At 42.0% G+C, this 144,179-nt stretch overlaps 5 protein-coding genes across 9 annotated transcripts in view; 2 read left to right on the top strand and 3 right to left on the bottom strand.

Moving 5' to 3' along the window:
* The window catches only part of LOC130193196 (COUP transcription factor 2-like), a 6,822-nt gene extending 1,534 nt beyond the window's left edge, over positions 1 to 5,288 (top strand). For both annotated transcript variants that reach the window (XM_056413621.1, XM_056413620.1), the window contains exons 2-3: positions 730 to 1,254; positions 3,415 to 5,288. In XM_056413621.1, the coding sequence (XP_056269596.1) occupies positions 730 to 1,254; positions 3,415 to 3,689 (800 nt within the window). In that variant the 3' untranslated portion in view covers positions 3,690 to 5,288. The remainder of the gene's footprint in view (positions 1 to 729; positions 1,255 to 3,414) is intronic.
* Positions 5,289 to 33,128: 27,840 nt separating this feature from the next.
* Positions 33,129 to 80,307, bottom strand: LOC130192414 (multiple C2 and transmembrane domain-containing protein 2-like). The gene is made up of 23 exons (XM_056412394.1): positions 79,979 to 80,307; positions 64,163 to 64,709; positions 62,114 to 62,167; positions 61,151 to 61,265; positions 58,931 to 59,073; positions 58,652 to 58,728; positions 51,753 to 51,864; positions 51,600 to 51,601; positions 50,269 to 50,431; positions 49,314 to 49,441; positions 48,198 to 48,384; positions 44,342 to 44,435; positions 44,131 to 44,233; positions 43,855 to 43,957; positions 43,589 to 43,690; positions 43,393 to 43,467; positions 42,236 to 42,355; positions 39,292 to 39,405; positions 37,838 to 37,876; positions 35,797 to 35,906; positions 35,447 to 35,556; positions 35,053 to 35,150; positions 33,129 to 34,173 (listed from the first exon to the last, which is right to left on the bottom strand). Exons 2-23 carry the CDS (start codon positions 64,655 to 64,657, stop codon positions 34,126 to 34,128), a joined length of 2,592 nt encoding a protein of 863 aa, XP_056268369.1. The 5' UTR covers positions 64,658 to 64,709; positions 79,979 to 80,307; the 3' UTR covers positions 33,129 to 34,125.
* LOC130192666 (MEF2 transcription factor homolog) lies at positions 69,723 to 71,268 on the top strand. The gene is made up of 3 exons (XM_056412773.1): positions 69,723 to 69,735; positions 70,767 to 71,065; positions 71,224 to 71,268. The coding sequence occupies exons 1-3, from the start codon at positions 69,723 to 69,725 to the stop codon at positions 71,266 to 71,268; spliced, it is 357 nt and encodes a 118-aa protein (XP_056268748.1).
* Positions 80,308 to 85,887: 5,580 nt separating the features above from the next.
* Positions 85,888 to 121,730, bottom strand: LOC130192456 (myocyte-specific enhancer factor 2A-like). 4 transcript variants are annotated; one of them, XM_056412460.1, is made up of 11 exons: positions 121,622 to 121,729; positions 115,128 to 115,247; positions 104,888 to 105,064; positions 100,815 to 101,018; positions 93,911 to 94,045; positions 93,323 to 93,524; positions 92,793 to 92,846; positions 90,116 to 90,279; positions 87,964 to 88,084; positions 87,676 to 87,778; positions 85,888 to 86,897 (listed from the first exon to the last, which is right to left on the bottom strand). In XM_056412460.1, exons 3-11 carry the CDS (start codon positions 104,939 to 104,941, stop codon positions 86,579 to 86,581), a joined length of 1,356 nt encoding a protein of 451 aa, XP_056268435.1. In that variant the 5' UTR covers positions 104,942 to 105,064; positions 115,128 to 115,247; positions 121,622 to 121,729; the 3' UTR covers positions 85,888 to 86,578. The 4 variants fall into 4 exon arrangements, with proteins under 4 accessions (XP_056268435.1, XP_056268438.1, XP_056268437.1 ...); XM_056412463.1 differs by lacking the exon at positions 100,815 to 101,018 and having other exon boundaries at positions 121,622 to 121,730; XM_056412462.1 differs by lacking the exon at positions 115,128 to 115,247.
* A 7,910-nt stretch (positions 121,731 to 129,640) lies between these two features.
* LOC130192665 (ATP-binding cassette sub-family C member 12-like) lies at positions 129,641 to 142,532 on the bottom strand. Its single transcript, XM_056412772.1, has 21 exons — positions 142,321 to 142,532; positions 142,164 to 142,235; positions 141,867 to 141,991; positions 138,702 to 138,774; positions 138,169 to 138,372; positions 137,669 to 137,830; positions 137,330 to 137,417; positions 136,765 to 136,815; positions 136,073 to 136,165; positions 135,875 to 135,978; positions 135,377 to 135,574; positions 135,011 to 135,237; positions 134,685 to 134,828; positions 133,193 to 133,379; positions 133,000 to 133,089; positions 132,579 to 132,768; positions 132,004 to 132,163; positions 131,803 to 131,881; positions 130,877 to 130,990; positions 129,850 to 130,014; positions 129,641 to 129,774 (listed from the first exon to the last, which is right to left on the bottom strand). Exons 1-21 carry the CDS (start codon positions 142,444 to 142,446, stop codon positions 129,682 to 129,684), a joined length of 2,745 nt encoding a protein of 914 aa, XP_056268747.1. The 5' UTR covers positions 142,447 to 142,532; the 3' UTR covers positions 129,641 to 129,681.
* Between the last annotated feature and the right edge of the window lie 1,647 nt (positions 142,533 to 144,179).

Below are 144,179 nucleotides of genomic sequence, written 5' to 3'. Positions count from 1 at the left end.
GTGCCGCTTCACGTGTCACATCAATTAAATTCTACATTAATTTGGCCGCATTTTGGTTACATTAATGTGTGTTTTCGTTCGAGTTTTTTTCGTTTTATTTATAGCTTTAGAGTGCCTGCTGTTCTTGCTAGATTATGTGTGCACTGTGCGCGCTCATGCGCGTGTGTGCTCTTGTTTATTATAATCTATGCTGGTCGTACAGGCCCAACAGCCCGTGTAACCTACCGTTGTTGCTGAAATAAATAAAGGAACGGCATTCGAGTGTAATGGGTAGTTTTATTGCACAGTTTTTTTATAAAGTTGAATGTAGAGTTTTTAGCACCACACATTTAGGAGGAATATAAAAAGAGGGGCTCACTGTTGAAGTCTGGCGAAGAAACTCTCCGTAAAGTCACGTTAGGTCGAATTCATGTCTAAAACCCGACACTTTAGGCCTTTTGGGTTTAAAAACATTGAGGCAGCCGACGACTCGCTAACAAGAAACTCTCGACATTATCTGCAGGTTCGTGGCCTATAAAAAGGATCCACGAGCAGAGCTGAATGAGACTTGTTATCCAGCAGCTGTCCACACCTATTCATGTTCATTTGTGAGCAGCTAGTCCACCACAGTGACCATATACATACATTATAACTAAGAGTCTAGCTTTATAACGTGTGCTATTGCTTTGACATGATGTCCTTCTAGCTTGATTTGACAATTCTGCTGTGTTTTTCTTCTTTCCTTTGCAGCCGTCCAGAGGGGCAGGCTTCCTACCCAGTCGTATCACGGCCAGTTCGCTCTGACCAACGGAGACCCCTTGCAGTGCCATTCCTATCTATCGGGATACATCTCTCTGCTGCTGCGGGCCGAGCCCTACCCGACCTCCAGGTTCGGCTCCCAGTGCCTGCAGGGCAACAACATCATGGGCATCGAGAACATCTGCGAGCTGGCAGCCCGGATGCTCTTCAGCGCCGTGGAGTGGGCCCGCAACATCCCTTTCTTCCCTGACCTGCAGGTGACGGACCAGGTGGCCCTGCTGCGCCTCACGTGGAGCGAACTGTTCGTCCTGAACGCCGCGCAGTGCTCCATGCCCGTGCACATCGCGCCGCTGCTCGCCGCCGCGGGGCTCCACGCTTCCCCGATGTCCGCGGACCGGGTGGTGGCCTTCATGGACCACATCCGGGTCTTCCAGGAGCAGGTGGAGAAGCTCAAGGTGCTGCACGTGGATTCGGCGGAGTACAGCTGCATCAAGGCCATCGTTCTGTTCACCACAGGTAAACGCTGCTTCTACGCACGAGACCACGACGCCCGGATGTTTGAAGTAAAAGCCCTCCATCTTGTGTGTGGGCATTGGTGCAGTAAATAGCACGATATCCAGTCAAAAATGATGACCCAAAACATATTTAATAATATTTATATATATGTTTTATTGTAACAATAAATATGACGGGGTAGTGGGAAACAAAAGCTGGTTACCATTTTTTAAATTTAGAATATACTATTATGTAAACAAAAAGATGAACAACAAAAGACATGTTTACTGTGTTATGTACCTGTCAATATTTCCAAACAGAAAATATTTTTTTCCATTTAATTTAAACTCTAAATATACAGTACTTTCACACAAATGCTTCGTTTTCTCAGAACACCCTGTTTCAGAGGAGTAATTAAACGTTAATCTTCGTGAAATGTGCAAAAATTATAATGAATATTGTGGGATTAAGTTTACGTTCTGTATGCTAAGGGTTAAACTCTGTTCTAGTGTGAAAAATAACAAATAATAATAAAAACGTTTTAGATGCCAAACATTTTTTATTTAGTTTTTCTGCAAATTTCCATTTGATTTGAACTCTGACCTCGAGAAGAATCACTATGAAGCCACAAGTGAAATAAATATGTATTTTCTCATCATATCATTTATTGGCTAGTGACTACAGTGACCTATGCACTCTTGTTGTTTGTCAACCCTTAAAGGAACAGAGTTAAGTTCATCATTTTCATGAAGTTAATTATTACTATTATTATTATAGCTCAATATAGCTTTAAAGTAGTTTGTGTGTAATCCCTGCAGCCGCTGATAAATATAACACTTTGAATGAATCACACAGTAGCCTATGCAAATAAAAACAGGGCTGAGCGTTTTACTATTTGATAGCATGGTAAAACCCCATGAGCTAACATTTTACTCCATGAGCTAACGTTTCATTGCATTGTTGCCTCATATAAAATATACATCAGCAATCAAATAGACTGTATGATCTTATTGACCAGTTTGTTTTTGTTTATGTTTCCAATATCAAGCATTGCAATTAACGGAAATTAATTTGTAGGCTTTACATTTTGAATTAAATTATTTATCTAATAATAAATCAAAATAATCAAGTAGGAAAAATATTATCATTGAATAAAATGATCCATGCCACCTCTTCAAATAGGAATTAAGAAATTATAAATTTAAATAGATGATTTATTTGTATTATATTTTAATTGTTAGATCTTTTGATTTGCTCGACAGCTACTAAACGACCTGGGAAGTCTTTTAATGATGGTCATAATGGTGATTTGATGGCAGGGTCATTAGCAGTATCAAAAGGATGAGTAGCAGCAGAGTTATAAAATAAAAAAGGTCTCCAGTGTAGGTCTGTTTCAGACCCAGTATCTGAACACGTGTCTTTCAACTGGGACACAGTAACAGTTCTTTAACCCCTGCTGCCATCCGGCCTGCAGCGTTACACAAACAGAGGGGTCTGTTGTGTGTCTAGAAACACGACACAGGACGTAACTCCGACTGCGCTCTGATACATATCCATACAGTTTCCTTATTTCTGGTTCTGAACATCATTTATTTTAAAGATTTGACGGGAGCAATAGCGCCATCTTTCATCCCTGACAGCATGAGGCTGATGAGATAACAATGCCTCTCGATGACGGACAACTGTATTTGTGTTTAATTGACTCCGAGCAGCTGTGTTTTTACCCCAGCAGATTTGACTGATTTGGTGTGCGCTTTGTGTACCTGCTGTCCTGCTCTGTTACCAGCTCACCCAGATTTACTCTGATCTGCTGCTGCTAAGATAATAAACGAGTTCAAGCCAGCTACAAAAGCTCAGTTGTCCGCAATCCTGCCCGTTCCTTTAATAACTTGATCAGTGTTGTATAAGTAAATATAGTGTTGAGTGGAAAATGATCACGACCAAGAGAGAAACGTAAGGATTTCTGCCTTGTGATGGTCAGAATTGACCGACACTACACCACGACCTCATTGTTCTTCCCCATGCGGCTCTGTGTTGTAGTCACTCCATATACTAACACAGTAGGCAAAATAACTGCAACATTGAACTATTAATCATTTTGCAATTTCTTACTGTTTTTTTCCTCTCCTGTTTAAAAAATAAAATGTGTTGCATTAATTGTTTTGTCTCTTCTCTCTGTAGATGCCTGTGGTCTGTCGGACGTGATGCATGTGGAGGGTCTGCAGGAGAAATCCCAGTGTGCTTTAGAGGAGTATGTGAGGAGCCAGTATCCCAACCAGCCGAACAGGTTTGGAAAGCTGCTGCTCCGCTTGCCTTCCCTCCGCACCGTCTCTTCCTCTGTCATAGAGCAGCTTTTCTTCATCCGTCTCGTGGGGAAAACGCCCATAGAAACTCTGATAAGGGACATGCTGCTGTCCGGGAGCAGCTTCAACTGGCCGTACATGCCGATTCAATAGAGGAGAGGGCGGCGGTGGCGGTGCTTCTAAGGTCAGGAAAAGGTCCCACACCTCAGATCAAGTCATTTCAGTGCGGCGTAAAATTGCTGTTTTGCTTGGAACAAGGGGAGAAGAAAAAAACTGCCAGTGGAATGAGATATTTACAGGTATTTCAAACGTAAGACAAATATCTCAATTAATAATTTTCTTTCACTGCACCAACTGCCACTTCCCCGAGGAGTTCTCTTTCTTTATGCTGAATTGTGTCCTTGTGTGTTTAGAACGGTCCCCTGCAATGAGTTAACTTTATTGCCAATGTTAAACGATTTGCCCCCACTGGCAGAATTTGTTGTTATGTTTTTACTTGTTCGAGGATAAAACAACTTTTCATTGGATGAAAGTCACTGGTCATGACAGTTCTTTTTCTTCTTTTTTTTCGCAATGTGGAGGCCATTCACAAGTATATGGTTTTGGGATAACAAACGCTATTTATTGGACCCTGTGTGTATATTTATCGTGCTTGTAAATTATGTTTTTGCTCCTTTTAAAAACGTTTTCCGTATTTTTGCCCCGGCCAGTGAACAAACTGCAGGGATTGTTTTGTGTCGATCTGTTGTTTTTTGGAGTTTTTTGTTTGTTTTCATACCTTCCAGACATGGCACTTTGAACATTTCAGAAAGATTTAACAGGTGTTTGAAGCCCAATGTCAACTGACGTTAACCTATTGCTCAACTGTACAGACTGAATGGTGAGTTTAATGCTCTGTTTTAGTTCCTTTAGAGTCTTTTTCTGTTTGCATTGTCGACATACAAATAATGAAGAGACAAAGAGCAAATACATATTTGGAAAATGCACTTCTCATGATCAGTGTTAGGCTGCGCCCAGTAATGCATTACTCCACACGTAGTAATATCCTTACTTTCTTATGTTTGTACTGCCTTAACTATTTCCCTGCGGATTTAATTATTTCCACAATGTTTAATGCCTACTCTTTTTACCCTCTAAAAACACATTTTTAAAAACAGTTGTTCTCATTTATTTCGCATGCAGTTAAGGAATGTTGCCATTTCTCATCTTAACTGAGAGATGACGACCAGAAGGTGAATGTGAGATAGCTGGATACGTTAGTCCAATATTTTCATATTTAGAGGGCTCAAAGGGGTTTAAAATCGTATTATTGTTACTTTCACAATACTTTACTGAATTAAAGATAAATGCATTACAAAAGTCACTAAGTGATAGAGATTCATTTATGTTCTGGGGTCTTTTTCACTGACGGTCTCAGAGAGGTTTGAAGAGCACTGGAGCAACGTACTGAAACCACAGCCTCTTCACGGGGTAAATGAACAAGATACCAGCTCATTTGACAAATCAATTTCAATGAAAATCATGCATATGAGCCCAGGCCACTTAAAGGCACAATAAACCACTGCAGGGTATTGCTGAACAGAAAGTGTGAGTGTGTGTGCGTGCTTGCATGCATGCATGCGTGTGTGTGTGTGTGTGTGTGTATTTGTATTTGTATTTTCATCTTTGACAACCACTCTGATGTACTGTGAAAGCATATTGGTTAACATATTGGTACCGTATTAAATTATAACTCAAGATTTATAAATAAAGTGTTCTTGTTATATTTTTCTATACTTCAATTCTACATTGTTTTGGACTGTGAGCAGTAAGCAATGGAGCCTGCATGCATGTGACCGTGACTATTGACAGGCCTGTATGCTTTTACAATGTTCTATTTGCAGACCTGCTGCAGGTTCACACTGCATTTCTCTCAGCGATGCATGATGGGGCAACTGAAACATAAAACTCTTGACAAAATGCACAGCGCGCACACGGTATACCCTGCATGCCAGACGGAATTTATATTTATTTATTTGAAAGCAGCTGCTCCCTCTTTTAACAATTATGGGACCAAATTGATCATTTGCATATGAATTACTAATTAAAATGAAGAAGAATCAAACATGAAAAAAACACATGTTCTTAAGTTAAAGGGAGTAATCCAAAAGTACAGGCACTATAGTATATATAGTCATAGAATACCAAATGTGTTATCTGCTAAGTTAAACCAGTGTTGGCATGCTTGTCCCTAAGTTAACACCTTTTAACAAACAGGCTTCTTTTTTTGTCTAGTTATCAAGTTTATAGAATTCTCTCATAAAGGTGGTTAAACTCGGCAAAAGACAAGAGAGAAGAATAAAAACCGGAATTATAATAATTTCTGTGTTGCCAGATTGGGGAGGACAGAGAGGATTAAAGCAATTTTTTTGCTTCTGAGCAGACAGAGAGCTAATGAGGGGCCCCCGACCGCTCTGTCACAACAGTTTACCCTGAGGAGGATGAAGCTGGGCGCTGCACGGCCCCTGGGTGTGCTGGGCCAGCGTCAAACAATGGAGCATTTTCCCACACACATACAGGTCCGAGACAAGAACATGCCGAGGAGTGTATGTCGGGGTGCAATGGAGGAGGGAGAGCCGTGTTCAGCTCGGAGCGAGACCTCTGGAGCAGCAGAAAGTGCGGCACGGTTTCCCAAATGGATGTCCTCTTTCTTCCGTATATTGCCCGTATTGGTCCGCGTCATAAACACGGCAGCGACGTTCTCTGCAGCCATACGCAACGTGGCTTAGACTCAGCCAATCAGCTTGCAGGATTGGAAATGTGCCGCCAATCAGATCGCGTTTAAGATTTTCTCCTCGTCTTTCTTCATTGTGTAAAGTGTGTACTAACTATTCAATCGAGAGGTAAACACTCACGTCAGTGTAGTCAAGTAATATAATACACTTAATAGCAATAGTGTTTATCCGGTGAATTACACCCATACGTAATACATATAATATATACACACACACACACATATATATATACATATATATGTTTATGTGTATAACTATATGTATATATACACATATATACATATATGTATATGTGTATAAATATATGTATATATATACACATATATATACATATATATCTATATATGTATAGATATATATATATATATATATATATATATATTTAAAAGGTGAAATGGTGAAACAAAATATTTCTGCTGAACTACAAAATAAAATAATTCTGTAATGAGCAATGAGCCGAATGTATATTAGTATATTGTGTATTAGTTGTATTCCGTGTTGGAACCATGAAGTTTTAACTTTTGCAGCAAAGTTGAGGCGGAATTTTTATCAATATAATTATGGCATTTACAACTGCACGTTATTAAAAAAGTACTGTTTAATTGCTGGGACATGGGTGCACTCCTGTATTTGTGACATGATTAACCCTCCTGTCGCCTTAGGGTCATTTTGACCCGATTAAATATTTAACCCTCCTGTCGCCTTAGGGTCATTTTGACCCGATTCAATGTTTCACCCTCTTGTTACCTTTATATTTACTAACATATTTTACCCTTTGGGTTCAATTTGACGCCAGCAATTAAAACCTCCAGAAAATTATTAGAATTAATATTGTTTTCCAAGTTTAAGTGTGAGGCACTTTATGTTTGTTTGTTGACTACTGAAAGAACACCGACATTAAACATTGAATGGGGTCAAATTAATCCTAAAGCGGGGGGAGGGTGTAATATTGATTCGGGTCAAATTGACCCTAAGGCAACACAAGGGTTAACTATTGGCTTTTGGAGCCGTTTAAATGGCTCTAAACCAATAATTGTCACTCTTCGTAACCTATATTTACTTGAAATGAAATACAATGGCGATTATATAAATCCAGGAGATTTACAAAGAAAGGTTTGAGATCAAATTGGATCGAAGTGAAATGTGGATATATATATCCTTCAAATATCATCTGCACAAAAGAATGAAAAAAACACGTCACTTTTATCAAATGAATGTTTGCCTTTTGTGGAGCGACGATGCAGTTTTGCAGACATACAAAATCTTTAACATCTTTAACATCATTTATTGTCGTTTGCCGTTAAACGTTTCTCTGACGAGCTTGTCGCTGAAAAGAAAATCCACATCGTCCGTTTTTATTAATATTTATTAACTTCCTCGTTTTTCACTGCTTGGCTCACATAGGCACGTGTCTGTTAATGGGTCTGATGGGAAATATATAACATAAAAAGCACAGGCAATCATTTCAGAGATGCTCCGCTCATAATTGAAGTGTGTATTGTTCGACCAAGAGTTGTGGCTGAAATGTGACATTCTGTAAATTGGCTAAATATATGTAAACTATGTAATCTACATATTAAATTAAATGTTAATTGTATCAAGATGTATTGATAAGAATGTTACACACTAACGCTTCGATATACAAAACACAATTCCGATCCTCATTCCTCCTGTACCGTTCGAAAAGGGGACTTTTCATTTGAATTGTTTTTTGGGGTCTTTATTTCTGAACGATGTATTTTCTTCGTCTAAAGTTTCTGTTGATATATCGGAATAATAACATTTAACTTAATCCTTTTAAAAACATAATGCAGTTACTTGTGTTTGTTGTTGAGTTATTGATTATAAAAAAACAGCTTTAGTTTCAGAGTGGGGAAAACAACAATCCAAATGAGAATACAGATGCATTCACCTCTTGGCTGCGTGTGAGGCCGAAATAATAACTACTTTATTTATTCTCCATAAATCATTTAATCTTTTTATTTATTTATTTTCTACAGTGTCCGATAGTCTTTCATCTAGTTGTATACGATCCTGACCTCTTCCCATTTATTTATGAATTCATTGCTGGATTTATTTACTGGCTGACGTATATAATGTCTCACTCGAGTTACTCATCGATTTCTCATAGCGCTTTTATTGCGATGAATGTGAAGGTTATAGAGCAAATGGTTTCCTGCCATAAAGGCGGCTAGTGTGCAGTTGCCTGAGCTCTTTAACCAACAACCACAATTCTCTTTTCTCAGAGACACGTGAGGTTATTTCCTCCCAAACTCCTCCGCCTCCTCAGCCTCACCAGCACACGTCATGGCGAGACACAAAACAATCGCCTTCAATATCGTTCAAGTCAAAAAAAAGTTGACTCAGCCCAACGCCGTCGGCCCGATGCGCCTTCCTGATCTGAACGGGGCGTTGTGATAAGATCCGGTAAAGGAGAATACAATAAGGGGAACAGCACTTTTCTGGCTGAAATGAAGTTGCATCTGTCTGAAGCTGGCAATAAACGGACCTGCAGGCTGAAACATCTGATAAGAAATTTCGCAATTTGTGTGGAAAGACCCGTTCGGTGCACACGAAACCTCATCAGATCAGAGAGCTCTTCTGTAATCTGTTGTTCGACCAACAGCTCCGTTTGACAATTAAATACATCTTGTTGTCATTTATTTACTTGTTGGAAATATATTATATTGTCTGTATGTCTGTCTGTCTATCTATCTATCTATCTATCTATCTCTACATATATATATATATATATATATATATATATATATATATATATATATATATATATAGTATCTCTCTATATATCTGTGTGTCTGTTTGTCAATCTGTCTTCTGTCTGTCTACCTGTCTGTGTGTCTGTCTTCTGTCTGTCTTCTGTCCGTCTCTGTCTGCTGTCTGTCTGTTTATCTGTGTGTCTGTGGGTGAATCCAAGCTCATGGGAAAGGAGCCCATGAAGCTCTTTTCTTCTTAATTTATTTCTCCTCCTTGTCCGCAAATTGCCCTTTTAATCCTGACTGTGTCGCAGTGACATCACGGCGCTGCGGCTCCCTGCTCTGATGTCTTCAAGCTGACGGTGTGAATCAAGAGGTTCCCCTGGATCCTTCCACCGACCTTTGACCCCGGGCTGCCCTTCTCCTGACACAGGGCTTGAGAGGAAGGGGGATCTGATAGAGATGCTCACGGGGCTGTGGGCTGCAGCGCCCCCGAACAGTAAAACATTAAACATGTTGTAATCTAAACTTGACTTAAAAAGGTGATTATTAATCATCTAAGTCAACACAGATGCTCAGGCAACAATCGATTTATTTGCGTTTGTTTGAAATTTTTTTCTTCCTCCATGTCATTTCTTCTCCTCACGTGAATATTGCACACGACACTCAGCCACGGAGAGAGCCACGCCTCAGCGAGCCCATCTGATGCTCGAGAAAAACAAATTCTTAAAAGCCGCGAATGTGGGAGAAAGGCTGCCTGCCGAGGAGCCGCGTCGCAAACACGCTGCAGCGACCGAGAGGAGAGAGAGAACAGGAAGAAAAAAAGAAAACACACCGCACCAATCAACTCAAGGACTGTACAAAGAACGGGCTGTCGTTGCTAAGAGACAGATGCAGAATAACCTCCATGAGAAACCTGACCATGAACCCTTCTCCTCCAAAACAGTCTCTCCTCCTCCTCCTCCTCCTCCTCCTCCTCCTCCTCCTCCTCCTCCTCCTCCCAAACAGCCTTTCCTTCTCCAACCCAATTACTACCGAACATTAAAGCCCACCTCTGTCACATTAAAGCTGAAAGGCAGAGAGGTGGCGGGTGTGTGTAGAGGAGGGGGAGGGGGAGGGGGAGGAGGAGGAGGAGGAGGAGGAGGGGTGTTTAAGAGTATGAAGAAGCTGCACAGTAGATTTTGCATTAAACAATCCAATGTTCGTCTTTTTGCACGAGAGGATGATTCTGGGTTCGGGGTGCAGCAGACTCGATGTTGGCGTGCTTTATGCACAGGCTGGTGGATGGGAGGAGCCTGGGCTGCATATGAAGAGTGTGTGTGTGTGGTGGTGATGGTGTGTGTGTGTTTTTTTGGGTGGGGGGGGGCTCTGCAGAAGGAGTCTGTCAGACGAATGAAAAGATGAAGATTTGACAGAGGGGTGGCGGAGAGTTCAGTTTATGCGAGGCCTGTCGATTAGTGCGTTTGCGGCTGACAGGTGGAATCCCAGGGGCACGTCTGTCACGGCGTCTGCTGCTGGGCCGGGCCGCCACACAGCCACTGCAGGAGACACCGCCAGTGGGCGGGGCACGAAACAGGCACCGGGGCACTTCATTGGGCCGGCCCGGAGGCCCCGCCCACCGTTCAGAGAACCGAGATTAAAGCTTTTTCTTTTTTTTATTATGCACAGAAAGCAGGGCGAAAGTCCTTCTAATCCCCCACTAATAAATCGCTATCAGTGATCTGTCATTACACAGATACATTAGATAGACAATTGATTGGGGCTCCATGTGAAATAGTATATATTTATGTATCTATATATATATATATATATATATATACATATATATATAAATATGTATATATGTTTCTCTCTATATATGCATATATACACCTATATATGTACATATATATATGAATATATACAAATAAATGTGTACACATACATATGTGTATATATATAAATACACAAATGTATATAAATACATACATAGAGAGAATGTCACATATTTAAATATATATATATATGGATGTATGCATACATATATGTTTATATATAAATACCCACATACATATATTTGTATATATATAAATACCCACATTTATATATACACATACAGATATGTTAAAACGTGCTGTTGCAGCAGTGCATGTGACTGAAAGCACAGTGCTGAGAGGGCCTCTGCTGTTGCTAAGATCCATTAAGATGCAAATCTGCCTTTTTGACCAATTCCTTTTTTGGTGGTGCATATTGTGATATTGTTGTTGATTCAAAAGGCAACAATGGGCTAAGGCAAACATCACAGGATGAAGAAAAATAATGCCATGCCGTGAATCAGACATTATGGACAGCAGATGAGACCCGAGAGAAAAGTATAGGCCTGCAGTAAATTCTCATCGGATGGAATAAATACCAAAGTATCAAGTGAATGGTCAGTCGTTACAAATTTACAAAATACAGTAAGATTGTCCAAGTTATTACATTGTAATCAATCAGTCTTTTTTCACCGAAGTAACAAGGCAGCTTAATGGTTTAAATTGTAACTTCTTTTATGAAGAAAAGTGATACCTGCATGTCAGTGTCATTGTTTGGTTTTGTTGTTGACAGTGGAGTACTATATACCTCTCTCTCTCTCTCGCTCTCTCTCTCTCTCTATCGCTCTCTCTCTTTATATATATATATCTTTATATATCTATATTTATCTATCTATCTATATATATATATATAATGTACAATATTTTCCTTTAAATAGATATATCTAAGAAAAAGAATATATATATATATATATATTTGTTGTTCTTCTTTTTGTTCTTTTTAATATACAGTATATATCAATTTAAAGGAAAATATTGTACTTTTTACACTGCAACATTGTTCTGGCAGCTTTAATTATCTGTTGCTTCTGAAATGAAGATTTGACATGACAAAATGTACAAAACACAAAAAATATAACAATTAAATAATAAAATACAATAACAATAATACCAACAAAAGATTAAGGCAGTGGCTCTAAGCATTTTTCAGATGTCTATGAGTTGTTAGCACCGTAACTGTTTGATGGCTAAATACGTAAATACAATTATTCAGTCCAAAAAAAAGAGAAGAGAATAATCCCCCCTTAAAAAACAAAGGATCAGAACCTTGTTTTTTCCCCTTTCCTGCCAACAATCCTCCCACGACGCCTCCGTTTAATCTCATGATCATTTGGAGGGGGTCGTTTGCAGACAGTTCATAGTCCACCACATTTCTATATTGGAGGCTAAACTACATTTTAGGAACTTCTTACAGTATAAAACCAGAATTTAACCGTATCACAAACTACAGCCACCAAAATAACCCCAACATCATCAGTTTCAACAAAGACTAACTGTGTGCAGTATAAGATGGAACGTATAGCTCAGTGTACCCAATAAACTAACAACACTAGTGGCTCTCCTGCATGATGTTCCTAAATTCTTAAATTATTCATCTAAATCTAATCCTAATATATATAAGTGCTCTCGTCTCCCACTGTATCCACCCGTTGTACTTCGTTGCAAGAACGACCACTTTCTTCATGACTTTTTCTATTTTTCTTCTCTTCTGCACTGGTTAGTGCTCTGCTCTTCTATGAAGACAGACAGAAGTCAATTGATGTTATATGAAGAAAAAAACATATCCAACTAGAACGGGCACTCGGTAGAGCGCATACCTTCGCATATCACAAGATTGGGCATTGACTTATGAACATTTTGGCATTAGTTGCATGCCAATTGGATACAAATTGACCGTGCTATGGTAAAAATAAGATTTTGTCCTTTTCATGACCTTGACCTTTGACCCGATCGATCCCAAAATCTAATCAAATGGTCCCCGGATAATAACCAATCATCCCACCAAATATCATGCGATTCGGTTTAATACTTTTGGATTTATGCGAATAACACGCATACAAATAAATACACGGCGATCAAAACATTACCTTCCGCATTTTAAATGCGAAGGTAATAACTTAGTGGAGATGTTGAAGATGAAACTACCCAATACATATGTCACTGACAGGGGGCAGTGATGAAATGGTGAAATGAGGTCGCATATCACAAAGGTTTTCCATTGCAATCCTGTGTTTGCTGTTGCCTATTGCATAGCATTGTTCCCAACAAAGACAGAAAGAGGTTGACTTCCTTCTCGGCACCTCTTAATCATCAATGATCATTCATGGGTCACAGGAATATTGTCTGTGTGCTGTGACCTATGACCTCTCGGTACTGGTTGTTCGTATTCTTGCCGGTCAGGGCAACTGGATGACAGAGAATCATTGGAATTCTTCAAGTTTGGCTTCTTTGTTGTGTGTTGATCTGAAAGCAAAAGGTAATGTGTGTAGCTTTGCATATTGCCAGCCTTAAACTGCAGAGACCCGAGACAGCTAGGTTTAAAAAAAATCCAACACGTCTGTAAGGAGCCTCAGCTGGCTCAGCATCTCTTTAGAAAAACAAAAGACAGAACACTAATGAGTCAAACTCACTTAGAGACTCTTCTGAATTGTAATCATAAAGGAAAAATCAAGGATATAGATTTTTCTTCAGCTTGACTTTTTTTCACACATAGTCACATCTGATGACTCATCCTCATATAACAGGAAGCCATTCACAGCTATTCATTCTTAAACAGCATGCATCTTGCAGAAAGGTTATCATCCATATAATGCATGGAGCCCTTATTTTTTGTAATGTTATTTCATTGTGTATGAAACCTTTCATTGACAATCTCAGACTTGGATTGGAAGAACAAGGTCAGTAAGATGTGACACAACACGTGCATGTCTTTTTATTCAGGCTTCAGCAGAGATAGCAATTAAATATCAAACTTAGATTCTCACCTTATTTCATTTTTATTCGAAAGGTTTTAAATGTAAACGCATTCTTGTTCGCTAAATGTAATGAGAAGGTGTCCTTCTGTACACATGACATCTATTGCACCTGTCCATCGGGGAGAGGGATCCTTCTCTGTTGCTCTCCCTTTATTTTCACCGTAAAAGGTTTTTTTCCTGATCCGATGTGAGGTCCTGGGACAGGGATGTCGTATGTGTGCAGATTGTAAAGCCCTCTGAGGCAAAATTGTAATTTGTGAGAATGGGCTATGTAAAATAAACTGAATTGAATTGAAAAGGGACAGAGTTGTTGAAATGATACCGTTTCCTACTTTAAAATCATAGATCATTTCACCTGTCGTGCAGAGAGACCGCATTGATATTTGGGTACATGGGGGAGCGACTACAGTGTTTAATTTAGATGGCACTCTTCTCTCGGCACAGCCACTTATCTAAGTGTTTCCAAGGAGATGTTTGGATTCCTGAATCCTTGTTCAGTGCAGCCTTGAGGGCAAATGTAATGGTCACTTCAGTGAGCGGGGTAAGTCAGTTCAACGCTCTGATGCGGCAGCTCTAGATATGCAAAACTGAGGCATTGAGCTGAATTATAATTGCATTACATTAGTTTACATACATTACATTGGCTTTGTAGGCCTTATTTAGAGTGATAGCTTCAATAAGTGCAATAACAGCGGGGATTTCACGTGATGCAACTTACACATGAAACGCAGTTAAAGTGTAAAAGCCAGCAGAGCGCCGTCTTTGTGTACATCTGGATCTTGAGTTTCTGTGTGGCCTGCCACTGTATATTTTTCAGTAACAAGATACTTAACATGTTTCATTTGAATACAATAAATTCACGATACTGTAAAAAAAAAGTCCCACATTTGAGTCCATGATGTGTAATAAATGGACGAAATTAATCTCAACCCAAAAAACAGCATCAGTTTTGCATTTTGGTTGCATGCAGAGAGAGTCTCTCCATTTAGATGTGTTATGTAATGGGAGGCTGTAATCTGTTATATAACATCAGAGTAGTGAAATGTGCTGTGCTTACACTAGCCGGTTCAAGGATTTGTTTTTATCGCACAGTCCATCGGTAAAATAGCAAAAACTCGAAGTTAAAATAAAGATATTGCGAACATAATATTAAAAGAACCCGTCTTCTGCCTCATTATGCCTTTGGCTGGCATGGCTACACATGATTTATGGTCAATTCAAATAAAACCTCTGAAAAAAAAGGGGAAAAAAAGAGTAGTGCCTGTATAGGAGAAATATATTTATACATCTGATATTATTCTGTGCATTAGACCTTAATATTCCTCGTTGCTTTTGACAAAGGCCTACTTTGGTGGTCATGTGTGAAGGAATGCATTTCAGAGAACACAACCGGCTTAAAGACAGAACATGACACGACCAAATATAGTTTGGGAACTTGGATTGTGCTGATATTAAAGAAGAAAACATAATGTGTACTTGCAGCTATTGAATGGATTACATCTCAGAAAACCTCAGATCAATATTTCCGCAATCAGGATGTAATTCTTTCACTTTTTCCCCCTCCATCAGGACTACAACTCATCTCTCTGTGCTTTGCTTCTCAACCTGTGCGACTGACACACTGAAACAGTGACACTGTGATATGAAGTAATGCATTGAACTCATACTATGTCATTTATTGATGATGGATAACGCAGATAGTGCCATACCTGCTTTTAGACCTCAATACCACATTTTGTTAAATAATTTATACTTCAGTGATATATGTGAATATCTATTATGCTACAAACAGTATTACAAGTCATTTCATCCTCATCAGACTGAATCACATTCATAAAAGATTTTAACTGCTGGTATACTCGCTATTCCTCTCTGCTGGGGATATTTTTGGCTCTCCAACTTGGCAAACATTAAGATCCATAGAGAGAGAGAGAGAGAGAGAGAGAGAGAGAGAGAGAGAGAGAGAGAGAGAGAGAGAGAGAGAGAGACCCACACAACTCCCCCGGCAGGCAGTGTGTGAGATCTGGGGCCCCGGGCCCTTTGGATGGCTCACGCTGAATGGGTGCCCTGGCGAGGTGACCAGGCTCATTGAGAACAGGTTACAAGGGGAAGGGAATGCTTTTGCTCCGCGTTTGGCCCCCTGACCCACTGTCCAGCGTCTGCCGTGGCAGCTTTGAAACCCAACATATTTATTTGCAACGCTCTGAAGAGAGAGGGTGGAGCGGCTGTCAGAATAAAGTCATCGTCCTGCTGACAGCTTCATCTGCTGTTGAAGGGCAGCTATGACAGGCGCACAATGTCGCTGCGTCGGCCAGCCCTCGGCGAAGGATTGTCATCTGTAGACATGCTGGGAATCTCTCAAACCGTGTCCCCTCCCTCTCCTCTCCCAAGCTCCCTTGATGCGCCAGACCTATTTCTCTGGCACGGGTAGAAATGTTTTTCATCTCACAGTACATGGATGGCAACTGGGTAACATGTGGGAACTCTCATTGCTTAGATGTGCTGAGTTATTTGATTTTTGTAATCATTATTCGAGGAAGGGAAGTATGAAGCCTGTATATGTAAGCATAGCATAAACATATGTTTATATAAATATATAAATGCATAGCCATTTATTTGGTCAGTGTTACAGATTTATCTAATTACTAAATTATCAGACAAAAGCTAACAAAACCAATGTCAGCTTCTGCAACATATAGATTATAATATGACGACATCGTGATAATTTAAGTTGAGAATGAGAATTCAAAATGTCGGTTGGCTGCATCTGCACTACTTTTCTTCAAGTGCTATTCACCATTCCTTCTTTATGCTCATTGTTTTTTGTTGTGGCATTATAAGTTACCTTGCGTTTTTTAAATTTAGGACTTAAACATTACAGACTGACCAAACTGCCCAAGAATAAAAATATAAACTGGCAGCAATGTGTGCAACGGTCCAGTACAGGTAATTGCCTCAGAAATGCTCCGGATGGAGAAGCAGAGGTGCTACGACCAGCTGGCTTCCTGCTAATATGCACGGGGCACCCAGCATCCCTTCCCATCAATAAGTCATTATCTTAGCCCGGCCACTGATGGGCATCCTGCAGGCCTCTCTGCAGCACACGCAAAGAGGGTGGAGGGAATACTGGAATGTTGCCCAGGTATGAGGTGTTCGTCATGCCACAGAGACGCACGAGAATGTAGGTCCCCCAACACCTCTACAGGTGCAGTTTGATTCACTCACCAAATGAGAACGACTCTCTGTAAAAAAGGCTGATGCATTTGTCTAAGGCGATTACAGATATTATATAAGATTACAGAAATAAGCTATATTATTTGTATACACCTTTTAAAACTTGTCATCATTGGCCCAATTTGTATTTCCTGTTTTTTTTGATGCAGTAGTTGATAATGGCAATAAAAAAGCTTCATAAGCAGATTTTTCAGACCGTTTATATACAATGTGAAAATATTACTAATATGTAACAATGTGTCATAAAATAGCCCGCCTCTATCAAGGAAACTAAATGTAACTATTGGGCTTTCAAATCTTTTTTTCAAATGCTAATATTTTCTGAAAAGCCTAGACATTTTAATGTTATGATTACTTTGACTATATTGGTCAAAAAGTATATAAAATGCCGATATATCATTTAGACTTTATTCATTTAGTTATGTATTTTGGTTGAAGAAGGTCTGAGTTCATTGGTTTTCTTCCCACGTCTGTAACCAAATCTATAACCTACATCCAGGAAGTCCAGTTGGTGCTACACATCCATGACCTTGAAGGGTTATCTGACACCGAAACGCTTCACAGTAGTTCATATTACTGTGAGGCAGGATGTCATAACTTCACAAAAGTTACCTTTAACTGCAATCATTCTATAAACCGTCTCCACGGCGACGAGGCAAACAGAAAAACGACCCTGTTCCAGTTACAAAGCTGTCGAAAGGAATGAGGCCAGCGTGTGTTCGCATTGGCAGATGGCGCCGCATTGCTCTGAGACAAAAGTTCTGCCAGCGTCGACTTCTTTGCAGGACACCAGACCCGTGTATTGTCGACAGCGTCACCTGCATCGTTGGGCCAATTTGGTCGTGTCATTGAAATAAATAAGGAAATCTCAGACCGACGCAGTCCGGCCCGAGCGTGGCAGAACCACACGCGGTCGTACATGAGGTGCATACATGTATAGCGGACAGCGCTTCTTCATAAGATGTCAAATGGTATTACATATCCTGTTGTATTGCACTCCATTGAAGGTTGGCCATGCAATTTCTGCTCACTGGTGTGTGGGCATCGAGAAAGAGACTTAATTTTTTCAGAAGAGGGGATGACTTTGATTTCCATTGAAAATACACTTTTTTTGATCTAATAATTAAAACCCTTTCTCTAACAGTGTTTTATATATTCATGGTACAGTACATAGATACAGAGGCGTCTTCACTTCTTCTATCCTTAACCTTGTCTACTTAGTAGTTAATATAATTGTTCTCTATATATTACATTGTTATTTCTACACTTTTCTAAATAAAAAAACAAGTTATTTCTTTCTATCACATTAATATTTCTATAATATTTTCATGTATTAATTCTAAATCTATTTGAGAATATAATATCTATCCCTTGAGGTTTTCTATTCTGGGACACAGTTGGAGCCAGAGGCGCCGGGGTTTCTTTAAGATTTTACCTGCGATGCTTCCCAGAGACAGAGCACACACATCCGCTAGTTCATATCTGAGAAGCGGTTTTGTCCCTCAATACCCTGAAGAGGACTGTATTTACTGTTGGTAAATTTTTTTGGGATCAAGTGTGCTACTATCTTCCGTCACATCTGCACTTCATATATTACAAAAAATAGGAAAATATAAAAAGCTAGACGAGATCATCAGTGTCCACTTCTCCTACTTTGTGGCATTAATTGCCCCCCATATAGCTCACACTATCGCCACAAAATCTCTTAGCACCATCTTCAGCATCAACCTTAGATTACCGTGAAAAATATCAGAAGAATGTTAATTGTGAACATAATTGTCCCAGACAAAAGGCCAAACACCACAAATTACGCTTTACAGCAGGAGAGAGCAGAAGGCGACGTCTGGGCTGCAGCCGGTGAGCAGGGACAGATATTTCACTGCAGATATCCATCTCTCGCCTGAATCACATTTCATTAATGGGGTCAACAGAACGCTGGACTCCCAGAGCGCCACTTTTACAGCCTCCTACACAACATGGCTCTGTTTCTGTTGCTCGTTTGAATGTTTGTGGGAGCACACGACATGGGCAACACAGTGAGTGTGTATTAGGAGAGTGTGTTTATATGTGTTGTCCAAAAACTATTTACCTGATGAGGTATATTTCAAATTTCAGATGCAGATGAAGGAAAATTGAAAAAGCCTGTGTATGAGAAATGTATTCATTTATTTTGAGAGATCTCCTGTGGCAACCCTATACCGCTGTGTGTACTAGTGTTTTTCATTAGGCACATTACAGTCGGCACAACAACACATAACTTAGCCTGATGGAGACGTTAAATGAGGTAGACAAGGCTTAAATCCTGCACTGCGTTGGCAACTGGCTCACCACTCTCTCTCTTTCTAACACATTGTTGTGGGGAAGAGGGTTAACTATCAGCCATGGTGTGTAACGGAAGATCAGCTCCCCCCTCCGGCTTCACTCCTCACACTCCCCCCACCTCCACCTCCACCCCAGCCCTCCCAGCATCCCCTGATGCTGTTGTTGGGGTGGTCTCTGCTTCTGCTGTCACCAAGCCGAGATCAGCCGCCCCGATCCCCTCCCGATTTTTTCTTTTTTTACTCTGCCGCTCTCTTGGGCGTCACAAGATTACTGAAGCAGTGCTGACATCTCTATCAGCCTGACCTAACACTCTGCCCTTTCCCCCTTCCCTCCCTCTCCTCTCCTCCTCATGCTCTCCAGGATCCATCACACTACCCTGAACCTCTCACTCCATCACATGTGAAAGAAATCAATAAAAAAGAAAGAAAAAATACAACTTAGTTCTTTTCAGCAGCCAGTACATGAAATGAACACATTCATGCCACCGGCACTTGACAGTAGTTAAGACAAGACAAGGAATTCTCCCTTGAGATATTTCAAGGAGGTATTTCAGGGCATCCTATTGGGTTCAGTTGGTTAACGTGTTATCTGTTATATGTGTTATATGTAGATATCATCATAGTCATCGAATAAATACATATTTTTGTACTTTCAGATGCAATCCAATATACATTTAAATATCATTTTGATGCCCTTAAGAACAACTCCACATAATGATTGTGTTATGTACACTACCGTTCAAAAGTTTGGGGTCACCCAGACAATTTCGTGTCTTCCATGAAAACTCACACTTTTATTTATCAAATGAATTGAACATTTCATAGAACATATAGTCAAGACATTGACAAGATTAGAAATAATGATTAATATTTGAAGTATTAATTTTGTTCTACAAACTTCAAGCTCAAAGGAAGGCCAGTTGTATAGCTTATATCACCAGCATAACTGTTTTCAGCTGTGCTAGCATAATTGCACAAGGGTTTTCTAATCAGATATTAGTCTTCTAAGGCGATTAGCAAACACAATTGTACCATTAGAACACTGGAGTGATCGTTGCTGTAAATGGGCCTCTTCACCGATGGAGATATTTCATTAGAAACCAGACACTTCCACCTTGAGTATTAATTTACCACATGAACAATGTATAGAGTGTATTTTGGATTAATTTAATGTTATCTTCATTGAAAAAACAGTGCTTTTCTTTGAAAAATAAAGACATTTCTAAGTGACCCCAAACTTTTGAACGGTAGTGTATTATATTGATACCAAGCAGTATTGCTCTTTGAATGTTAATAAGTTGGACAAACTGAAATATCTTAAATATTGGATGGATTACTATGAACTGTAAACTGGGCGGTACAACGTGCTCTCTCACAAATTACAATCAGTTTTTGGTACAACAACATGTCCTTCATGAATCTGCTTCATAAAGACGTATGCAGGACACAACCTATGAAATACAATAGTCAAAACCTCAATTGTGATGAAAGATATCAAAGATATGTACTTTGGAAGAAAAAAAACTAAGGCAGTGCTCAAGTTCTTTAGTTTGGTGGGTTAAAAAAAAGAGGTACATTTCTTAATGTTCTTTTTACAATAACAGTAACATTGATGTGATCCTTCCTCTAGTTTATGTTCCTTCCACTATAATAAATGAACTATTACTGTATTTAGGCCGACCTCATGAAGGGACAATCAGCTCATACCACACTGTCCGATACAGTATGTGGCGGGATGCACCTCAGAGGAAGGACAAGAAAAAGAAGAACAAGAACAAGTCGAAGACAACGAAGACGTCACATGGAGGTCAGAAGTCAAACAGCTCCTCAAACCAACACCAACACAGACCCACTCACCCTCACGCACTCATAGACATTGAGGCGCACTCCCGCTAAGTCCGTGAGGGTTTAGGGCTGTCGCACTGTCAAATTGTCAAGTGTGTGAGGGCTCTCCGGCAGACATTTTGAGCATTTTATGAATCCTTTCCGTAAATCAGAATTAGATGCAGACTTTGCCCAAGGGAATTACCCATAATTCATAGCAATGTGACTCAAACATGGGGTTACCAGAGGAAGCGTGGAGACGTAAAAAAAAAGGTAAACAGAGAGGACGGCACATGCAGCTTGAAAAATTACATGTACTCAGAAACATTAAGAATTAAAGACACATGAAATCAGAGGAATGGAAGCAGATATTATATCACACAGATGTATTTATTTCATTTAGTCAATCAAATTATTTTGACAAAAAAAGTAAATAGATTATTTTTAAATCACCTCTCAGGGAGTAACAAATGGAAATAAATACCCACAATTGTACATGATATTTGTGTATATGATATGTTCCAGCAAAGTGCTGTCATATTTAAATAATTGCAAGCCCTTACAGTCTATCACACTCAACCATGTATCAGGTGACGTCAGTAAGTCGTTTTATATCGCTTTTGTTTTACCTTTCCTACTGTTCTTGTCAGAGGAAATCAATGCCCCTTGTGGATGACCACTTAGTAAAAGCGACAAGAGTGGCGGATACAAAAGTATGATAATCACAATTATTGCAAAATTGAGTTCAACAATGAATTTATTAAGATAGGTAAGTTGCTTAAATGACTAATATGTTTCGCTAATGGTCGTCTTGTTTTCCTGGCTGATAATGAGTAAGTTACTGCACATACTTGTTACATTGTTCTGTTTTAAAACGTTAATTTCTTGCTTAAACAGCGTTTCTCATTGTAATTAATCAATTGATATGTAACCTGTTGTGCACCAGTTTTATTAGTTTTGACAGAGTTTTTTAATTTACTGCAAATGATGGCCTATTTCCTGCCTCATTAATAACTGCTGTTATACTGTAATGTAATGTCAAAATTATCTAATTTTAGGAGATGGAAATATTTCTAGTAATCAGATTGTTCAGTAATTTAAAGACCCCATGTGTAAGACGTATTGGCATCGAGTGGTAACTCCTCTGCTCACGCCTCTCTTTCCAAGCGTGTTGGAAAGTTATCTTTAGGATTTTAATATAGGAGCTACTCTTATTAATGCTCTGCTTTTTTGCATGAATAAATAATTGCTTTTAAAAGATATACATTTCTTTACATTTGTTTTTATTAAGAGCAGGATTCAAATTTATATTTAAAATATATGTCAATATTGTTTCTAGATTGGCAACAGTTATGTCTACAATAACAAAGTCTATATATCGATAAAGCTTACTATTGCGATACATATTTAAAAATCATGTTTTAAACACATTTAAAATGTCCTTTAAATTGTCCCAGTGTGTGTGAAATAGCCTTCTCTTCCGCTTGCGTAACATTAGATGTCGTTGCCTAAAGCCGTCTACGATAAGGCCAGTGACCTCCTGCCCTGTCACATGATCTGTCCAAAATCCCAACATGTGGCTGTATAACTGTACAATATAGGAAAACAATACACTATGTATTTTATTTTCAAATGAAGTTGTGGCAAGTGCATTTAAGTGCTTTAAGTCAAAAGTGATCAGTGACACAATGAGAATACAGTATGCACTTTATATTCATATAATTCTCTATGACAAGTGCATTTCAGTTCAGTGTGTTCTCTGCTGAGTACTATATTTTACATGGTCCAGTCTTCAGGTTTGTCCTGCATATCTTTGTCATTTTATTCATGAACAGTATCCTCTTTTAAATGTTTACTTATGCAGCTTATAGGTGAATACTGCCACTTGTATTGGAGTATGTAGAACAGGTCTAGTTTACATTAGTTTGTTATACACTTTCCGGTGTCAATGCTAATTACAAATATAATTAGAATTGCTATAAAAGTGTATTAAGTGTCAATACAAGTCCTGAAAAGTAATTATAGTATGTTGAAAAGAAATTCCCTGCGTAATTTGTGTCAAAATCTGTTAAATAAAATTAGTAGTAAAGTATGCGGAAAAAAGTCATAAAAAAGTCATAGTATAGTAAGTCTAATAAAAATTATGTTAAAGAAATAAGAAAGTATCTCGAGAAAAATCATGAAAACCTCATCGTACCTCAAAAAAGTTGGAAAAATATAGGAGGTCGAAAAAAAGTCAAAAGTAAGTTGAGAAAAGTAGTGAAAATGTCATAGTATGTCATATGTAATATGTAGTATGCAATAGCCTTTTTCATTGAGAAAAGTCATGATAGTACAGTATGGCAAACCAAACCATAATATAGTATGTAAAAAAATATACAAAAAGAGTGAAACTACAGTATGTCGAAAAAGTTATACTATACATGTCAAAAGAGAAAAAAATCACAAAAGTCACATTAAAACCAAAAAAGTTCTTATCGTTAACAAAAAAGGCCACAACAAATCATATCTCAGTATGTAGAAAAAAGCCTTAAAAAAGTCACGGAATAGTTTGTTTGGAAAAGTAATGAATACATCACAGCAATTTTTTGTCGAAAAAAGTTAGAAAGAGATCTAGAAAAAAAACTTATTTACTTCTCTAAGGAAAGAAAAACTAATTAACAGCAGTAATAAGTTAAATAATGGGTCAGGCTACCAACAACACGGCTTGAGCAGAGGAGATCACCACATCTAATAACACACACAGCTTGAGCAATGCAGCATGGACCACCGGAGTGTTTGTCTCCCGGACTCTTAACCACCATGGCACTAATCAGCGACTGAGCCGAGCCATGTATGCTCACCCGCTGCAGCTGCTTGGCAGGGAGAAGTTTGGCACCTCAATGGGGGGAGAGAGAGAGAGAGAGAGAGAGAGAGAGTGCCACCAATTTATCTGCCCTCTTCCTGTGCTTTATTTCTATTTTAAAACCTTGCACCAGTAGGGCTCAACGCGACAAACTCTGGTCATGGTTGAACATCTGGATCATTGTTTAGCATTTCGTAATAAGTCATGGTGTAATCTTTTTTTAAAGTCATAGTTTAGAATTTCGAAAAAGTCATACATATCATTATAGTGTGTTTAAAAAAGTTATAAAAATGTTCTATGTTGAAAAATTTCTAAAAAAGTATAATATAGTATTTTAAAACTAATAGTAATAGTAAGTAATAGTACTGTGTCACAAAAGGTAATAGAAAAGTAATTATATAGCATATTGTAGAAAGTTAAAGTATCGGATGTTTAATACTATACATACATATTAATACTATAATACGTCAAAAGAAATTCTGTATAGTATGTATCAAAACCTCATACAAAAATTAAAGTATAGCATGTCGTAAAAAGTCATAGTTAGTATTTAAAAAAATGTCATACAAAATATGTTATAGTACATGGTATAGTTAGTACAGTCAGAAGATAGTGTGTTGAATGTTTCTTTAGAAAAACTCATAGTATAGGATGTCAAAGATATAGTATGTTGGGTCTAAAAGTGTTCCTTTTATTGGCTGTTTTCTTGCAGGATGTTGAATACGTCAAAATATAGCGTGTCGTAAAGTCATAATATAGCATGTTGTAAAAAGTCATAGTATAACATGTTGTAAAAAGTCACGGAATAGTATGTCGTAAAAGGTCATAGTATAGCATATTGTAAAAGGTCATAGTATAGCATATTGTAAAAGGTCATAGTTTAGCATATTGTAAAAGGTCATAGTGCAGCATATTGTAAAAGGTCATAGTATAGCATGTCATACAAAGGCACGGAATAGTATGTCATAAAAAGTCATAGTATAGCATATCTTAAAAGGTCATAGTTTAGCATATCGTAAAAGTTTATAGTATAGCATATCGTAAAAAGTCCTAGTATAGCATATCGTAAAAAGTCCCGCAATAGTATGTCGTAAAAGTTCATAGTATAGCATATTGTAAAAGGTCATAGTTTAGCATATGGAAAAAGTTCATAGTATAGCATGTCGTAAAAAGTCACGGAATAGTATGTCGTAAAAAGTCAGTATAGCATATGGTAAAAGGTTAAAGTTTAACATATCGTAAAAGTTCATAGTATAGCATATCGTAAAAAGTCATATTATATGTCGTAAAAAGTTTTATTATTGCATGTCGTAAAAGTTATGGTATAGTATGTCGTAAAAAGTATCAGTATAATATGTTGCAAAAGGTCATAAAATAGCATGTCAAAGCATGTAAAAATACATTGTATAGCAAGTAAGTAACAGTTTAATACATGGGAAAACGTCATCTTTGTTGAAAAAAATCATTGTATAGTATGTTGTAAAAAGTAATAAATAGTATAGTATGTGGAAAAATCATAGCATGTCATGTCATACTCTATTAATGAACCTTAATTGTAACATTTCTTCATCTCTGTGATGACCTTAACTTTGCCCACATACTATAATATATTATCTTGGGTAGAAGTATATTTCATTTAAAATGGTGTCCATGTGAAACTTTCCTCTACGATCTAGTTTTGAAAATTATGAATATCTTTTAGCATATGTCCTTTGTGTAGGGCATATATCAACATTTGACTAAATCCAAGCAATACGTGAAACATTCGGTAAGATCTTGGCTTCCTAAAAAACTAAAGCCATTTTAAAGACATGTCCCCTTTAAGATGCCAATAACTGTGTCCATGACACATCCATACACCCCTCATGATTATATAAACAGTTTTATTGATCCTCTGACTTTTCATCTTGTGCCATTATAAGCTTCGGTAATAACTAGTAATTGTTGCAAAGTCAGATTGTGAACATGGGAAGAATTATGCTAACTAAACATCGCACACATGTTAGCATGCTGCATTTAGCTCAGAACATGAACATGAGAGTGGATGTAGCCTTGTCAAAAAACAACAACAAAATAGACATTTATTATTCCTAAAAATGTAATATGAATTATAATAACTAAACTAATACAATATTTATAATTATATGTATTGATCAATATAATACAAGCATATTATTTCAGGAGATGTATCTTAGGAGAGTTTTCAATCTAATTTGCAAAACGGGTCAATTAAAATGTATCGTGAATAGGAAAGTGAGTGTCAAAGCACAACTGTTATGGTCTGCAGGCATTAAGTGTTTTCACAGAGTTTCCAACGCATTTTTGAAGAAGAAAAAACACCAGTGTGACAAAGTGAAGTCAGTATTGGGTCAGATGTAAAAGTGTTTACGGACCAGTTTTTCTGCTCAGAGTAGAGACGTGGAGGAAAATCCACAAGCATGCCTCGTGATTTCATGCAGGGGAAGAAAACATCGTCATTTAGTCGGATCGCTGTAAACATTATTGGTTATTATCTTATAAAAGTTACAATGAATGCTCAATAAAACAAGACTAACAAATGCTAATATATATATGCTGATGTCGATTGCAATACTTTGACTGGCAGTCTTCTGCTTTATTAGTATTTTGGCCACACCTATCAGAAATTATGCAACATATTTGCCAAACACGTGATATGTCGGGCACACTCCATAAACACTCCATGTTTATGATGAACAGTCTGAAAAGTGCACAAAGGACAAAAACAACACAGTCCACTTCACTGTTTGTTTCCATGACGATGGTTTCAACAGCATTACAAGTTCCCTATTGAGCTGAGAAAGACGTCATGCATATCAATAATTACAATATGAAATGTACACAAGTTTAGCCTATATACATGTCTTTACATTGTCTAGAAAAGCACTACATAAATTCGAAGTCTTATTATTATTATTATTATTATTATTATTATTATTATTATATATACTGTATACATGGAAACCTAGCATGGTGATGAGAGAGGCGGCGGCTCTTCCATGATCTCCAACACTGTTCCGACCTTGTTTGTCTTGTAAGGTCGTAGTGATCAGTTTGTCTCTGCTCTGGTTTAAGAAAAACAAATGCCTGTATTTGTATTGTTCCTGCTGAAAGAAGTGATTCTGATTCTGGTCTTTTCAGACATATGACCAGTTTCTCTTTTCATAAGTTTTAATGAATTTCCCCGCTGAATGCTGCCTTTGCTCACTGGCTTCATTCATCCAATCACCCCCCAGTGTTAGCTTTTCAGATTTGTGAGGGGAATGATTTTCATCTGCAAACAAACTGCTGGTCTTGATAGAATTCCTCAGTCGGTCCAGCCTGAGTGTTGTTATTAAGCAACCTAAAATGACACAGTCTGCAGGGGGGCCTGCCAGTGGAAAAATGCCGACCATTCCCTGTCAACAATGACCACTGGGTCTACCCTCCCATGGGACTGGCAGCAAGGCATCGTCTCATCTTGAGTCTGGCTGAGAGATCACACAGGCCCCATTGTCTCAAGCAGCCTGGGGTCTCATGGTGGCTGCGCCTCTGGGAAAGGACGGGCCTTCACGTCCGTAGTCTGTTAAAGAATGGGCTTTCTCCCGGCTAAGGCCATGAAAACTGTAAGGGATGAATCCAGGGGAACACAGAGAGGCTACGGAGTAGATTTGGAAAAGGGGCACCCCTCCTTAGACAAGTTTGGAGTCCCCATCCAGACCTCCCTCTCCCTCTGCCTCTCCCAGTGATGACCTCCTTTCTCCACCTCTGTTTAATAATGCCTGGGCCTTGGTCATTATTTTGGGCAGATGGAGGCGGGGGCAGGCAGTGAAAGGAGCTGGTGTCACTCCTGAGGAGAGGATGGTAGGGATGACAGAGAAGAAAAAGCAAATCAGAGAAAAGATCAAAAGCAGAAGCTCGCCTTTCACTCGCCTGAAAGCGCTAAAGAGGATAAGGAACGATCGGGCCTGGGGTCTCCTGTCCTCTCTGGCAATTAGACTCAGCTGATGGAGAGAAAGGCGTGAATGGCAGGGTTCAAGGCCCTCTCTAGGACTCACAACGGGAAGGAGTTTTTTCCCCCGACGCCTCCTTTATCTTCCTCTCCTTTCAGAGTGTCAGAAATGCAGCTGAAATATCTCTCCAAAAAGACAGCACAATTCCCAATGCCAAACCTTAATCACGGTGGCTGATGAGATTGAGGGGGAGGGGATGATGGGGGTTTGAGAGAAAACACACATTCTTTTCACAATTCATCTTTACACTTTATATGAAGCCAGGATTCAAGGGAGGCGTAGTCGGTTTGTATACCATAATCAAATTGAACAAATTAGAGTCCATATTTTCTTGGAACAGGAGGATATATCAGATCCTGGGTACCTAGTTGAACACCAATTAACACATATGTCATTGGGTTTTAAAAGGTATTACAGAATCAAGCTGTTTTCAAGGGCAGGACTAAAAGGAATGCTTTTCATCAGGCTGTCTCCATTCATTTTTAAATGAAGAAAATTATACAAGATTACGACAGTTGCATCAAACTGATATACAACTGCTTAAGTGAAAATGGTAAATACATTTGCATGTATGCATCAGTAAATGTTGTTACTGGCATTGTCATGATGTGTTTTGTACAATAGCTTTGACTATTTCATACGATTTAGTATTCTTCTTTTTCTTTTTTTCGACGAAAGCGCAGTCTCAGACACGGCCGCCGCAACTTGTCCCACAGGAACCTATTACCATCTTCTACATATGCAAGAGTTTCAATAAGCCGTCTATCATCCTCACAGAGGGACACGCAGCTTTGGCTACAACTTCAACAGCTTGTCATAAAATGCGCACAGGGGATTTCAATAACGCAGGTCGTCACAGAGTGAAAAGACGATTTTTGGGTCGCACACATTTCATTTTAACATATTTACTTTGGTAAAGGTTGCTAACTTTGGTAAAGGTTGCTAACAAGCCATTTGTAAACGAACACCATTAGTGTAGCTGAAGAGCAATGTGGCCCACAAAGAGGATAAAAGGGGAGGGGAGGGGGTACTTTTAGGGGATTATATGCTTTGTTTAAAAAATAGGTTTGTCTGTAGATTCCTCCCTTCAGAGGTTGTTTCAGGCCTAGCAGACGTACAGCTCAACCCACAATCCCCCTGCAGACACACCTGTAGAGGAGAGTATAAAGAACCTGGACTGAACTGAGTCAGACATCAAGCTTCAAGGAGTCTCTCCAGAGCAGCTCCTCCAGACCGAGCCTGAAGATGACTCCCTCTGCCAGCCTGCTGCTGGACCTCTCTCAGGCACTTCCTCTCCAGGAGGACGGAGGAGGAGGAGAAGAAGAAGCCCCAGACACCGTGGACATCACCACCAGTATTCTGACCTTGAACATCATCCAGCACGAGATCAACCATGTTCTGGGCTCCAAACATCAACCGACTGATGGCCGACAACTTCCCCAAGCAGGTCACCAACAATCTGAACACTCCCTACGACGACTCCTCCATCATGCACTTCGAAAAAAAACAGCCTTCTCCATCTTCTTACCCCCCTCCTCAACCCAACGTCCAGATGAGCCAGAGGCAGGGCATGTCCTGCTGGGACATCGTGAGGATCAACACAGTGTTAATAACAATGTATCCAATTAAAATGTCAATGTCTGAAAACAAGTTTCTGTTATAGCCTAATATTCTGCAAAAAACAGAAAGTAAAATATCAAATTGAGTCAATGAATCTGTGAAAACACTGTAATAAAACAAAAACATGTGACATTTTTCATTGTGTTGGTTTTGGTATTTGTTACTTATGCATATCAGCTCACACATTTATTGCATACACTAACACAATAAGGTCTGAAGCACTAAATAAAACCTCCACAATTATTCCTCAACCAGTTTCATTTAAGCTATGATTTTGGTATTATGTATAATTGAACACAGATTGTGTATCTGTGCTACCTTCCAATGGGCATCTGGAAACACAAAACGACTCAATAAAAAAAAAAGAATGTTTGAAAATGATTGATCATCAACAGTTTAATAAAATCCAGGTTTAAAATAGAAATTAATACATTTGGAACGTAACGGGAGGTGTACATAAAGACGGAGGACTACTTGACTTCTTCTACAGGGCTGTGGCGGGGCTATGCTATGTCTGGGACTGCGGTATCTATTGGTGAAGTTCTCCACTAACTCCTCCCTTTCCAAGCATGTCAGGGGACTGCGTGGCCTTTGGGAAGCTTAAAAAGAGAAAAAGGCCTTATCTAGAGCTATGGTTTGTTTTGTCCCTTTTGGGCTCCTGTAGAAACATGGCGGTGCAACATGACGGGCTCAGTCCTTATGTTGATCTGAACGGCTCAGTCTAAGGTATTGTTCACCAGATAGTTATGAATATTATATTACATTTTATAGATTCAGTTTTTCTATGTTTATTTTGTCAACGACATTCTTATGTTGTACATTTCTTTTACATTTACTTTGATATAATAACTTTAAACAGAGGCATCCCACACATCATGAAGACCAATCTTGCCTTCAAAAGGTTTAACCCTTGTGTTGCCTTAGGGTCATTTTGACCCGAATCAATATTACACCCTCCCCTCGCCTTTGGGTCATTTTGACCCGATTCAATGTTTCACCCTCCTGTTACCTTTATATTTACTAACATATTTTACCCTTTGGGTTCAATTTGACGCCAGCAATTAAAACCTCCAGAAAATTATTAGAATTAATATTGTTTTCCAAGTTTAAGTGTGAGGCACTTTATGTTTGTTTGTTGACTACCGAAAGAACACCGACATTAAACATTGAATGGGGTCAAATTAATCCTAAGGCGGGGGGAGGGTGTAATATTGATTCGGGTCAAAATGACCCTAAGGCAACACAAGGGTTAAATATGGCATCACATATAAAATATCCCTGTAATTGTTTCTTGGAGGGCATTTTGAAGTGTGTCGCCCTGTAGGTATTTACTATACAAGTCAAGATGCACTCTCTGGGAACTCTTTATAGATTCCACAGTGGAAAGATTGTTGATAAAAATTAGTAATAGTGAAGAGGCGTCTGAAGCAAAGCCAAACAAAACACCAACAGAAGGGCCAACTTATTATCAGTGGAGTGGTCTCTCACAAAATAATTTTGCATTTGCTCCGTCAATCAGAGCGGTCGGCTGTCGGAGCCTCGGGTTCTTCTGGATCAAGGGCTTCGGTATTGGCCTGCTCCGGGAAAACATAGTCGCCCCACAGCCTCTGGGCAGCAGCCCGGCGAGTACACACTGCGCCTGTGATTTACCTGGCTGGACCACGACTCCCTGAAGGACTGTCGGCCCTCTGGGGAGTGGTGGGGTGCATGTGAGCCGGTCACACGGTCAAAGCCAAGCTCATTACGGAGAGTGGCGATTGTTTAACGTGGATAAAACATTTCCAAACATCGGAACTTACGACGAAAAAGTTGATCAAGGAGACGTTAAAACGTTGGCGTTGTAGGACTGTGACAACACATTTAGTGTGTGTGTATACCACAACAGAACACTACAACACTTATTGGCTGCTTCTTTTTAATTCCAACAAAGACGGAAAAGCCGTAAACTTTATTAAAACACATTATCAGATTAACAGTTGCTAACGAGACATCAACAGCAAAAATGGTAATGATAACAATCCTCAGAACCATTTCATGAGCGATGCTTTGAAACTGAAAAAACAAATGAAGAACAGAAAGAAGGAGTTCAGTTATGATTTAATGCCATGCCCTATTTACCCTAATTTCATGAACATTTGTATTTTATCATAATGAGACTTGAATGCCGATACAGACGCTCCAGCAGCCAGAGTTAGAGGGTGAAGTGTCATCGATCCAAAGTAAGCAACCAACCAGTCCATCAGGCTTCCTGTCAGTGTGGAAACCACTTCCTGCATTGTTCAATAGCAATGTGTTATGCTGGTAACCAGTTAAATACTATGTTGCCCGTTAGACCCCTTCATGCCACCCCTCCCCCACAGCTCGGAATTCTCAGGTCCGATATTGAGTTATAACAAGTCTTTTGAGACCGATCAGCCGCTCTATTTGTGGCTCATCAGAATGCATGTGCCACATCACGTTAGTCCCCACGTGTGAACCGGATTTTACTTGGTAATTCTGAGGCGTCTGGCTGCCTATACATATTCATGCTGAGCCTATAGGTGTCAGATTGAGATGTCCTTCCGGTGTCCTTGACAGTGGTTTATTAATATTGAATACCTAAGTCAACATTATAACTAGATGAAGACATACGCAGGTCATCGTTGGCCACATTCTCCATACTCTCCGTCCGCAAGACAAATCATCAAATTATTGTTTATGGTTTACACATATTTGTATAATGTATTGAGCAATTAAGGAATGTTTAGTTTATTTCACTGGAGATATGATCAATGTTATTTTAAGTACTTCTCAATTAATAGACAATTCTGAATGCTGACATATTTGGTCTCTAATCTAGTCAACGCAATACATTTGTATAGCATTTGACACAAAGATGATGGGCTTTCATATAGTAGGAGAGCAGTTTCTCCAATGTCACTAATTTCTCATTTAAGAAGTGCTGACTGAGAGCCCACGCGCTCTGACTTACAAGCCATAAATCCCAGGGTATTACTCTGAACGCCAACATCTTAACTATTCCAATTCTCCAATCCTTAAATTGGTGCGGCTGTTGTTGCTCGTGGCTGGTTTTAAAATCTTCCCTCCTGCTCCCGAGCGGTGTGCACAGCCCGGTACCAGATAAATGTGTCTGGCTGCTGTGCCTGATAGGACGCTGGCTGCGGGCATCTCGTCACAGCCGCTGAGGGGAGGTCGCCGAGGTCCTCCTGCTCGCGGCGACGCCCAAGGGCCGTCGGCACAGCGGGGAGCCCGGATGCCGGTGAGGTCTCGCGAAGCCTCGCTTCATGAAAGCCTAATGAAGAGACGGGGCTTGGAAAAAGTGCTGCTAGATGCCCACAATCCTGCAGCTCGGGGAGTACAGTGTGCAGGGGAATTCACAGTAGACACGGCACAGAGCTCAGACACTGGGGCGCAAAACATAGTCAAGTGTGATTGGGTGTATTTATTGCCACTATAAATCAGATACAAAGTCTTCATCAGTGATTGTCATTAATAAAAAAAGTTAACAGTGTAAACATCTGGTCCCATCCCACTTGCAAGCAAAGAGTCAAATAAAACAGAGCACCCTCCAGGCAGGATAAATGAAAAGGAAAAATTAAGTGTAGGCACTCATATTTCCATGTAGAAATAAGTCCATGTTGAAGTAAAATCAGGCAGTCAATATTGTATGCACATAGCTCTTTATCTACTTTAAAAGGATAACGTAAGAAATAAAAGAATGTGACGCATATTATTTGCTACCAACTTATGTAGCTGTATGGAAAAAGGCACAATAAGTGTGACCTCAATTCATCTTAATGTTCAAAATCACAAATACCTTGTCCTTCAAGATGCCACTGATTTGTATGAAAACACCTATACAAAGTATCCATAATGAAATTTACTTTCATCTTGATATTTCTTTTCAAATGCTGGATAAAAGTATTGACTTCTATCGATGTAGATGAGGTAAAAATATACACACAAATGTTACATATACATCTTCATTCAGTATAATACAAATTATTATTTCACCTGGTGTCAGGAGGCCACACACAACCTGGGCCGGCACATATAAAATCAAGCAGCTTCTGAGTTGATTGGCTTATACAGTAATCTGTACAAACAACACAACATCTTCAATCTTTCAAAACAATTTTACAAGTCCCTCCGTATGGACTTCTTTGGTTGGAAAGTCTTTCGGTGCCGGTTGACACGAGCGGTACCGAGTGGCGAACGGCCACAGCGGATTAGGATTCAGACCTACCACGCACCCCGAGACGGGCAGATCCTTTTTAATTTTAAAAAAAATGGTTTATTTAATAAGGGACAGTGCACATTGATAAAAACATTGCAGTAAATGTGCCAGAGTTAGCCAAGAGGCTATTTTTCATCTGTAGTCCCCAGTTCATCCTCTGGAAACTGTTTGGAGTAGGAAGCCTACTCGAGTTTCTTCTTCCCGATGTCCATCATCTCACTGTAGTGAACCTATTAGGAGATGAAAAACAGAGAGAAAACAGAGAGAAAACCAATGAGGCATTACTTTTTGGTTCAAATTGAACCGCTTTTATTTATTAACTATTGCAAAAGATATACCATTTTCAATGAGGAAGTAAAGGACTGCCGCTACTGAGCTGGATGACCATGGTCATTGCACAGACAGTATAACAGTGGTCAGCTGAGAAACTAAAGAGAGTCTCAGTCACTAAACCCAGAGGCCCAGGGGCATCTGAGGAGGGGAGTGGGAGGCAAATGGGGTCAAACAGCTTAGAGAGAAAAGGACAGAGCGAGAGGGGGAGAGTGAAAGAGAGGGTGAGGAGGAGAGACGTCGACGGGTAAAAAGAGAATAGACACAGACGAAATAAAGGAATAAGATGTGCCACACATGAAAGGGAAGAGATTGTTTATTCAATTTAATTTTAATTTTAAATAAGCCATCAATGCAAAATCCTGCCACCTTTATGGCAATGTTTTATTTTTATTTTTTTACTATTAGTGGCGTACATATATTCTAGGAAATAAGCTCATTCTTATTTAGTTGATTCTGGGTGGATGTGGGTTGGAGGAGCGACAGTGTGCAGACTGATGGGGGCGGGGAGTTCATACAGGAGACACCAGCAGCGTCTCCTGTCCCGGCCTGGGAACAGCCTGCCCTGCGAGGCAGCCAGGCAGCAGACCTCCACCAGGGATGTATCACGACCGAAACACAACAGAAATTATACGGGGCTACATAATTATACAGCTGAAGCTAATTATACAGACACGAGTGATGAATGCCTGGGAGTTGTTTTATCAAAATGCAAAGCTCGCGGGCTCTGGGATTTGGGATTTGGGGCTTCCTGGCCGGGTGATCCAGCGGAGGCTTACCTTTTGCACATCTGAAGGCACCCTCGTCAGGAAATCAAGCACCTCATTGTTGTCAACGGCGTACGGTTTCCGTAATTTCTTGGTGAATTTATTGATACCTAAAACAGAAATTCACACCAACATATCATTAGCACTAGTCTCTTGTGGCTGCGCTCTTTGTTTCCACACAAACAAATACCGGCGGAGGAGACTCATGCTGTCCAAGAAATGTTGCACGGACTGCTACATCTTGTGCCTTTTTATTTATATTTTTTGCTTTTACCAGAAGACTTTTTACACTCAAGTACAAATGCGGACTAGACTAGTCCGTGGATAGATGGAATGATGCACTCAAATAAAATAAAGACAACGGTCCATACAAAACACAGGCAGCATAAAAGACAGCGAGACTCACCCCATATCAAAATGACGTAGCGCAAAGGGACGTAGTATGTAAGGATTGTTGCAATGACAAAGATCACGAACGCCAGGCTGGACAGGAACGGCACCGACCAGTTGAAAGTGCTGGAAAATAAAGACCACGAACATCAGTGTTGAGCAACTCGCACTCATTGTACATCAAAATACAGCACATGGAATTGAAGCCCCTCTAAGGCCGACCTTTTTTCATTTCATGTTGAATAATGACGTGACAGAAATGTTTTCATATTCAGGAAATAGTACATTTTAAGAAAAATTTATAATTACAATCCATTAAACACTTGAGCTGAACTACAAATAAATATGGTGAGCTGAAATTCATACTTTTTAATCCTTTCCCCGAAACTGGCCACCTCGTCCAGCACGTTTTGAACGATGAGGATGGTGTCTTGGACCATGTGGATTTTATCCATCAGCCCTTTTTTCTCTGATTCCTTGAGAAGAAAAACAAAACAAAAATACTTCATACAGTCCACAACAGAAAGTTCAGGAAGGTGCGTTAACTTTTTTTATGTAGTGGTGGGGAATTGTATTGAGGAGAAAGTAGATCATTGTCAGCAGATAATTGTATTAGAAATTCAAAAAAAGTACACCTACAAAATAAAAATAAATAAAAAAGGTTGGACCATCATGAATCGAATGAAAGGTTTGTGCTGGTTAAAAAATATTTTTCAATAATAGCCGGTGACAGACTGTCAGACACGCAGCTCATTAAATTACTTCTGAAATAATCATCAGTACCAAATAACAGATTAAAAAAGGAAGTAAAATGCCAGTACATATACAAACAATTAAAGAAACGGAATTGTTAGTTTACATCAATATAATTGTATTACAAAGATGATTTGGTCTTAGCTACTTTCAGAAACAAAAATAAACCCTTTTTTGATAAATAAAAGGTGAAAGTGTTATTTATCACACTGAATAAATACAAATATGAAGTAGATCAAATGTGATTCTCATGAATATCTCTATTTTAATTGGTTTGTAGTCATTTGTCAGCTTGACTGTACAACAATAGAGTGTTTACAGCTTTATATGGTCAGCGATATTAGAACATTTTTCCAATTCCAGATAAAGCTGTAAAAGCTCTCTCAAGGCCACGAATTTCATCCTAACCAGACTTAACAATAATACAAATAATAATAATGAGTATTCAAGTGTCTCCGAGAAAGACGGCAACACACTGAAAGACTGTGAGGATAAGAGCGTCTGCAAAACGTCAACGTGAAGGCAGATACTTCAACAGCGGATTGAAAAATGTCTTTTTCAAGTGAAGGCTCTTCAGATGGGGACTGGACTTAAAATTATGAAAGAGACGGGGGACTGTTCTCAGGCTAGTCCAGACCCCAGGAGGGGAGAACGGCTTTAAAGTAAACCGAGGAGACCAGACTCTCTGCAGCGAGAGTCAGACGACGGGACGGAGACGCCGCCGCATGTCCACATCAAACACAGGGAGACTGAGCGAGGGTTAGGGGACCAAAGGAAGGGCGCTGGGATCGGCGGGGGTGGTGGTTATCAGGGGACTGTTTACCGGCCAAAGCCATGGTCTTTGTCACCGGGTGATCTCTGCGATATACGTTTGCTTCTGCTCAGAAACGCGGTGGAGGGATTGCTGGCTCAAGGCCATCCAGATGTAGGAGAGGAGCCTGGGAAAAGAGCTGCAGAGGGGATCAGACATGAGATATTCCACAAGCACAGTGGCCATCAGGCTCAGAAACCACATGGAAGACAATTTAGTTTCACCGTCAGTCAAATATCCTCACTGCCCTGAACCACTTCAGCCATTTCAGGGTCATGTTCCCACTAAAACCAGGATGAGAACCACTTTACATCAGGTCGAAGCCGGTCATTTCAAACGTCCACACTCAACGTCCGTCATTCTTAAGGGATATTTCATTGCCTAAAAGCGTTGTCACACATTCAACACCAACTTTCAAAATGAGCTTTGAAAAAGCATGTCTAAGTGCTGTCATTAGTTCCATATTGATGGTATTATATGGTGCGTTAAGCTCAGGGACTTTCCCAAATGCAGCAGAACCTTTTCCCCCCACCCCGACATTAGCATATGAATGTGTTGTGACATGTGGAAACGGGCTGGTGAGGTCTTCATTAAGCCCAAATGCCTTTCGGTAAGTAAAAAAGAAAAAAATACAACTCGTGGCTGGCAGGAACCACAATGCTTGGGAGGATTTAGTACTGAATAAAGAGCTTAGTAAGATAAAATCATAGATCATAGGCAGACACCTTTGTCAACATGTCCAAATAAAGCCAACCTCTTCTCTATTCATCAAATATAGACATACAGATGCTTAATTAACAAATAACTGTAAAAAAACAACAATCAAAAATCATTTATACAAACCTTCTCGTCATCCTCATCTTCATCCCCCAAATCCATGTTCTGAAAAAAAAAAAAAATGAAAGTGTATTTATCGAGTTGAGATGTTGTGCACTAGACGTTGTCTCATGTTGACTGTGTATGAACTCCCGTGTGCTCATGAGGTTGTCATCTGACAAAGTGCAGGGATCAGCGGTGACCCTGAGGTCAGCCTCCAAAAACACTCTGCAGGACGGCCGACCGACGGGCCATGTCGGCTACGTTGGCAACAAGCCGGGGCGACTGCAGGACGACTCGCGCCGCTCTACCAGGGCGAACGCGTCAGTGATCTCCGTTGTTGGTATTGACGGTGGCTCACATGATTACTTGTATGTTGCGCAAAGTGACAAACCCACAGACATAATCAGCCGACTCTGAAGCTCCCGTCAGTTTTAGCATCGTTAAGCTCTCGTTCTCTCTCACAGCTTCGTCCTTGGCTGCAGCTACTCACACCACAGCAGACATGTTATGCTCCCATTATCGGACATCAGTGTCTCGTGATGTCACCTGTTTGCTGCCGTCCACGGTTCAATATTCTGTAGTAACGGCTCTGCAGCATATTCATTCACGCCGAATGGATTAGTTAATTGACTACATTAACGACAAAAAATTGAAATAATCGAATAACAGTTAAAATAATTGATCAATGTTTCAAAATGATTGTACATTTAATAACTTGAAGAACATACAAATTAATGGAGAGAAAAAAATAGCGGATTAATCAATGGTGAAAATAATCATTACAGCCGCAGCCCTACATGGTTGTAAATCAGCACATATTTCACATACTTCACGACACAATAAAGCACACTGTTGTCTGAACAGTGTTCTGTGTATGTAATTTGCTATAACCTATAGTCTGTGTCTAAGCGTGTACAGTAAATACAGCTGCTCCACACTGAGCACGGACGAGATGCAACATCCTTTTTTATGGGAAACGGAGCCCGTCTCATTGGGGGGGAAATTACATTTAAAAAGCACTGTGAATTGTGACCTTTTCAAAGCAGAGTGCTTACAACTTTGTCTAATATGACCAGTCACAACGAGAAGAGGGCAACAGAACAATTACAGCGGGGATGGGGGGGGGGGGGGTATTCAGGACAATAATGAAAAGCAGACGTTCACATAAGAAATTAAAGAAAATAACAGTGATAGTCAGGGACGAGCAAAGCAAATTAGCTTATTCTCTAATGGTATGATGCATTAGTCTATTCAGTGCGTTTTCTACGCTTATGTATTATGTTTTATCGTACTATTATGTAGCTAGGTGCATCTGGTTGCTATGGAAACAAACCAGCATTTAATTAGGAGGACACAATTTGACAGAGGTGGCTGTTTTTCTCCTAAATTAAATTTTTTATTAAATTTAAAAAAGAACGAGAACCGGCAGGCCACGAGGTCGATGGAGAAGAACACGGACGAGGCGGCTCTGGACTCACCACGTCATGACTGACCCAACCGGTCCGGATCAAGATGTAGTTCCACGAGATGACCAGCACCAGGACGAGGGGCAGCATGTACAACTCCACGTACAACACCGCCACCATGAACACCTGCAGGCAGAGGGCCACAGCGGTCAGATATCAGTGAGGTCGGACACACGGGGGGGTGGGAGTATGAAACAGGCTGCTCTTCATTAAGTCACAACCAAAGACATTTCCTATAGTTCCAGAGTCCCCGCTAGCTAAAGGTTGATCCAATCTGCTATCGATTTAATTAGCAGTGGTCAAGCTGATGAAGGCTACCCTGCCACTATCAAAGCCTTGCTTCCTCCGTACATTTTCACAAATTTTGCATACGCTGTGCAGGGCCACCACTTGGCTCAGCTGGACCGACTCTGCCTCCACCCCCTGTATATGCATTGACATTAACCACATACGTCTAATTGATCTGCCTCCCTCTCATCCTGGGTACATTAAAGCCAACCACGCGATGGACTGCAGCCACGGGGAGTCTGTGTGCGAATATGTCATTAACATCCGTGATGGCACTTGCGATGGACATTCCACCTGTGCGGGGCTCAGGTAAAATGGATAAGAGGGACACAGATACACAAAAAAGGCTTCTGGCACAGATAAATGGACTGATAGTATAATCCTGCCGGAGAGGCAGCGCTGGCCAAAATGGCAGCGCGCCACAAGGGTTTACAGGTTTTTATACGCTCATAAAAATAGAAGTGAACATCTGTTAAAGACATCACTCTCCTCTGAGGCACCAACTGACATAAAAGATGGCAGATCCCAACCCCCCCACCCCCCTACCAGCGCCACTACCAACATCGGCTTTAATGTGCAAAGAGCCAAGCATGCTCTAGTCTGTGTTATCACGCGCCAAAACCGGGCCTGGGAGAGCAGATGAAACCAATTCCTCACTGAAGGGGTTATGTTTTATTAGAGAGGACTTTGTAATGACTGGGAGAGCCGGGACAGAGGGAAAGCCAAGTCACGCTTTGGTGGAAATGTATACCCAGCCCATAAAGATTGCGATAACTGTAGCCCATTTCAGCCTGAGAGGCATTACACAGTCTTCCACAGCAAAAAGAGCTCTGGAAATACAATCCAGATCACAGACTGGGGGGGGGGGGGGAAGGGGGAAATTAAACTAGAGCTACTGAACTGGAGGGTAGCGCATATTCAGAAACGGGATTTCAACACTAATGCTCGGGAAGGGTTCGCATGGAACAGCGTTAATCCAGGAGCACAGAAATTATCGACATCATATTCATTGCTTTAAAGCTGCTGAATGGCAGCTTCTGACTATTCTGGATAACAATGGGATGGTGCTAAAAGTGGACAGGATTCATAAAGGCGGTGAACCATCATATCTACACAAACATTTTGCCGCCACATGCTACTGGTCCGACCCGCCCACGTGAGGCTGCAGAAGCGAAACCCCCGCGTGAGTTGCAATGAGCAATAGTGCTTTTGTTGGGGTTACTTCCCCCTGTATATGAATTTATCTAGAATATTTGTAATGACATGGAATATGTCTTAGATATTACTGATGCTATATTTCTAAAGTCACAAAAAAAGAAAAACGTTCACATTCAGGGTACATTATAGGTCAATGAAGAGGGGGTAGCCCCGCACGCTTGAAGCGCACCGCACCGACACGACTGACAACCGGCAGATGTTGCAGGTGTCCGGTCACGGAGAGGGAAGCTTCCCTTCAAAACTCTCATGTGGAGATATTAAGCAGGCATTTATTTCTCCTCACTGAGGCTTGAAATGGCAGGGCACGTTAGTGTGAAAACACGAGTACAGATGGCACTGTCTCTCAAACACTGAGATGCAGTGGGAGGACGTGTGTGCACATTGTGCGCTTGTTCATGCCTGTATGATTGAGTGTGTGTGTGTGTGTGTGATCTGTCAAGTAAAACCACAATATTATCCCTAATAATGAGCTGTATACTGTATTTATCTACAAGAGGGAGGGATTGGGTATTCCTAAAGATTTCTGTTTCATTTCGGTTACCTGTGCATTAACGATAGTGTCAATATTTCCCTTGTAGGCACTTTCTGATGACAGTACGCTGCCGGCTGACCCCGGCCTGGACCACACAGTTTCTACAGGTCCAAGAGATCCCAAATTACAAAACGAAATGAGCGACTCAAAGCTAAAGTGCGGCTTCTGTCTAGATAGCAGCTCTGTGCTGCAGCTCCCTTCTTTTTCCCTCACAGCAAATTGAACAAACTGTACTATCGGCTGGTGTACAGTCTCTCTTTTACGAGTCTTTGCAAAACTTTAGTGCCATCTACAGGACGCTAGTCGCAAAAACAAAAAGAACTTTGCATGACCTTGGTTGCCTGCATAGTTAATGCACAACTTGCTGTGGCCATTTAAAATCAAGCTATGATCTGGGAGAGAATGATGTCAAAAAGATCAGCACCAGCTTCACTTTACAGTTTAAAGACAAGGGGCTGGGAGGCTTCACCCGTGCGTCTGTCTACGCATTTGCTGAACACTTGTATTCAACAATGGGAGGACGGAGAATAAGCCTTATCTCTGAAGAGCCTTTTAATTGGACTTCATTCTGCATAATGGTGTCTAAATCAAACCGTGCGCAGATCGGACGAAGGGTTAATGAGTTGGCAGGGAAGGAGAACAAAAATAGACTCCATCTCGACTCCACTGGGACTCCACTCGCTCCAGCTGAGGCTTAACTCTGGATCCACGAGACACACAAACACCGAGAGCGTCCGCTCCAACGCAGAGACGGGGCCGAGTCTGCGTTTCCTGCTGAACCCAAACGCCACATTGATTAATAATCTCGCTGGGAGAGTTCAAGTCGGGTATAGCCAGACTGCGGTCGTCTTCCGCAGCTCGGAGGGAACACAGAGGGTAATGCAGATGGCATGTGGATAAGCAGTTGAGGCACTTCACCAATAAGGCTATAAGGCTCCTATGGACGCGCTCCCACTGGAAGCAGCTTTTGATGAACAGCCCAGACGACTTCATGCCCTTGAACATGTTCTGAATACGCATCACGTTCCTGCCCAGCACCTGGAAAAGATACAGAGACGTATTACAGTGGTTATGTTTCAAATGTGTAGAAAAGTGCTCAAAAGGATGTTTTCATCGTGATAACAAGAAATGTTGAGTCAGCTAGTGTCATAGTCGCGTAGATGGCAGGTTTTTGGCATTTATGAGCCATTGCGGTCAGGGGGCAAGAAATGTCAGTAATTTGACCTGATTTTGTCAACCAAGACTTTCAACATGAAAACAGAAAGGAAACCCCACACATTACGATCAGAGTGCTCAGTGTGTAAGCCAATTTTGGCGTTAGCAAAATGTATTGTCTGACAACAATGAGTCTTTGTGGGAAGTACAGACAGTCAGGCACCCTGTCTCGCACCCTGTCTCTCACACTGTATATCAAACTAATGTAGCAGAACAGTGGACACAAACTCAGTCCCAGTTGGGGTCAATTTAAGCTAAATTCAACTAATTCAGACAAAGTGCTTTTCAGAGAAAACTAAAGTAAAACGTTCAAAATGTTCATTCACAATGTACATTTTCAGTTCATAAAGGGCCAATCGATAACAATCATAAACAACTTTTCTTGTACTTCTTTCTATTTTTTAGCTTATATTTTTTTAAAGTTTCAATTATCTAAGCATCACATGATTATAGTCAAAAGTGCAGTGGCCTCTGACCCTCGTCCTCTTTACTATTGGTTGCTTGTAATATTTGACACTATGGAGTTAAGAGCTGCAGAGAATCATTTTCATTAGCAATTAATCTGCTCATACAATTATTCACTTTTTGTTCAATAAAATGTCAAAAAGTTACAACTTCTTGAGACCCATTGTTTTTTTTCTTCCTACCAACAGCCTGAACCCCAAACATATTCAATTTAGAAGACAAAGTAAAGCAGCACACATGCAGAACATATATATAATAAATCCAACTAATTGATTTACTAAAGAATGGATCCAGCTATTAAATGTGTTACCAAATGTATGTTTTTGTCTTAATGGCAAATGATGATTCCCGAAACCCGTTTTATACATAAAAAAGATATTGGCGCTGCATCAAACCTTTTTGGAAAATTTGGGATTATCTTCCATGATTATCTTTTCCTTTGGGTTGAAGGTTCTTAAACCGGCTCTCACCTAATGAGAAAAAGAAAAAGAAAGAAAAGTCATGAAGCAATGAGAAGCAGACAGAATGGGGGCCTCTGCTTCACAGCCATCGTGCACTTGTGTCCTCATTGCAGGCTGAACTTTTACTTACAGCATTAAAAAACACCTCCATCTCCAGAGTGACGCTGCCCTTCGACAGCACACCCAAATCCACTTTCTTCAGCGGGAAGGCGATCGTCTGTCCATTGTGGATCTGGGGGACAGAAAGGGCGTCAGGTGTTGAACTCACCCGTGAACCTGACCGTCAGTCATGCTGCATTACGTCTTAGCGCTGCAGTGCCATCGCCCTCTTCACTTTAATTTAGACACAGAGTGTAAATAGATGAGTCTATTTTCGGTTAGTGAGGTAGTGAGTACCGTGAGCAGGGGAATGGCAACTTTTCCGAGGAAGTCTGGCGCCTTGTCTCCATCGTCGTCAAAGATGGTCACCACCAGAACATCATGAATGTCTTTGACAGGGCTGCGGAGACAAACAAGGAGGCCAGGTTATCCTCAGCATACAGCACAAACTGTGGCCACAATGTTCCAGGATCGCTTTTCATATGTTGTGATCAAACAGAACACACACAACTTGCTTACATCACGTTGTGTGTGTTAATGAGAAAATATGGAAAAAGAGAGACTCAAACTGACAATGTGAAGACTTTATTCCATTCCGGGTGAAGGTTCTTGTAGACTGTGTGGGTCTGCATTCTGTCGTTTCCCAGCGCCAACACACAGAAGGGATCACTCTTGCCTGCAGAACACAACAGCAGAAAGAAAAAAAACACTTTCACACTTGGCTCCCTCTGTCCCGTTTAATGTAACAAAAGAACAAAGAAATAAATCAGAATGTGTGGCGTACCGTTTAAATCAGCAGCCAGCAAATCTGTAGCCCTGATAACTTTGATTTGAAGGAAACCAACATCATGGATATTTCTCAGGGACCTTCTCAAACTCTGTGGGGGACAGACCGGAAAGCGTGGGGGTTTGGACACATTAACATAAAACAGAATCCACCAGAGCACCTACTGCCACTTCATTAAAAAAATAATCATAGCATACAAGAGACAGACTTTCTTTTCTTTAAAGTGCAGCAGTGAGAAACATAATTGTTCAAACAATTCCTCACAATGTTTGGGAATCATGGAATAAAAAAAAACTAACCGCGTGTTTCTTGGCCCAGCTTTCCATTATATTTATTATTTCTTAAATGTTTTATTCACAACATAAATAACATATATTAACAGAGTCTGTACATGTGTATAAATTAGCCATGTAATACATATCATTTGGACATTCATAGATAAATACACAGCATTTAATGCAGATTTTATTAAAGAAATGAATTTAAAGAAGATATGGTAAGTGTCACCGAAAAATGTTTTGGGGAATCTATGTCATCTGAGATTTGAGACCGAGTCAACAAAAAGCATTTTTGCTCGCAATAATCTTAAACAGAAAACAGCTTTTTGCTCCATACACGACATTTAGTGATTCTGGGATTTTTTTGCACCGCAGTAGAAAGATTTCTCTTCAGTGGCGGACATGGAAAGTCAATATTTAACTTGAATACACAAACATATGTATTGAAGACATATGTTCTCAAAACAGGCCTTGCTCCTAATTGCATTGCCGTGATTGATTATCCTTCTCAAGGAAAGAGATTGGACTTTAAGTGCAGCTTTTGATAACAGCATCTATTAACACAGATTGTAATGGTCGGTTATCTTCACTGGTGTCATACATATGTATCTCCCCTCCCATTTGTACATCATGAAGCATGGTTTATTGTGGGGTTCAAGTTGGATCTCTTTTCTTTTCAATGTGGATCTTTAAGACAACACAACAGACCTTCGCAGTACATGAGATAGGATGTCAAAACCTTCAGCTCAACGCTGAAAAGGCACACATCTTTGTTACCAACTCCCAGCGCATTGCCTGGCAGATACTGCCCTCTCTTGGCCTCTCAACTCGGAGAGTACAGCAGTAACCCTGGGAGCAGAACAAGTTAAATGTTGTGAACCCTTTTTTTTTTTAAAGTTCACCCCCCACCGCCCAATTGTAAAATCGAAGCACGTTTTATCAGCTTCAGACGATAACTACTTATAGGTTTGGACCAAATGCTCACTTCATTATCACAGATTACCATACACGCCTCTCTCTTCATTTTAATCTCCAGTTGCAGTGGGCTTTCACTTGCCCTAATTAACCATCTTCAGACTGACGAAGATTCCAAATGGAGGAAAGAGATGTTCCTGATAACTACAGACCATCTTGATGGGATTACATAAGTAAGTAAAGTTTATTTATATTGCACTTATCACAGAAAAAGTGTGACAACGTGCAGTAGAGTAGTCAATTAAAACAATTTGTCAATAACAGGGGCCAAAACAGTTTAAAGAGCAAAGTACAATACACAGTAAAAAGATGGTGCAATGAAATAAATAAACAAACAGAGAAGATAAAAGCAGGCCATAAGATGTTTAAATCAATCAAATGCCAGTGTAAACAGGTATGCTTTGAGATGGAGTTAAAATAATACTATTGAATCTGAAAACCTTCGGGGTGCCGGCAGAGCATTCCACAGCGTTGGTGCTACCGCCTCAAAAGCTCACCACGAGTTTTAAAACAAGTATGAGGGACTGACAGAAGGTTTTGGAGGTTGGATCTGAGATGGCGGGCTGTTGAATACGGGTGATGGAGTTCAGCCTCGGATGAATGAGTTTGGCCGCGTAGAGTTCAATATGGGAGTGAGGATTTTAAAGTGGATCCTATGCTCTACAGGGAGCCAGTGAAGGGACTTGAGTATCAGGGCCGTATAAGACCGTCTATTTGTCTTTGTCAGTATTCTGGCAGCAGCATTCTGTATAACCTGCAACCGGTTTATCGCAGATTTATTGAGAAATCAATACGAAAAGAGATAAAAGCATGTTTGATCATTTCTAATTCAGCTGCAGATAAAACAGATCTCAATTTGCTGATGTTTCTTAAGTGGAAGCAACAGGATCTAGAGAGCTGCTTGACATGGTGCTCAAAAGACAAAAATGTATAAAAAATTACCGAGATTACGAAGTTTTAGGTGGACAGCAGAGGACAGATGACCAATGCTCTGCTTTATCATAGAGACAACAACATCAGGCGCAATAACCAGAACCTCCGTCTTATTATCATTTAGTTGTACGTAATTTACTGCTGTTCAGTCCTTAATAGCAGTGACACAATCAAGGACGCTGGTTAACCTGACAGCTTCACTGGGTTTAAAGGAGACATGGAGTTGGATATCATCTACATATAGATGAAAATCAACATTATAGGCTTTGATGATTTGTCCCAGGGGTAATAAGTAGAAAGAAAATAATAGAGGCCCTAGGACCGAGCCCTGCGGTTCTCCACAGGACAGTGGAGAGATGTCCGACACAAATTCTCCCGCCGAGACAGTAAAACTTCCGTTTCTGAGGTATGATGAAAACCACTCCAACGCTGTGCCTGATATGCCCACCCAGTCACGTAGCCACTCAATCAAGATGTTATGGCCTACGGTGTCAAATGCCAAACTGAGGTCAAGGAGCACGAAAACAGAGCAGTAACCTGCGTCAGATGACTTTATAAAGTCGTTTGAAAACCTCAGTAGAGCGGTTTGATTTGAGTGCCGTTTGCAAAACCCTGACTGGAACTTGTCAAACATATTGTGCCTCTCAAGTGCAGCAGTTAGTTGACCGGTCACAATTTCTCTGGGATTTTTGACAGAAAAGGTAGTTTTGATATAGGCCTGTAGTTTATGGACAAGGCAGGATCGAAGTTAGGTTTGTTTAATAATGGCATGCTTGAAATAGGAGGGGACACTTCCTATGGACAAGGAATAATTAAACATCATTATTATAGGGGGACCAATAATTGTCAGGATTTTCTGAAATAGAGAAATTTTATAATATCCAGAGGGCATGACGATGGTTTTGATTTATTAATTAAGTCCATCAGTTCTTGTAGGCTGATAGGCTGGAAAGAGTCCAGATCAGTAGGAGATTGTGAGGAGCTACAGTTGGTTGAACAAATCCCAGGAGTAATACCAGACCTAACCGCAATTACTTTATCAATGAAATAGGTGAGAAACGTATTACACTCATCAGCAAAAAAACAAGGTAATATAGGGACTGGAGGTGAAACAATGTTGTGAATTGTGTCAATACAACATTTTCTGATTTCTCTTAGAGGAAGAAATTATATATAAGCAAATATGCAGTTCTAGCTTCCTTCACTACAAGATTGAAAGATACTCAGATCTTTCAGATATGTGCGATGCACCTCCAGCCCAGTGGCTTTCCATAGCCGCTCTGTCCTGCGACACTTCCGTCTTCAGGAGTAGACAGTGTCTCTCATCCAAGGAAAAGTATTGTTTACAGTCCTAGTCCTTTTCTTAAAAGGTGCCACTTTGTCCAGCAATGTGGTACAATGTTCATTAAAAGACTGCAGACAAACACCCATCTTCAAACTCTGCCGACACCTTGCTCTCAACTCCACAGCATTAAGAGACGGACAGATACATGAACACATTCCACCATCATGACTCACAGACCCACGAGGTGAAAAAACGCCTTGTCTGCTAACCATCCAGTTGGAAGTGTCAGATATACTGACACTTCCAACTGGGGAGAAATAGGTGGTGAAGAGATGGAGCCACACCATACAGAGAGAATACAGACAGCAGTGCAGGTACTGACATAGTTGACCAGCTGGGTGTGTTGTGCTTCAGGTTCATCGAGTGGCGCGGCAGAGAGGTCAGAGATGGAGACGCCAGTGCACTTGTTCACTGTGACCAAGAAGATCAAGTGCCCTTTCCCATGGTCCATGGCGTGTGTGAAGAGCTGCCTATGATTGAATGGTATCCTGGACAGTTCAACGTTACTCCTGCACACACAAACACAGGCCTTCACATACTGCGGCACACAAACACACACACTCACACACACAGTTATAGTTGCAGTCGTGCAAATAAAAAAATGTAGATGCTTCCTGCATAGACATGCATGGTGACACACATACGCACGGGTACACACACATACAGGCATAAAAGCAAGATGGTGCGTGAGCAGACACCACATATGTCACGAATTCCCCACCTTCCTAGTTAAATTAATCCTGCTTACATGTTTAATTAACTCTCCTGTCATTCCAGATCCTGTCATCCTCACCTGATTGTCTCTCATTCCCTTCACCTGGTCCTCACGCCCTTCTCACCTGCAGCCCATCCCCTCATTAGTCCCTCATTCCCTTCACCTGGTCCTCACGCCCTTCTCACCTGCAGCCCATCCCCTCATTAGTCCCTCATTCCCTTCACCTGGTCCTCACGCCCTTCTCACCTGCAGCCCATCCCCTCATTAGTCCCTCACTATTTAGCTCCCTCACTTCCACTTGTCCTCTGCCAGATTGTCTTGTGTGTCACCGCCAAACCTTCCAGCGTTATTAGAGTTTCTTTCTGACCTGCCTGTTACGACCCTGTTTGCCTGTTTACCCGACTCAAGATTTTGCCTGCCCCTTTTTTGGATTTGTTGCCCTGTTGGACTGACTACCTGGTTTTGACCCTGCCTGAAACATACAGTAAACTGCCTCCTCCTGCATTCCTGTGTTTGTCGTGCTTTTGGGCTCCAGTACCTGTAACCCTTACAACATACACAAGACGAACATACACTTAGTCCTTCTGGCGTTGCTTGCTGCTGCACGGTGGGGCTCAGTCGGCCGTTGCTACATTCCGAGGGTGGGACTCTCGACATCTGACAGTTCACTGAGACACCCTGGGTTTGATAGGCCGAGCACACGGGTTCAGAGGGCAGACTCACGTTCCCAAACACTCCTCGTTCCTTCCGCCCTTGGACCAGAGCTCCACCTCCAGGTTTTCTGGCCTGTCCGAGAACTGGTTGAAGGAGAACTTCTCTTTCCACTGAGGTTTGGACACTTTGCCGACATTCTGAATAAAAACAAAATAATATGTAGTATTTCAATGCATTCCCATGTATTGAACGCTTAGTACAGCCAATACAAATGCAGGTAGCACAGTCACGACATGTGCTACCTGCTATTCTCCCTGTCATGTTATGCATCATAATAAATAACATATTTAGAACCTATTATTGAGATAATTAACCAGTTGTGGTTTGTCAAAACTTTTTTAACAACTTTTGTGAGTTTGCGATTTTCCAACACTCCCATGTGTGTTGTCGAGCAGTTTCAGGAATCGGCATCAGAAATTCCCAGCGCACATGAAGGCATACAAAGCCTGTGTCTGTCATCTTGGACCTTCCCATAAGAATAGAGAGGAGCTGTGCAGCTCATTAGCATGCAGCTTTGATGTGTAATGGATGATGTTGCCGAACAGCAAGGCGTCCATCAGTGACAGCAGTCACAGCGCCGAAAAAAAAGGAGCATCACTGCTCGACATCCTCCAGCTGCCAGGATGAGCAGTGATCAAAATGCTTCATGTCAAACAAACCAAAATACCTTTTCATCTCATTCCGTTGCTCTCTCCATTATACATGATCTGTGACCACGTCAGAGATTATAAGGGCATTAAAAGCCCAACATGTGCACGTTTGAACAGTTTATTCTACCGCTGTAATTAATCTGAACAGTATGGCAAATGGAAATGCAAATACTAAATACATATGATATATTGCATAAAATACCGGATATTTACATTTATAGGTAAACAAATACATCCATCAAAACATTTTAGAACAAGCACAATTCGAGAAGAGGAGGGGGGGAGATGAAAAGCGTTAGTCCGTCCTCCAGTACCTTGCTCTTGTGTCTCTGCTCCCCCAGTCTGAAGCGAACATAGAGCTGAGCTCCATGAGTGTCCAGTGGCAGTTCCTGACCCTCGACCAGAATCACCGTCACAACGGAGGTCCATACCTGACTCTTCTTCAGTGACTCTGAATGATGATGATGATGATGAAGGCTAAGAGAATGAGAATTGGGTCCCAACTGGGATTTCAAACATGGGGAAAAGGGGGTTAAAGAGATCCAGAAAGCAAATATATCATTAATATGCAACACCAGGATGTGTATGTACCAATCCATTATCTCCTTCTCAATACTCCTAAGGATGCGTGCATGCATCATGCAGACGGGCAACAAAACACAGACCAGTGCGGTAAATAAAATGGGGATTGCCACCGGTAAAATAGAAAGCTACTATCGGATAGTGACATTGATGCGAATCGTTGCTTTCTTTTTTTGGGGGGCTTTTTTTTACAACAAGCGACCATTGGAGAGACAGCTGAATGAAGCAGCATTATCCTCCTCCAGTGAAAAGAGAGCCGAATTGTCCCTTCAGTTCACAGAGATTAGGGAAAGCCTGCAGTCGCTACAATGCAAAGCAGCGTCTTTCTTCCAGATATAAAAGGGAGCCATATTGTCAGATAATTAGCTGAAATCTTACATGAAGACGCCACACTGTAGGGAGATATATTTAACCCAGATTCAATTAAGCCAGATCCAGCCGACAGTGACGCCCCGACTGAATCCGTTCTGTCACATGCGTCGGCAGAAAAGTCATGTTTCAATTAACAGGCGGCACGAGGCAGAACACAGTTAGTGTCAGTGGCCGATGTGATATGGTCATGTGAGATGCAGAATAGCTGAGATTGTGCGCTCTTTAGTTTTGTGTTTATTTTTAATGTTTCTTTGCCACAAACACATCGGCACTAACAGCATACGACCACAGCACACTTTTGGACATAAACTTCCTTCTTAAACGTCAGTCTCTGGAAAATAAGATGGATGATGTTAGATCAGATTACATGAGGACTTCTTTCTGGCGGAAACGGCTGACCCTTGGTGCCGGATGAGTCATATGCAACCAGAGTCCTTCTGTTTTTCCGTGCACAAAACATGCTTTAGGTATAAAGTACCTCAGTGACCACTGAATGCTTAATCTCACAATTACTGGAGATAATTGTCTGATCTAATTTGGTGCAATAGACATTTCTTTAAACGACAACATGGTGATTTGCTGCCCTCTTGTGCAAAGAGACAAAATGATCAACTACAGCTCGAACTCAACAAAATGTTGCTCTTTCTTTTCCATCAGCCGCTCGTGTGTTCCCTCCAGCATACCGTAAAACTTCTTTTTTGGGCCCACCGCTGCCGACAGGAGCATGCATGTTAACAACAAAACAAAATGACACTGGGGTTAGGACATGGACAGAAACACTGGGAAAACCATGCATGTGCAATAAATACAACGCAGGACAAGTGTCCTCCCGTTATTTATTTACATTGTGCTTTTTGTCTCCGTCTCGGTGGGACAGACATATGTCCAGCAGAATGTTGCCCATGTCGTCTTCCATGCTGTTCGGGTCGCTCAAGGGCAAAGACATCTCGCTGTGCCTGAAAGAAAAGGAGACGGTTTAATCTCAAATTTAAGTTACAGGATAATAAAGCAGAAAAAAAACATTTCTGGGGGGAAAAGGGTTGTAATCTTGTTCTAATCTTTGCCTTTTGCTTGTGAAAAACAAGATAATTCAACAACTTGGAGACACAATAAAAAAATACGAATCTTTGATTGAAATATAAAAAAATTGTTTTTACAAAAATGAAGAACTCTCTGTCAAAAAAGATGACATCAAGTTTCAAGTTTCAAGTTTCAAGTTTTTATTGTCACATCCCCTTTTATACAAGTATAATCGGTTTGTGAAATTCTTATGTGCAAAACACCCGACAGCAGTAGCAGACTAAAAAAAGAATAAGAATGAGAATAAACTATACAATATCCACACAAAAAAAATAAGAAAGTATTAACAATATATATATATAAAACAATGTAATAGAATATACATCATGACAATATATATATATAAAACAATGTAATAAAATATACACTTTTTTGAGACAATATATATATATATGTATATATATACAATATATATATACAATATATATATACATAAAAAACAATGTAATAAAATATACACCATGGCCATAGATATTCACAGAATATGTTCTGGTGTATAGTGTTAATGAGGGTCTCAGTCCTTGTTCAGCAGCCTGATGGCCTGACTGAAGAAGCTGTCCCTCAGTCTGTTTGTGCGGCACTTGATACTGCGGTATCGCCTGCCTGACGGTAGAAGGGTGAACAGTTTGTGGCCGGGGTGGTTATTGTCTTTCATCATCCGTTTGGCCCTGGCCACGCACCGCCTGGTGTATATGTCCAGGATGGAGGGAAGCTCACCTCCAACGATGTACTGTGACGACCGCACCACCCTCTGTAGTGCCCTACGCTCCAGGGCGGTGCAGTTCCCGTACCAGACGGTGATGCAACCTGTCAGAACACTCTCGATGGTACTGGTGTAGTATGTTCTGAGGATGCGGGGGGCCATGTTGAATTTCCTCAGTCGCCTAAGGAAATACAGGCGTTGTTGGGCCCTTTTCACCACGTGAGTGGTGGCGTGGTCCATGTGAGGTCCTCGGAGATGTGCACGGAGGAACTTGAAGCTGCTGACCTCTCTACTGCAACTCCGTCTCTCGAGATGGTGGTGTGCTCTCCTCTCCGTTGGCTGCATGTCACGATCAGCTCCTTGGTCTTCTTGACGTTGAGGACGAGGCTGTTCTCCTGGCACCACTGTACCAGTGATCCAACCTCCTCCCTGTAGGCTGTCTCGTAGTCGACGGTGATCAGCCCCAACACTGTTGTGTCATCAGCAAACTTGATGATGGCGTTGGAGCTGTGCATGGCCGTGCAGTCGTGGGTGTACAGGGAGTAGAGGAGAGGGCTCAACACGCATCCCTGAGGGGCTCCCGTGTTGAGGGTCAGCGGCTCTGAGGTGGTACTGCCCATCCTCACCACCTGGCGGCGGCCCAACAGGAAGTCAGTATCCAGCTGCACATGGTAGAGTGCAGGCCTAGACCTCTGAGCTTGGTGTCGAGCTTGGCGGGAACAATAGTGTTGAGCGCTGAGCTGTAGTCCACAACCAGCATTCGCACACAACAGTTCCTCCCTCCAGGTGGGAAAGGGCGATGTGAAGTGCCATAGCAATGCGTCCGGTGGATCTGTTTTGACGATATGCAAATTGCCATGGGTCCAGCGTGGCAGGCAACATGGAACAAATGAAGTCCTTGACCAACCTCTCAAGCATTTACTGACAATCGAGGTGAGGGCTACGGGTCTCAGTCATTCAGGCAGGTTACCTTGGGGTGTTTGGGGACAGGCACAATGGTGGACATCTTGAAGCTCTCAGGAACAACAGCCTGGGACAGGGAGAGGTTGAAGATGTCTGCGAAGACTCCTGCCAACTGGTCTGCACATGCTCTGAGGCGCGCCCGGGATGGTCGGGACCTGCCGCCTTCCGGATGTCCACCCGCTTGAAGGCTCTGCGCACGTCAGCCTCTGAGATGATCAGCAGGCTGGTCTCCTCGGCAGCGCTGCCTTGTGGGCTGCCGTCACGTCGAACCGAGCAAAGAATGTATTTAGCTTCGCCTGGGAGGGAGGTAGAGGAGTTCTCTTCACGCTGGTTCTCCCTCTGAAGTCCGTGATTGTCTGAGCCCTTCCACACACCTCTCACGTCATGGCTCTTGAGCTTTTCCTCCACCTTGTTCCTGAGCTCCCGCTTGGCAGAGCCGATGGTCTTACGGAGGTCGTAGCGGGCTCGTTTGTAATCCGCCATATTCCCGGTCAAAGGCGGTGTTACGCGTCGGAGTGCAGCGAACATCGCCATTTATCCACGGTTTCTGGTTGGGATAGATCCGAACCGACTTGGTAGGAACAACGTCATCTATGCATTTCTTGATGAACCCGGTGACTGAGGACGCGTACTCACTGTCGTTGTTGTCCGACGCGACCCTGAACACATCCCAGTCAGCACGTTCAAAACAGTCCTGTAGCATAGACTCCGATTGGTCCGACCAGCGTTGCACTTCCTTCACAGCGATTGGTTGCTGCTTCAGCTTCTGCCTCTAGGCGGGGAGTAGTTGGATGGAGCGGTGGTCCGATTTGCCGAGCGGTGGGCGGAGGAGGGCTTTGTATCCATCCGGAAGGGAGTGTAGCAGTGGTCGAGAATCCGCTCCCCAGCGTGTTGCTTGTTATGTGTTGGTAGAACTACGGGAGAGCGTTCTACAGGTTCGCTTTGTTGAAGTCCCCAGCCACAATGAAAGCAGCCTCGGGGTGTGCCGACTCCTGCTCGCTGATCGCCCCGTAGAGTTCCTTCAGCGCTATGTCCGTGTTAGCTTGAGGCGGAATGTACACAGCAGTTACGGTGACTGCTGTAAACTCCAGCGGTAGCCAGAATGGTCGACACATGAGCATTAGGTACTCCAGGTCAGGGGAACAGAACGACTTGAGAGTATGTACATGACTTTGGTTGCACCAAGATCTGTTTATCATGAGACATACCCCTCCACGATCTTTACCAGAGAGAGTCTTTGTTCTGTCATGCGGTGGACGGAAAATCCTGCCGGCTCGATGGCTGAGTCGGCAACCTCCTCCGACATCCATGTCTCCGTAAGGCAGATGATGCAGTTGTCCTTAGTTTCCGGTGGAATTGAATGCGAGCCTGTAGCTCGCATAGCTTATTGTCCAAAGACTGTACATTTGCCAGTAAAATGGTGGGTAGTGGGGTCGATTGGCTCGACGTCTCAGCCTGACCAGCACGCCAGCTCGCTTCCCCTCCGTCGGCGGCGCTTGCGTGAATCGCGCCTAAAATGGACGGAGATAGTTCCGCTACTGTTCCTGGCGGGGCGTCCGGTAAGAGTTGAAAAACTCTGGTAGGCGGCGAGCAACTGCGATCAATCTCCAGAAGTGTGCATCTGTCGTGCGTTAACTGGCTGCTAACGTTTTGTGCAAAAATAGTCATAATAAGAAGAATAAATAACAAAAACTACTACAAAATCCGGGAGCTCGCAACACAGCAGCCATCACGTCTGGCGCCATAACACTTGGCATGTGTACAGCTCAGGAATCAGGGCGGTGTGAAGTTGTCTGAGGATGCGGGGGCCATGTTGAATTTCCTCAGTCGCCTAAGGAAATACAGGCGTTGTTGGGCCCTTTTCACCACGTGAGTGGTGTGCGTGGTCCATGTGAGGTCCTCGGAGATGTGCACGCCGAGGAACTTGAAGCTGCTGACCTCTCTACTGCAACTCCGTCTATGGAGATGGGGGTGTGCTCTCCTCTCCGCTTCCTGTAGTCCACGATCAGCTCCTTGGTCTTCTTGACGTTGAGGACGAGGCTGTTCTCCTGGCACCACTGTACCAGTGATCCAACCTCCTCCCTATAGGCTGTCTCGCCGTCGCCGGTGATCAGCCCCAACACTGTTGTGTCGTCAGCAAACTTGATGATGACGTTGGAGCTGTGCATGGCCGTGCAGTCGTGGGTGTACAGGGAGTAGAGGAGGGCTCAACACGCATCCTGAGGGCTCCCGTGTTGAGGGTCAGCGGCTCTGAGGTGGTACTGCCCATCCTCACCACCTGGCGGCCCGACAGGAAGTCCAGTATCCAGCTGCACATGGTAGAGTGCAGGCCTAGACCTCTGAGCTTGGTGTCGAGCTTGGCGGGAACAATAGTGTTGAACGCTGAGCTGTAGTCCACAACCAGCATTCGCACACAACAGTTCCTCCTCCAGGTGGGAAAGGGCGGTGTGAAGTGCCATGGCAATGCGTCGTCGGTGGATCTGTTTTGACGATATGCAAATTGCCATGGGTCCAGCGTGGCAGGCAACATGGAACAAATGAAGTCCTTGACCAACCTCTCAAGCATTTACTGACAATCGAGGTGAGGGCTACGGGTCTCCAGTCATTCAGGCAGGTTACCTTGGGGTGTTTGGGGACAGGCACAATGGTGGACATCTTGAAGCTCTCAGGAACAACAGCCTGGGACAGGGAGAGGTTGAAGATGTCTGCGAAGACTCCTGCCAACTGGTCTGCACATGCTCTGAGGGCGCGTCCCGTGATGTGGTCGGGACCTACCGCCTTCGGATGTCCACCCGCTGAAGGCTCTGCGCACGTCAGCCTCTGAGATGATCAGCAGGCTGGTCTCCTCGGGCAGCGCTGCCTTCGGCGGGCTGCCGTTCACGTCGAACCGAGCAAAGAATGTATTTAGCTCGCCTGGGAGGGAGGTAGAGGAGTTCTCTTCACCGCTGGTTCTCCCTCTGAAGTCCGTGATTGTCTGTAGCCCCTTCCACACACCTCTCACGTCATGGCTCTTGAGCTTTTCCTCCACCTTGTTCCTGAACTCCCGCTTGGCAGAGCCGATGGTCTTACGGAGGTCGTAGCGGCTCTTTGTATTCCGCCATATTCCCGAGTCAAAGGCGGTGTTACGCGCTTGAGTGCAGCGAACATCGCCATTTATCCACGGTTTCTGGTTGGGATAGATCCGAACCGACTTGGTAGGAACAACGTCATCTATGCATTTCTTGATGAACCCGGTGACTGAGGACGCGTACTCACTGACGTTGTTGTCCGACGCGACCCTGAACACATCCCAGTCAGCACGTTCAAAACAGTCCTGTAGCATAGACTCCGATTGGTCCGACCAGCGTTGCACTTCCTTCACAGCGATTGGTTGCTGCTTCAGCTTCTGCCTCTAGGCGGGGAGTAGTTGGATGGAGCGGTGGTCCGATTTGCCGAACGGTGGGCGGAGGAGGGCTTTGTATCCATCCCGGAAGGGAGTGTAGCAGTGGTCGAGAATCCGCTCCCCAGCGTGTTGCTTGTTATGTGTTGGTAGAACTCGGAGAACTTTCTTCAGGTTCGCTTTGTTGAAGTCCCCGCCACAATGAAAGCAGCCTCGGGTGTGCCGACTCCTGCTCGCTGATCGCCCGTAGAGTTCCTTCAGCGCTATGTCCGTGTTAGCTTGAGGCGGAATGTACACAGCAGTTACGGTGACTGCTGTAAACTCCCGTAGCCAGAATGGTCGACACATGAGCATTAGGTACTCCAGGTCCGGGGAACAGAACGACTTGAGAGTATGTACATGACTTTGGTTGCACCAAGATCTGTTTATCATGAGACATACCCCCCCTCCACGATCTTTACCAGAGAGAGTCTTTGTTCTGTCCGCGCGGTGGACGGAAAATCCTGCCGGCTCGATGGCTGAGTCGGCAACCTCCTCCGACATCCATGTCTCCGTAAGGCAGATGATGCAGTTGTCCTTAGTTTCCCGGTGGAATTGAATGCGAGCCTGTAGCTCGCATAGCTTATTGTCCAAAGACTGTACATTTGCCAGTAAAATGGTGGGTAGTGGGGGTCGATTGGCTCGACGTCTCAGCCTGACCAGCACGCCAGCTCGCTTCGCCCTCCGTCGGCGACGCTATGCGTGAGATCGCGCCTAAAATGGACGGAGATAGTTCCGCTACTGTTCCTGGCGGGACGTCCGAGTAAGAGTTGAAAAACTCTGGTAGGCGGCGAGCAACTGCCGATCCAATCTCCAGAAGTGTGCATCTGTCGTACGTTAACTGGCTGCTAACGTTTTGTGCAAAAATAGTCGCAATAAGAAGAATAAATAACAAAAAACTACTACAAAATCCGGGAGCTCGCAACACAGCAGCCATCACGTACGGCGCCATAACACTTGGCATGTGTACAGCTCAGGAATCAAGGACGGTGTGAAGTTGTCTGGGTGAGTGGTTTTCAAGAACGTACCAATACACACAAACCAAAAGGTTGTAAAACCAAAAGGTTGTAAAAAAAACTGCTTTATTACAAACTCTAAATTGAATTATACAGCCAAATAATATATTGGTTTATAGTTTATAGAAGAACTATAGTTATTACAATATATTTCAGCCAACAAATCATAAGAAAGGAAAGTATATATATATATATACATATACATATATATAGAGAGAGAGAGAGAGAGGTAATTTTAGATTACACTACTTCGTTTGTCCACTAGAGAGCATCAAGGAGTTTATTTGTCAACTGCAGTCTGTCCCACTAAGTATATATTATGGCTACATAATGATAGCTTAAGAAATTATTTGTTATGTCTCAATGGTCCATTAATTTGCTTCGTTGTCATTGGAGAACAAATATAAGAAAAAGGCCCGATGAAAGAAGAGATGGACAACATTTTAAGAATAGTCCTGATACATTGTCGTCAGATTCTTTTTTTCTTCTTCAAACTCAAGATCCCAGAATCAGAGAATAGCCACACAATGCGCCCTCTGACAGTCCACCACTGAGCCACTCACTTATCTATCTCCAGATCACTGAGGGCGACGCTGGCGGAGCCCATGAAGTCATCAGTGGTCAGATTACGGTCGTACACCTGCAAACACCAACACAGAGAGAGAGAGTTCATGCAGAGAGCATCATGGAGACCACCATGGTGATGCAGTGGTGAAACATGGCCGCACGTTGAACTTCCCTGATGCACGCATGGCTGTGGAGCTAACAGAGTTAGCACCTCGGCTGCAGCACGAATACAACAGCACCACTTTCCTGCTGTAAAATGATGAACTTGTAGTTACCTTGATGTACAGGTTGTGGTGCAGGTCCTTCACATGCAGGGAGAAGGTCTCATTCCATGTGGGGTTGAGGTTCTTGTAAGCCACTTTGCTTTTGTGGATCATCTTCCCGTCCAATTTGAATTTCACGTACGGGTCGCTGGTACCTGGCGACGATTGATAGAACACAAAACAGTGCAGCGTGGATTATTTACTGAACCCGCCTGCTGGATTTGGTGATGGAGATCTGACAGACCCCACTGCAGCTGGTAATTCAGACTGAATAATAATAATATTAATATGGCTTTTAGGATCTTATTAGCTGAATTGATTAATCAGACCTAAACGAAGCCATAGTGACAGGTTGACAGAATTAAGGACATCACTATCTGTCTATTTTCCCTCTGTCTTCCAAGAGCAGGGTGGACTTGTCCCTGTGATGGACAGTGATGACTACAGATGACATGTTACCCTGGTTTCTTCACTTCTTCGTAAATGTGCAGGTTTACAGTGAAAAGGAGGACCAGCCTGCCCGTAGTGTCATCTCTCTGATGTGTCTATGTGGAGGATGTGGTTTCTTTCCTCCCCAGCCGATGGGGCCACAGCTTCCTGAATCAATAGCCAATCGCATTTTGGCTTCCATTGTGAAAGGTGACAACAGCCGAAAACTCCATCTGAGGGTTCATGAGTGCGTCATGACTACTGTATCACACTTAGATAAGACAACATAGGACGGTGACTATACCAGGATTCATAAAATGTTTTACACTTTCACATCTTACATTTGATGCTGCTCGGCCCAACTAATGTTCAAAGCCAGTACAATCGTGTGGCTTTCTAGCTATTCTGACAATCAACCAGCTGAGGGCAGCAGTCCACCAATCAGTTCATGGATGTCAGAATCAGAGGAACTTTTTCGATCCTTGAAATGTAAACAGAAATAGACATAAGAGGTAAACAAGGACAACAATGCTGGACAGAGGGGGAATCATGCCCATCAGCAGACAGCTGTCAGTGTATGCTACTCGGGCAGATTATATAATCTGATCAAACCGCAGCAAAACAAAAGCGTCGTTAATGCACTGCTTTTAAAAGCACTACGGTCTTAACAATAATGCAGGGGAAACCAAATCCTCCTGCGCCTTCATCCACAATAATGTTCTGCATTATCTTTCTCATCATGTCCTTTCACAACCAGGCCAGGTGTGACAACACAAAGCCAACGAGAGAGGAAATGTAATCCAAACAAATGCCTCTTGTGAAAGGCCCGCTTTGACGAATGTAGGGTGCAGCTCAGACAGGTTCAAATATGCAGTTTGGAATCCTGGCCCGGCTGTTATTGGAGCTTCACAGACAACCCGACATTCGGCGGTGTTGTCCCTGGAGTCAATAACGTTGTATGTAACCAAACGAGGCACTCCTGGCCACCATAAACAAACTGAGGCTAAAACACACCAACTGAGGTCAACGGAGCTCAGAGACGAGGACGTCCTCGCTCCAAAACCCCCTGCTGGGCACCAAACAAGCTTAAAAGTGTGGTAGATTTAGGTGACCAGACCGCAATAAGGAAAGTGTGTTTTGTCAGACGCAATACAGAATGCTGCGATTTTGAAATGATGACGATGATGATGATGATTACTTAATGGCACTTACTTAAAGCATTTTGTAGTTTGGCTTTCTTGAATAAATTGTACTTTCTTAATTCTTGTTTGTTTTCCCAGTTGAATGCACGTATTGTACGACAGCTGTGGCACTTACTCACTGGGGCAGAAAGGTTCACGGCTCAAGATGACATAGTTGACGAAATGTGAAAAAAAAATGTAAAGCAAGTGTCAAAGGGGGACCGGAATAGAAGAGTAAGACCAACGTGGAAACAGTTGATCGACAAGCAGGGAAGTTAAAATGATAAAGTATTATTTTTTGATTTATGACAGGAAGGTAAAGTGATTATAAATCCGCGACTGAGCTTCTGATATTGATATACCCTGCCGTATGTTTTCCATTGACCCAGCTTCCTTGTTCAGTCATGTTGATTCAGTGTTGTTTGAATACAGACTACATGCAAACAGGACTACACAAAGAAAGAACTGCTGTATTCAATTCTTCCTTTGTAAAACAATCCGTGTCCTTTCCTTGCAGATCCGTGTTGTGTAACATCATCGTCATCATCACACAGAGGATGAAGCTAGTAGAGTGGGAGTTGATAGTGAAGCCCTGACAGTGATAGCGTTAAGAGGCTCTTACCACAGCGGTCCCTGATGACCAGGTTGTGTCCTTCCTTCAGGTTGATGGTGAGCAGGAAGGACATGAGGTGGTCCCCGGCGCTGTCCGACATGTGGGACTCGTTGCCCGTTTCATACTGGACACGAAAACGGTACATTAGTGTCAGTAGTTTCAGTGCGACGAGCACTGCATTGGATCGAGACTTTCTGAACAAGTGCACTCGGTTTTCAGTGCAGATTCTAAAACCGCACTCTTTTTAACACCCCTCCATACCGCAATAAGAAAAAAATGTTTATGCAGAAGTTACACATCTGGCCATACTTTAGTGCTAGACAGCTTGTGATTGTTGCTACATGCATTTCGGTCGGGATATAGAAGGTATTGAGATGGATCTCAGTCCAATGGGGGGAGGTGTAATTATGTGCATGTTTATTATAACGATAAAGTAACATTATCTGTAGTGTCCACGTTGGCTCTCGCTAGAGGAACCTACAAAACAACAACAACATTATGACATATGATACTAGAATGTACCTGTTGCATTATGTCTTGAAGTTCTACTGTTTTTATTATTGCTTTTGATCCAAGATTGTAGAAGGCAAACTGAGCGGAAGGCTGCATGCAGTTGTAATGCCGTCTATGCTTCATGGCCAGGCAACGGCTTATTTAATCTTTATTAAGCCCCTACACCAAACCATCGTTCAGAGAATAAACCTCCGGTAGCTGGAATCACCCGCAGCCCCTCCCCCACACACACACAGGGCAGGATGACTCAAAACACCGAGCACTGGACTTCACATCGCTTACTGCCCCACTGTGTCCTGAACACGACACAATAATCCAGACTTAAATTTGACACAAGTGTGTGTGTATGTGTGTGTGTGTGTGTGTGTATGTGCATGTGTGTGTGTGCATGTGTGTCTCAGCCAGAGCACAATGCACAACAAGAAAAACAAAAGAATCAAATGGAAGAGCGGCACTTGCATGTTGGATGTCCCCGTCTTTTAACTCGTGACCGTTGATATCATGATGGTCATACTGCGGAGAGAAAGAAAAACACAGTTCATAAATCCATATGAGTATTCTGAGAAAAAAAAGAAAAGAAAAGAGGAAAGTCCCAGTTGATGATAGAGTCTGATGACTGGTTCAAGCTTCAGGAACTGAACTCTTCAACATTTCTACCACCAGCACAAATCCTCTGCGCGGTTATTAAACAATCCTTTCTCCTGGGGGCCGAACAGCAGTACACCAAAGAACAGTCATGAAAAATAAAAAAGGGATTTCAAAGTGACAACAGCTCTGAGCCTTTGACTCCCTGCAGACTCTAAACAAGAGGAACATCACTCGTTTGGTTTGATGAGGTTGTGTATTATCCAGGAGTTATGATGATGTCAGCATGCTGATATGCTGATGTCAGCAGGTATGATGTTCACTTTTTTAGTTTGTTGTTTTTAGCACGATACAGTTTGCCATCAGCACTGAACACAAAGTACGATACATCACAACTGGGAGTATTGAAAAATATTATACAACTTTCAAAATTTACAGATTTATAATATAGGGAAGAATAATTCATATTTTCACATTACTGAAGTCTATGTATGGCAATTGTATTATTTTAATAAATATATTAGCATTTATCTATCTAAAAAGGATATTCTTGTTTCTCTGTATAATTATATTAAGTATATGTCTGCAAGGTGTGTCAATTTGAATGCTGATTTAATAAAGATAAACACAAAGGGATTACAATTATGTTAGTCACTTCTTTTCTTTCCATCTTTTGTTGTCTATTTTATGCATACTTAATTTAATATTTTTAATTTTGTAAAATATTTATCTATTATATAGGTGCCCAGTTGACTGTTTGCCTCTTTGATATTCATTTACCTCTATTATGTTTGTTTATTTTGTAATTATATTGCTTGAATTTTGCAAATAAATAAAGCTAAACCCAAACCTACAATTGAGGAGAGGAATGTCTCTAAATAAACTCCACGGCAACATGTCATGGGTACTTAACTGAAGTGCTTACTGGAGCAAATGCCATGTCATCACAGGACTCACAAGTCAAAAGACAACAGTCACTATTAGCCGACATCCATAAGCAACACAAGACTGCAACGCCTGGTCTCCTTTCATATAATTACTGAAAACAATGACTGAATAGTTTATTGATCTGACTCAGACGTCGCGTTAAAGCTGGAGATATTAACGATTGGCCCGAACCATAACGAATTCATTCATGAATTCAGAGAGAGAGAGAAAAAGAGAGAGAGAGAGAAAAGGAGAGAGAGAGAGAGAAACAGAGAAACAGAGAAAGAGAGAGAGAGAGATAACTTAGATGTTGAAATAATGTCACAGGCATAAATAATACCTCATGAATGACAAGATCATATATTATTTAGTCTGTGATCAATTAATAACTGCGGGTCACAACACCGTGACGCATTGGCCATGAATGTTGTCAGAAGGGATATTTCAGATGTCTCTCTTAAAGATTGATGATTTTATCTAACTGATCTTTTCTCTGCCCTCAACAGTGAACTAAGTAATACATTCTCTCAAGCCGAGTTGTAGCGAGTGCTAAACGTGAGCATGCCAGTTGGGCCCCCATGATGAGGCCGCCTGGCAACACAAACGGACAGAGTTCAGTCCAGTGCAGTCGCAGACTATTGATTTTGGAGAGACCTCTTATTTGATAATAATCCCTTGGCTGACTCCACCTCCTCCAAGACAAACTTTGTATGTGTCTAGTGTAAACACACCTGAAATACACCCATCCAGCAATGTACACAAACTCGCCAGTTCCCTCAGCCACGTATTTCATCTCCCAGGACACAAATACTATACAAGCTTATTCTCCTGGCATGTTCATTGTTAAATTATTCAACAAACATCATAACTTCAAAATGAAACCAAAGCCGAAGTTTGAATCTTTGTTCGATCACATAGATGTGTTTGTGGGACTGTTCTGCTGTCATTGTTGTTGTTTTTAACACTTTTTCAATATTTCAAATGCAGAGTCTGTACCTGTGAGTTGTCCTGGGATATTTCCACAGAGGCGGGGTCTGGGCTGTTCATCATCCCCTTGGGCTCCGTGCCACCCGCAGGTCTGTAGTTGGTCTCTGGAGAGTCCTTCTCCTCCACAGAGAGGCCGTTGAATGACTCCTGGGAAGCCCAGCCCGTACGGTGTGCAGCATCACTCCTCCCGGCTCCTCCAGCAACCGATTTCATCACCAGGCCACTCCCACCTCCTCCCGGCTCGGAGGGGCTGCTGTGGCTGGGAGAGTTGTACTGCTGCCTCATGTCGGGGTCGGCGGCGTCCTGCTGCCTCATGTCGTGTATGTCGGGGACGGAGGCGCTCATCCGACGGTCCAAGTTGTGATCGAGCTGAGCGAGATCCTTGTTTGGCTCCGTCTTGCCGCGCCGGAGGCGGGGTAGCTTCTTCATCTGCGGCATCTTCTTCATCGGCGGCATCTTCTGGCGGAGATGCCGTATCATGCTCGCCGGCTTCTTGGAGTCCATGACGGGCAGGGAGTTTCAGTTGGCGTCTAAGATGTGGACATCACTGGCAGCTCTTGTAGAAAACACACAGGGGGGAGACAGTAAGTCACACAATTCAACAAAAATCATTCCTAATGACCTGTAACCCCCCCCAAAAAGTCACCTTAAATTCTTGAAAGGATTTAGTCGAGGTCCCTTTGAAAGATACGTGTACATATAAGGTTCCCGTTGGGCCGGGTCAGGCTAGCCGTTTATGCTAAGTAAGCTAAGCTAAGCTATCTGCATGAGACAGGATCCTCTTCTCATCCAACTCCAGCCAAGAAAGTAAATAGGAGCTTGTGTCGATTCCTTAAAGTACTTTAACTGTTGCGAGACGTTCCTGAGACATGTGGTCATCACTCAACACGCTTCCATAACCACCTACACTAATACTCAGCGGTGACCTTTACATCAAAGTGCTCAGAAATCAACACCTGCTCTCAATTCCGGATCAGATGCTCAGATACCGCCAGTCTGCCAGTCTGAGTCTCAGAGACCACTGTATGTACAGAAGAAATGGGACGGGACCTGGGAGAGGGAAGGACACTTCTGCAGCAAACATCGATGTGAGGAGCTTCTGGAAGTTGATGATTAACTCATGTTGCCCAAGACGGTGATAAAATAGAAACGCATTTGTCTCGGTCAAGATTTCATCAGGAAGTTTGACCTCTTTAAACTCCCATTTCATGCACCCGTTAAAAAAGACAACTGTGAGTTCTTATCAGAAACCCAACAACAAACTGCAGCAACAGGATTACAGCACGCAGAGTTGGAACACACTCTTAATTATAAACTGCAAGGAGATATCTCTTTTGCACAGCAGTCTGGTAAGCACGAGGGTTACTCATGTCAACAACGCTTGTGTTCCAGTGGTCAGGTCATTTCCAAGTGTTTTGATGTCAAAATGATTATAAAGGACACATGACTGCAAAAATCCAACGCGACTCCAAAAGCTTCCTGGCAAACAAGGTAATGTTCGGGAGGAGGGTGCAGGGTTTAGAGGAAGTCCTTCAACCAGGATAGTGCCCACGCATTCTCTGACAAGGGGCCAGAGAACAGACCATACTTATGATTACATTAACAAGGGATGTGCATGGTCTACTCTCCCCTTTGGATCAAACATAATGTTCACATAATTGTGGTCATTCAACTCTTTCATCAGAAGTTTCAAAACATTAATTTTCTCCTTTGGATGCGGGAACGTTTCCTTTTCTTTTTTTACTATGGACCCACAAATAACAGATGCATTACTTAGCGAAAACACACACACTGTGGTGAAAGACTGGGACACACACGCACACACGGCCACACCCACATACGCTCACACACTCACGGCCACGCCCACACACATGCCCACACCCATGCCCACAGGCCTGGAAGTTATTCGCATCTTTCAGATTTTTTTCATCCGGCGGTATGTAACCTCTTTAAAGAGCTGTCTATCAAATGGTCTTTAAGTCACGCACACACCTTCACCTGCTATCAATCAACAAATAAATGACACGTCAACCAACGCGGTCACACCATGTCCTTTACCACACTGAGCATGTGCAGGACTGGAGGTAAACTTCTCACATGTAACAATTAAAGCGTGAGCTGTCTTGCAGGGACTGTAAGGTGAACACACGACTGGGAGAATGGGCGTTTTATTTGAATAACATTGCTAATTGTTTTTTGGTGTCTCTTATTAGAGATGACTTTTCATAAACTTGAGTATAAAGGGTACTTTGTGAGTTTTGTGTAAATAGGCTCAACCTAAACGCTACTACAATCCTTCCAGACCATAAGATGTGGTTGAGTTTGCTGTGAGATAATTTGGTTTATTACACAACTGCTGTACATTATGCAGTAAGTGTAAAAGTGTAAAGGCGTCACGGCTGGCGTCACGGATAGCGGGGTGCAGGAGCTCATGCACAGAGGAACAGTAACGAGACGAGAGTGGCTGAGGGAAGGTGCAGGGAATGAAACAATCAAGGAGACAGAGGAGACACAGAACAGGGCCTTACAAAATGAGTGTTCCTGAAAGTTTCAGTTTTACGTGTTACTTCATCTGGCCACATGTTAACAGGAGACATCAGACTCACAGGTCAGAGCTGCAAGTGAACCTGGACCAAGGAAGGGGAGAAAGGAAGACGGCCAGGTGGCAGATCAAGGAACGAGATCAGAACCGTTTTTTTCCAAAAGATGATGACAGATGTCAAGAAGTGAAATTGAAAATAAGGCTTGAAAAGATTCGAGGCCAAGCTTTTTAAATTGTGACATGTGACCTCAGACACTGATAGCGAAGTGCAACCTGAACAACGACAGCAGGTGATCGAGATTTTCACTACAAAGGGATTTCAGGGAGCAGTTAGAGGTGGGGAGAAGTGTTTCCTCCTGGATTTAGACGACAACCACTTTTCTCTCCATATCTAGTTTGGACCAAATGAGTAAAATAGTGACTCGGATTTCCCAAATTCAGAATTTTGTGGCCTGACCCAAATACAAGGATTAGATGGATCACTGTCAGGATGCAGAGAGCCGGCAGAGGAAAAAAGAACGAAGCCCAGTGTTGATGGAGGAAACAAGTTTGTCGTGATCCACTAGTGTGTCAACGGATAGCGTGTTCAAAGTGTTACAATATACAACATACAAATAGCAACTTCAAAACATCTCCAGCCAATAACTGTTCTGTTGACAATGGATCAAATGAGATGTTTGGTGAAGCGGCTGCTCATTGTGACTTGAGCCTCGGAAGCTGAAAACAAAACCCTCTCCGCCACCTGCCCTGAGCCAAACAACCGACTGGCACAGTCTGTGACTTGATCGTGAACACGGGGCCAGATGTGTTCCTCATGAGTCGCTAGACACTTAAACAAAACGGAGAGTGTATATATTTGACGGGGGGAAAAACAGAGAATAAACTAGAACGGGCACTCGGTAGAGCGCATACCTTCGCATATCACAAGATTGGGCATTGAATTATGAACATGTTGGCATTAGTTGCATGCCAATTGGATATAAATTGACCGTGCTATGGTAAAAAGAAGATGTTGACCTTTTCATGACCTTGACCTTGACCTTTGACCCGATCGATCCCAAAATCTAATCAAATGATCCCCGGATAATAACCAATCATCCCACCAAATTTCATGCGATTCAAGAAGATTTTGACCTTTTTCATGACCTTGGCCTTTGACCCGATCGATCCCAAAATCTAATCAAATGGTCTCCGGATAATAACCAATCATCCCACCAAATTTCATGCGATTCGGTTTAATACTTTTTGACTTATGCGAATAACACTCACGCACGCACACACGCAGGCATACAAATACACGGCGATCAAATCATTACCTTCCGCATTTTCAATGCGAAGGTAATGATATTGTTGCTCCGGGTCCACATTGTAAGTTCACCGTATCCACATTGCATGGTTTCAAAGTGTCAATGTTGTCTTTCATAGCTTGTTCACGCGGTACCCTGAGTGGGAAGACATCACCTCTACCTGAAACACACGCTACGACCAACAGCTTCCTGTGTTCGATAAACAAACTAGTCATGTTCTGTTAAACCTTTTATTCCATTTTGAAAACAGCAAGTAATTGAGACAGGATCCAAAAATATTATAACCTTTAAATATAGCCACCCAGAATAACTGCGTGACTATGCACGATCGGCCCACATCCACGGGAATTCAGAAAAAGGAGGCCCTGAAGGGAGCACCAGTCTTTAATTAAAGTTTGAAACAAGACAATGGAATGTCTTTAATCCGTCATTAACGTCGGCACCGGACCAACCAGTTAACCTGCATGACTGCCGACAGGTTTAAGGGCCCGCAAGGAAGGGTGTTTCACTCCTCACAATCAGGCCATCATAACAATCAATTTATAGACTACTAGGATCAACGGCTGCGGGGTGACTGTGGCTCAGTGGTGAGCAGATCTGTCCTTTAATCAGAGCATCGGCGGTTCGATCCCCGGCTCTACTAGACCATGGCGATGTGTCCTTGGGCAAGTGTGAATGGGTGAATGATGTCATGTAGTGTTAAAGCACTTCGAGTGGTCGGAAGACTAGAAAAGCGCTAAACAGGTCCAACGGAACAGAGGTCAATAGAAGGAACATTTATACATTTATCTTATGACCCGCAGTGGAGATACGTCTTATGTATTGGAGCCGGATGTTTGAGCCAAATTTCTTACATATTGTCAGGACTCTCCCTGACACTACGTTATTCTCAAGTACACTTTGTTTACTGACTTACAGTTATGGACTTTCACACCAGTTTTGGATTAACAGAGAGCATCATGGGAGCACAAAATGACCAGTGATCATGTGTACAATACTACTGGACCTTTGACTTGACTAGAAAATGAGCCAGCCGTCAATTGTGTGCTGTCGGTGTTGTCCAATAAGCCGGGCACTGGTGTAAGCATGCAGCAGGGAGACCAGCAGCTCAGCGGGGGCATGATCATCATTGGGGGGGTCAGCGAGACTTAACCTGGACTACACTGTTACAATGGGAATGCTCGGACTCCATAGCTGGCAGCCGGTCACACAAGCCCTCTGCATTAATTTGTTAATGTGGAGAGCTGCAAGTTCATCAAATCAGGATTTGTGTTTAATTGCCAAATTACGTCCCCTTATCATACCCCCCCCCTCCCACCCTTCTGCCATCCCAATCTGTTGACTCGTGAAGGCTGTGACGCAAAGAGGCCGGACCGGGTCAAGGTGACACCGGCGAGGCATCCATCCTTTCCGCACACAACCTTGTCTCACTGACCTCCCTTGCGTCGCGCTTCAGTCGTTTATCAGGACTCTAATACGTAAAGAGACGGACAGAAATAACAAGAGCTGTCCCGTAGATCAGGAGGAGAGAGCGGCCAAGCGTTAATAAAACACGGTTTTGAACCCAAACACGATAATGTATGAAACGACTTACCAAGGAAAACACTAAATGGCCGTGACTAGCACTCTGAAGTACTTTTTTTGTTTTGTTTTTTAAGGGAGAACATAAATAGGATTTGTTGATCATAGATCAAGAGTTGGTAATATATAACACGGCAGCATGGAGGACAGAAGTGAACCAACACACAACAAATCATATTACCTGAAAGAAAAACTATAAAGCCTATACTTCTATTTAATAATAAAATGATATAATATGACATGCATCCAATCATAATACACATTACTGGGATGCTGAGACATACTCTGAGAAAAGAATATATGTATTTGGGATTGTATTGCCACCAATAAGTGGAGTTGGAAGAAGATGCAGCAGCAGCTGTTGTCCCAGGAGCTGGAGCAGGCCGACGTACTGATGACTGGACCAACGCCGTGTCGTCTACTTCCATCCCAAATGAGGTCACTGCCATTTGAATAAGGACAGCCTTTCACAAAAAGGTATTGTAAAAAAATAATACTGGGCGAATCCGTCATTTAACATGAAAGCACTTTTGCAGACTGGATCCTCTGACTTGAGAGACCAAAAAAAATGAACACGCAATGATGTTTTCTGAAGATGGGCTAATTTAAAATTACCTCTGAATGAATAATAGATAAGCAGAAACAAAACTGAATCGGGAACAAATAACTGGGATCTTCTAGTTCTTAATTGGTTAGGTCAAGTTAAGCACAGCCCTGTTGAGGCAAGAAGCTACTTCCTGAAAGTATTTCACAGTCGGCAGTTTCAGTCAATGAGTAACTGTGTTAAATATTGGTGATATTGATAATTGTGATTATGATTTTTGCAATCCTAGAGCAGACCTAACCTGTTATGATCCCCATGGCCTCCCCCCCTGCATGTTTCCATTTAGCATTATTATTGTATGTCTTCTACCATTATGTTCTAATTGTACAAACAATGGTGTTTTCTAGTGTCAAGGACAGCTCAGAATAAGCTTTACATCAAAGAAAATGAATGAAATAAAATGGGAATCATCATTTGCCGATGAGCAATACATTCTGGTTTCAAAAGGCTTTTAAAAAGTATTTATTTGTTAAACTATGTTCTACTCATCCATTTTATTCTCTTTGCATGTGAACTGCTCGTCTTTGCCTGTAAACAATGTTTCCCTGAACAAGGACTGAGTTGTCGGACTCGGCAAAGATGCCCACCTAGTTTTTCACTCGTCCTTTTATGTCCAATCAAAGGAGCAGGTGTTGGAAGAGAACTCCATTGATCTTTGGTTTCTGTCTTTCGAGGTGACTTTCACGAAGAGGAAGTTCGGTCTGATGAAGAAGGCCTACGAGTTGAGCGTCCTGTGTGACTGTGAAATCGCCCTCATCATCTTCAACAGCTCCAACAAGCTGTTCCAGTACGCCGGCACCGACATGGACAAAGTCCTGCTGAAGTACACCGAGTACAACGAACCCCACGAGAGCAGAACCAACTGTGACATCGTCGAGGTGAGAGCAGCGTCATTTAGTTCAAGTGCTCTTCTCCATCACTTGTCATGATGTCAGAGCGAGAGTTGTCATGGGGAAGCTGTGACCTGACAACATATGGTTTACCCCGTCTGTGTTCGGAGAGAACATGTCAACTTTGTTTTTCCTCTTTACTTCAGGTGGCTGGTCTGTTGAAACCTACTCTGCTGTTGCACTCTGTGTAAATAGTGTTGAGAGGGCCAGCTAAATGCCTGAATGCAAATATGCATCGCATTCAACCGCCTATCTTTCTTTAATTCTTCAGAAATGGTAGAAAATATGATATTTAATTTTGGGAATTAATAGAGCGAAGCGGCGCCGTCGTGTTTCTCTCACACGCACACACACATACACACACACACACACACACACACACACACACACCTACACACACACACACACACTTAGACAATGCTGGAATGTGTGTGGTAAAGTATCCTTTCAGGTCGGCGAAGAGCTTTACACCTGCATTCCAGGGTTGGTGAAAGTGATTTAACTATTTACAAATGCCTCATGATTCTCCAAAAATAAGTCATGGCACCTGAACACACCACAGTAATGTCATCCTCCCAGTGCCCCACTGCTCTCTGAGGATTGGATTCAATCTATTGTCAATGCACAGAGTACATGTACACAGGCAACAAAATGTATTCGCTGCATTTAACCCATCCTTAGTTATTAAGGGGGAGCAACTTAGAGTCCGGTGACTTGCTCATGGACACTTGCAACTAAGGGGGATCGTACCGACGACCTTGGGGTTGCAGGACGACCCCACTTACCCCACTGCGCTAGCCGCCCAGGAAAGAGGAAAGATCACAAACGCAATATCCTTTAAAAATTGAAATAGTAGTCTCTATTTCTAAAGGATATTGCGTTGGATATTATACTCCTTATCAGGAAAGATTCATATTTGATCTCAACATCTCATGTTTCTTTCGGCATGTAACACACCTGACACATATTTAGAACTAGAATGGGCACTCGGTAGAGTGCATACCTTCGCATTTCACAAGATTGGGCATTGAATTATGAACATTTTGGCATTAGTTGCATGCCAATTGGATACAAATTGACCGTGCTATGGTAAAAAGAAGATGTTGACCTTTTCATGACCTTGACCTTTGACCCGATTGATCCCAAAATCTAATCAAATGGACCCCGGATAATAACCAATCATCCCACCGAATTTCATGCGACTCGGTTTAATACTTTTTGTGTTATGCGAATAACACGCATACAAATAAATAAATAAATAAATAGACGGCGATCAAAACATAACCTTCCGCATTTTCAATGCGAAGGTAAAAAGGAAAACAGTCATCAAACGTCACTGTGGCAACGTCTCGCTGCGTCCTGGTCTTACTGAAGGACCGGTGGTCAGGGAGTCAACACTTCTATTGAAACAAGTAGTGTTCGTTATCACTCCCTCCAGGAACTAGACGCCACCGTTGTTCTTTTTCATTACTGACAGATGTTTATTGGATGCGGGCGCACTTCGCCATCCACCTTCAATCCACCTTCGAACTGTACAAAATACATTTAACAAGGTTGACGTTGACATTACATAAAATACAGTTGACAAATATATGCGACGAAAACATTAACATAAAACATAAACGTACCTCACTGGCTGCACATAAACCACGAGGGAATGGGTCCACTTTAGACATGTATTCTTCTCTTACTTGCACTTCCTAGCTTCACTTACTTGCACTTCTAGCTTCTCTTACTTGCACTTCCTAGCTTCACTTACTTGCACTTCTAGCTTCTCTTACTTGCACTTCTAGCTTCTCTTACTTGCACTTCTAGCTTCTCTTACTTGCACTTCTAGCTTCAACCACATGTTCACCTGCGATTGTTGCAATCAAATGCGTCCCAGCGCAACACAGGACACGCAAACAGTTCCCACCAAATACAAAACAAAAACAAACCAACATTCAATAAACGAGTTGTACAAATAATATATTCAACCAAACTTACTACAAATGACATAAATAACATTCATGGCAGTTACACTCCCACCAAATCACATTCTTTGAGATTTCACTTCACAAAAATAACCATGACATTTATTCTGCTTCCAGCAGTAAAACTGTCTTGTGTACAGGCCTGTCAAGATAGACTGGCTTAGTGGTGCGTTTTCCCTGGTTATTTAAGGTTGAGTCACTAATTAACAGTTTTACCTTTCTGACTCTTCCATCAGTGCTAGGGTACACCTGTGCTACTCTTGCTAATTTCCATTGATTTCGTGGAGAGCCTTCTTCTTGTAGGATGACGATGTCGTTAACCTTCGTATTTCTCTTATCCTTTTGCCATATTGGTCTTTGCTGAAGATTAAGGAGATACTCCTTCTTCCACCGTGTCCAGAATTCATTTGCCAAGAACTGTACCTGGCGCCATCTCTTGCGTAGGTAAAGATCTTGACTCACAAATTGACCAGGAGGGGGGCTTGTTATCTTCGACTTCATCATGAGGATATGGTTAGGTGTGAGAGGTTCAAGGCTTGTTGGATCATTTAAGTGCTCTGTTGTCAAAGGTCTGCTATTTACAATAGCCATCACTTCATACAGAAAGGTTCTGAGTGATGCACTGTCAAGTCTTTTAGCAGATTGGTCAAGGATCGCTGTTAGAACGCTTCTGATGGTTCTAATGTGTCTCTCCCATACACCTCCCATGTGACTTGATGATGGAAAGTTCATTACAAACTCACATCCATGTTTCTTTACCTGTTCATGATCCAGGTCCTTCATTGCATTCATGAACTCTCTTTTTGCACCAACAAAGTTGGTGCCTTGGTCACATCTCAACTGTCTTACGTTTCCACGTATTGCGATGAATGCACGCAATGCATTGATGAAAGCATCTGTAGTGAGATCATCAAGCATTTCAATATGTATAGCTCTGGAGCACATACAAGTGAAAAGAAGACCATATCTTTTCAGTTCCTTTCTTGCTTCTTTTACATAGAATGGTCCGAAGCAATCAATGCCACAATATGTGAATGGAGGGATCATTTCCAGTCTTTCTTCTGGCAAGTCTGCCATCTTTGGATCCTGTGTGTTCCTTCTATACTTTCTGCATGTTGTGCATTTGTAAATGTGAGAGGCAACTGCGCTGCTGCATCCTGTAACCCATATTCCATTGGATCGCAATTCATTGACGGTCATTCCTCTTCCTTGATGATGCACCTTTTCATGGTAATACTTGATGAGTAAGGAAGACACATGACTTGCCTTAGGTATGATGGCAGGATGCTTGACATGTGGGTGAAGGGCAGATCTTGTCAAACGTCCTCCAACCCTGAGCACACCATACTCATCGACAAAGGGACTTAGTTCGTGTAGCTTGTTTGTTTTGTCTTTGGGTTTTACTTCCTTGCATTGCTTTAAACATTAGATTTCACTGCTGAATGCTTCAGTTTGAACCAATTTGATGATGAAAAGCTCTGCTTCTTGTCTTTCTTCAACACTTGTGGCTTCATTTGTTTTTGGTTTGAAGCCTTTCATTTGCTTAGCATGGCGTTTAAGACGAGCAATAGCTTTGACAGCTCTGTCCCAGTCAGAAAACCTTGTCAGACGGTCTAACAATGTCCTCTCTTCTTTTGCTTTGGTGTTGAGCACGTGTACCTTTCGAAGTTCTGGATCATTGTCAACGACCTCACTCACTTTGACATCTTCTGTAGGCAGCTCCTTTTCCCACAGAAAGCATGGCCCATTAAACCAAGTAGAAGCTACAAGCTGATCTGCCTTTAGGCCTCTTGAAGCATGATCTGCAGGATTATCTTCAGAACGTACAAATCGCCATTGCTTTGGATCTGTAGTGGACTTGATTCTTTGGATTCTGTTAGCCACAAAAACGTGGAACCGTCTTGCTTCGTTGTTTATATATCCAAGGACAACCTTTGAGTCTGTCCAGAAGTACTCTTGAAGACCATCTATTTCGAGCTCATTTCTGAGCATAACACTTGTCCTTGCTGCTACCACTGCTGCAGATAACTCGAGGCGTGGTATTGTGGTCACTTTGGTGGGGGCAACACGTGCCTTCCCCATGACTAACGAACAATGGACATCCCCTTTAGTGTTGATTGTTCTGAGATAAGTGCACTCCCCATAGCCTGTGACGCTGGCATCTGAGAAGTGGTGAAGCTCATACTGTTTGACATCCATGGAATTTGCTGGGAGATAGCATCTTCTGATCCTTACTTTAGTCAAGTTTTGTAGATCTTGTAGCCACGCTTCCCACCGTGTCTTGAGCTCCTCTGTGAGTGGCTCATCCCAACCGGCCTTGTCTCGACAAAGTTGTTGCAATATCTGCTTACCAAGGAGAATAAAAGGGGCTACAAACCCTAATGGGTCGAAGATGGAAGCAACTGTTGATAGTACTCCTCTTCTGGTCAATGGGTGTTCCTTAACTGTAACTCTGAACTGAAAGTCATCAGATGACACACACCATTGAACACCGAGAGCTCTTTCCATGAGTGGCTCTCCCAAAGCCATATCAAGGTCTTTGACACTTTCAGCACACTCTTCCTTTGGTATTGAATTCAATACATTCTTGCTGTTGGAGATGAACTTGTGTAGTCTTAGCTTGCCTTTGCTGCAAAGACCTCTTGCTTCCTTGATGAGTTGAATTGCCTCAGCATCAGACGTTACACTCACTAGTCCATCGTCAACATAAAAATTCCTTTGAATGAATTTGACAGCATTTTGGTTGAATTGATCTTGACCTTCAATTGCTAGATGTTTAAGACCAAAATTGGCACAGCCGGGTGAGGAGGCTGCCCCAAACAGATGGACTTTCATCCGGAAAGTTGATGGCGGAAATGCCAGGTCACCATTCTCCCACCATAGGAACCTCAGGTAATCTTGGTCTTCCGGCCTTACATGAAACTGATGGAACATCCGCTCAACATCACACATAATAGCGATCGGGCCCTTGCGAAACCTACAGAGAACTCCCACCAGGGTGTTTGTGAGCTCAGGCCCAGTAAGAAGGTGGTCATTCAATGACGTGTCTTGGAATCTTGCTGAGCAATCAAAGACCACTCGTATCTTCCCAGGCTTGTGAGGGTGGTATACTCCATGATGGGGAATATACCAGGCTGGTTGATTGTTGAGTTCTTCTTCGGGAACCTTCTCTGCATCACCACGAGCAATGATATCTTTCATGAAGTGCATGTAGTCTGAGCAGTATTCCTGGTCTCTCTTGAGCTTTCGTTCCAAACCTTTTAGACGCTGAACAGCACATGACCTATTATTAGGTAGATTTGGTTTGTCTTTTTTGAAAGGTAAGGGCATTTCATAATGTCCATCTTGTTTTTGTTTGATTTCATCTCTTAGTTTAGTCAAGAAGTGAAGATCTTCCTGAGAGACTGTTGCATCTTCTTCAACTCTTTCACTAAAGTCAGATTCTAGCACCTTAATTACATCATCTGGACTGATCATTTCCTTGATCTGAGTCTTGCAAACATAGTGAACCTCACTTTTGAGCTTGATTGTTGGTTTGGGTTCAGGTGTCACTTTCCTTACAATGATGCGGTGACTTACTCCAATTGCATCACTGTAGTGCTCTTGCGGGTCACCATAACTTACGATACTCCAACCTAGATCGGTTTTCTGAGCAAAGGGTTGGTTTTCTTCCCCACATACGACTTCTTTAGGCATTAGGGCTTGTGGGCAATTGTACCCGATTAGCAGACCAATTTCACACTCCATTTGCGGCGCAATGTGTTCTGCAAGATGCTCCAAATGAGGCCATGCTTTAGCGGTCTCTGAAGTTGGAATGTGTGTCCGATTAGCAGGGATAAATTCACGAGTGTACATTGTTGGCACTGTGATCTTCTTGGAGGAGAATATCCCTCTTATTTGTAGGTCTTTGAGTCTTTTACAGAGTACAATTGTGCTTTTTGACGACATGGTAGATAGTTTCAGCTTCACTTGTTCTGTGTTCGTATCTAGAACGTTTGCCACTTCTTCAAGAATGAAGGAAGAATCACTTTGTGAATCTAGCAGAGCGTAGACAAGAACTTCTTTACTTGGATCATCTTGCGTTGACACATAGACAGGTACAATCGCTGATGTCTGTGTAGTATTACCATCTTGCACAACTCTGTTTGATGTGGTTTCCTTGACAACGTCTTGCAGTTGTGTTGGCTGTAGCTTTCTTTCCTTGCCATAACTTGTGTATTTAGATAGCTCTCTCTTTGGTTCTTGTTCTTGTTTTGAGCGATCTTCGTGTAGGCATGTGGGATGACTTTTTGAGCAGGTGTCGCAGATCATCCGGTTACTGCAGCTCTTGGATTGATGTCCAGGCTTTAAACATCCGAAGCACAGTCTCTCACTCTGAATGAACTTGACTCTGTCAGCGACAGTCCTTTCATTGAATCTGTGGCACTTGTGTAGACTGTGTCCTAATTTCTTACATAACACGCATGTGACTATGTTTCTTTCACTGGTGTTGGTTGTGAAGATCTTGGCACCTACAGTTTGGTTCTTGTAAGACAAAGGGGTTTGATTCTTGATCTTTGCTTTATCAGGTTCGCTTTGTCGTAATGCGTTGTAAGATGTTATAGGGTTGCACGCAATACTAGCTTCCATTGACAGGAACGTCACAAAATAATTAAAGCTTGGGAACCTTCTGTGTTCCAGTTGGTATTGTGTGGCCCTTCGGTTCCATCTGGTACTTAACCAGTCGGGTAGTTTGGCAGTTAGTTTTTGGTTCTCAATAGCATCATTAAGAACTTTTAAACTCTCATTGTGAGCAATAGCGAAATCACAACTACGTAGAAAGTCCACAAATCTTCTTAAGTCGTCACTTTCCTTCGGAGCTAATTTTGGCCATGCATGTAGTTTGTCTCGGAAGGCCTTGGCAATCACAAAAGGCTCGCCGTAACGTTCCTTGAGCACGTTCCATGCTGCGTGATATGAATCTTCTGAATCAATCAGGAAATAACCTTCTACTGCTTCTTTAGCTGCTCCTCCCACATATTTCTGAAGGAAGAAGATTTTCTCTGCAGTTGGAATATTTTTTCTCTCAATTAGGGTCTGAAATGAAGACTTCCAATGATTAAACTTGAGTGGATCTCCACTGAAGATTGTAGGCTCTGGAATGGGAAGCCTATTTGCTGATATGGCCTCAGCCAGGACTTTAACAAGCTCTCCTGTGTCGTTTTGAAGCACACTTCTTGGAGCCACATCTCTTCTTAGTGGTTGTGGGTCCTGATACACAGGATTCACCTGGTCAATTGCTTGCTCGAACCTAGGCAGCTCATACTTATGTGGACTAAGCCTTTGGTCTGGATAAAAGTCATTTTCATCGTAGACTTGAAGCCTTGCTCTGGCTGCATCCAGTCTTTTTAGCTCCTCTAAACGTCCAAGCTCTCTTTTCAACTCTTCTACAGAACCTTTTCTTGCAGCATTCTCTTCCTGCTGTTTCTTTAAGAGAGAAGCTTCTTGTGTCTTCTTTTCTCTCCTACGTTCAGTCTCTTCTCTTTCGCCTTGAAGACGGCGAGTTAATGCAGCTGCTTCTTGGTCTGCAACTATCCGCTTGTCCTCAACTTCAAGTCTTTGCAGTTTCTCTTGCTGGCAGTCTTGCTCGGCCATAATCTTCAATACAGCTCTGGTAGCTGCATACTCCGCAGCGGCTTCTTGTCTTTTAACGGAGGAAACGTTAGAGCGAATGGAAGTAGCCTTAGAACACTTTGAGTCCGGAGATGAAACACTGGACATTGTAGATGCGAATACAGAGCTTGCATCAGGCCAAATCAGTTCCTCCTTTGTTCCTTGAATTTGAGACTGTGCATTGTGTACAACAATCTTTGTGACTGATATACATTTATCCAGCTTGCGGCGCATCTCATGAGGTGGGCTGTCGATCCTTCGATAATCTTCATAAACAATATTCAGTTCAGATGATTCTCTTTCAATAGTGCTGATGTGATCTTGTAGGATGTTGCTAGGATTTTGTTTGACAACAGATTTTTTAGCCAACTTAGTTAAGGCCTTCCAGCGCTCGTAAATATTGTCAAAGTGAAGTAGAAGCTCTTGTTTTTTCTTTCTGCAATTCTTTCCCTTTTTCTGTTAATGTACGGGCTCTATCACTTCATCGAGGCTCTTCAAACTGTTCTGCTTGTTGTACAACGCTAGAGTCATCTCTCTGCTCTGCCTCTGCTACTTGTTCTACAAGTGATCCTTTATATTGACTCTCTTCACTCATTTGTGACATTTTAAATTATTTGAAAATAGCCTGTACACAATCAAGTTGTCTTAAGTTGCAGTGCAGTTTACAATACACATTTTCCAAACATACTCAAGAGAATAGGATATGCCATGTTAGGTTACTGTCTTTCAAATTAACCCTTCAAATAAAATACAGAATTTCAAACTTCACTTCAAATGGCAGCTTTCTTAAATGCACATAAACGAAAAATTCACTTTTCTTAAGGAAATCAATTAACTATTTATAATGAAATAATTAATGATCAATATAACTAAATATCTTTCATTACTGACAGATGTTTATTGGATGCGGGCGCACTTCGCCATCCACCTTCAATCCACCTTCGAACTGTACAAAATACATTTAACAAGGTTGACGTTGACATTACATAAAATACAGTTGACAAATATATGCGACGAAAACATTAACATAAAACATAAACGTACCGCAGTTACATTCGTTTTATATTAATGCCGCAATGATGACCCACTATTGTCGACATGCGAATAAAACAAATAAAAAAACTTTATTTAAAAAATCCTGTTGCACACAATCTGCAATCCGGTGCATGGATTACCGAACCCACACCCCGCACGTTGTTCACACAGCAGCCTCTGGCCATGCACATGGGAGCAGGACACACACAACACGGCGTCGCGAGGACTAGAGAGCTCTCACCTGTCCGCCGGGGGAAACGTGTCCGTGCAGGAGGGCGCTGACCTGACAAGCCCCGCGTCAGAGACCCCCTCCGGTGACGAGCCTCGGTACCTTCCTGCTTCCCTCAAAAACAAAAAGAGAGTATTGGCTTGTTCTTCCCCGCGCTGTTCGAGCCTCCGATGACCCGTCTCACTCACCGCATGGCTGCTGCACATGGGGCTTCATAGACAACCACAAGGAAAAAAATGATGTCAGTCGCTCCGATCATCAATCATGTTGTGTGACTCAAGCTGGACTTCCTCCTCTCAGTGTGAGCGTGAACACAATGAGCCAGACGAGCCCGCGGTTAGACTTTCAAAATAAAAGCCCAAGTCTACTAGCACGTGCGCCGCACAATGAAAAACCCAAGAAAGATGCGAGTAGAGATAATAAATAGGCACATTCGTTGAGTGAGTCGGCCAAACAATTATGTTTTTTAAGATATCCAGCACATAATTGTTAGCATTCAAACAGCCTGCTCAGTGCTCACCCATTAGTCTTTTAAGAGGTAATCATATAAGTAGTCTACTACATGTTTATTAATATTTTTTACAAGTTTTTTAAATCTTTACAAACTGCAAGTTTAATTAAAAAGTAAAACCATATATTTGTGGGTATAGGTTAATACTCCAGCAAAGGAGAAGTATATACATTGGTACAGGCACGTGCACAGACATTTTGGGGGGCAGGTGCTCAAACCCAAAAAAAGGGCACCCAATGCTAAAAAAAAATTCTGACAGAGTTGAAGCATTAGCAGCAATACACTGATGATGCAATACATCCTCGACCTGCGTTTCCTCTGGGCAGCATCAGACCACTAGCTTACATTTTCTTTATGAATAAAGATGAATTATTATAGAGCAACAACAGTACAAGCGTTCTGATTGGCTAATGGGCATCATGCCAGCCACGTATTGCCCTCCTCGCTGGTCTGATACGGATCCGTATTGCCCTCTGACGTCATTTTCAAAATGAGCGATATTGATAGACATCAACAGCCAAGAGCAGTGGTCCTCAAACTCCGGCCTGCAGGCCGGATACGGCCCGACTCCACATTTGGCCCGGCCCTCTGAACAAGAGAGGCCTTATGATTTTTTTTCAGTCTGGCCACGCAAATCCTAGACTAGCCCCTGTTAAATAGAACGGAATAAGAATTCTCTCTCTCTTTTCTCTCTCTCCTCTCTCTTCTCTCTTCTCTCTCTCTCTCTCTCTCTCTCTCTCTCTCTCTCTCTCTCTCTCTCTCTCTCTCTCTCTCCTCTCTCTTTTCTTTCTCTTCCTCTCTCTATTCTCTAAACATAACTAACCTCAGTAAACAGCTGGACGAGGCTTTGAAATCACAGTTTAAAAAAAAAATTTTTTAGGAAACGTCGGACCCGTTGTGACGTCATATTTTCAGCAGCGCTAATGTTGTGGTTGATCACAAAACAACGTCAGGGGACAAACACCGTCATGACCTGTGTGTCTGGTGCTGCGGGTCAGAGGGAAAGGAGGTGCACCCGTTTGGTGGCGCGAGGAGACCTGCGCGGAGGAGGAAGTGGAGGAGGAGGGGGGCTCGTGAGCGGAGCAGGGTTGCCAGGTCTGTGTGACAAAACCAGCCCAATGGCCAATTAAAACCAGCCCAATATCAGAACTCAAAATATGCCCGTGCCAAACCATAAACACTGCTTTTAAAGTCCATGTCCAGTACCGCTGCTAACCATGTTGGTGTCCTAAGCATAACTCCTTCATGATGGGGGGGGGGGCGCAAGTGACTTTTTTTCGTCAGGCGCCGGCATCGGAGCTTTGCGGCGCGCGCGAGACGGAGATCGGAGGAGTGTTAACGCGACACGTAGAGACAGAATGACATGCTGCTGTAGAGACACCAACAACAGACGTATTGGAAGCTCATTCTGCACATGCGTTAAATGCGTTAAAAAAAATTAACTAATTAATCCTGTAATTTAATCATAACGCGTTAACGCGTTATTTTTCACAGCACTAATATATATATATATATATATATATATATATATATATATATATATATATATATATGGTTCTTTGAAATAAGTTTTTTGAGAAATCATAGGTTAGGGCACTTATAAGCTAGATAGCTTCAGCCTCGACCCTTTCGGTCAGCCACTTTCTTCTTTTGTTGAATTCTGATTGTTGTATATTTTGCTGATCGAAATAAACTAAACTAAACTAAAATAAAATAAACTAAACTAAAATAAAATAAACTAAGGGGTTAAAAGGGCCCCATTTGTGAATCCCACAGAACCAAACCCACCCCGGGATGGGGTGTAGGAGTAATCACACAAGGTGACTCTCGCCAAACCGTCCCAACCCGTTGGGGAGGTAGGCGATTAATAATCAGACTCGCCTATGAATCGCTCCTCCCGTGTAGGCGATTCTGAACCGCCTATCGCCCACCGCTCCTGTGAGATTCACAAATCCCTGCTGCTTTGCTGGAAATCACTTCTACTTACAGACTCTGGTCCGGGGCTCCGTGACGTCACTAGCACCAAGGCGCTTAGATGTCACGTGACAATGTTTCCATGGTGACGGACAAGGTCACGGAGATCGAAGGCACTGCGCGGATGTGTCGGCGTGTACGTGCTGATCTGGAGTCAGTTTGGTAGGATTTGGGTATAAATAAATTATTTCATTTAAAATATGGATTTTTATTTAAAGATATTCATGTAATTTGCATGCAAAATAGGTCTACCCGAACCAGTGGACAAAAAATTCAACCCGCGGCAACAATTCAAAAGTAGCCCAATTCCGCGGGAAAACCGCGGACCTGGCAACACTGGCCGCGGAGCATGTCGGGGCGAAATTCTCACAATAACACAAATAAATGCCCCGCCGGATGATAAAACACATTTGGGGGGACTTGATGACAGAGAGAGTAACTTTTATTCTTAAATACGGATGAATAAAAAAAATGTTTCTCCAGCAAAAAGGGCACTTTTCTCATCCAGGGCAAAGGGGCTGGTGCTTGAGCACCACTAGGGCTCTATCTGTGCACGTGCCTGCATTGGTAGTCCATCATGGTAACTAATTTGCATCCTGACACCTCTAGAGTACCTGAAAGATCATCCAAATACATTTGCTCCACACAATTTCACTTGAATGTCAGTTAAAAAAACACACACATTGGAACAAATGGATCAATCATATAAATCTCGTCTTCTGTAAGGGTTTGCTTGAACCTCTATACATGTCCCCATGAAGCTGAATCACGAGTCCATCTATTGTCCACCATGCAAAAACAACACTCACATAGAGACTCTTTTGTAGCTCACATGAACATAATCCTCCCGTCATTCCCATTAACCTTGGTAGTGTAATCCCTCCACCCTCCATACTTCTCCACCTCAGTGTACTGAGTGAATGAGGCCTTGGTCTGCATGGTTCTTCTCTTTATCTGAACTAGTATAATCCGGTTGCTGTTGGCATTAACATGTGCTTTAATCACTGACCACTGACCCATCTGTGCTGTTTAAAGTTTAAATAACTATATATTATATTAGTTATCTCTACAGTATAGCTGTTCACACAATAGAGTGGATCGTCATTCATACGTGTGCATTAAGAGAGCCATAATGCCACCAGACAGAGTTGTTGCACACGACTCCTCTCACGTCAAACATGATGAATCCTCGACCTCCTCCACTGCATATGTTACCTGGATGGTTACCACACGACCCACAAGTCTGTAACCAGGTGGGATTTGATACAGATGCGATCAGAGTAGCCAACATCCTCCGTGAACTATAGATCCTGGCTGTTTGCAGCAGACGATTGTAGTCGAACAATCAAAAACCCATTCTGATGCATTCAATGCCTCCTTTCTGTGTCTAAACAGCCAAATTGACACTCAACCGGGAACTTTTTTTCTTCTTGCATTTATTCATGCACCAAGCACCATGACTTCCTATAGTGATTTGCACAACTGTGGTTTCTTGCAGCTTTTGCACTCCTCACCACATGTGCTGCCTCGTACTTTGGTTCCATTTTCTCAGTGTCAATCCAGGACTGATCACTCAACACTGTGTTCAGTAAATTCTCCATCTCCAAGAAGCTCTAGGAATTTTACTTCTCCGACCCATCCCCAAGGACTCTCAAGTTTCAATTATCTTTATGATAAAAACAATTCACATCACAACCCTTTGAATTCTTTTCTGGTATGGACTTCTGTTCAAGTGCCATTTTGTTTGCATGACATGTTGAATTTCTTTTTCGCACCTTTTAAGTACACCAGAGGAAGTAAGCTTATGTACCAATGCACATGACACAAGTGCAACATTTCTACTGAGCGTGTTTTGCTGTTGGTAATGTGCCACAAGCTTTCTTCTGTGCAGCTTTTATCTTGTGCCAAATGAGCTCATGTATCATAAATCAGGCACATCCTGTCTCAAAGCGATGCAGAAAAGCTGGTTCATGCGTTTGTTCCTTCTAGACTAGATTATTGCAATTCCTTATCAGGCTGCTCTAATAAGTCTCTTCAGTGAATCCAGAATGCTGCAGGTTGTGTACTCACTAAAACTAAGAAAAGAGATAACATTACCTACAAAGCCTTGATTGGTGATGCACCATCATATCTCAAGGAGCTTGTAGTACCATATTGCCCCACTAGAGAGCTGCGCTCACTAAATGTTCCTAGAGTCTTAAAAAGTAGGATGGGAGCCAGAGCCTTCAGTTATCAAGCTCCTCTTTTATGGAACCAGCTTCCACCTTCAGTCCGGGAGGCAGACACAGTCACCTCATTTAAGAGGAGACTTGAGACATTCCTCTTCGATAGCGCTCATAATAATAATAATAATAATAATCATTTATTTTATTTCGCGCTTCTCTAGACACTCGAAGTCGCTTTACAGAGTTCAGAGTCCAGTAGTCATACACACACAGTCATCCCGGTGGTGGTAAGCTACATCAGTAGCCACAGCTGCCCTGGGGCAGACTGACGGAAGTGTGGCTGCCAATCAGCGCCTACGGCCCCTCCGACCACCACCAACATTCATTCACATCCATACGAACCGGGGTGAGGCTGCGGTGCATGTCTTTATGATGGTGGGGGAAACCGGAGTACCCGGAGGAAACCCACGCAGGCACGAGGAGAACATGCAAACTCCACACAGAAAGGACCTGGAACGACCGGGATTCGAACCCAGGGCCTTCTTGCTGTGAGGCGACAGTGCTAACGACTGAGCCACCGTGCTGCTCATAGTTAGGGCTGAATCAGGTTCACCTGGTCCAGCTCCTAGATATGCTGCTATAGGCTTCGAGGCTGCTGGGGGACATTTTAGGATACACTGAGCACCTTTCTCCTCTTCTCTCTCTACTTTACGTTTATTTATTGCACATTACTAACTCTATTTCTTCCTTGGCGTCTTTGCGCCTTCACGTCTCATAGGGTCCATTGGACCTGGCTGTGTCTGAAGCTGGTCCTGACTCCTGCATCCAGCCTTAGCCCTGGACCTGGCCTCCTTCCCCATGGCCCTGCCTCCTTTGTGATGCCTCCTGCCTAGTGGGCCAGCCCCTGCCATGGCCCTCACCTGACTTCATCAGTTGGGCAACACTCAACCCTGCTGAGGCTGTCGGGAACAATCTGAACGTGTTATCAGTTCCTATGGTCGTCTTTGCCTTTTATAGTAAACATCCTTTCTGTAAAACAATTCTGCAAAGAGCTAGATTGGTTTTGCCCTATTGTAAAAAAACATTTCCCAGAGTGCATTTCCCTTCGGTTGGTTTCACAGAACAGGTGAAACAACAATAGATACGTGATGAGAAAAGAAAGGATAATCAATACTGTGTAAATGTTGGAATCCACAAAAATATACTTTTGTAAAATCAGTTGGAGTTGTCATCTTTCACCCACGGCGGATACAACAGGCAGACCAATAATACGTAGTTACACCAAAAGGTATATATATTAAAGATAGTATATACAAAACAACAACGACATATTTAAGTAGCACTTACAGACTTTTTAAATTCTGAATGAAACATTGTCTTACTCTGTGCACAATATAAAAACACACACACACAACATACAAACAGCATACTGCTTTGGCTGATATAAATACGTGTCATAAAGAGGAGACGCTGGGATGACGGGGAGGGAGTATTGCTTTTTACGCTCGACTCGGTCAATGTTTTAAACCCTGAGAATAAACAGAAATTAACTGGGTGACACCCAGTGGGAGACATCCAGAATCACGTCACTGCTTTGCCATCATGATCCTGAAGCCGTGAGATTAAGCAACACTGTTCTCACCCGCTGTAATTGTTCTGCGAGCAGTACTGCATCCCACTGGATGATAATAAAATGACAGATTGTACTGCAATTGGACCCACATTGAAAGTCTGTGAGGATTGAATGATTTATATTGAAAAAGAATGGCACATTGTGTTTTAAGTACGATTTTCTGAAAGATGATGAAATAATTCTGACAGATCCAGATTTTCACACTAATTTTGCTCAACGATTCTGAAAAAAAACAACAACTGAAAACGTCAATCATTTCTTTTTGCATAACAGTGTCCCCCCTCCTTGTGTTTCGCCCCGAGTCTGCGTCGCCATGTGACTGCAGGGGTCTATGTCACCCAGTTGTCCATCCTCATTCGTTTGACCGTGGGACTCTCCCCCCCCTCGGACCGACCCACAGGGAGCATGTGGAAGTCCAGCCTCTGCTGCTGCTGCTCCTCCCGGTCGCTTCCTCCCTCGTGGGAGCTGCAGGAGGAGCTGATGCTGTCTGCAGGAGACCTCCCCATCTCAGCTCTGGCGGACGAGTGGGGGTTCGGACGAGGGGTCATGTACCCTGATTGGCTGAGGTGGTCACGGGGTGGGGAGATGGGCTCGGCTTTGATGCTGACATGGCGGTTGGTGCTGATGGAGAGATGGGGGCTGTCACACCTTTACAGAAGGATGGGACAGAGGGAAGAGGGTGTTTTAAGGCTGTGACCATGGAGTGAAGGCGCCACCTGCTGGTCAACAGGTTGGTCGACAAAAAAAAGAAGGTCACTTTTCTTATCTGGTTGGCTAATATTGACACTTGCAATCAAAAGGCAAATATTTGACTTTTTACTCCATTTTATTTATTAGATAAGAGGAGTTTTGATTTCACAAATAAAACAAATGGTGAGCTAATCCAATATTATTTCAATAGATTAAACAACCCAATTTGCAGTGCATCAATACGTTAAAATGGGCCAAAATACTTGCACATGAATCCATTAGCACGATTTCAAGGCAACCTGCCCAACATACTCCTAGGTGTTTTACATGTTGCTTTAAATTGAAATAGAGGATGTTTACAGTGGCATATTGCGACTTTAATTCAAATAAAGGCACACATGTCCTGCAATACCAAAATGTCAGACGTATAACTCAAGTCATAAATCACATCTCTGTCGTCTCATGTGCTTCATCTATTTAGTGCATATACAGTAAGTCACTTTCTTTCTGCACCAAGATTCCCATTCATTGTCACTGTTGTTGTTATATATTGTACATACATGTTGCAAAGAATACTGTTGTCTCCAATGTCTTTTTCATATTTATCCTCTTATTTGTAAATTCTATATACGTACAACGAGAGTGTACGTGAAACCGGAGTCAATTTCCATGTATGTGCTCATATACATGTCCAATAAAGCTGATTATTCTGATTCTAACTGTGTCAGGTACTTACCCCAGTGAGCCCAGCTGGTGTTGCTGCCAGGCCGCCATGGAGCCCAAAGAGGGGCCTGCAGGGCAGCTGAAGCCCGACAGCTCGGCACTGCTCAGGGAGTAATCTAGGAGACGACATGTGAGCGAGACAGCAAACAAGTGGTTTGGAATAGCCGATCAAACCGTTCCATTAAATTAAATGAAGTTTAATAATACATAAAGGAACACAACAACATTGCAATGCCATGGGGAAGTCAGGGGCAACACTAACGGCAGCAACACAGTACACATTATAATACTCTTTAGGTACCGTTGTCATAGGCAGAGCTGATGCTGCAATAGACCAGACTCTGATGAGGCAGACTGGGTGTGTTGATGGAGACCACCGGGGTGGACAGAGGCTGACTGGACTGACTCTGCCTCTGGTTACTCTAGAAATACATAAAAACACATACACCCGAAGTTTATTCATTCAAGTCTAAAATACTGGTCTTGTCTCTGTCGGTTGCTTTTCTGTGCTTGGATTGCAGCTTTACTGTACAATGGACGACTGTGATGCCGCTTTTCAACCACATGGTGTCAGTATAATCAGAGTTACAATGGAGTATTTCTAAAGCGATGAAAACTACTTCCCTTTAGAGAAAAAGGAGAAAAAAGAGTCAAACCTTAAAAACACTATCGGCATCAAATACACCAAATGTTGGTCTCACTTTGTTTTGACCTGCAACATCAACTTATTCTATACTTAAATAAAAGTCATTAATTTACCAGGATGCACCCAACTATTGTTTAGTGTCCTGCTCATGAAAAAGGCTGTTGAGGAATGCTGAATGTTTTGCATTTCAACTGGTCGCAGTCTTCTTAAGGACTTGTGATCAGATCTCCTGCTGCAACCTCTGTGCTCATTTACTTGATTCAGTGTATTATTACACTAAATAAATAAAATAGCAGCAGGCAATTCCTTTATAATCAGTTACAGTCTCACATTAAGTGAGAACACAATTTGTTTTGGCATACTTTGATAAAGCTGCTCTTTAACTTGAGACATTTCTAACAGTCATTTTAAGTTGTGTGTTTTTACTCTGGGCTGTTGCCGTTCCAGCCTGATAATGTCAGCAATGACATCACCCCGAATGAGCTCATTCACTCCTGTACGCACGCCTAACCAACTGATACATGCCTAGAACTAACAAGCTTAAAACAATATATTTCCCTGTCCAATCCGCGGTCCAATCTGCCAATTTGTGCAAAACACAAACAGTACACAGAGAGCTCTGTTCACACATCAGAGAGGAGGAAGTGAAAGGCAGTTTCAAAATGATCAAACAGACCACAACTCAACATCTTTCACTGCGGTGAATGAAGAGCAGAAACAAACACATGTCCTCCTGCGAGCAGCTACCACCCTCTTCTGTTGGTTTGGACCTTGTGGAAATATTAGCCTGCTGTTGTTTATGGTTTTGTTGCATATTTCAACTGCATGCCACATGTCGACCCTTAAAAGCTGGTTTGTAACACTCTTACACAAGGGAAATTAAGACAGATCACATTATATTAATACGAATAATATCAACAGGAGACATAATAAATGATGTTGTTTCACTGATCACTGCAAAATGTAAACAGCCAGCAGAGTAATGCAGCCATAGTATAAGAGAAGGAAAGAGAAGAGAACACACACACACACAGATTAGTGTGGTCTTTCTGCAAATGCTAGCCCAGGCTACAGAGCTCATGGTACCTCCATAATGTAAAAGATGGTTTGCAAGACGCCCCACAGGTTTTCTCAGTTAGTGCTTAAAAGGGGAGTAACACACCAGTAAGAGAAGAGAGGAAGACTGCAAGCTGAATTAAAACAATGCAGCCAAAGTGAAGTTGTTTCATGAGGTAATAACAAGCGGCTCACTGCTGGTCTGAAAGGTGGAGCCAATGCTGAAGTGCCTTAAACTTGCATAATGTCTAATCAGCGGTGGAAAAAACGGTGGACTCCATTGAAAAGAACTATGGCTCATGAAGAGGAGTACCGGTTGTAGCACTGACAAATTAAGCTTTGAGGTCAATTATTTTTGAAATCCAACAAGCAATTCTTTGCCATTATCGATTCCAAAAAACAATTGTTTGATAGCATCATCTATGTACCCCGTTCTTGTTTTTCCCCAGGCTTTAAAAACAGTGTGTCCCATTCCGGTTCGCAATAAACCAAAACTCGTGCAGTAAAAGGCTCAAACCATGTGTATTTACAGAGTTGTGCATATGAAAAGCTGTGCAATATTTTAATGGTTGCACATCTTGTTTCTGTGATTTGCTGCCCCCTAGTGGCCACATATCAGACACCTTAGGTTTAAGTGCTATTGTATTAACAATCAGCCTCGAAAAGAGTGTTTCTTAACTATCACTGCCTGCCATTAAGACTTGTGTTGAGGTCCTAAATACAAGATCCACACACACACACACACACTTACCAGCGTTTGCATCAATCCTTTGGACTGAGGGATGACCACTCGGAGGTCTATCTTGCGGCTGGTCGCGACCATGTTGTTCCCAAGAGGTGGAAGAGGAGAAGGAGATTTGGGTGGGATGAGCTTTCCCAAGTTGCCTCCACCAGGCGAGCCCACAAAACCGTTCACTGGACACAGAAACATGGAAGGACATTTAAGAAGGGATCGTAAGGAGATCCCAACCGTACCATAATCATTTAATGACAGGTTGACGGACTGATTGTTGGAAAATATCAGCTTTTCGATATGGACCAGGAGCCTGTATGTGCAATCTGTTCGACAACATGTCACATTTCAGAGCCTTTCACAGACCTTTTCTTTTTCTAGTGTAGTAGCCCAATGCACCTACATTTAAAAATAGTTGAAGATTTGGAACGTTCGTTATAAACTACAGAGAGGTTACAGTCCCATGTGTTGGATCCATTATATCAACCTGTCCACTACCAGATGCCAAGTGGAGAATGAAGAGAGTACACCTATATATTATACAGGATATAATAATGAATAAATGGTCTGTTCTGGCTCTTGCATAACGGCAGTGTTCTTATGGGACATGCTGTACTGGGAGGGAGAGCACGGAGATGACAGGCAGGGTAGTTTGCAAGGAGGACAGTTTGTGGCGAGGGTTAAATATCCAACGGAAAAGACCAATCCAGCTGATGTGAACCAGGAACAAATGACACAGAGTAGCCTCAGGACCCGTGAAATAACAGAGAGGCCTCCACTGGGATTTAAGCTGAAACCGCAGTCACAGACCAACCTTCGGTATAATGTCTTGCTCAGGTGTTTGGTTGATGATGATGCATTTCTCTGTCATCCGAGCCTCAGATTGCAAATAATGAGCAAAGTGTGACTCTTTTCTTCTTGGGTGGATACATATTGAGTGGGTGGGGCTGAGTGTGCATTGCTCTTGGTTTATTGAAGTTAACAACATGTACAAGGGTCTGCTGTGTGTGATCATATAGTGAGTTTGTGGTGGATACAAGAAAGTGTAATCAGCCTGGATGGTGAGTAGCTACTGCACAAGTGGGTTGCACTTTTTGGATGAGACAAGAACACTGCAGTGGCATTTTTATATATTGTTTCATTTGACTAAGAGGCGTGTTAATGTTTTGTCATGATTTCTTTTCTGCTCGATCAGGGATTCCCAAAGTGTAATTTCGGTCTTAACTCCCGCACTCCCGCCACACATCGTATTTCTTACGCTGAAAAAAACTCTCGGCTATTTAATGTTTGAATGCAGGGGTGTTCAATATGTCGATCGTGGTCACCGCAGAGCTCCGACGCCGGTCTGCGCGCATCGGGACGGAGCAAAGAAAAAGTCACTAGCATCCCCCCCCCCCCCCCCCCACGTCAACAACTCTTGCATTCTGTTGCGGTTTTTTTTAACGGTGTGGGGGATTGGGGGTGCGTGAACCCGGTCGGGATCTAGAAGGGGGTGCGTGGTCTAAAAAGTTTGGGAACCCCTGTGCTAGATGATCACAGATGGACTGAGCATCTTTGAAGTTTTCAGCACTAATACAATAAAAGAGTACACTATAAAACACAACAATATAATATTGTGAATATAAATCATTTGCATAATTGTCAGGCATGCAACTAGATTGTTTATGGTTATGAAAAAGTGTTTTCCCCCAACAGTAATGGGCATGATCTATTGGACAATGAACACAACTGCAAAGTGGCAGCCACACAAAGATAGAGATAGATATAGAGACAAAGAGAGGGAGAAGAAGAAAGAGAGGTTATATCAGGTGAACCTCCCCCCATCCCCCCCCCCCCCTCAACCCCCACCCCCACCCAGCCATCAGGGAAGATGCTAAGTACAGAGCGTGTGAGGAGAGGAGATCCAAGATGATAAATAGCGTTCTGATGGAAACAATATGTTCAGAACTCTGCCGCTCGACTTCTCACGTCCACCTGCCACTATGAACACATCACCCCGGTCCGACGCAACCTTCACTGGCTCCCGGTCAAATACAGGATAGACGTTAAAATATTACTCACCAACTACAAAGCCCTAAACAACCTGGACCTTCCATACCTTTCAGGCCTCCTCCCCCTCCAAGCTCTAACCCGTTGCCTCAGGTCCGCCGGTGCAAGACTGAAGACCATCAGGAGCAAGCGCCGGACCTGGGGGGCTAGGGCCTTCTCAGCTGCTGTACCCCCCCTCTGGAACGCCCTCCCCATCCACATCCGTCATGCTTCCCACTCTATCATCATTCAAGCAAGCCCTCAAAATCCACTTCTTCAAACTCGCCTTCGCCTGCTAACCCCTGCACCCCACCCGCCACTACATGACTCACACCGCATAGCTTCTCCAGTTTGTTTTGTTTTGTTTGCTCATTGTCTTTCTAGTTATTTTTATTCTGTTTGTCTATGCCTTATGTAAAGCGTCTTTGAGTGTCTAGAAAAGTTCTATAACAATTCAAAGTATTATTATTAAAGGTCAGATTGACCAGGTCAGATGCTGTGGCCCTAGAATCATCGTGACACGTGGTAGGAAGATTGTTTTGCCACTATAGAAGATTAAAGCATTAAATTGTAACACATTCATGCGTAAAGTATTGTCGGTGATGGTGTGGCTCAAGGGTAAGAAATGTGTCAGAGTGGGATTGTGTGACTCCTGAGTAATACATACCAACTGGTCCAGACCCGTTTTGCAGAGCCATATCAGAACTGCTCTGCAGGCCACCTGAGGATAAACACACACACATGCAGATACACAGACACAGACACACACACACACACACACACACACACACACACACTGTTATTTGTCTTCTTTACCAACCAGTTGTTGCTCACTAACCACCGTCACGTATCCAACGTAACTGGTGCTAAATTTGCCCGGATATGCAGTCCCTCACTAGAAGGATAACAATTCACATATAAGCCCCTTTAGGATAGCGTGTGATTAGGAGGTCAACGATTTTTAAATTGCATTTGCTGGTCATTATTCCTGCGAGAACTACCACGGTCCTAATTGCCTTCTGTATGCTGTGGTCACAGTTGTTGCTCCTCCCATAATCCTAAATACCCTCCAGACAAAAAGTGAACCTCTCAATTTACATTCACAAATCATTTGAACATGCACACACGCACACACACACAGACACACACACACAAACACAGACACACACACAAACACAGACACACACACACACACACCTGTGTTCCCGGTGCTGGGAGGTCTTTGTGGCGGGTTCATGATTCTGTGGAGGTGTGTGTGAGGCGAGGAGAGGATCCCACTGTCGACCAAAGCTGCCGTGGCTGCAGCTAGAGCTTGGGAGGTCGCTTCTCCTCCTCCTCCTCCTCCTCCTCCTGCACCGGGGCTGTACGACATGAAGTTCTGCTGTGGAGGGCCCGTGGACTGGAGAGGGAGTGAAAGATAGAAACAACTCCCAATCACTGATCTCGATCAATACCCGGAAACAATTATTTTTTAAGAATTAGCCAGAATCTGTTTTTGTCTTTAAATTGGCCTTCTTGAGTTCTATGTATGTGTTCGTTTGACCGGGTACCAAAAGGCCATGCATACGATGGAATACTGACCTACATACATGTAACATGCGCTATAGAGACTAAAAGAAAGGGAGGAAGAATTCCAATCAAAACCAATAGGATGTTAGATCCAGTAGGGAAGCTGGCAACAGGCTACATACAGTCTCTGAACAGACGTCCGGTATTAAAAAGCAGAGCTTACAAGGGGTATACTTGCCATACTCGGTGTGCACAATAAACCACGGCACAACTCACAATTTGATGACTCTTCATCATGTTGTCAAACTCTTCATTGATCTTCTTGTACTTCTCCTCAGTGTGGGGGGCGAGGACGTAGGAGGCGTCAGCATCAGGGCTCTCACAGCCTCGGTGCTCCTTCTTGTTCAGGGCCTGCGGGTGAGATGAACACAGGGGAGAGCCGTAGTGATTAAAAGCAATTGGTAAACAAGTCGAGATTTCACAACATCAATAGCTCCTTGGCACAGCTTCCAGTGGCCTGTAGTTGACATTCATTATAAAACCGCATTTTCCCCAGAGATGGTGGTGAGCTGACTACTGAGAGCAGAGCGCACTTCGCAAATCACCATATGGCAGTTTGTTGAACATGATTTGCATATCTGTTTGAAATCTATCGAAAAGTGGAAAAGTCCTTCATAAGGAATTTGAATGTACAGAAAACCTATAGTTTGAGAGACAAGGATTCAGTGTTTTTCCAACATATTTTCTTATTGCTTTCCCTCATTGCGTTGGAAAGATGTAGTTTCTGTTGTTGGTTATCTGGTCGATGCCTTTGTTTGTTCTGTATTGTACTGTGTTGAAATGTATATTTTGTGTAAGCACTGAGAGACACTTTACCCAGTCAAATTCCTTGTTTGTGCAAACTTACTTGGCCAATAAAACTGATTCTGATTCTGATTACTGCAAACAAAATGTTGGTAACGCTATTCAGCATTTATAAAGCATAGTTCCAAAATTAACTCTCACGAGTATGCAATTCATTAACAGTTATAAATGTTTTATTCTTGATTAATAAACTTGACTTATGTGTTTCATGATTGGGTTTTCATACTTTATAAATGATGCATTCCCCATTTGTAAATGAAGTCATACATAATATAAACCCCTTATTAATGACTAATGATTTAAATGTAAATGATTCATGTATTTATTTATACATATAATGATTTTGATATTCACTAATGGTTAGGGACTATGTACACATGGGCTTTATCAACGTGTTTTAGGACTGCAATGAATGATGATGAATTCAGGTAGCTACTAGTCGTTAGGGAAGTATTTTGTGTGACCTCATCTAAAGTGAGGGCTGTCTATGCCTAACAAAACATTTACAAATTAAGTGTTTACCCATACTTAACGAATGCTAAATAGTGTGTAGTTATTATATTGTGTTACCAAAATCTGTTTTCTTCAGTTGTTTTCTACTACTATTTATATCAAAATATATTGTAGTAAATCTACAATTTATCCTTTTACTGCGATTCTCAATACAGTTAAAACACATTTTCACCTTTTGGTAAAAACAACGTTCAAAAAAGGTTGCGTGGCATTTGGTTCATTACACATTATTCTCATTTTGTTAAGAATTTTTTTTCCAATTGTACTGAATATTTTGAGATTCTTTATGAAAATTGCCCTAGACTCACACATTCAATGTACAATAGGTGTCTACTTCATGTTCTGCATGTACATTAGCAGAGCAGCTGCTTTCATGCTGGAGCCAAATATCATCTGCCCTCACAGAGCATTTATTCTTCTTCTCTCGAAGTGTTGCACACAATAAAGGTAGTCGTCCTCTATAGAGACGCCGCTCCACATCACGGACCTTCTCATTTACATACATTCACAGCAGCCCTTTAGACACAATGGACTGGAGTAAGCCGATGTTTTCTTTTATAGCGACCCTGAAACAACTTTGGGTTTGTTTGGCTGTTTAAAGATGTGTAGGGCAGGGAAATGAAGGGCAAAACGTTGGGTGTTAATGTATCCCTGAGCACCGCAGAGTTAAAGCCTTCAAATGAGATGCATTAGAACAAACAAATCTGTCGGGGATCGAATTACCGCTACCAGTACAGCTGGGACAAAATGTCCACACCGCTGCAGTCCTGGTGAAGACGAGAATCACCGCCACGCCTCCGCCAACCAGTCCAGTTTCAGATTGTAACACGTCATTTTATCCTATTAAACATTTGTGTGAAATTAGCATACTAGATTTTAGTATCAAGTATGTCCTCATGAGGGAAACTGCAAAGTTGTTTGACAACATCTTTCACGTTGCACTCACCGTTGTCATGTGACCCATTGTTGATATAAAACATAGCACTGCAGTTAAGTCCAAAGAGAGGAATGCACATTGAAAACCAAAACTTTTGTGATTCAAAATGAGTAGTGTATCACGTTACAAGAAATATACATGTTCAGGCGAGCCCAGAAGATGACATCACTTCTCTGGTATCCACCCTCTCGTCTCTGCTCCTCATTACATTACACGTCATAGCGTGAAAAGGAGCGTCCGGCACACCGGCCGGACGACTGCCTGTCCACCACATGTCCTCTGCATTCCCAGACACTCGTAGTTATTAGGAGCTTTAAAACATACACTCGCGAGTCTATTTTCACCGCGGGCCTGAAACTACATTTAACAACCACAACTGGTGATCCCTTAGAGAAGTCACACGCTCAATTCAATGGCTGGTTATTTACACACACACACACACACACACACACACATCACAATCTGGCTGTCAGATTTCAATCAGCACTTGCAAAAACCCTGCAGAAATACTGTAAACAATACAGTAAGTTGATGCAGCGATCCATATTAATGATGTGAGGAGAGTTGTGCCAGTTGATGACAGATGGAAAGGTTTTGTTTGCTCAGAAGTGTTTTACCCCACGATCATTCTCTGATGCAGGTGTGAACTCTGCTTCACCTTTTTACCCAAAAGGGAGGGAAGAGGACAGATGCTTCTAGTCATGTGATCCCACCAGCGTCTTTAAATGTTATACACCATTCTCAGGCAACTTCTAATGTATCTTTGAATATTGGGGGAGAGGACAGACATCTCCGATCAAAGCAGAACAGACAGCGGTACAGTCAGAGGGCACCGAGGGACACAAAGTAGTCCCAGGAGAGAAGGGTCTATACGGTCCGAGGGCCACCGGGTTCCACAGATGCTGGTGTGAACCACTACCACTGTCTGGGCATCGACGACTATCCTTAAGTGTCTGCTCGAGGATCTGAGAGTGTGCATCTCCTTATCATCTTGAATGTCAAAGGGGGCTTTAGTGGATCTCCACAGGCATGTGGATCATGGCCACCATGAGACACGAGACAAGAACGTAGAGCATCTTAACATGTGAGGGTGATGTCTTGTTGCTGTTGGCGCTGCATCAAAGATAAAATACCAGCCCCACCCCCTCTTTTTCCCTGGAGTCTTTTGCAGTTGGGAGATTGCCCTATGGGCTAAGAATAGGGGGTGTTTGAGATGTGATTCAACACATCTGTGGCAGAAACACTCACACTATTTCAAACTCCATGTCCAAATATTTTTCTTTCGTAAATGAAGCATCCTATCATATTTAATTTGTCGTACAAATCCAAATCGAGCGCTCTGCCACAGAGTCGGGTTTCAGTGTTCATAGTTTTCTCTTTCCGTTATGGTTCTGATTTGTGTCCGGGCTCTGCAGGCTGAAATGACTGCACCGCATATCTTGGACAGCTGCTCTGTTGTTGCTGAAACTCAACTCTGCTGCAACACAAACCTGTCTCATTATTATGACAAAAGTAATCCGTCAGTGAGGTTGCAGGGCTCCAGACTAACATTTTAGTTCTTTCAGTGGCGATAGATCAGTGGTATTTTAAGGCAAAGTGAAATTTAAGTCAACCTGAAATTTTCCCAAAATTTTACTGTATTACTGATTGAAAAATAATTTGACAATATATTATCAATCCTGTTGCCTTCATGAACTGTTGAACATATGAAGAGAAAACTATACCTTTCAACATGTTTTATAATACTTGAGTGCATTGACTCGATGTAACCAATCAAAACATTTGTTGGTTTTTAGAGATGCACTTTCACTGAAATCATTAACACCGATCAGCTGTGTGATCAGTCTTGATTGAATCTCTATGTGTAGCATGCTATGAGGTCTATGAGGAAATACATATATAAAGCAACTCAAACATTAAAGAAATGACCGATTTCTTTAAACATTTAGGACTTTTACTTTGAAAAATATCCTAATTGAAACATTAAAATTGTTTGATTGCTATTGTAGGGGATTTCAGATATGTATGGAACACATCTACATCATTCATTTCCTGGAACTCTTGGGGAAATCTATATACAGGACTTTTCTTAACATACAAAAGACTGACTAATTTTTATACACTCTTGCTTGGTCCAGTAAAAATGTTTTAATGTTAGCATAATTTAAGCTAAATCTCAGAAGCGATCTCTAAAGATACAAAATCAGTTCATTGTTTACTTTTATATGTTCGTGTATGATTTGTCGACATCTTATTTTGAAAAATGGATGTTGTTTAAAGTGGTTCTTTCCGCTAACTTTGCAAAACCGGATGCTGTCACTTAAATCCTTCCGCTAATTTTATCAAAACCCTCGCGCGCTCCCGATCGAATGTGTTTAGCGTGAGCATCAGTCTGTAGGGGCTCAGACATGTGAGAGTCGGCTGAGTTGACCCAGAGATTCAACTCGGGGGACGGGGCCGCCGCTCGGTGGTGAGGATCCCCTTTTGCGATGCGCCTCTTTTCACACATTAGCCTATAAACCCCCGCTCTCACACACAGGCCAGCCTTCTTCTTCGGTTTTCGTCTCCTTTCTTCTTCTTCTGGAGTTAATGTCGGTTAGCAAACCAGTCATTCAGGCATTACCGCTAACTATAGTGGGCTGAAGTGTAGAACAAGTTTGTCAGCAACAAAAATATTTAATCACAACAACAACAAATCTGCTAATTTACTGGTCGCGCATGCGCGAGTTGATGAAAAATGTACTCGCACTGTGTCTAATTTTAGGCGCAAAATGCGACCATTTGGTCGCAGTCTGGAGCCCTGGGTTGGCTGACCAGTTGACTGACTTTGTAGTTCTTTCAGCTGGCAGACCATCATCGTAAAAAAAAAAAAGAGTCTTTCTGGCATCCGCCCTCGTTTAAGGTTGACATTTCGCTTCTATCTCCTCAGTATGGAGATAGATCTGTAGTGGGTATTTCAACAAAGTGAAATTGCTGTAAGTCAACCTGAAATTAAAATTCTGTTATACGAAAAAAATAATCAATGTATTATCAATCGAGTTGTTTAGAACTGTGGAAGTGAAATATGAAGAGAAAGGATCCCGAATATAAAATAAACCCAATCTTGTAAACCATGTGTTATAATAAGTGTATTGACTATTAACTATTCCTTTAGAACACTAATGGTGGACGGCGATGTGGGCTTTTTGAAAAGGAAGAAAGATGCACACAGTGCGGCGTTTCTCTGGTCATTAACACACGGTGACAGCTGTGTGAACAGTCTTCAGTGACTCTCTGATGTCAGTCAGCCGCTGCTACGGGAAAGGTTGCTGCCATATGAGGAACATTCAAATTTAAATTTGACTTTTGAAAGAAACCGCCAAACAAAGTTAAGAGATACACCGTATGCTGGATGTGGGAGCCTGCCTTTGTCCAATGAGAGTGTTTGCAGGCTGTTTGTGTGTTTGTGCCACAGAGATCATCATCAGCACACATTCTGTTCCATCAAACAACGACAATGAATCCAAAGAAGCTTTCTGCCAGTCCACCAGGACCCAGAGGAGTATTACTTTACACATAGTCAAATTTCAGACATGATGTTGCAAATGGGCCGACCGATATGTAAAGGATCAATCTCTCACTTTCCAGGCTTTTTTTTAACCAGCTTGATTGTCTGTGATGCATGTGTGGGAGACAAAAACAAAAAAACAAATAAGGGCTCAAAGCAGGCAAATCGAGCCGGGTTAATGGCTTACAGAGTCGACACAGGTGTCTGCTTGTGGTCTATTAGAGCAGGAGGACCGACACGATGATGCCATTCAGAATCATTATGGTCGTTTTTAATGATGGATGTTACCAGCCTCTACGACCGCTACATCTGAGGATGCATTAGCAGGATTTAACAGCTGTGGGCTTTGGAGAGGCTTTACTCTTTCACATGCATGTTTCTGTTCATCACTGAACCTGTACTGGCTTCAGCTATATCTTTTATGCAGTATAACCATCTTATTCCAATGAGAAACAATGTTATATTTTCTCGTGAACATTAAGTTTGACTTTGATTTTGACAATCGAGAGGGAATGCAGAAAGAAGCTGGAAAACATGCCGGGACTCTCCTAAAATAGACTTCTCTCTTTTTCAGGAGGGGGAAAGAGGCAATAAAAAAAAAACAGTTTGGGAAGTTTAGCTTCCTTTACATGTGTGTGTGTGTGTGCGTGTAAATTGCAGCACAAATTACAGCAGGCAATTAGGACCGTGGTCGTTCTTGCAAGAATAATGACTAGCAAATGCAATTTTGGAAACGTCAACCTCCTAATCACACGTTGTCCTAAAGGGGCTGACATGTGAATTGTTTTCCTTCTAGTGAGGGACTGCATATCTGAGCAAATCTAGCACCAGTTACGTTGGATCCTGCGTTGGTGGTTAGAGAGCACCAACTGGTAGACGACAAATAACAATCGGTGTGTGTTTCTGCATGTGTGTGGGTGTGCGTGTGTGTGTGTGTGTGTGCGTGTGAGAGAAACACGACGGCGCCGCTTCGGGACTCTATCAATTCCCAAAATTAAATGAGAAAAACGATTAAATATCATATTTTCTACCATTTCTGAAGAATTAAAGAAAGATAGGCGGTTGAATGCGATGCATATTTGCATTCAGGCATTTAGCTGGCCCTCTCAACACTATTTACACAGAGTGCAACAGCAGAGTAGGTTTCAACAGACCAGCCACCTGAAGTAAAGAGGAAAAACAAAGTTGACATGTTCTCTCCGAACACAGACGGGGTAAACCATATGTTGTCAGGTCACAGCTTCCCCATGACAACTCTCGCTCTGACATCATGACAAGTGATGGAGAAGAGCACTTGAACTAAATGACGCTGCTCTCACCTCGACGATGTCACAGTTGGTTCTGCTCTCGTGGGGTTCGTTGTACTCGGTGTACTTCAGCAGGACTTTGTCCATGTCGGTGCCGGCGTACTGGAACAGCTTGTTGGAGCTGTTGAAGATGATGAGGGCGATTTCACAGTCACACAGGACGCTCAACTCGTAGGCCTTCTTCATCAGACCGAACTTCCTCTTCGTGAAAGTCACCTCGAAAGACAGAAACCAAAGATCAATGGAGTTCTCTTCCAACACCTGCTCCTTTCCTTGGACATAAAAGGACGAGTGAAAAACTAGGTGGGCATCTTTGCCGAGTCCGACAACTCAGTCCTTGTTCAGGGAAACATTGTTTACAGGCAAAGGCGAGCAGTTCACATTTTATTTCATTCATTTTCTTTGATGTAAAGCTTATTCTGAGCTGTGCTTGACACTAGAAAACACCATTGTTTGTACAATTAGAACATAATGGTAGAAGACATACAATAATAATGCTAAATGGAAACATGCAGGGGGGAGGCCATGGGGATCATAACAGGTTAGGCCTGCTCTAGGATTGCAAATATCATAATCACAATTATCAATATCACCAATATTTAACATTATTCATTGACTTTTGAGAAATATCATGCATTCATTCATTTGTTTAAAGACTTTTAAATATATATATATATATTACTCATATACAGGACATGATCATAACAGGTTAGGCTTGCTCTAGGATTGCAAACATCATAATCACAATTATCAATATCATCAATATTTAACATTACTCATTGACTTTTGAGAAATATCATGCATTCATTCATTTGTTTAAAGACTTTTAAATATATATATATATATATATTACTCATATATATATATATATACAAAACATTTGATAAAAACAAACAAGGTAATAATAATGTTAATAAACTTCAACAACCTACTGAAAACTACCAGACAAATATTCAACATACTTATTCATGGCTCAGTGTAAAAGGTGAGCTGGATTCATAACACAAGACAAATTGAGAGCGCCCTCGCAAAACGGATTGTGGCACGACAATCGTTCAGTCCCGATCGTCTCGTTCTCTCGTTGCAAGCCAAAGTCCTAATTGAATTTAAAATTTGTTTTAACACCCAGCCCTATTTCAGGCATTCGGCGGCGCCTGCTGCTCTTACCCAGAATCAAAGCCAATCACGAGTTACTGACACAAAATCAACTGACACCGTCAGTCAGTTGTTGACTGAACCTTGTTGTGTAGAGATAAAAAAAGTGATTCCAAATGTCCCTGCATCACACAGTGATTGGGAGGAGGAGGAGGAGGGGTTCCCAAAAAGGGTGCTAACAACCTGGAAATAGGTTTCAACTTGAATGTCACTAAGTTAGTTGGTGGGGCAACCGGGTGTGTTTAGCAACTGAGTCATGTTTCCCCTCCATTAATGATTACTATCAGTGTTGAGCATAATCATATTTGTTGAAAGTCCACATACTGTCAGTAAACCACAAACACCTTACAAGCATTTGTATATGTTGTATCTTGACATCTAAAATGATAACGAGCCCTCTTTTAAACCGCCATGTTCCCCAAAACCAGAAAATGCATCTCCACCAAAAGATTAGGTGCATAGATCTCGTTTCTTTTCCGTGTGCAGCCGAGTTATCTGTATTTATCTGTGTATGTGTTCCTTCCATCATGGCCTCTGGAATGGTGAGTCATGTCCTCACGTATCTAGAAGCTGCCTTCACACCTTCTCACACCTCGTCCAGGAATGCAGTCGGTGTTTAGGAGTAATGGTCTTCTGCTGTTGGCTGCCGAGCGGTTATTCATTCAGGTATTTGCTCAAAGGCACTGTATCAGAAGTTGTTGATGAAGTGTAGAAGAGGGTTGCTTCTTCAATATTGCCAACACAAAACATAAATACTTATAGGGACTACAAATGCCCCTGAAGTGATTGAGTGCTTTTTGGAAGTCAGACAAATGAGATACACAGAGAGGAAATGGTTGTGTTGAATGTATGGAACCTGTTGCTATATTATGTACTGTCATGGATGATTGTTGATGACCGTTTGATATTCATTAATGCTCATTGTGAAGCACAAATTCCTAGAGGGACAATAAAGATTTAATTCATTCATGACAGCACTCTCGACTTCCAGCCCGACGTGGAGGCTTTTACCCAGGGAACTGCAAAGTATACCATTATATGCATGACAGCACTGTGGCTTTTTATATTTATAGCACAGGAAGCCACATAGATAAAGACATGTGCTGTTGACAAGTGGTTTAGTCTCCTATACTGGTCATGAAAGTATAATATCCTCGAGACATTTGAATATTTTCCTAATGGGGGTGACATACTTCACATGTTCGCTCCAGTGCAGTTTAATATTTTCAAAAAAGTGTCCTTGGAGCTCCTGCAACGTTCCATGTTCTAGCAAAGATGGCGACTGTTCGCCAACAAAGTTCATGTTCAACCAAGCATAACTTTTGCTCCAATGCCAGAAGCATTTGGGACAGTATATCACTGAATAAAAGCTCCACCGGTAACTAGATGATAGTGGTAAAATGGACGCCCCAGCTCTCTCTATGATTTCAAGAAAAATTGCCGTTTAGAGTTGTGTTTTTCTTCTTCTTTTTTTACAGTTACCTCTTAAATTCTGTTTTTCAACGATGTTAATTATTTCTTGAGCCTGACTGACAAGTATATTTCTATGAAAAGAGATAACAAATAAGCACTTTGTTCCTCTTTTAGAATATATGTATGACTGCAGATAGCCGGTATATCTCTAGCGCATCTTTCTACTGTCATTATTACATATTTTGCATGGTGTGCAATAGTGCGATAGTAGAAAAAGAGGAAAAGCAGTTGAACACACTTGATGCACTTGAAAGATAAAACAAGAACACAAGCCAACTTCCCAAAATAGAGAGCAAGGAGCTAAATACAACCGGCTCCAGCGATGCACACCCGACAGCTAAAGCAGTGTCTATCTAAAAAGGCTTGTGCCAAGACAACCAAACATCAAATATAAACATCATCCCAGATATTTACTTTTCAGCCACATCCCTATTTCCAGCGCGTGAGCCTTACTTCCAGACAGGCTGGTATTTGTTGTGCTGTTGGGGTTGATATATATAGAGGAGACAGACAGAGAGGGATTCCAGTGGGCAGCAGTGTGGCTGCGCACAGAGACGGTGAGGAGAGAAGGCCGCTGTGTGTCCCAAGCGCTGACCCACCCTGCTAATGACAGGGTGCCGCCCGGACCCAGCTAACCCAAATTACTGTCCTTGCCACCAGCTGTGACCGCTGCTCTCTCAAAAGTAAAGCGGCTAAGAGAGATCTTTGGCAGTTCTTCAGATTGAAATCAGGGGGGGGGGGGGGTGTCTTGATTGATCCCTTTGAAAAGGTTTGATGAACCTGTCAATACTAAATCTAGTCGTATACGTGATATTTGGTCTTTTGACAACTATTTGCAATGTAAAGATATAATGGAGAAGAGAATGAAGTCGGTCTCTCTCTCTCACTTACTGTCTGTCTGCGCGTGTTGTAATCCGAGCTACTTGTGCTTTGTTAACAAAGCATTAAAGTGCATGTGAGTCTCCGTCCCACCGGCTAGCTCACGGCTGCCGCTCTGCAATACGCTCATACAAGTGTTAACACTGATATCATCAGGGAAGCACATCACCCACCCTTCTGTTCCCCTCCAGGTTAACACTGTTAGCTCTGACAGCACTGTTAGTGTTATAAACACTGTTAATGCTGTTAGCACTGTTAGCTACTAGCCATTCAAAAGCAATAGATTCGCTCTCAATTTCGTATTGAGCACCTTCAAACACATTGATGTCCCTCATTGTCGGAAGTTAAAGTGCAGAGGATGTCTTTTTCTCAAGGGCGTTTTGTGCCAAAAGACAACAAGGCAGAAGTCTTCCATAGGGGACGCACTCCTTAAATGGGTTATAGAGTGAGAGCTTAAAGTACCTTTAACAATCAAAGAGGTTCAGCAAGGCGACAATAACCCATTAGGTTGGGCTTTGAATAAGTATACACTTAAAATGTAAAATGAGACGGCAGGACAGCAAGAAGAAAACACTTACCTGTCGGTTCCTCTCATCCACAATCCGGGTGATCTGGATTTTTTTCCTCCCCATTGCCAAAAACAACTTCCTCCAACAGCCGGAGAAGAATGTCAGCGGGCTCTGGGCAATGGGCAATCCTTAGAACATAGTTCCACTGTCAACTCTGTTACTCCGGTATCAGTTTGGCATGGCTTGCTGAAAAAGAGCGAGATGGAGACAGGGTCAACAAACAGTGGCACAAACAGTTATATTCAGCAAGGACATTCAGCAGAACATCTTTGCACTGCTGGACTGGACACAGAGACTGTCCTTATGGTTAAGAATGGCAGATGAATACTGCACATTAATACAGTTTAAGGGTTGTTTGTTGGAGGCATTTTTTTACTCTGTAAAAACATGCAACCGACATGAACACAGTTTTTCCGATGTCAGCTTGAATGGATCTGAAGGATCCTTCTTTCAAAGAGTCTTCAGGCTTTCTTCACGTTTGTGCCGGGAAGGATGAAGACATCGGCTGCTTCATTGACAGCAAGGAGCTCCAGCAGGAGGGCACAGAGTGTACCAAAGTTCACCGACCAACCAGCAAGCTTTGAAGTCCAGCAACAAAGGCTTCATCTCTTCCAGGTTCCCCAACCACCAATGCACAACCAAGCCAAAAAAGCACTGCTGTCAGCGTTTGAACCGGCATTTCCTCACAGCAGAGTGCAGGAGTGGTATTCCTTTTCATTCTTCAGTCGTTTCCAAACTCCTTTTGGCCTCAGAAGTCTTTTGCTTTGGAATTTAGTCTCTGACCATTGGATTTACATTTAAACACATCGAGGAAAACTCAAAAGCATGCATACAGAGGAAAACCACAAGAGTTAAATCTAGTGCATCTACTTTCTTCACACACCTCGTCTCGCTGGCCCCAAATTCTCCTCCACAGCAACACTCCTTCTCGTGCACCAACATGAATATTCAGCCCTGCAGTCTTGAATGAACTCAACTCTGTTCTCCTGCTTTCTCCTCCTGAAGGAGTGCCCACCAGCCTTGCTGTGTCCCTCCTCTCCTCAGCGTTTCTGAGCCCTGCCTTACACCAGAGCTCCTTAGCTCTTTCCTAATCTCATCTGATCTGGGTGGAGGCAGAGAGTGAGGCGAAGCCTGGCTTTATCCTAACCCTCTCTGGATTACTGCAGCATGTGGATCCCGGAGCATGAGACACCAAAACCCCTACTGCAGATGCAGTTCACAGGGTTGGGAGGAATACAGTGCAGTGCGCAAATGGAATTTATATAATATTTTGGTGATTGTTTGCTGATTGAAACAACCTCTATATTAGATTTTTTTTAAACAATCAAAGTGATTGAGTGCCAGTCACTCAAATGCCCTGTCGATCAGATGAATGAGGAATAAATCAAATTAAATCCCATGTTGATTTAAAGTGGATTTAAAACCTAGTCGTTATTGAGTTATTGTTTAAAAGATTTCTACTGAAAATATATTCCCCCATAAATGTCTTTTTTTCTTCTTCCTTGAGCATCATGGCAATTGGTTTGCAGGATGCTGCAGGCTGTCCTCTCTAACCCTTCCTCTTCACCACCAGCCCAGATCCCAGCTGACCCGGCCAAGTCGGCTCAGGGCACACACACTGGAAAGACAAAGACTCCTTACATATTTGGGATTTAAAGGTCACAAGGATTTATTGGTTTTACAATCAGGATGATTTGATGGCAAGGCACAAATATTTTCAAAATAGAAAAAAAGTAATTTGCACCACCATGAGAAACGAAACATTTCTTGCAGTGTATGTTCTTAAGTGATGGTTCAATTCCATTGCCTTGGTATATTGCTTAGTTTGAATCAGCTACGTCCTGGTATCCAGCACCGTAACATCTATCCTCTTTCTAGGAACATCTTTGAAAAGCAGAAGGGGTTTTCAAGCACTTTTTTGACATACTGATAGGGGTGTCATAACTAAGTATTGATAATAGTGTGTTGATCTGCTGGCTTAATAAATAATCAGTGTAAAACATTTTTAATCAGAATAATCAAACTGAATCAAAACCACTCTCTCGTCTGCCAGGATTGCAAAGCTGAAACTGACTGACACTAGGCTGTTACTGCGGCCAATGACAGAATTAAATATTAAGGTTACTACTGCTTATGTCACTACTTAATTATTTTATTTTTTTCAGTGCCGATGACATTGAGCCTTTAGACGTGAACATCTACCAGTTTGTCAACAGTGAAGCCATCTTGTGTCTTTGTGCCGTCCTATGACTGCTGTGTGATTTGTAATGTTGGGGAGAAATTGGACCTTGAATACAAACCAATAAAATACTAATTAACCAACTGTTACAGCAAAGTGTCTTTCTTTGACGATGGATCTCTGTCTCAGGTTTCAGAGTGGGGCCAGTTCTACATTTAGTTGTCCTGATCAATGCAGATGTGATATATTACTATGGCAGAAACTCTATCTAGATTTGACATTTCCATGACCTTGACCTTTGACCCAATTGATCCCAAAATCTAATCAAATGGTCCCCGGATAATAACCAATCATCTCACCAAATTTCATGCGATTCAAGAAGATTTGACCTGTTCATGACCTTTGACCTTGACCTTTGACCCGATCGATCCCAAAATCTAATCAACTGGTCTCCGGATAATAACCAATCATCCCAGTAAATTTCATGCGATTCGGTTCAATACTTTTTGAGTTCTGCGAATAACACGCATACAAATAAATAAATAAATAAATACACGGCGATCAAAACATAACCTTCCGCATTTTCAATGCGAAGGTAATTAAGTGCTTGCTCACATGATCATAAGGCTAGTTTATGGCAGGCTTCAAGCAACAGTGCAAAAATCTTGGAAATTATGCTTGGTTGCTTTTTTCAAGTTCGATTAAATCAATACCACACTCGTATATGTACGATATGAAACTAGAGCCAGGGCAGGGTTAGCTTAGCTTAGCATCAAGGCTCAAAATAGGGTTTACCTGCTCAGGTAGAGTGGTCTCGATGTTCTCATCAAACTCTCGGCAAGAAAGCAAATGTAGTGAATTTCCCAAGATCTTAAACAAATACTTTCAAATAATGACTAGATTTTAATCTCATGATTGTTGACTAATTTATTGAGTGTTTTTTCCCTTTTCATCTCTATTCAATATTTTACTCTTTCAATTTGAGAGCATGACTCATTGGTTTCACATCCATTTGTTAAGCTCAAAGCCTTCTCGCACTCTCACAGCACCCGCTTGCACTCGGGTTTTTCAAATTAAAGACTACACTATTAAATAAAGATAGGAGGAAAATAAGCCCCATACAAATTTATATATTGCAAACTATAATGAAAGCCAACCAGTCACAGTGCGGGTTACATGCATGTCATCATTCTTATCCTTTTCAGTTGTGTGAAATTTCCACAATAAGCATATGCATTATTGAACAATGGCAGTTCTTAGGAATTAAGAATAGAAACTACAAACACCAACACTTCTGCAACCTCGGCATCCGTCATTAAGGCTTAAAGTTTTACCTTTAAAACTCAATCCCTCTCTTGTGCTTGCATGCCTATAGCAAACATTTCATCTTTTAACATGCAGTGTGCAAGAGAACCAGGCAGAGCCCCTCCAACACTGCCCAGATGACACCAATAAACATGAATAAGTGTCAAATTATCAAATTGTAAAAAAACTAAAACATGAGCATTAATTAATCACCTCCCTCCCATCCTCCTCCCTTAACTTTGTCTCATGTAAAGAATAAACAGTCAGAGAAGCTGAAGGTTAAATCATGCTGGGTATTAACAGGGCCAGGTTGTTTTTGGTACAAAGCAGCACAGAGTAATTGGCAGCCCTTTCATCCCTCCTCCTCATTAAATACCATGGGTTCATCTCTAATTGTGTTGACCCCACCGTGACCTCTGCTCCAGTCCCTCCAACAGGGAATCAATGAGGCGTCAAGCTGCTGCTCCCCAGCACGCACCACTAGGTAAACCCCCAGTCTTCTGCCATCGGCAGAATAAAGGAACCACTGTCTCGATGTGCGAACCTGAGCATCATTTTGGTTCGGTTGTTGAACCGGGCCTGGTTGTCACTGCGGAAACAGCCCTGGTGAGATTCACGGCCATTTGCTGGAAGATGAGAGCGATTCCTGTTTCATGCTTGTTCGCAGAAGCGTTCAGGACTGATGACACCGATCCTATTCCCTATTCACGCCTTTACCTTCCCTGCAGCTTGGCTCGTCTCCTTGCTCTCCCTCTTTGCTCACTCTTGTTCTTCTTCCTCGAGCATCTTATTTGCATCGTTTCCATCAGCAGGGAGAGCAAGAGCGCTCTCTCTTGCTCAAGGCAGAACTAAGAAGGCTGATAGAAGATTCTTCTCCCCCGGACATTCTTTGAAGTTCTCATGTGGAGTTTTATAAAAGTTCTTCAGGGAACTTAGCCATAGTAAACAGACAGGCTCTGTTGTGAGCCTGCTCCCAGAGGGAGATCAGGCTTGTTTACTGTCTGAAGTGTTTAATGCTTCCCTGTTTAGAGTAGCACTCAGTGTGCCGACCCTCCCCACACGCCCAGTTGTGAATAAGAGTTTTCTTTGATGTCAGGAAAGCGAGTGACAATTTATGTAAAAACGTAATGGAGTTACAGCTACTTAAAAGAAGCCGTGATGAAATTAGCATTTTTCTCATGCAAATGATGCTGCGCCACAATACACAATCATTGGCAAAGCATAAGAAAATGCACACGTGGCAACCGACAAAGACAACTGCAAATGAGTCTCCTCGTACCCATGACAACACCTGAGGTTCGGTAAAGTCAATCTTAAACGTTCCTCTTCCCCCCTTTTCTACGGCTTCGTGTGTCTTTCATGGCGAGACAGGGGCAAGGAAGCCAAGTGCTGCTGTTGTCTGCTGCCAGGCACGACAGGAGCACGGACTGTGATTAATCCATCACCCACAGCCAGACAGGCTCGCCTCAAGTATCATGCAGCCAGAGAATCGACACTGGCCTCTGCTGCTTTACAGGTCACGGAGCTCATGACTTTTTGCCTGAAATGTATTAATTAAACTCATCTCCCTCCAGCACATTTAATGCCAGGCTGAAGGCCAGGGAGATTAGATGACTTAAAGTGTCATCTGCCATGCCACCCGCCCAGTCAGTGAGCAAACCAAGATGGTGTGTCAAGTAGGAGACACTGTAAGGAGATGTGAGCGTAGAAAAGGCTCCGTGAGCGTGTGCATGAGCGTTAACATCAGGCCATGACAATGGGACAAAACAAACACAACAAGCCCAAAGCTTTAGGTCTACAGTCATCCAGCGTTCTGCGTTCACTCTCCCAGCCTTGTATAAACTCCACGGCAGCAGTCGACTCATTAAATTACTGGCCCGCTGTGATGTCATTTCATTATTGTGTTGCTTTTTATGACAGTGGCATTGGGATAAGATTTTCCTGTCTCAACAAAGAGACGCTGATGTCATGCCTGCAACACAGATGGAAACACAAGCTGCCCTGTAAAAATAGGGCTTGGCTTCCATACGCTCTGTTCCTTTCATGAAAATACTAATTACTAATTGTTCTTTAGCTGAACTGCCAATACGGACACATTTTTGCACCCTTGCCCTCATCATGCTACGTTGCAAAGCTATCAGCTGTGATACTGAGGTGAAGTGATCTCAGACTGAAGTTGAGTGATGATATCCTGGCTAAAAGTCTCCTTTCCAAACTGTAATCATGAAGCATGTAATAGAATAATATTTACAACAGTCAGAAGAGGCCTGCAGCTTAAATGGACCGATTTAATTTCATTAGAGAAATAAACGGCTTCCAAACAATTCCATGACAAAGACCCCCAAAGACACTCACATTTAGGTTGTCTAGGTCAAGCCAATTTAACATTTTGTGTATTTCTGGCCAAGATCCTAATACAAATCTCACATATTCCGAGAAAAAACAGCATATGTATTTGGAGAAATCAGTAAAGAATAGAGAACTAGACGTGAATATTATTCCAGGAAATAAAATCTCTGATCATAATGGTTCCTCCTAAAAAATATATATCATTGACCAGCTAAATGTTATCAAGCATTAACAAAAGCAAAAAGCAAGCCAAAATAAACGTAATTAAATAATTGAAAAAAAACATAATTATAGTGCAAGCAAACCCGAGCTGAACTCTTTGAGACATAAGACACATGGCTCTCCGGGAACACAGTGGACCTGGGACCAAGATTCATCTCATGTGCCAGATGAGTCTATACATCAAGGTGAACTGAATCTTGATAGTATAGAGTTGCGAAAAGTTTAGAAAGTAAAAAAGCCTGATTTATCCTAAATCTGCAGCTCCTCTTATTCTTGCTTCACTTAAAGTTAGCTCAGCTCCCCGTTTAGCTGTCTGGCTACAACGTGTCCATCTCCACACGAGCTGTTAGGCACCAAACGCAAAAAGAGTCGAGGTTTTTAGCAATTTATGCACTTTTGGATTCTGGGTCAACTTTTGGTTAATTTCAGCATCACAACGGCGTGTTTCGCTCCCAACTGTACCATTGTAGTATTTCGGATTCACAACGGCTCTGATCTGTGTCGCTGAGAGCAGCTAAGGGCTGAAATATCAAATAATCAGCAGTTCCTCCCACTTTGCCACGACACGCTATTGGATTATTGTTTCAACTTCCATTACATTCGTTTATCTTTAGCTCCACCGCTTATGCTTTTGCCCTGGTCATGTGTCTTGCCCTGCGAAGTCTCGATGACCCCTGGGCGTCCACGACCCACAAGGGTGAGAAACACTGCTCTACATTTGGGGACATTTGTCTCTCGAAATATAAACGTGTCTTGACCCCAAAGATAAAAGTTGTGACATAGATTTACAGTCTTGTCTGCTGCTCTCTGTTCAGTGCAGCTTCATCACTGAAAAGCATCTCCCGCCTTTGATCTACTAAATGGTATTATAATGAATTCTTTAACATTTCTGTTTGTTCCTGCTCTCATCGAAATTCTGTGATTTCAGCAAAGTAATATCATCCTTTTAATGTTGTGAAGCAATGGAGAGCAGATCTGAGGCTCTATCCTGAGGGTCTATCAGGCAATTTCCTATCCCCCACCCAGAAAACACACACACACACACACACTTCACTGGGTAAACAGTGGACTCATCTTTAAGATGGGATACGTACAGGACAAGTAGAGTTCAGTCGGAGGCATTATTCAAGTCATTCCTCCGCCATCTGTATCAGTGGTGTATAGGGATGGGCATCGAGAACCGGTTCTGTTTTAGAACCGGTTCCCAGTGAACCGATTGTTTGGGATCGTCAGCCAAATTCTTTAACGGTTCTGCTAACGGTCCTCTGTGGCGTTGCGCATGCGCACACTTTTGTAGTTTCTTCTTCAGACTGCAGCAAACATGGCAACTAGGCAGAAGCGTTCTAAAGTTTGGCTCTATTTCACACGACAAAATGACAACTACGCCACTTGTAACGTGTGTAAAAAGTCTATTTCGTCGAAGGGAGGAAATACAACAAATATGAAAAAGCATTTGAACACACAGCATGGAATTAAATGACAGGAACGTCATGTGTTCAATGCAGCAGCAGCTCAGCTAACGTCGGCGCTTCATCTCTTTCTGTCCAAGGTAAACTCCTCAGAAGTGATCACAACCACTCACTGTGTGAAGCCATTTGCCTTTATTGTGTGTAGTCGATCAAGTTATCTTCTGTCCCTTCGTTTGAAGCATACATTTGAGCTCCGGCATTGGTCTCCCATTATTGATCACTTCACGTTTGGATTGAAAGTTCAGTTTTGTGAAATGTTTGATCGTAACGGTGTTAATTATCGGAGGGCGTGTGTTATCAGCAAACGTTCGCGTTATCGTGTTAACCCATTATTAAACTGAGCATATCGATTTTTAATCCATTATTAAACTTAGCATATAGCTATGCTAGCTTAGCTATAGAATCTTCCATTTTCAGCCCCCTACATTGAGACGAGGTCGTGTTTGCCTCCCCTCTTAATCTGAGAGAGTGTTCTCCACGGCTGGAGACACAATAAGTCCTGAGAGATCGCGTATCCTCCCGGAGAAAGCAGACATGCTTATTTTTCTGCACAAGAATTGTTGATGATCCATACAATTGATGGTTGCACACTTGGTATTTGCCACTGCTAGTTTCATTTTTGGCAGCTCAGTTCATATACCCTTTAAAAAAAAGGAAGGAGCACTGTAATTTCTAGGAACATGTTTAAATTAAACAGAATACATTTTATTTAAGTTCTGTAAGTTTTATTTTAAGTTCAAGAGGAATATGTATAAATGTTTTTGGTTATTTAAAAAAATGTAAATGTGTATGTATACATACTGTATATGGTGTGTGCAGCATTATTGAAAATTATATAAAAGAAAATTAATGTAAATAAACCCGTTTGTGCTCTTTTTTCCACCCCTTGCCCAATAAGAATCGATAAGAGAATCGATAAGAGAATCGATAAGGAATCGAATCGATAAGCAGGAATCGATAAGGCATCGGAATCGTTAAAATCGTATCAATTCTCATCCCTAGTGGTGTATACAGACTATCAGGAAATGCTCCTTGCAAGGGATTTCAGAATTGGTTATGAATTTGTAAGCAGCTGGTAGAGCTGACTTCACTGAGGAGGAATTATAAAGCTATGTGCATTTACTCTTTCGCCGAATTGCTGGCATGAGGAGAGATATTACATCTGGGAACAGCTGGTTCACCTGGGATTAAGGCGTGTAATTGCTGAAAGCCCATGTGTGAGCTCACAGTGGGCGCTTCTGTGGGAAATTAACATCCGCATGAACAGCTAGGCCACAGCGAGGCAAGCTGACTTCAATTTGTAGACACCCCATTGCCAGATTGTTATTGATACACTATAAATTCTTACCTGACCTTAATTTACAATACCAATACTCACGTATTCAATTAATGAGCTACAGAAAAGAGCTGAAGCTAATCAGCGGCCGACTTTGTCGCATATCATTTAGATCCTTTTTTTTCTAAAAGTCCACACAAGTCTTAAAATAACACAACAAGTGAATGAAAGCCATGTTAAGTTGTAAAAAATCATTATGATGTAGAAGCTCAGCAAAATCAGCCATAGACTGGATGTAATGAGGATTGCCTTCAAGCAACTGTATTTGAGGATATTTAAAGGGTCCTGCCCCCTTATTTGAGATTGTTGCAGACCTAATAGTGGGATCGGTAACAAGGACATTCATGTTTATAATAATTTCTCATTTTATTTGTTCTTAGAGTCGGAAGTGCTCAAAGTTTACCAGCGTTAACATAAGCTAACGAAGTCTGTGGAAGTCGCTGTTACAACCTCGTCCTCAACTCAGCGGGGAGGGAGAGCGTCTCCATGTGCAGCCAGCTTTAATGAAGTGTTGGCAGCATTATGAACAGAGTCATGACTCTGAGCAGATCCAAACCCCTCTTTGGTCTGGACCGTGTATCTGCAAATCAACACCGAGTTTAATTAAGCCAAGCCACGCTTCCGTTGACCCAACATTATTGTTTAACTTGGCAGGGCAGAAGGGAAACCTATCTACAGTGAGCAAGAAAGGCAGTTTTATACGACTGCGGGAAAGTAGAGTGCAAGGCTAATATTAAAAATTGTACCATTTGATTTCTGTATTTCTCGAGTTTAATTTCTGAGCTCCTCTGCTGCATTTTCTTGGCATCAAATGTGCAGGTGTGTGTGGCCTGGCGGTCAGACGGCAGGCATCCAGAGGTTTGGCATGTTTGGAAGGACCAGCTCAGGCCTGATTACTCAAGTCCAATACTTTAGGAGCTCTTCCAGAAAACACAGCGAGAGGAGAGCACAGGAGAGGAGCCGACAACTTCACTAGAAGGTATTACGCAAAACAGTAAACATGATTGCAATTGTTGTTTTACCAAGAAACACATTCAATAACTTGTATATTTCCCCTGACCCCTCACCACTGTCTGCAAGTCATTTGAATCGGGTAACCGGAGCTGTATGATGCAGTTCTTCTGAACATTTCCGTAAATAGTCTGTGCTGGGCTCACTGTAGCTTATTTTTAGCAATTGACTGAAATTGTGGTTTTATGACATTAAAACTCAAATAGCTTTGATTATAAGTCACTGCTGTCCACAAGCAAGGAGAAAAGATTTGGCCCAAGTAAAGCCAGAAATCAATAAAACTGTGTTGGCATTGGGTGACAGAAACGGGTTGGATTATGTAAGAGCTGCTGCAAGGAATGTAAGACAGGAATGAGTTAATTCATGAATATGTATTACCTGAAAGTGTTTAGTGTGTGCTCTGGCAGCAGGAGGAACTCTTCTGCAACCTTAAAGTCGGAGGACAGATACAGGGAAGACAATTGTACAGATAGCAACTCCTCCTTCAGCTCTCAGATTCTGAAAAAAAAAGAAGAAAAAAAAGGCCTCAGTCAAAAATAACTCTTTCCTTTTTAAAGTACAATAATAAATATACATATATTTGTATTCCCAACTGCAAGACGTTCATTTTTGTAGTGACAATAAAAGGAAAGTGATCAACATCGTCAGACAACCGTTTGTGTGACGACTATCAGGGATGAAGGAAGCCATATTATTAAGTGTGATCAAATGCTGTATGAGCACATCAAATAGCAGTGGTATCTTCCATGTTTGTCTTGGTAAAAAAGAAACTTGAAGATTGAAGTGCAGCAGACAGAACCAATGAGCCGCCGCTGTTCTATAATCACATCAGTCTGGATGTTAGCATCAGCACAGACAGGTAACAAGCGCACAACAAGCCTCCCGCAGCAAGAAGAGTCATCTTAGGCGCTCGTCTTCTCCGCCCTGTATTATGCGGCATGTCATTGGCTGAGCCGGGCATCGCCACAGCTAATCAAAGTGGATAGGAAATACATTAGGCCGCGCAGGAGCAGCCCCCGTTGGTCTGTGCCCCGCTGAAGCAGGCCATGTAACGCAAAGCAGAAAACAAAGTCAGTCAGTCGGTCACGGAGGACTCGAAATAGACCCGCAGTAACACACACACACACACACACACACAATGAACTTCTATTTCTTCAGCGTGTGGTTCAAAAAGAGAAGGCTTCCCTTCAGAAGTGTTGCTATTTCTGTTTACCACAAGGCCCCACCTATTCTATCATTAGGGAAACTAGGAGGGAAAGGAAATACCGCTGGGGAACACATATGGACTCCATACAGCTGCACCGGGGGAACCCACCGGCCGGGGTGGGCAAGCGGTCATGTTACTGATATGTTGCTTGTGTTTCCAATATACCCATGTATCCATTCATGTAAAGCTGACTCATTAGAGATATTTTCTCACTTTGAGGAATGAATCATCAGCTTGTTATTCTCTCTGTCACTAACTGATGAAACAACTTTTATTCTGAGTTATTTTGACCCTTTCTTCTTGCATGGCAGAGTGTTGTTAGACCTTCTCAGACCTCACTTCTTTACTGCCTTTCTTGCCGACAGTGCAGCCGCTGTGTGTTCACATCCAACCTATTACACTTGATGTATAATGTATGTCTTTGGTAGCTGGCGTTGGTATTGTACCTTTTGCAGTGACCAAATACAGGCATCAACACAATCTCTAGCACCAGATGAAAAGAAGAAGAAGCATGGAGGCTATCTGAGATAGACAATCAAAGTATACAATTCATCACCAACGTCAACCTTTTCCTTAAGCATCCAGGTATCTTGCTGAGTTCTGGTTTCAGATTTCAGTTCGTAGATTTTTCCACTTCTCACCCTTTTATCCTGCCACTTGTTCATTCTGTTCAGTTTATATACATTGCACAATTAAAGCTATAACTTTATCAACCTCCAACCAACATGACATTAATTGACATGAATCACTTCTATCGCTGGTGAAATATATAAGCTTGTGTCTTGAGAGGTATTTCAGACAATCCCACCCATCCGGTAATTACAATGGCAGCAACATACATAAAGTGACCCACTCTTCAGCAACTAAATGGTTTACGTTGAATGCAATCAGATTGCTCTAGCATAAAGATCAAGTGCATTTATTTAAATGGGAAGGGATCCCAGAAATGTTTCCAGTCCAATTACATTCGGACACAGCAGAGTTTTGATTGTCGTTCTCATGAAACAATATCAAACATCAAGAATGATACCACGTTTTTGGTGGGTGTCCCGTGTTATTTTGTCAGACAGGGAAAAATAAATCATCTATTCACGCATGTTTAAATAATGTTCCTACTGTGTTGTCATGCAGGCGCTGGACATATTGCTGACTGTATGCTAACTGATGCAGAGAAGGGTTGGTCCCTTTGAGTCACATCCTTCTGTGAATGAGTTGACCTAACTTTGAAGATGGAAATTATGTTCCTAGCCTCTGGGTCTCTTATGTTAAAATACAAAAAAGAAAAAAGAACACTTGAAATATCAGAATCAGATTTACAGAAATCACAACTTTAAGTGTATCTACCCATTAAGAGTGTGCAATGAAAAGCAGTACAGAATGTAACATTCACGCATTACAAGTCGACCCACCACAAAAAAAAAAGTTTGATCAGGTGTATGTGACTATGCCACATGCAAAGTTAAATTCATTTTCAAACTATAGAAAACAAGACATTCTGGGTTTTACCCCAGGATTACAACATTATCAGGATAACTATAAAGATGTCCAGCTATTTTAATTCTCCTTTGAACTTTTGGTCTCTAAAGCAGTACTTTGAGCTAAATATATGTGTATATATAGACAGAGATATTTCTCTGTCTATATATGTGTATATATATATTAGTGCTGTGAAAAATAACGTGTTAACTCAGTTAATTCAATTACAGGTTTAACTAGTTTTTTTTTTTTAACGCATTTAACGCATGCGCAGAATGAGCTTCCAATCCGTCTGTTGTTGGTCGTCGGGACGAAAAAAAAGTCACTTGCAAAATGAGCTTCCAATACACCACTTCAATCTGAACTCTGTCCGCTCTCATGCAGACGGTCTGTTCATCGGTAATGATCCTTCCGCAGGTTCACCTCCGGAAACCTTGTTACGACTTTTACTTCCTGTAGATCAGGGTCTCAACACGTCGATCGCGACCTGCCAGTCGATCGCGGCGTAGTGTTGGTGGATCGCATGACATTAAAAAGATTGGCCCGCCCCCTGACATGTTCTCTATAGCACGTCTTTGTTCTTTTATTAAACTAAACGTCTGTTGTTGATCGTATCTCCACAGCAGCATGTCATTTCTGTCTCTTCGCGTTGCGTTAACACTCATCGATCTCCGTCTCGCGCGCCACAGAGCTCCGTGCGCGCGCATCGGGACCGAGCAAAAAAAAAGTCACTTGTCAATCTGTCCACCTGTCCGGGCCGGTGAGGTTTCAGCTTTGCAGCGGTGTCCCCGCCGTCCCTTTCATCACAGCCCAGTTCATGAAGAAAACCCACACAGTCAGTTTGCCTCAGCAGCTGCTAGAGGAAGACTAGAGGCCTTTAGATTGTATCATGGTGGAGTTAATGGTTGACAAACAAGAGAAAAATGTTCTGTTTAACCCTCCTGTTACCTTTACATTTACTAACATATTTTACCCTCGGGGTCAATTTGACCCCAGCAATTAAAACCTCCAGAAAATTATTAGAATTAATATTGCTTCCCAAGTTTAAGTGTCAGGTACTTTATGTTTGTTTGTTGACTACCTAAATAGCCCTTTAAATAAATAAAAAAGTTGATATTTCTTATTTGTTTGACACAGTGAAAAACAGCCTGGGGTCAAATTGACCCCAAAGAACACCGACATTAAACATTGAATGGGGTCAAATTGACCCGAAAGGTAACAGGAGGGTTAAACATTCTGTTTAGGATGAAGATGTATTAATGTTCCATATGGAAGAAAACTGCTAAATAACTGCTGAGTTGCACACCATTGTATAGAAGAATGTATAAATGTATATATCCGTCTTTTGTCATAAATCTCTATGTTCTCACAACATATACCGAGAATATCGGTAATATGTGATTAATCATGATTAATCCACAAAAACCTGTGATTAACCCGATTAAAAATTTTAATCGTTTCACAGCCCTAATATATATATATATATATGTGTGTATATATATGTGTGTATATATATACATATATATATATACACACATACATATATATAGACATATATACATAGACTTTCAAGTGTCGTCAAATTGGATTTACAATTTGATACAACTCATGATCGTTAGTTCACTTTAGCTTTCGATTGCTCTCTTAACGTTCACGTGACTATAGTACAACTTAGTTCAACTTAGCAATGTAAGTTTAATATATATAGAACTTATCATCATGCATTATATTCACTTAAACAAAAAAATAATGTCAACTCTTATATAAGTTAGAAGGAAGTTGACATTACTTTCCTAGTTAATGACCTAAAATTATGCATCATTTCAAATGGAAATTTAGTTATAAGAAACACCATAATGTGTGGCAAACAAATCGTATTTATTGCATTAAAACAAAGTTGACATAAAAACATGCAGATCCCGTACAACTTCCACACTGTGGTTTAACAGAATATTAACAAAAAGTTCAGACTCAGAGAAAAACCTTAAAAGTCAATCTAAACAGTAAAGAAATCAGTAGAAACAAATGTGTCCAAGTTCCAGGAGTTCGTGGCATCTTGTCATGTGTTGTCGAAGCGAGAGAGAGGACCCAAATGCCGACACTACTTCCAAACCACTATTATGTTCTGAATTACAGGTACTACAAGACAACAAACACGAAACAAACAGTACGACACCATATGGGGAATGATACAAACAGGGTTTAAATACACAAGCAAGGTGAAGGTGATTGGACAACGGGGAACGAGACACAGGTGGACACAATGAGGGCGGGGCCAGCAATCACACAGAAGGAAACAATCAGCCACTTGGTTCGCTGAACCGACGTACTGCGGAGGGTCCGGGTCACATTTGTGATCCGGCTGTCAAAAACGTATTGATCCGCCGCGTGGTTTAGGTTAGTTCGCCGTCTGGTTTTTACATTGATGCAGCGGAGCAGACAGACAGCGCGCTTTTTGCGACGTGCTACGGCCCGATTATACATAACTTCAAGCTTCAATACAATTTAAATGTATTGGTTGACATTTTATAATTTAATGGGGGTCCAGTGGAAATGCAATCGCTTTTAAATTCTCAAGTGGCCGTTTGAGGAACAGCAGTTTTTGATAACCATAATTATAACTCACAGTAGCCTATTAAGTTCAATTGACTTCTTGAAAATTACAATTTATTGAACTGGCTTAAAAACCTGAGTTGGACTACCGAAAATTTATACAACTAAGTTGTAATTGTATAAATCATAATGATAAGTTGAAGTAAATTACAGAACGACGTTAGCATGACTTATTGTTCAAATTCCTTTTTACAGTGTACAGACTAGACAGTGATAACTGAGTTGATATGGGAGAGTTATTTCATCCCATATGCGCCCTGTGGTCTCAGCAGTCTTACAGGGTGACAGTGTAACCATGACCTGATTACCTGTCCCCTGAAGCCTGTAATCACTAAAGCCACCAGACAGGCACTGTCAGTCCGCTGACAGGGAGGATAATTGAAGGTGATGCTACATGCTGCTAGACCTGCTAATGAAATATGAAAAAAGAGAGCAGGGACAAGGCTGCAGGGCAGCAAAAGAGGCCTGAACTCGAGAGCAGAACATGGTCTGTCTATTCACCAGCCACTTCTCACTTTGACTGCACATCAGACTTTTTAAATATTGGCCCATGTGGAGTGTTAATCTGTGGTCTTCCCATTACTGATGTCCATCAAAGACAAAAAATGTGTTTTAAAAATTGGTTCAAATGCTCAAAAATAATCAAATGCTGATGCACTGCGGATTGCCGGTTCCAGTAACAGCATATACTATTAAAACATATTAGACTTGCATCAGTGTAGTCATTAGGTCATATGACAGAAACCACATTCCAAAACAAATATCTAAAGACATGAGGCAGGCAGCTGAGACAACACATTATCTTTCGCTGAACTTAAAGTTAAAGTACTTTTAAACAATACGAAGGCTGTGAATTTTTGGAAACTACATTGAAATTCTCGAGGAAGGGAGATCTAATGCGGCCAATACAAACAAGAGAAAACATTTTAGCACCCAATAACCCTAACCCAATATGGGCATATATTGTATTTGTCATTCGACAACAAAAACACATCTGCTCCGGTCAAACAACTGACATGGACAAAAAGTAAATAGCATTTACTAGAACTCCACCGCAGATTCTTTCAGTGACGTCATCCTTTATGTGTCACTTACCGTTCAGGGTTTCCAGTCGTTAGGTCCTCAAGTATGTATATTAGGTTAGGATATCCTGCACTTTGGAACTTACATTTAAGTTCACATAATATAGCCTACCTACAATACATTGGACCAACACATTGGTGGAAGTAATAGTAGTAGTAGAAGTATCCAGAGAAAGGATTGGGGAAACCAAAGTTGTATTAAGCTCTCCATCATGGCACCGTTGGGTCCATCACATGGAGGCTACAGCGGACGTAATGTCACAAAACAAAAGTGAAGTACAGCCGTAAAGCGGTTCACTGCGTAAACACGTAGGTTACCATTCAGTTGTACATTTACTTTCAGGTTGTTTAGCGAACACTAGCGCAACGTCTCTCCAACCCTATCGGAACATTACCGTTAAATGAAGAGTAGCGGCTTCCCTCTGTCTCGAGACCAGAGGACACACGCAGTCAACAATACTTTTTTTCTCCACGCATAAAGACGGGTGACTTACCCCTCTGTGCTCTTCCGTAAATACTGTACATCTTTCTATCAAAGCGTTCCGGCAAAAACACTCCACTGTATTTAGGAAACTGACAAACTCAGAGGAGCGCCAGCGCGATGAGCTCCTCCCACCAGACAGAGTCCGCGTGTGCGTGTGCGTGTGTGTGTGCGCGTGCAGTTAGGTCAAAGCACGTTTATTTGGACCATCCTATACCCTAGTGTACAGTGTGAGCCTGAGGCTGTATAATATATATATGCATGTGTCGTGTGTCTATGTTATGTGAAATTAATTCTGTGGACGTGTTAATAAACCTGTTACGAGTATGTCTTTGGGAGTATACACTTAGCTATATATTCAGATACAAGTAGTAACATATCTCAATGTAATAAAACACAATATAAACCTGGCATGTGATCATATGAAACCTGGGAGAATTATTTTAATAAGAATTGATACATTTATCTGTCTATACCAGACTGATCTGCTGGCTCACAGTGCCAACCCAAACTCAAGCCCCGCGTAATAACTGATAAATTGATATTTCATTCAGCCCCAGCCTGAAGGAAGACGATGAAAACTTGTGACTGAAAAGCCACAGATTCCAGTTTCTGAACCAGCTGAGAAGATCTGCTGATGAAGCCTTGAGTATAAGTTAAAACGAGCATCACGGTTTGATTTTCAAAATGTATAATATAATCATTATTGTTATTAGTTCTATAATTATTGCATAGGTTTTATATTTAAAAAGTGTCGTCAAGTTTCATTTGAGATGTCAAATGATGTTTAGTGACGAAGCTGTTGAAATGTTAATTTGGTCAGTGAAATTTGAATGAACAAAGTTTCTTTTGAAAGAAAGATGGGGAAATATTGATTGTCCTTCCAACTGTGGATTTTGTTCTCTATCTATCAAAAGGCTATACTTTAGGAAATCCATGTGTAAAATAGAGCACACTTTTCAAGCATTTCTTAAAGAGCATCCAGCTTCAATAGGTGCTCAGGGAGAACGCAAACAATGAAATAAAAGAGGCCTAAAAAACCCATGCCAGATTCCACAGGAACCAATATTTGTGTTTTAAACACACAAAACAAGCCATTCCATCATGTCAGATGGAAAAGAAAAAAGAAAACTCTGGTGCCATCTTGTGTCTTTTTGTTAGATGACAGCTGATAAACTGGTTTAAAAACAGCAAGCAAAAGCAATTACTGGAGTTCAGATCTGTTACACAAGAGAATTACACCACCAATCAACACTTCTTCAAATGCCAGGGAGCCCATTTCTTGCAACAACAACAAAATCACAGTGAAACTCGGTTTTACGTTGAGTTTTAGTGTTTGTTTGACTGTATCCCCCTATAGGCAAAAAGTAGTGTGAAGACTGTCTTTCCATGGCCTCAAGGTGGCCCTTCCTCAGCAGGACAGTGCACAATGTGTTTTGATCATGAAATACTAGAGTGACAACCAGAGTTTTTACTTCTTCTTTTTTTTAACTTGAATATGACGTGTTTTGCGATGCACAAAACACACCTGTCCAGCATCAGTGATTGCAAATATTAACTGTAAATTGGAATTGGAAAATATATTAGAATTAAAATGAGACTTTGTTTCTGTTACAGTTGATGCTGTTGGGTATGCAGATCAGCCTGGCAGACTGGCACGGAAACACCCTTTACAAAAGACTCCCAGCATGACAGACCTGATACAAAATCCCAAAATGTTGCCTTGAATTTACAATTGTTACAATTTCATTTGACGTTCATAGTTGTTATGTTGGTCGGATTCAAAGACAGAAGAGGGAGTAAACTTGAAATAAACTTGAAGCTAGTTTACACAACTATTCTTTAACACAACATTCTTCTTATCATGCTTTTTTAAAAAGTAAAGCATCCCTTTATATCTTAATGTGTAAAGATGATATATCTTTATGTATGTATTATGTATGTTATGCTTCCCAATCGTTTTTATCCTGAGTGGTAGGTGAGGATGGAGAGTGGGGAGATAAAGCAGGGATCGGAAAAGCAGGCTGAGAATGGCCCTTACAATGAAAACACAAAACATGGCCTCAACAGGATTTCACAGCAAAAAACCCTCTTCCTCATAAAACACTGCTTGGATTATGACGCCCATATGGAATTTTATTTTAGAAGATATGTAGTATCAAAACTTTATTTCAGAACTGATCCTTACAATTATTCAGTAACTTTGCAAAAATTAAAGAACATTATCATAATTTCCTAATGGATTCACTGAGAGGATAGTATGTGTTGGGTCCACAAAAGAAAAGGTACTAAAAGGACCCCATAGCCTGTAGAAATAATCACTGAATATTATAACATGCAAAGCTAATGATGTGTAACCAACATTGTCTATATACCTGCAGTGAGTTTATGATACATGAAAAAGTATATATTCCATTTAATGTGATGAAATGCAACAGATAGTTGCAATATATATATTAATACATTTATGGATTATGGACTTCAAAGTGTTCTATCTGTGGGGTGGTTCACACTGGTCCGAATAGACTTGATGCCCAGTAACCCGTTAAGTTCTCTCAGTGTTCTTGACATGAACTGCGTGCCCTGGTCAGTCAGAATCTCTTTCGGGCACTCCGTGGAAATGGCCCGATGAGGTCCATAGCGATTCGTTCGAACCGAACCTCCATTAATGGCAGAGGACGCAAAGGAGCCCTAGGAATGGCCGGGTGGTTTATCAATTGACACTCCGGGCAGGACCAGTGGCGTCCCTAGACTAAAGCCCCGGATGTTTTTTAATTAGCCCCGAATGTTAATTTAAAAAATAAAAATAAATAAAAGATTTGGCACACAAGTGGTTAACACCTCCAGGTCGCACGTGACGTCATTCACCCAAAACAGCGGAGTCAGACTGGCAGCAGGCGCACGTAGCAGCAAGCTTCTGTCTGAGAGTGTTTCTATGTCTACAAATTTCGCTGCTTCACTCCTCTGGGCTAAACCCAGCGCCACCGCTCCCATAACGCGCATTGCTCTGCCGTGATACGCGCGGATCGCGCACACAGGTGAAAAACTCACTAGTGCTGAGCGATTAAATATATCTCTTGTTCTGCCTGTTTTGTGATATACATGCCTAAAAGGCGCCTACTATTTCTAGACTGAAATAATATCGGCATTATAATTATTATAACTGTGAGGATTTTTTCCGTTGCCTATTTTGTGGAGCCCCCTCAGCAGGGCCGGAGTGGGGCCACTTTTCAGCCAGGTAATTTCAGGCTCAAGACCAGCCCACTTTTTTCATGGTATAGTGGAAATTGGATAAATGAAGCAACAGTTCAGCTCTTACTATCCTGTAGTTCTTTTATTAATACCATGGTCCAACAAATAATGTAACGGTTAAATCCAACAATAATAATCCATTTAAGATGAGAAGTTAACAAAAAATATGCACAACATAAAAAAAGGCAGAAGGGCGTAGCAGAGGTGTCAGACTCCGATTAGGCAGTAGGCCAGATTTGTTGGAGTGAGACCTCATGGGGGCCGTCATTGTCATGGTCATTATCATTTTTCTGCATGAGTATTATATAGTGGTGATTTACTCCTTTACTACACCCACTTCTGAGTAAACAATGCATATTGGTTCATCAAGAACTGTACTGCTCTTTCTTAGAATATATAACTTTAATTCATATAGTGTCCACTGTTATCCTCTCTACCTGTCCCTGTCGTCATGGCCTCATTTTCAGCAGGAGACTGTCTTATCTGCTGCTCCGAAGCTACAAAGAAAAATTAAGAGTGATATTACTGCATACTTCAATATCAATATCAATAGTATATATCAATATTTGCATAATATTTGCAAAGTCTATGGATCGCCATATTTTGGGTGATATAAAAAGGCTAATATTTTAATTCAATTTAATATTTTGCTTGAGAATAGGTTGACAACGCTACAATGATATTAATCAAGGCTACAACGTTAGCCGAATAGTTATGTTGCTAATCATCAGGCCTTTGTCTCTCTTGACCAGTTGCCACTTGTGTTTGTCCTCTTGAAAATAAATCTGTAAGCTTGGCACATTTGGCAGCATCCTCCTCCAATGCCTTTCTTTTTTTCAACCTGGCTTTTTCAGCCCCTCCTGCCCTCTTCCTCCCGTCCATCCTCCCTGACGCGTATCGTTGCGGTCGGGCCGGCCCAGCTATCTGTAGCTGAGAAAACTTTTTGGAAAAGACGTCTAAGGACCGAACCAACTCTATTTTGGAGGGGTGAAGTTCTCCTCTCCCAAATTGATTTGGTTGAGTTCCATAATGGACTGAACCAACTCTATTATTTGGGAGGGGTGAACTTCCTCGCATGGTACAACCCATGCAGAGGCTGCGTGTCAGAATGCTGAACGTGTGTAGCCCACTTTAAGAGAAGATGGACTAACGTGACAAATGTCAACAAATAAAATTCTCGACCGGCCCAGAAGTGAAGCGGCCCACTGGGAACACTCCCGATTCTCCCGATTACCCACCCCGGGCCTGCCCCTCAGGACTTGGTGCCCTACGCGCAGCGCGTCGTGCGCGTTATGGGAGCGGCGGCGCTGATCACAACTCTGATCAAAACATAAACAAGGGATGATTAAATGACCTTCAGAATTTAACCGATTAAAAATGTATTAACCGACAATGTATGTTTTGTATACCATTTTCTCCGGAGCTCATATATATATTTACTTTAATACTACAAGAGGGCGCCCCATTTGACATTGTTTTGTTTGGCGGTCAGAAAAATAGGTCAGATAAAAGAATAACACGTAATTTAAATCATAAATATTTTTATATTAATTTCAAACTTTTCAAAATTGAAAATTAAAAACATTTTATTTATTTATTGTAAATGACCTCTCGCGGCCCACCTGCAGTACCTTCACGGCCCACCAGTGGGCCGCGGCCCACACTTTGGGAATCGCTGCATTACATTACATGTCATTTAGCAGACGCTTTTATCCAAAGCGACTTACAATCAGTGCATTTCAACCTAGAGTACAAACTAAGAACAACAACAAGAATACAGGAAGTAACATTTCCTTACCATAGTCGAAATACAAAAGTACCATAATAAGAGCTATTTAAGTGCCACTGAAGTGCAAATCTGTGTTTTAATCCAGATATAGTCGGAAAAGGTGTGTTTTCAGTCTCCGGCGGAAGATGTAGAGACTTTCTGCTGTCCTGATGTCAGTGGGGAGCTCGTTCCACCACTGAGGAGCCAGGACAGCAAACAGTCTGGATTTCGAGTGATTAGCTCGAGGTGCAGGAGTCACAAGTCGGTTGGCTGTTGCCGAGCGGAGCGAACGTGCCGGGGTGTACGGTGTGACCATATCCCGGATGTAGACGAGGCCCGATCCGTTCAGAGCACGGTACGCCAGAACCAGTGTTTTGAAGCGGATGCGAGCAGCCACCGCTAACCAGTGGAGAGAGCTAGGAGCGGAGTGGTGTGGGTGAATTTCGGGAGGCTGAAGACCAGTCGAGCTGCTGCATTCTGGATGAGCTGCAGAGGTCGGATGGCCTTAGCGGGTAGACCAGCCAGGAGGGAGTTGCAGTAGTCAAGGCGTGAAATGACCAGAGCCTGGACCAGAACCTGTGCTGCCTTCTGAGTAAGAAGAGGACGTATTCTCCTGATGTTGTGCAGCATGTACCTACAGGAACGCGTTGTCGCAGCGATGTTGGCCGTCAGGGAGAGTTGACTGTCTAGTGTCACCCCGAGGTTCCTGGCAGTCAGGGTAGGGGCCAACACAGAGCTGTTGAAGGTGGTAGTCAGGTCATGGGTGGGGGAGCCTTTCCCTGGAAGGAATAGTAGCTCGGTCTTGTCAGGGTTGATTTTCAGGTGGTGAGCAGACATCCACTGAGAGATGTCGGTCAGACAGGCAGAGATTCGCGCCGCCACCCTTGTTTCGGCCGGTGGAAACGAGAAGATCAGTTGGGTGTCATCAGCATAGCTATGGTAGGAGAAGCCATGCGAACGAATGACAGAGCCGAGAGAATTTGTGTACAGAGAGAAGAGGAGGGGACCCAGGACGGAGCCTTGAGGAACCCCAGTAGTGAGAGGACAAGGATCAGACACAGATCCTCTCCAAGTTACCCGGTAGGTGCGGTCGTTAAGGTAGGAAGAGAAAAGAGAGAGTGCAGTGCCTGAGATCCCCAGGTCCTGAAGAGAAGAGATACGAATCTGGTGGTTCACGGTGTCAAATGCTGCAGAAAGGTCTAGAAGGATAATGACAGAGGAGAGAGAGGCTGCTCTAGCAGTGTGAAGCTGCTCAGAGACAGCAAGGAGGGCAGTCTGTCGAGTGGCCGGCCTTGAATCCAGACTGGTGAGGGTCAAGAAGGGTCTTTGTCACCGCCTGTGACCCTCCTGTGCCCCTGGGCTGCAGCCATCTCGTCGCGGTGTCCCTCAGCCGTTGCACGTACAACAATGGTCGGTCATTAGGCCCCAGCGTGGCCTCGCAGAACCTTCTCCAGTAATCCTCCGGGGTCAGACCCAGCCGATCAATAACCGCCTTGCGCACATAACTGTGGCGGTCTGCCGGGGGAAGACCCAGGGCCGCAGTCTGCGCCTCCCCAGTGAGCAGGGGCAGGAGGCAAACTCCAGACGCACACACAACAGATTACCCCCAACTGGTGCTGATTAACAATCAGCCAGCAGCTGAGGCCAATTAGACACCGTTCCCTGAACCACACCCCGGCTCCACCCACTCTGCAACCGAGTCTAAACATCCCCCGCTGCCACAGTGATGATAAAGCCTTGACAGAAAGGTTGGCCCTTGGACTCTACATAGATATATATATAAATAAATTCCGACGGTGGCTCAGTGGTGAGCATGGTCGTTCTTCAATCAGAGGATCGGCTGTTCGATACCTGGCTCCGCTTGCCCATGTCGATGTGCAGTGGGACAAAACACTTAACCCTAACATTTCTCCCGTAGCTGTGCCTTCTGTGTGTATAAGTTACTGCTGATATGCAGGTGGAACCTTATTGCCTCCCAACAGTGTATAAATGGGTGTGAATGGATGAATGATGTCATATAGTGTTAAAGCGCTTTGAGTGGTCGGAAGACTAAAAAGCGCTATACAGGTACAGGTCCATTTATTATTACAGATACTACGTGATAACAAAGTCTTAACAGAGTCTCTGGCGCTTGGATTCATCCACTATGTATGTAATAATTAGATATACATAGAAATTCCCCCGTGGAGACCAGACCTGGAGGTGGTGCTGATGAGGCTGATAGAATGATGAGTTGATGAAGCTGATTGATCTGTGAAGACTGGCAGAGATAGGGAGGTGGAAGGGTGCAAGATGGATTAATTGAAGGTAGAAAGACAGTCACATTTAAAAGAGACAGCAGCAAAATGATAGGCTAACAATTTAATTGTTTCATTTTGCAATGAGATATAATCCCTCCAACGTGTCCTGGGTCTTCCCTGGAGTCTCCTCCCAGTTGGACGTGTCTGGAAAACCTTCACTTGGAGTCGTACAGGAGGCATCCAAATTAGATGCCAGAACCACGATGAAATGTCACAAAACGTTTTACTATCCATTCACTGAGGAGGAATCATCGGTTACAATGAACCACGGTTTTAGGGTTTTAGTCTTACCAAACATCTTTGTCTTGTCTCTTTTGCCATTTTGTGAAATTCCTGTTATGTTTTGTCCCTCAGTGCTATCGTATAAGTATTATATTATTCACCAAGCAGACTTCACACAGAAGCTTTGCAAAGTGTGTTACAAAGTCAAAGAACATCAATAAATAAAATGTTTTAAATATACATTCAAATCCGCTCTAATAAAAACCCTATGAAAAACATTGTCTATGCATTTATTTCATCAGTCAATGGACATAAATACATCCACATCTACAGGTGAAAAACTAAAATGTTGTCTTTTTTTTATGAACGTTGGACATAAAGTCCATTGTGACCTTCTCTGCAGTTCAGTCACAACGGATATTACTAAAGTCCAGATGACAATACGACAGGACGGATGAAGATATGGTTGAATGAATGAATATTATTATGTTATGTTGTTAATGTGTAGTAATGCCACTGGGCCTCTGTAGCTCAGGTGTTCACAGTGTTAGCAGCAGTGAGGAGTGCAGAGAACAGTGAGTCTGGTCTTTGCTTCAGCACATTTGGATCATCAAACTCTGCCACCTGTCGGACAAATCACTTCCTGTTAGTCAAGGTTTGGAAGCAAACACACTTTCTCTTTGTGTATTCGCCTGTTACCTCGCCGTTGTCGATGACCAGAATACGATCTGCGTGGAGCACAGTGTTGATACGATGGGCGATGGTGAGCATGGTGCAGTCCTTGAAGGCTTCTTGGATGGTGTTCTGGATCAAGGCGTCTGTCTCTGCATCGATGGAAGCTGTAGCCTCATCCAAGAGAATGATCTGATGGACAACAGCAGGGACAGTTAGTCCAGACGAAGAAAGACAAGCCGTTTGTTTTTTAGATTTCTTTTTTATAACACATTGGGACAAGTTTGCAATTTGTCACGGATGAGGAGGCAGCAGAAACAGTTGTTGATATGATCAGACACTGCAGCAGATCGGACAGATCTGATATTTCTCAACATCACTGACGTTTCATACCAGAGTGAAGAAAGATTCAAATCAAATCTTATATTTTATTTGGTTCCTTATTTTACCCTCTGGTTAAATATGTGTTCATTGTAGGACCAAACAACTAATGCAGCACAAACAACTTTCATAATTATTTTGAAAGATTTGTCTTTTTATGATCCATTATTACCCCCAATCACTTTTATGATGAATACAATTTAAGTCAGAGACAGTGGGAAAGTCTCTGTCAGCAAGAAGCATTTTTTTACATATTTTGTTGCCATTTCATTCAGTCATGTGAGGCTGATAAATGAGTGTCAGGTTCCATAAATTACATTTTTAAATTTCCCAGAAACATTTAGTCTCAAAAATTATTTACAGTGTTCAAAAGACAAAAAAACAGCGCAAATAAGTGATCAGTGATCGATCCAGACACAGAAGACAGTAACAAGTTTGTTAAAACAGGTAACAGGTTACAGAAAAGAAATACCGCTCTTCTGGTAGTGATGATAACTGTGTCTTCGCTAGTATTAGTGCACAGACTGCATCAGAACGGACGTGTACACGTAAGTCCAGAGAATCCATGATGGATAAATACCTGGGAGTTGTAATCGAGTTGCTGTTCAGTGGCAGTAAGATTGGGAAGTGTGTAAATAACAAGGACTCAGGAGAAGCAGATGCATGAACAGACCTTGGAGTTGCGGAGTAGTGCTCTAGCCATACACATGAGTTGTCTCTCTCCTACAGAGAAGTTCTCTCCATTCTCCAGCACCGTTGCCTGTAGTTTCCCCTCCAGTCTGGAGATCTGAGTAAACAAAACAATACTCACAGAAACACTTTTACTACTGCTACCTCCACCTATGAGAGTAAGCTAGCTATTATCAAACAATGATATACCAACCCAATTTTTGGTAAAATACTAATAAATACCAACTTAAACATAAAAAAGCAACTTGCAAATGAATGCTTTGGGAATAATGATCTAATAAAATCATCGTGTTGTAGGGGACTAAGGATGAATACATGGGGGCCCTTTAAGAGAAGGGGAATCATCCTGGTGAAGAGGGGTGTTAAAGGTCACCAGGAAGTTAATGTCAACACAGGCGTTGGGAAGAGAAATAAACGGCTCCAGGTTACGGCCAAAGGGAATACCAGAGTCCTCGTTTCTTTACACACACCTACAGTGTAACACTCTGGTCAGGGTACATTTTTCTGCTCCGTTTACTGGGGTCGAACCGGCTAGCTTGTGGTTTCAGGACGACCACGCTCCCCATGAGCTCCAGTCACCCCTAAATTCATATAGTACTTTTATACTTTTACTTAAGTAAGATATTAGATACAGTGACTTTAGCTGTGATTAAGTATTTTCACAGTACGGTATTGTTATTAATACTGTGTCCACCAATGCTACAGTTCATAATATATTTGAAATTAAGGGTTCAATAACACCAATACACCACTGAAGAGCAACTATCTGGGCAGATAACATTACAATTCCAGATATACGAGAAAAAACGCTTCACACTGGCAAAAAATATATATATATTCTAGATATCTGACCACACACTATAATGAAACTGTTGATATACTGTGCTTCATATTGTCTCTGGAACATACTGAGTTCTTCATGTAGGTCTTCTCCAGCGCCGCCCAGATCTCCTCATCATTGAAGTTATTGAAGGGGTCTAAGTTGTACCTGGAGTAGAGGACATGCACCATCACAATTGGCCAGTCAGTGACTAACCAACCTCAGTAAGAACATTGTGTACAGGCGTGTACACATTGACCTCTATGGAGTTGGGGGTTGGCTTAGGTTACCTGACTGTGCCACTGAATAGCACAGGATCCTGGGGGATGATGGACAATTTGCTGCGCAGATCCTGCAGTCCAATGGCCGTGATGTCCACGCCATCGATCAAGATGGTTCCTGCTGCTGGCTCCACAAGCCTGAACAGAGCCACGCCGAGAGAGGACTTCCCTACAGAGACAAAGCACAACAGTAACCCTCACAGTTTACAGAAGCAGGGTTCCCCCAAGCACCGTACAGCCATGTCTTTACAAGTTAACACACTAATTATTCATTAATAATACAGTGAAATCTTTCATTTTCTCATTTAAATTCAAAGATGCAGTTGTAACAACAGGGCTATCAACATTTGTATATTTGAAGATACATTATGATCAATATAGACTATAGTTTTTGTGATTTATTGTAATGCATATACATTGTTTGATATATATGACGTATTGAAATGTTTAAAATTGGGTGTGTACTCAGGACTGTTCAAAATTCAACTCTGATAATTTCCCTCAATCAATCAATAATGAATATGTCTGAGTCATTATGACATTTTTACAGTTATGAGAAAAGACTGCTAGAGTCAGGGTCTTACCAGAGCCTGTCCTTCCCACAATGCCCAGCTTCTCTCCAGCTCGGATGGAGAAATTAAGTCTGTTCAGGACAATGGGTGTATTCTCCCTGTACCTCATCGAATAGTCCTGGAAAGTGATGGTTCCACTCTTCGGCCAGTCCTCTGGGACTTGGGCCTCCTTTATTTGCCTGGGGGCCTCAGACTTACAACCCTGTCCACCGTTTAAAAAAAATAAAAATTTGAGGGAGGATAAAGGAGGTGTATCAAAGGTTAATTAACATCATAGAAGAGAAACTAATAGCTTTAGAAAGTTTTCATCTTGAGAAGTTTAACGGAGCGTTTTAAGAAGACCAGTAAAGTTGGATGGACATTTTATAATTATCAGGCAACCTGTGTATAAACAGTCATTGTTTTTATTAGGGAAAGAAGTTTAGATTCTGACCGTGATGTATTCCTGCAGCCGCTCCACTGAGCTGAATCTAGCCTCCACTTCTGTTGCTTGCCTCACTGTATACTGAAGCATGCCTGTCAACTGGAAAACACATCTTTAAAACACACATTGCAGTTGCTTTCAAGATATCTTTACAAAAAACAAAAATATACCAACGGTCATTCATTAACTGTTTTAAAATTACCTGTATGGTGTAGGACAAGGCCAAGCCTTTCAAAGACGGACTGATGATGTCATTATTTAGCACTACGAAAAGAGCTACCAACAAGGTCATGGTGGAAGCCATGGAGTCCAGGCAGAAACAGAGCCAGCGTGTGCCAGAATTAAACAATAAATAGTAGTGGGAGTTGGTGTCAGTCAGCGTCTTGAACCTAAAAAGTGATAAAGGACATGCCAGTGTTTGTGAATATATACTGTACCGTCTCACCCCAATGATCGGTAACTCAGCTTTTATGATCCAGACCAGGATCAGAGACACTCACTGAAACATCACCTGCTGCTTTTGCACTGCATCTAACTACAAAGCAACTGTTCATCTGGGCCCTATTTCTCGTACGTGGTTCAACTAAGTCAATCAAATGTCCTTTTATCCAGCTTAAATTAACCCGATTATTAAAATCAGATTCATCTCGGTTTCTCATAGGTGGATCAGTTTTCAAACAATCTTGTTAATTCGAACCAGACTTCAATACTTAGGATAGTTGCGTGTGCCCGTCCTAAATCCATGATTTTCTCCGCTGACAAGCAGGAGATGATCATGAACATTCATGAGGAATTTCAGACCATAATCATGGCAACATCTGCGAGGGCTAGACAAGAAGCATGGCAACACATCAAACAAGTTAGATGGTGTTTTATAAACATAGTTCGGAAACCAAGGCCACACCAGGTACTCAGCCAATCATCCGAGCCCTCAGTACTTAAGCACGTCAAACCCGTTCACTCCCTCTTTGACTCAGCTCCGACATCTCTCCCTCCCAATCCCGTTCTTGTCTTCCCATTTCTCTCCTACAAGACTACAGGAACCACTGGGGACTATGCACCGCCAGAGCTTTAGAAGAGACAGCCCCCACCCATGAGTCTAAGTGCCTCATCATCCCAATCAATCCAATTATATTTCTTCAAATTCGTGATTCTTGAAACCCAAAAGTCTGACTTATCTTATTCGGAAAATGACACAAAACAAATATGAGTTAGCCATGTACGAGAAATAGGGCCCTGGTCTACTTCACACTTGGCTGGTGTATTGCTGGGGAAGCAAGGGAATGCAGTGTCAACTGTGGTGTGATTTGGTCAGATGGTGGCACGATAACAACAAACTTCAAGTTTTGGCATGAAAGCTTGGATACGTTTTGTTTGTTGTTCTTTCATAGAATTAATTATATTTTTACTGAAAGCAAACCATGACCTCTTAGAACAAGTGATAATCAGGTTAAAATGCGCTATAACAGTTATTATAATTCATTGAAAAAAGATGCTAATGTATTACAACTATGTAAATTATATTGCACAATGATGTTAAAAATAATGGCTTCAAAAAACCAAAATGTATGTGATCTATTTTCTGCCATTTTAAATTGTCAACAAATCCCCCAAGCCCTGATAGCGCTGCAACCAACAATATGAAGAACCACACTGTTGAGTGGCAGTTAAAGGTCACGTTGAGGAACTCTTACAGTTGTATGTGTCTGTCTCTTATGTTGTAGGCGTGGATGGTGCTGAGGCCCTGCAGGGTCGAGGTTGTGAGAGAGATGCAGGGAGAACGACTGATGTTCTCCATCCTCTTCATATGACGGATACTCCTCTGGAAGATACTGCAAATGAATCACAACTGATACATTTAGTATACCTTGAAAGAACTATTGTATTGCACTTGCTTTTGAAGATTGGAATCTACATGAGCATCACATAATTCACTAAACGTGTAATCATCAGGTACCAGATCGTGAATTGCTACCATCCTATTTTCCAAAAGTACATAGTCCATAATTTTTCAACTCACAAGAGAATGAAAGCTACAAATGCTCCCATTAAAACCACAGCTATCAAAATCAGGGGGAAGACTGCAGAGATGGTGATAATGGTGAAGAAAACCATCACAGAAAACTGCAATAAGGGGTCCATGTTGAGGGGAAGGGCCGTGTCCACCTCCTCTTGATCTTTGGAGAAGCGGTTGAGAATGCGGCCTGTTGGCGTTGTGTCGAAGAAACTCATGGGACTGGAGAAAATCTTAGAAAAAAAAGAAGTAGTAAGTCATTTGAAGGGGATGAGGTGGATGCCATTGACCTACGATCCCATTTATTTGACTAAGTGAACATGGTTGTGTTTGATAGTATATAGATGGCTGGGGTCATTCATTCAACAGTACCTTCTTGAACATGGTGTTGTGGAGTTTGGTGGATGCATTCAAGGTGACCCAAGTGTAGGAGAAGCATTTGATGACGGCTAGTATCAACATGACGACCACCGTCATGCCATAAACCATCTGGTAGAAGTTGAGGTTTGGGTTTTGTGAGATGTTGCTTTGGTCTGAAGTTGTCCCATTGAATAACTTGGGGAAACAACAAATAAATGAGGGGTAGTTTATTGACATATTTTTGGGGATATTTTTTATAAAATTAGAAATAACAATTAGTGCAGATATGTGAAAATAACAAATATATCACATAGTACAGATAAGTTCTATTTGTTTTCTAAAAGCACACCAACTCTATTTCTGCCAAAAAACTGAGTCTTTGATTCCCGATCGTCAGATCTTCCAAAAAACATGCCGATTGGAGGATGAATCTTTGGAACGTCCAAACATAACCTTGACTGTGTGTGTGTGTGAGAATAAGAGAGAGAGAGAGAGAGATTTGGTTCTCACCCTGTTACCTTCCTCCAGCCACAAGCTGAGCCACCAGTTGCTTACGACTGTGGCTCCAACCATCAGGACGATGTTCAGGACGGTGAGGAAGCTTACTATGTAGCCTGCAGCAGCACAGACCCAACAAACATCATCAACCTGGTTGTCCATGTGTGCATTGTACATTATTGCATGTGTGTGTGGTGTCAGCATTCAAACCTCCAGCTGCCTTGATGTATTGATGGTAGACTCTCCAGGAGATGGAACCTTCTGTGCTGGACTCCTGACTGACCAGCTGATCCCCGAGAGAAGCTGAAGGGGAAGAAAAGTAAAAACCGCCGTAGAAAAGGGAGAGATTATTGTTGAAATACTATAATAACAGTGCACATATTCTCCCCTGGAAAGCATTCATAATGTTGCGCTCATTTGTAGTTAACACAAAAAGTGTGAGGGAAATATGAATCTTAAAAGAGAAGCTGTTTAACTGTTACAGTTCAAAATAATCTTGTGCTTGGAAGAAGAAGTCCTGGATCCAGAGATATATGATAAAAAGTATTTAATAATACAAGAAAAGAATCATCAGTATACACATAGTCCCAGCCAAGTGCGCTCACGTGGTTGCAAGGAAGCAGCTCTCTGCTAATTGTTACCTGTCTGTCGAAGAGGACGATCTTGCACCATACAAAGGTTTTTATACACGATTCAGATAATGAGCTTATTAAGGCTCCAATAAGTTAGTGTTAGGGAACATGCAGATATTTCAGCATCACAGCATGCTATTCGCTAATCGCTATATAGAGAAGAGTCATTTGACTATGAACAGCTGTTTTTACGATCTCCTAGGAAAAACCTCCATTTTGACTATGCCTCTCAATTCATCAGACTTAAATTCAGCGATATCAGAGACTCACATCTTTGGTCAGCTGTCATTTCATCATCCTTTTCATCCGACATGTCAAATGCTGAAAGGAAGCACAGATGTGGAAGAGAGATATCAAAAAAATGAAAGAAGAAATTATTGTGCTGTAGACTAAAATGGAGACACACACGTCCACATATTACAATAACAACAGGATTGTAGGTTTGTTCCCCTGTCTTCTGTTTTACAAAGCTTTGAAAAAGCTGCTTGTCTTTTCTTTTGTCCGACACGGCCCCTTCGTTACCTCGGTGGACCGCTGGCGCTACCTTTTACCTACTCCTGGTTATATATTGACACAATGGCACTTTGGTCCACAGATAATTAGACAATAATTAAAGCAGCCAATTCTAGAATATCCCCCTGACTGGTTCTGATCTCTTAATTGCTTCCAGGGATCAATGTCCTCAAGTTATTAAATAATGTCTAACAGTTCCAGTGTATTTTTCTACTAAACTCCAGCCTTGTTTTTGTTAATAGAACTTTGTAAGTGGTGTATTGAAACATACAAATGAGGATAAACTATTTTAGATCATTAAATATGTTCCTGGTTTCCATACCTGGGTTCACTAAGCCCCTGCCGGGGCTTTCTCTTGGCTTAAAGTCCTTCGGCTGGGCAGCGTCTTGGGGAGACAACTCCTCCTTAGTCTGAATGAAAAAGCAAAAACGCAGTGATATTGCAACTCTGGACAAGTTCAGGACAAAAGTAAAGAATGAATAGTTAACCTGTGGCCTAGCAGAAGACATGTTCCTGCCACCTATAAACCTCTGACACACTTGGTATAGGTGTATCGGTTTATTGTCTGTGCTAAATAAGAATACATTTTAAAAACGGTGAACGGTTTCACAGCTAGTAAAACATGGAGGAAAGACATCATAAGAAAAGCGACAGTACATTACAGTTTTGTACTTTGCTGTTTTTTAACCTTGGACTGTTCCATCTGGTAGTTGCTGATGAGTTTAGCGTAGCGGCCATTGGCTTTCATCAGGGCCTTGTGGTGTCCAGCCTCCTGCACCTCGCCATCATCCAAAAGCATAACGTCATCACAGAACTCCAGATACTGTTCGACACAAGTGAGGACAACCATGTCAACAAATCATCTCAGCACTGTGGCCAGAGTTCTACCTAATGTAGTCTAAACAGCACATGTTTACTTCTATGTTATTTGGCAGACGCTTTTATTTTGTGATTTACAATTCTGCTCACAATTAATAAGAAAGAAAATACTAATGGCAGCAGGCACCACTTGTGTTTGATTTACTGTTACATTGGGATTTTACCACAGCAATCCTTTTTTTTTGTTTCACTCAAAAAGTATGGCAATTCGATTGAGAAATGTAACGTTAATAATAAGTTACTTGGGATTCAATATCTGCTAAAGAAACAAACTGTGTCTACCTGGAGCTGGTGTGTAATCAGTATGACGGATTTCCCTTGGAGCTCCTTCTTAATGCATTCCTCAAAGATGTGTTTCCCCACATGGGCATCGACAGCAGATAACGGATCGTCAAGGAGGAAGATGTCCCTATTGGAGTAGACAGCTCTGGCTAGGCTGATTCTTTGCTTCTGCCCCCCTGACAGATTCAGGCCTCGTTCTCCGATCTGCCAAAAAACAGCAGAAAGCTACTGACAAAATGTTATGGTACGTCACAAAACTGCCTTTCCCTTGAACTATTTACAAAAATATAGAACAAATACAACCATTTGCAATAGTTCCAGGCTTAAAAACAGTTCAAAGAAATAAAGCAAAGTTAATTATTAATTGTACCAACTAATCTTCATCCATCTTTTGTTAATCCTAACGTCCGCAAGTGGTTTCCTAACATACACCACAGGGTGTTAGTGTTAAAAGTTTCACTTACGCTTATCAGAAATTATTCAGAAGCAAAATAACACTTCTGGGAGTTGAGAGTACAGCAGAAAGTTCTTACCTCAGTTTGATCACCGTATGGGAGAATATCCAGGTCAGCTCTGAGGCTGCTGACATCCACAACTTTGTTGTATCTGTGGAGTAAGACAATGAGTTACCGAAAAGTCAAGGGACAGCCATGTAAAGCGTATACTTTTTAAGATACTATAGTGCTTCTCGTGGTTCTCTCTCTGCTCGCAGTAGCAGCACCCGCCTGCGGCACATGGGCGTTATGAGAGCGCGTCTTCATTGGTGTTGCGCATCTTAGCCTGATGCTCCAAATTGAAAGTCGAAATCCTTAAGCTCCTCCAACCACCTGGCCACTGCCCCTCCAGCTCCTTGTTGTGCCTGATTGACAGCACCACTGCCAAAAGTTCCCTGCAGGTTACGCAGTAGTGCCAGTCGGCCTTTTTGAGTGCCCTCCTGAAGTATATGCCACCATTCGCCTCCTTTCGGGTCTCTCCTGGGAAAACACTCCCCGGATTCCCACACAGCCCCATTCCTGTGGCAGAAAGCCGCCTTGGCTCCGTGGCAAGTGGCACCTGTTAATATACACTGCGGAAGGTCCAAGGTGGAGAACGCCAAGACCAGGTCCAGAGACTCGTCAATGCGGGAAGGCAAGGGATGCATCAGGGGAGCAGGCAAGGTGGGAAGGGTAAGCGAATACAGTCCCTACCGTTCTCATTCATGGTGGAGACAGAGAAGGGTGTGGATGGGGATCATTGTGACTAGGGTTGGGTACCGAAAACTAGTGCCAACATGGTAAAGGGTCCTCTATGACCGGTGCCTACCAGACCGAAAAGCAACGCAGATTTTGGTGCTTCCTTTTGGTACCTGAGCCAATGATGACTCCACCCTGGCGGCAAGTAACGATAGCCTATCGTTTATATAGCTACAGTAGCTAGCAAGCCATCAATTATTTAACGGTGAAAATACCGAAAGGTAAACGGTCAAAAGTGTTGCTGTATTTCGCAAAATGCAACAAAATAATTGCGTATAAAGAGGGAAATGCATAACATGTATTGTAACATCTGGCAACGCGTATGTGGTTCAACTAACTCGATTAAATGTCCTATTATCCAGCTTAAATTAACCCATTGATTGAAATCAGGCTCTGGGTTTCTCATCGGCTGATCCGCGCTCAAACCATCTTGTATATTCGAATCAGACGTCAGTACTCAGGATAATTGCGTGTACCCGTCTGATTCAAAAGGAGGAAGCGTCGATCACCGAAACCATGATTTTATAAAAGCACAAAGGCAAATAAGCTCAAAGGAAGAGCCTCTTTTTTTCTCTGCTGACAAGCAGGAAATGATCCTGAACACATATGAGGAATTCCCGACCATAATTATGGTACATCTAACACCGTCACCGCTGCGAGAAATAGACATGGCAACATATCAGACAAGTTAAATGCGTAATGCTGCATTAACACCAATATTCACTTATTCTCTACACTTTATTTGCGTCAGTTCACTCGCCCGACTATTTGTGATTCATTTATTCAATTCACTTGCGCTGGAGAGGGGGCGTGGCTCATCTCTGTGACTTTACTCTGTGGGAACAGTTCTAATTTACGCCATCCACCATGGAAAAAATAACCGCTATTTCTGCTTTATACTTGTAGTGGAAATCCCACAAACGTCAGAATATCAAACCATTTGTTATGAGGCAGGTGAAGTTGCAGATCATCTCAAATTAATTATGGAATTGGTATTGTACAGAATGTTATTTGAGGGAAAGTACCTCCACATTAATGCTGTGAAAGCCTTTTCGATTGACACATTCTGCTTCGTTTGTGCAAGAGGGCAATTTGATGGAGATCTGCGTGCAGTCCACTAAGCCAAGGACATTGGGAAACTCTGCATAATGATAAGCTCCGTAATGAATAGTGATAAGAATGCATTTTCATTAAATGGTGAGGTATTGAATAAGTCAATTTCCTGCAATTCCATAAAAGCCCTCTTTTATTGCATTTACTGGGACATGGCCTGGGAATATGATGAAAACATATCTGTTTCTTAAGCGCTCAATACACTTTATGAACAGCTCAGCATATAGCGGCTTGTTCTCTGCATTACTGACACTGTACAACAATCAACCAAACTGTACAACAATGTACCACAAGGCTCTGCATACAGTCTGTGAGACAGTCAATGCCCGGCTGCGGTGTGTGGCGTTCAATGTATGGCTCGAGAAAGTCTGTAAATAAATGATTCCTTGTCGACAGTATGGTAGCACTCGTATAGGAAGTCATCATGACATGATAAGAACTCTCTTCCAATAAAACATTAATCTAACTAATATCGCTCCTTTATCAATGGCATCTCTGACGAGGGGAGCTGCTATTTTCTTCTTGGGGAATGGCCAGCTTTTCCAGCTAGATTGAATGAGCCTGCTCTCGAGTAGGTTAACATGTTTGGATGTGTTGCTATGGTGATTTTGCCAAACTTGCTTTGTGAAAACGAAAAGCCTCACTTGTGTAATCTCATTCTGAACATTATCCAGCTAACTACGTTAGCCAGGTACGAGAAATATAAGGGGTCAGATCAGTCTCAATAATTGCAAATGCACACAGAGAGACTCACAAATGCAAACACAGAGATTCACAAATATATTCAATTTACAAATGCATGAAGAAAGATTCAAATGAATTACTATTTATATAAATGTAAAAGAAAAATGACAAATATATGTATGCATTCCTATGTGGATTTGTCTATTTGTTTGTGGATTTATATGTATTTATTTGTCAATCGCACTGCATTTGTTTTTGAATCGCTACACATTTGTGCACAGATTTGTGAGACTCCCCTGCCGTGGCTCCATCCGCAGATGCGTTTTTTAAAACATAGACCTATCTGTAGCTAATCAGATGTCATTCGCTTCATTCCTGCCTTAGAGGGGCGGGACTTATCTACATGGCTTGACTCAGTGTAAACAGTTTACCATCCACCATGGAAGAAATAACCACTACTTCTGCTTTATACTTGTTGTGGCCATCCCACAAACGTCGAAACATTGAACGCCCTTGTGTCTGGCTTCATAACATCACCTGTAGGCTCACACAGCTCGGTGACTTTCGCCGCTTCCAGCGCAACTAGAGTAGCAGCAGTCAAGCCACCTCCTTTGGTTTACACAGTCTCTGTGGTTACTTATAATGTATTTGAGTTAAGTGATCATATACTTGGACTGATGGAAAGGTTCCCCCATCAGGATGTTTTCTTGAACAGTCCCATGAAATATCCAGGCCTGCTGGGAAACGTAGGCAAATGTCCCATCAGCGGTGATGGAGCCCTGCAGAAGGTGCATCTAAAATATAAAAATGAGCAGAAAATAAGGAGAATCATTTTCACATAACTGTATAACAGAGTGGTAGACATTAAATTAGTGAAAATCAACAGCCGTTACAAATGTCAAACATGATGTCATAAACATGATTGTAAAGAGACTAAGTACAAAAAAGACAAAAGGAGGAGCCAACCTGTTCCAAAATGCTGGAAATCAGTGACGTCTTTCCACTCCCAACGTTCCCACAGATGCCAAGCAGGTTGCCCTTCAGGAGATAACAAGGAGAGTGGAGGTTAATCTTTAACCCCATTGAGAACACCTCACTTATTGTCACTGGTGGAAGAACACACCTTAGGCAGAGTGAAGGAGATGTTTCTCAGGGTTGGTAAGGTTTCAGTCCTCCCATTCTGGCACATCTCCTCCACTTTTTGTCCCTTCTCCCCATTGGCTGAGATTAGTGGGGAGTCTGTCTGCATGGTTGGTCCGGTCCAAGAAAGTGTAGCATTTTTCAACACAATCGCTGAGTCCCTGTCTTTTCTCTGGATCAGGTAGGGCTCTGGATTCTGGATCACCAATATTTTCTGAAACATTGCATTAATAAGCTTTAAAAAAAATATTTATAAAAATGTGATTTTAAATTTAGTTCCACAAAAAACATAATAAAAACTGGCAATGACATTGTCATGAAGTAAATAGCTCCAGTAATAACAACACATTTAAATAATGAAAACATGTTTAAGGATTAGAGAAAGGCAGATGCAGATGTTTAAAGGCAAATGGGAAACTATAAGAATTACCACAGAAACATTGAAGACAAGTTTGCACTACAGGTGTGCGTACATCAGGGGTGTCAACCTAATTTTCACACAAATTCCCTTTTACACTCATTTAAAAAACCCAAAGTGCCTTTAAGCCTTCGGGTCAATTTGACCCGATTCAATGTTTCACCCTCCTGTTACTTTTATATTTCTAAAATATTACCCTTGAGGTCAATATAATAAACATGAGCAAATATATTGATGTTGTACATCACATTTAAGAACACAACCTGGGCTATAAAAATCAGTAAGCCATTTCGACACAACTCAAACACCAACTAAAATAAACATTAAAATATCATAATCATAATTTTGTCGGAATCGGCCAACTCAGAACGTTTCTGGAACTAGCGACACGTAGCTCCGTGCTATCAGGAAAAATGTTGTTAGATGTTAGAAAGCAAGAGGACTTCACACAGATTCTAAATATCTTTACGGAAGTGCATGGAGTTATGAGCCAAAGAACACAGCCACATGAATCGCTTCATCGCGTTACAGTAAGCAAATGCTTCTTAGCTCTGTTGATTAGAAGAAGAAAAAACGAAATTTGTCGATGGAATAAAACTGATGTATATTCATATGTTTGTATCTGTGTCTTTAAAATCATCGCGGACAGAGTCGGTAATGTGTCAGGGAGTTACATTTTGGATGTATTGAACACCATAAGTAATATACAAGTGAAATATATGGGTTGGTACATGAGAACATTCAAATGGCACAGATAGGTGCTCAAATGTGCCCAAATGCACATTTTAGGGGCCTCGCCGACATTCTCTTTACTCATAACTCTGACTATTTTTATGCTTCACTTTTTTCAATTCAAACTTTGCAGAGAGACTGGTCACATATTGTGCTATTATCTGGGTTATTTTAAACCTTTGCTGTTCATTCATCCAAGAGATAATCATGCTGAAAGCTTTTTTTCTAGGCAAACCTGAAACTTCTATTTTTGCTGTGTTACGTTGGGGAAAGCTTTAAAAGGAACCCTGGGGATAAAAAAAAAGGGGTTTAAATTTAATTTGGTAAAAGTCGGGGGGGGAGAAAGAGGGGGTTTTTGGGGTTCTTTAAAAGGTTCCCCTTTTTTTCCCGGGAGGCTTTTGCACCCCAGTCCCTTTTCCTTAAATTCCCCCAAAATGGAAAAACCGAGGCTTGTGAAAAATTTTGGGGGGAATGGGGGGGTTTTGGGGGAAAAAGGGTTTCAAACCTTTTGGGAGGGAGGAAAACCCCCAATTTTTTGAAAAGACCCCCCCCGCCCCTTTTTTCCCCCCGCGGGCCATTTTAAAAAATTTTTGGGGTTTTTGGGGCCAAAAAAAAGGGGGGCACCATTTTTTAAAACAAAACTTTAAAACTGGGGTTTTTAAAAAACCCCAAACGTTCCCAGGGTTTTTTTT

Source organism: Pseudoliparis swirei, chromosome 4, assembly GCF_029220125.1.
Source record: "Pseudoliparis swirei isolate HS2019 ecotype Mariana Trench chromosome 4, NWPU_hadal_v1, whole genome shotgun sequence".
Classification (NCBI taxonomy): Eukaryota; Metazoa; Chordata; class Actinopteri; order Perciformes; family Liparidae; genus Pseudoliparis; species Pseudoliparis swirei.
The sequence above is the reverse complement of the archived record's forward strand: the minus strand, read 5'-3'. Positions and strand labels throughout refer to the sequence as shown.

What these genes read in the sequence shown, in the direction of transcription:
- LOC130192666 (XM_056412773.1), top strand. An exon ending in CCAACTGTGACATCGTCGAG is followed by an intron (nt 71,066 to 71,223) that starts GTGAGAGCAGCG and finishes TCTTTACTTCAG; the next exon opens with GTGGCTGGTCTGTTGAAACC.
- LOC130192665 (XM_056412772.1), bottom strand. Translation starts at nt 142,446, where the DNA reads ATGCAGACAGACTCCCCACTAATCTCAGCCAATGGGGAGAAGGGACAA. An exon ending in CTATTCAGTGGCACAGTCAG is followed by an intron (nt 131,882 to 132,003) that starts GTAACCTAAGCC and finishes CCTCTACTCCAG; the next exon opens with GTACAACTTAGACCCCTTCA. An exon ending in AGACCTACATGAAGAACTCA is followed by an intron (nt 130,991 to 131,802) that starts GTATGTTCCAGA and finishes TTGTTTACTCAG; the next exon opens with ATCTCCAGACTGGAGGGGAA.
- LOC130192414 (XM_056412394.1), bottom strand. Translation starts at nt 64,657, where the DNA reads ATGGACTCCAAGAAGCCGGCGAGCATGATACGGCATCTCCGCCAGAAG. An exon ending in GCTGGCTGCTGATTTAAACG is followed by an intron (nt 44,234 to 44,341) that starts GTACGCCACACA and finishes TGTGTTCTGCAG; the next exon opens with GCAAGAGTGATCCCTTCTGT. An exon ending in CTACGTCATTTTGATATGGG is followed by an intron (nt 35,151 to 35,446) that starts GTGAGTCTCGCT and finishes TTTCTGTTTTAG; the next exon opens with GTATCAATAAATTCACCAAG.
- LOC130192456 (XM_056412460.1), bottom strand. Translation starts at nt 104,941, where the DNA reads ATGGGGAGGAAAAAAATCCAGATCACCCGGATTGTGGATGAGAGGAAC. An exon ending in AAACGGGTCTGGACCAGTTG is followed by an intron (nt 90,280 to 92,792) that starts GTATGTATTACT and finishes TTCTGTGTCCAG; the next exon opens with TGAACGGTTTTGTGGGCTCG. An exon ending in CACCAGCTGGGCTCACTGGG is followed by an intron (nt 86,898 to 87,675) that starts GTAAGTACCTGA and finishes CCTTCTGTAAAG; the next exon opens with GTGTGACAGCCCCCATCTCT.